The sequence below is a fragment of the Falco biarmicus genome, chromosome 2 (assembly GCF_023638135.1).
Source record: "Falco biarmicus isolate bFalBia1 chromosome 2, bFalBia1.pri, whole genome shotgun sequence".
Taxonomy (NCBI): domain Eukaryota; kingdom Metazoa; phylum Chordata; class Aves; order Falconiformes; family Falconidae; genus Falco; species Falco biarmicus.
Window position 1 is genome coordinate 24,163,104 of NC_079289.1, and position 124,929 is coordinate 24,288,032.

At 45.7% G+C, this 124,929-nt stretch overlaps 1 protein-coding gene and 2 long non-coding RNA genes across 12 annotated transcripts; 2 read left to right on the top strand and 1 right to left on the bottom strand.

Moving 5' to 3' along the window:
• Positions 1-2,348: 2,348 nt before the first annotated feature.
• Positions 2,349-40,958, bottom strand: KATNAL1 (katanin catalytic subunit A1 like 1). 10 transcript variants are annotated; one of them, XM_056327181.1, is made up of 11 exons: positions 40,824-40,958; positions 32,781-32,956; positions 24,031-24,191; positions 21,864-22,032; positions 14,292-14,416; positions 13,683-13,788; positions 8,777-8,935; positions 7,818-7,944; positions 6,718-6,852; positions 4,282-4,408; positions 2,349-2,742 (listed from the first exon to the last, which is right to left on the bottom strand). In XM_056327181.1, exons 2-11 carry the CDS (start codon positions 32,940-32,942, stop codon positions 2,544-2,546), a joined length of 1,470 nt encoding a protein of 489 aa, XP_056183156.1. In that variant the 5' UTR covers positions 32,943-32,956; positions 40,824-40,958; the 3' UTR covers positions 2,349-2,543. The 10 variants fall into 10 exon arrangements, with proteins under 10 accessions (XP_056183156.1, XP_056183153.1, XP_056183155.1 ...); XM_056327178.1 differs by lacking the exon at positions 40,824-40,958 and adding an exon at positions 40,245-40,331; XM_056327180.1 differs by lacking the exon at positions 40,824-40,958 and adding an exon at positions 39,934-40,254.
• A 2,780-nt stretch (positions 40,959-43,738) lies between these two features.
• LOC130144095 (uncharacterized) lies at positions 43,739-102,946 on the top strand. Its single transcript, XR_008820005.1, has 3 exons — positions 43,739-43,814; positions 70,264-70,331; positions 91,473-102,946. It is a non-coding gene; the product is annotated as an uncharacterized LOC130144095 (long non-coding RNA).
• LOC130144096 (uncharacterized) lies at positions 43,824-52,963 on the top strand. The gene is made up of 2 exons (XR_008820006.1): positions 43,824-49,320; positions 52,639-52,963. It is a non-coding gene; the product is annotated as an uncharacterized LOC130144096 (long non-coding RNA).
• Positions 102,947-124,929: the final 21,983 nt, after the last annotated feature.

Genomic DNA, 124,929 nt, shown 5'->3' on the forward strand with positions numbered 1-124,929 from the left:
TTTGTGATTGTTTTTCCTTGTAATTCATGCACCCATGCCTCCAGGGTTGAGGTAGGTTTTCCATCCCACCTCCTCATGTCCTCTCCGAGGTCCCACAAGTAAACCCACAGGGTACCCCGTGGTGTGTATCCCCTATATTCTCCCTCCCAAACAGCAGGGCATCTACAGTTGATAGCTGAGATGCAGGTCCGTACAGGTGGAGAGTGGGATACATCCTCATCAAGTTGTTGGATCAATCTCTCCTCAGCTGAGATGATGGAGGTAGAGACGCTAACTTCATAGTCTCGGAGATGGTGAATCACTTCATCCGCTGATGGTGGTGCATCATCTTTTCAACACATTATTGCCAATGAGTTCGTATATGATGATGGTGCACCCTGTACCAATTTCTGCCACATGGGTCCTGTGCATAGAACTTCATCGGGATCTGTAGGTGACCATGGATTGTCCTGGTCATCATAAATCAAGCCTTTCACAGCTAATTCCCTGAAGTACCGGATACTGTTCTCTGTTGCACTCTGTTCCACTTGCTTGGGTGACATGTAATATTCTCCTTGTAGGGATACTTTTCCCTAACCCTTGACAGGAGTCGCTTCCAGAGGCTGAGGGCTTGCGTTGATTTTCCAATGGCCTTGTCAATGCCCCCTTCTTTAGAAGGTGATCCCAGCTGCTTGGCTTCCCTCCTTCTAATTCTACACTATTAGGCCCATTATCCCAGCATCAAAGCAACCAGGTGATGTGTTCACCTGATTGATGGGCATAATCTTTCCACATATCCCACAGTTCAAAGGGATCAAGAGGTTATCTCCTGCTCGCCTTCTTCATCCTGATCCTGTGATGGCCCAGCTTCATCCTTGCCCTTTCCCAAATAAGCTGCTTTCCACTTCCATTTCTTCTTCTGTATAGGGGCCACTGATACCGACTTGGGTTGGTCTTCTGCATCACTCGGTGCAGTGGCCAAGGTAGCTACAGTGCCCGCTACAGGGGCTGGAGCAGCTGTGGAGCCTGCCAAAGAGGCTGGAACAGCTGCAATGCATGCCATGGAGCAGCCGCAATGCATGCCATGGGGGCTGGAGCAGCTGCTGGGGCTGGAGCAGCTGTTGTTTCTGCCATGGAGACTAGAGTAGTTACAATTAGTTGCTTAAATCCCCATCAGGTCCAGGAGATGAGAACAACATTCAGTATTCCTAGCAATAGGGTCAGGACCTGCACTATGGTGCTTTCAACAGACCAAAGATATTCAGAATTTCTAAAAATCCTATGTGCTTCAGTAATTAGCCCTGGGGAGAGGGGGAGGTGTGGACCCCGCCCATAGGCTGAGTCTTCGGGGGAGAAAAAAACCCTAAAGGTGCCGTTGTTGGCACTCCCTGCCAGGGACCACGCGGCTCTCAGGGGTGACACCGCCACCACCACATATACAGACCAGATTAGTTTTACGACCAGCAAGCCCATCCTATCACAAACCAGTACCATAGAGTACAATACTATGGTAACTTTAGCCCAGGTCCCAAGGAAAATAAACAGCACAACGGGAAACATACTGCAAGTAAATTAAATAACGCGGTCCTGAGACCATGGGGCAGCAACTTCAAGAGCAGAGAAATCAGCATTGTGGCCAATGATTATTGATCCAATACAATGAATACTGGCAGCAATTTTGTTCTAACCCAGTCTGGTTGGACCTGTTGTTATCTCAACCCTTACTGCCCCGCATCGGGTGTAGAAAAGGGCTGTCATGGTTTAACCCCAGCCACCAATTAAGCGCCATACAGTCACTCGCTTACTCCCTCTTACTCAGAGGGGTCAAGAGGAGAATCAGAAGGGAATATAAAACTCAAGGGTTGAGATAAGAACAGTTTAACAACTGAGATAAAATAAAAACGAAAGAACAATAATAATAATAATAACAGCAACAGTTAAAATGAAAAGGAGGAGGAAGGGGAGAGGAATGAAGTCCACAGTGGTGGAAGAAAAAGAAACTAGTGAAGCACAACACAACTGCTCACCACCTGCTGACTGATGCCCAGCCAGTCCCTGAGCAACAATCCATAACCCTGGTGACCCCCCCCCCCATTTCTATACTGATCATGAGACCCCATGGTACGGCATACCCTTTTAGCTAGTTCGAGTCAGCTGTCCTGGCTGTATCTCCTCCCAATTTCCCGTGCCCCTCCAGCTCTCCTGCTGGCAAGGCCTGAGAAACCAAAAAGTCCCCAACCACACCACTGTTCCCACACCAATCCAAAACACAACCCTGTGCTAACCACCAAGAAGAAAATTAACTCTATCCCAGCTGAAACCAGGACAGTATCTTTTACAGTATCAAGTAAAGTACTTGATACTGTATCTTTTACAGTATCAGCTTATTATTGTGTTCATTCCCTTTAAAGGCAAATGGAGTTTAAAAGATCTTGTCACCAGAAGAGGATGGGATGGGGGAGAGGCAGACCTTTTATTAAACCTTTAGAAAGATTTCTAACTCATTTTGCAAGTGAAAACAACAGAAGCCGTAAAACTCTTGCAAAGGAGAGCTGTCACTGAGATTAAGCAGATCCAAACTCTGCCATCCACTTTTCATACTTCTCCAGGTCTGCAGCAGAAACAGATTTGGATATTTTCTTCAGGGCCAGCTCGAAGTCCCCCTTGGTAACCGGTAACTGAAGCTCCTCTTTAGAAAGTGCACGAATCTCTTCTGGAGTTAAGCCATTAATACGTCGTCTCATTGCCATTAAAGAGGCATCCCTGGAAACACAGGACAATGTATGGGAGCTAATTGCTAGCAGCATGTGCTGTTAAGCCTATGAATTTTGATTGTATTCTCTTGCTAGAAACCACTGGCAGGAACACTTAAGAGAGCATTTATTTACCATAGAAGATGTGGTTCACATCTTTCTCAGCTTCCATGTTCCCAGATCACTACATTAATTCAAAGTAAAAAACACATTGGCATCAAAACCCATTTAAGCATATGGTAAATGTGCACAGATAATTAAAACTATAAAACTGAAAACCTTTTACAATGATTCATAGAGATGAAATTTTACAACTTCAGTGCAGGAAAGGGCAGGATGGGAGAGGAATGGCACTCAAAGACTTTTTTGTTGGTGTTTTTGTTTTTTTTTTTAAGTAGCCTGGATTTTGCACCTCCATCCTCTTAGATTTCAATCTTCCCTCTACCATGTAGCCCAAAAGGACAGTCAGCAAGTGTCTGGAGAGCAGCCCAGCTCTGTTGCCTACTCACACATAGTGCCTGAATCCATAAAGGGCAGAGCAGGAGGCATCAGACAGTAGTGTCACATGGGCCAGCAGGGCTGAGGCCATCGGTGCCTGTGGTTCCTCATGCTCTAGCTGCTCTGTGACTCCTCCCCAGCTTGGATGCTGCCAGCATGGCCCGCTGGCACAGAGAACACTGCTCATTTCTCATACCATGGCCCACATGCAGTTTGAAATTACATTCTCTCTTTCCCCAAGTTTTTCCCAGCAAGGGATAACACAGGCCTCAGGGAGAACAGGTAATTTAACTATTGCACTGCATGACACACCCCAGGTTTTCAAAACCATAGAGTCATTTCACAATTTCAGAAAAGCAGCAGGGGAGGATAAAAAAAAAAAAATCCCAAGCCATGTTCTTAAAGGATCAATTTCTCTTGGCAGGGATCCTGATGTTATAAGGGGACACAGACTTCCTTCCAATAAGTTTTTTCAAATACTTATCCCTCCACCAGAAAAGACTCATTTGTCAAAAAGTGAAAGAAATCATGGGAACAGAATGGAAATAAATTCAATACTAATGCTATAAACTATCTGTATCACCCTTGCACCTAGAAGATTCATGCAGAAACTAAGACAATGCTGCACTGGGGTTGTCCAAACATAGAGCATATAGATAGATGCTTCACAGAAGTACTCTGTGAAAGGTTCCTTTGCATTACAAAATTCTAACTCTTAAACTAATGGTATTAAAAAAAATTAAAAATCCAAACCTGTTTTGCACTACATTAACAAATGCAGACAAATGCAGTAAATGCAGCCAACATGAGATTTGCTCAGAGATTTTTTCTCTTCAGATTTCAGAAAACGTGACTACATCTTACAGAAAGACTCCATGGTCTTTAGACTGCTCACATGACAGTTGTGCATGGTTCCAGTAAGTAGATTTGGGCCTTCAAACATAGTCAACTGTTAGCATGGCTTCAGCTGTAGTGGGATTGCCTTTTATCACATAATGCAAATGATGACTTTCTATGCAGTTTTCTTTGCAGATTAAGGAGAATGAGATACCTGCAAACATTAGTGATGTCAGCACCAGAATAGCCTTCGGTCTTCTCAGCAATTTCTTCAAGACTGATATCAGGATCCAGTTCTATTTCCCGAAGATTAATCTTAAGTAGCTTTTCTCTGCCTTTTGCTACAACATACAAATACATGTTTGAAGACTTGTGACATTAAAATCAGATATAACACAACTTAGATATTTCAGTGAAAAGTAAAACCAAAAGGGCTTAATATAAGAAAAGGAAAGAGACAGTACAAATCATAGTGAAGTGTGCAATCTAATACAGTAAAGTATATGGCTAAAAGTAGTAAACCGGTATGCTGTAGAGCCATTTTCCAAAGTCATACATCATTAAAAATGTCTGTTATGTCTCAGGTGACAAAGCATTTGGTCACATACTACCCAAGGGCACAAAAGCACAATCCTACAAATGTCTGCTTCTTCTCACATCCCTTTGGATTCACTTGCTGTTCCAAGTGTTTGACTGCATATTATTCAGACAGTTTCATTAGAACCACAATGAGGATTCTATTAACAGAGCTTCAGACAGCGCAAACCCCTTAACAATAGGCTGAACTTTAAGCATATGTTTAAGCACTTTGCTCAGTTGGGACCCAAGAAAGCTGCTGAAGCCTGACAGAAAACAGATACATTAATACAGTAAACATATATTTACAATACAAATGTACTGGTATCACACTTTCAGACCCAGATGCAGTATGCACCCAGTGATAACCAGCTGTGTAAATGAGCATTTATGCAGCCAATTAACCATTTTTCTTGTAGAGGCGATGTGCACACGTGCATTTGGGTACATATGTTAAGCTGCCTAGGCTTCTAAGAGAGAATTCACATTTGACAGCTTTAGGCCTCAGTGTTACTCAGCACAAAGGTGGTAAAGAAGAAGATGCTTTCCTGGCTTTACTGTACAGAAAAATATACCAGCTCAGCATCTTTGTTTCCACAGCGACCAATTTTTATGACCTAGAAAAGAGGACAACCTCAACAGAAGAAGCAGCAGTAGGAAAGGTTAAGAGTCTTCAGGAAATGTCCACGCTTACGTTTTATTTATTGATGTCCCTAAATATTTTTTTTTAAATTTTGGGGAGATGGGAAATATGAAAGAAATTAGAAAGCTTCCCTCAAGCTGATTTTGTGTTCTTTGCAGAACTGTCAAGAACATGAGTTATCAATCACACACAACTGGCACTAGCTATAAAATGGGGATTTATTATTTGCAGAGCACAATGTACATATGGCACACCTGCAGAGAGCATCCTGTATCAGAGAACTCTCTTCTAATCTTTGCTATGGGGCTACAGAAGTCCTTGCAGTATTTTGAAAATGAAACATAGTAGAATACATACTTCCATCAAATTCCACAATATACAGGTGTATACATGACTATAATAACACTTTTTCAATTAAAGTGCCTGAGCACATCAGATCACACAGCACATTTATAAATGCATCATTTAGACTTGCCCAGAACAGCTCAACATTCTTATTTGCAGAATAGATGCAACAGAACATAAGACTGGAAATAAAACTGGAGTACATCTCAAATGTTGTCCAGGGGGCAATACACTGTGTCAAAACCCAGTCTGGTTTAATTAGAAACAAGAGCAAAAGCTGATAGGATTTTAGACTAATTGGTCATAAAGACAGGCATCCTTTTAGGAGCTGTTACCATCTGTAAGCTGCAAAGACAAGCTGTAGAACTATTAAGTGTCCTTATACCTGCTAAACTCAATCACAATTGCTGTCACCATGAACACGCATCTTGTTATCTGGAGTGCTCATGCAGGGAGATGAGGCATCCACTGTACCAAGAAGAAATGAAGCTATGCAAACTTCAAGTGATAGGAATCTCAAAATTAATAGGACAGGTGAATGACAGCTAGGAAAGACAACACAAACTGAGACGTCTTAGGGCAGGAAAGCAATCAGCCTGCTGCATTCTGAGTGACTCAAAGCACAGTCACAGATGCAAGCAAGCAGTGATTTACAATGAACTAAGCCTGTAAGTGAAAATTCATGGATCCACTTCTTTGCATTTGTCTGCAAGGGCACGGAGTGCATTTGCAATATTTGTGAACATGTCCAAAGGCTGCCTTTGATGATCACTCAAGGACTGACTGTTAAACATTTAAAATAATTCTAGGCTCATTAAAACTAACTCTCTTTCAAAATGTAAGAACTCATCAATGGGCTTGCAATGAAATGCCGCAGCTCTTTGTTTTTAAGCCCCCAAGCAAGTAGTAGTATTTTTTCTTTCTCTCTCTTTAAAAATAAAGCAACCCAGCCAAACAATTAACCCCTGAATTTCACTGCTCATCACAAAAACATCAAGATTCCTCTGAAATCCAACAGTCCTACCAGTAATCCTAAGATCATCCTGCAAAGGCCATTTTAAAGGAAAATGCTCGTAGCAAATTTACCTGTGGGCAAAGGTATATAAATTCTCTTCTCCAGTCTCCGTCGGAGAGCTTCATCAATATCCCATGGAAAATTTGTAGCAGCTAATACCATAACCATCTTGGAAGGGTCATCATTTTCCAGAGCACCATCTACCCCTGCAAGCACAACAGTTTAGAGCAATTTCACTCCACAGCTCTTATTGATTGAAACGCTTGCTAAGAAACACTGCACGAACAGACGTTGTAAAAGTCTGGACAGAGCTAAGCAACAGCTCTATATAGTCCTAGTGCCTCTCTCCAAAATTCCCATAGCTCAGGTGTGACAAGACCACCATTGTCACAGAGAGGGAGACAGTTCATTCTTTTGCCGAGTCAGGGGAAGGCTTTCTTTGATAGCGCTAATAACACAGTCATATGTGAGGGTAGCCCTACTAGTCCTACCGGAAGTGCTCCGTCTGTCAAATCTGGCCATAGAAGAAATAGGAATCACTCCCTGGCCTCTGAAATGAGGACTGCAAAGCCATTATCATTTTGGGGCAAAAGGCTGCCTACCCTGAGTTTACCACAACGAACCTGCACATTTGAGGACATTATAAATGGTAGCTACACAATAGCTGCAATACAGAGGTAGTTACCAAACCACTATGCCATACAATATTCCTCAGATGGTCATCCTTGTTACGTGCACCTGGACAGAAAAGGTACTAAATCCGACTAACAGGGTAATATTAGCTACCACCACAGAATACAGCAAAATCAGATCTCACAATGGCAGTCTTCAAGCTGGAGACTCCAGCAAAGGGCAGAAATTTGCTTAAATCGCATCAAAATCAAAGATCTCTATTAAACTGCACAAATCTCCATTATCTGCTTCTCCTAGAGTCTGTTGCTTAAATTTGAGTCTTCAATTTACCATCAAAATGTCTGTTTTAGAAAAAACAAAGCAGAACACCGTTTTCAGTTATCTGCCTTCAAACACTCCAAAAATACACTACTCTCAAGTTCTGCCTTATTTTTCCGCTATCCAGAAAGCCAGGTTTTCCAGATTGCTCAAGTTCTTACATTCTCACCTGTAAAGAAACAGCACCCCAGCCCCAAACTCGGATCTAAACACTTGTTACCGTCCATCTGCACAAGCAGCTCTGACTTGACTCGGCGACTCGCCTCGTGTTCATCGAACGTGCCTCTGCGGCTGCAGATGGAATCTATCTCATCAATGAAGACTGTTGTTGGAGCATAAAACCTCGCCTTTATTCAAATGAAAACATCGCTGTTAAGGCTCCAGCAGCAAGCACAGGCCCTCATCAGACCACAACCCAGTCCCACTAGACACACTACGTATCTTCCCTGCCTGTCACAAGAAAATAATTCAAAATCTTGATTTACAAACTATTTGGCGTATGCTGAATTTATACACTTTAAATTGTACTCCTTGAGTCCAGGGGTCTTTCAGTGTTGGCTGGCTTTCCTCAGCAACTGGTCTTGCAGAAGGGAAAAGGAACACAATCGCAATACAGGCACTTTTCATGTCCAGGTTTTTATGCTGGTGAAGGGTAAATATAGGGGCCAGAAGGGAGCTCAGCCTATCTTAACAGAGACAGGTTTTAACTGAGAGTATTGTAGAAGTGCAGTGAGGGTCCCAAAGAGGTGAATGACTCTTCAGTATAGGTCCACACGGGCATGTAAAGGACCACACCCACAACTGCACTGAGAGGCTTGTGTGCATCATTCAGAACAGAGACAGAATTAAAACATGTATTGCTTCCAGAATAACGGTTCCAAATCCCTTCCAGTTTCAAATCTACTTCCTATGGGCTTGTTATAACGAAATAAGAACTGGATTTCTGTCAAGGTCACAACTCTACGTTTAGTCTGGAAAATGCTACCCTGAACATGGGTGATGTCCCATCCTCAACAACAACCCAGAAAAGGATGGAAATACAAAGATGTTTTTCTAACTGGTTGACAGGGTGTCAGTTCAATGAATTCTGTGCTTCCAGCGTGCTACTGGAGGGGCAGGAAACCAAGAGACGTCCTTCCTCACCTTAGTGATCCCCAGACCACATCATCAAGGACGTACCATTTCAAACAAGAGGCGGACCAGCTTCTCAGACTCGCCTCTGTATTTAGATGTCAGGGTAGAGGAAGACACATTGAAGAATGTTGTTCCACATTCTGTAGCAACAGCTTTTGCTAGCATTGTTTTGCCAGTGCCAGGAGGACCAACCATCAGTACACCCTGAAAGGTAAAAACAAAAGTAATGATCAACAAATAAAGAAACTGCAACTGGGACTCTACACTACATCTCAATATGATCTAAGATCTGTGTTTAAATTGTTTAATAACATAATCGTCATCAGTGGAAAACAAAAGACAAAAATCCTGCTTTTGAGAACAGCATGGAAGTGTTCTGCAATTTCTTCTTATCACTCCACTGGAGTCCAAATCACAAAAGCCAGTAACTGCTGCTGCACCTATCACCTGGTAGCAGATAACAGATTTACAGCCTTGCTCTGAATCAGAGCCTGGACTTGAATTTAGGCCTTTCCCAACTCACAAGGGGCTGCACACGCAGATGAAGTCAGTGAATTCTTTTTGTAACAAAGGCTCCTTCATGAAGGAAGCTTCACAGAAACCAAAACACTTTTGCAGAAAGTTGTGTTCCCTCAGTAGAGCATTTTTCTGTAGCAAAAGATTTTGCCAAAAAATGTTTTTGAAGTGTATGTATGGATCTGGTTGATTTTTACATTTAAGTATGTATGAGAGCATTCACTGGATAGAATGGTTTGTGACACTGTTTAGTCCCTCCATCTCAGTACTTCTATGGCCATACTACTGCATCTTAGCAATTTCTGAATGAAACACATCCTCACCATGCTGTTGGATGGCAGAAGAGCACTGCTATCTCTATTTCACAGATAAGCAACCGTATATCATGTGGACTATCACTCAGTCCCACAAAAGCCTAATATGAACCTCAGTGATTATTCAGAAAGCTTTAAACTAGAAAACTGAACTACAATTGTTAAGTCCCAGGTTGGCATCCACATTATCAGACCGTCTTTCCATCTATGGTCTGTCTGAAAGCGAGAGTAAGGAGCACACATCTCTGCAGCTCAGCACATTTACCCGTCATTATGGAAGCAGGTTTTTAGCTAGACACAGTGCTCTCAGGACCCATGTTAAGACTGTAGCACTGAGAGTCATTTATCACTCTTGATAGAATTTCTAAATACAGTTATCCTTATGGATAGTCTTTCCAACACTTTCAGCAGCAGTGCTGGAGAGGGACAACATGCTGTTCCATGCCTGCATAGCACTAGAATAGGGCACTGTGATTTTAAGCATGGCACTATGAAAATGTAGTGCTCAAGCAGCTTGGGGTTTTTTTCCCTCCCAACTACAAGATCTTATTACAGGCTAACAAGTGCTTCCTAAAGTAAAGTTGTACTGTGTTGCAAGGGTAATCAAATTAACTATAATTAGAATTGCATATCATAATGTGCTTTGCAATTAATAACTTACATAAAATGCCACAGCAATAAAATATCTGTTAAATGCAAGCCACATAGCAAATTAGATTTCATCTGTTCCTCACTAAAATCTACTTCAAAAAAGCACAAAGAATGACATGGAAGAGATCTATAAAAACAAATCAACCGGGAACGCAATTATTCAAAAATGTACTATTCAAAAGCAATAGCCTCTCTGTACTCCATTTTCCATTAATTCTTAATACCTTCATTGTCATTTAACACTTAGCTAATGCAAGCTGAACATAACATCCATCGGTAAATTAAATTAGAAACATTCACACACCATCCATACAGCTAACAGTCCAACGTCACTCCTCCTCAGACTGCCCAAGGTTTCCTAAGCTCCAGAGCAAGCACGCAGAAAAAGTAAATGGACTCTTTTTCTCTCCATGAACATCCAGATATATACCATGATTTGAGTTCCTGCATAGTCATAATTGCAACTACAGCCCTGAGTGACTGGGTGAAAATTACTCAGCCTGTGATGTGCAGGTCAGAGACGACTTACTGTTCTCTCCAAGTTTCAAATGTGTTTATTTAATATTTTAAAACAAGCTGCACCTCAGTTCAAATCACACTTGACCTCTGTGTTTGACAAACTGCATTACTGCAGTACCTGGTCATACAAGGGACTAATGTCATTTTTTGGATATTTGTTTGGTCCTCCATTATTATTATGGAAGGTCAAATTCTGGTTTCAGTTACATGTACCACTCACCACCGAAACCAAAGCCCATCGCTTTACATCTCCTGTATAACTATTACAGTAAGCATTACCTTGTATGTGATACTGGTGGCATTATACATGTGCCTAACACAGGTGCAAAGCAGCCACACCAGGTATAAAGCTTAGAGAAAACCAAGCTCTCTGGGGATAATGACGATAGAAATGTCAGTTAAAAAAAAAGAAAAAGAAGAAAAAAATAACTTGGGTTCTCAGCAAAACAAAATATACATGGTTGCAAACAGAAACACACAGGATCAAGTTGCTCTTTCTCTCTGCAAACTCAGAGGCTGCCACTTACTCACCAGTTAAAATCCTTGACAAACACAAAGACTTCTTTATTCTTCCTCTAAGGCTCTGTTAATCCAAACTATTCCAATAAGAAGCTGAAATGCACCACAGGGAGTAAGTGTTTTGATGAAATCACTGCAGGGTTACTTCTTGTTGTTGTAACAATCACTAGCAGAGCAGTGGGAAGCACAGCAAGCAACCAGGCCTTCTTTGCACAAAACAGTTCAGAGAAAAAGAGTGAGCAAGCCCATGGACACTCAGAAACCCATGGCTGCAACTACACAGCACCTGTGTTGTATCAGGGAAGACAGCTGGCTCCTGCATACAAGGCACTGTCCTCTGAATGGAGGCACAAACTGTGAGGGCTGTCTTGGGAATTATTCTCAGGAGAGTCTGAACATCCAAAAACAGATTTGGCTGCCTTTTTCCTGAATTATTGTCCTGAATGCCTAGGCTCAACAAATGCCTGCTGCCACACTGATTACTGCAAGAAACAGTCTTCCCTTCAAAACTTCTCATCCTTGTAGCACAGTCAGAGGTCAACAGTGGGAAAAGATACATGCTGTTCTGTGTGAAAAATAAATTCAGGAGAGCTAGAGCTTCACAAGTCACCAGGGAAAAGGCTAACAATGAAGACTCTTCATGGACTTGTCAGAAATCGATTTGCATTTCAGACTGAAGAGAGGAAATAATCTCAGAATTTTTTCCATGTCTACAACCACCTAGTTTTCAGAGGCAACACTGCTCAGTAGGAAAAGATAATCTCATGCGAAGAGATGGAGACTGTAACTCTTTAAAAGACCAGGTGGTTGTTTCTTTAGTCACTGCCACAATACTGGGAGACAAGGCCAGTGGTACTGTTCACATTCCCTGCAGTCTGCTGAGATACCTGCCTTAAAGACCACTATGGCGACTACATCCTCTAGGCATATTAACAGGTGAAAAAAAGCAGAGCAGCTCTTCAGTTCCTTAAAAGTTTTGGAAGACTGGACAGACAGGGCTGTCATAGTCGATAATAAGGGTATGGATCAACTTTCTCTATGCCAAGAGGAAAAGAGAGTCAGCTGTTCAAAAGACACTAAAATCTCACCCATACATTTGTAACCCACGATATCCAGGCTCTGTCCAAGCTGATAGCTCAGTTAAGGTTAACTGGTAGTGACCACAAGCACTCTAAACCCCAAAGGCCATATACAGTCTGGGGCTAGGTTTGGACTGCGCCCCTGCAGCTCAGTAAAACCTCTGTGAACAGCCCTCAGGTAGCCAGCTCCCAGCTCCTGCTGTCAGCTCCCTCTTTTTCTGACTTCCCCTCTTTAATGTTTGTAGACAGAAGCCCCAAGAATGACAAGCCTTCCACTCATCAGTTCCGGCAGGGCTTTGTTCTGTAAATAAGCAGAATAATGGGGATCTAGGACTGGCTCAGGCTGGAGGAGGACAGCTTTGAGTGTCAGAGCTAAGTATAAGCCAGGGAAGTACAAGGACCAAGCAGGAAAAGACAGGGCAAGCATTAGTAACGTAAGATCCGATACATGCTGCTAAACCAGCATACTAAACACAGAAACTACTCACATCCACAGCATTCTTTACACATGCCATTGCCTTGCAGACTCAGAATAACAATTTGCAACAGTCTCTTTTCCCCAGTAATCCCTCTCAGCAACCAGAAAGACCTTTTGTGTTGTGACTAGTTATTCCCAAAACAAGTGCAAATCCATCCCACAACAAAAGCATGATACACAGAAATACTCAGCAATCTCCTCCCTCTTCCGCCTTTTCAGCTCTAAGCAAGGTCCAGATTGAGCTCACCTCTGACCCATCAGCCAGGCCAGCTCAGTCCTATATCCTTCCCGTCACCCCACTTGCAGATCATTCTCCCACTTCAAATTTCTCCCACTCCAGCAGTAACTATGCCCAGCTGCAAGCATAACTGCAAAGCTAAATCATCACTCCGACTAGCCCCCTCTCTCCTTGCTTCCTTGCACCATCCAGCCTGCACTTTGCAGTTTGAGTGAGAGACAGCTGGCACATGCAGAATAAAACACTGCCTTCCCCCGTGAAGTGTTGAGGAGTGACCACCATGATCACTCATATGTCTCATATCAATATAAGCTGTCTATTGAGCATTTCTGCTTCTGTCAATATACCCTATATGCTTGCTTACATGTACAGGCTGACATATAAAAAGTATTATAATGTCAACAAGCTATGACTAAGTAAATACAAAAGAATTATTATTTACTGTAAAGCCCACACACACTTCCAGCTGTTTCTTTCAGTGCATTTTACATGAATCATTTTGAGAGGATTTCATCAACAAATTCCTGATTTTTCCCATTTGCCTTTTTGGCCTCCTGCAACAGGCATCCACACACACTGCAGCAGCATACATACATAACTACAACTTGCCATTTACTAACACCAAATAAATTCTCACCTTCCAAGGTCTTCTGATCCCTTTGAAAAAATCAGGCATCCACATTGGAAGAACGACAGCTTCTCTTAATAATTTCTTGGCTTCTTCCAAATCTGCTATGTCATCCCTGTGCAAGATGAAGAAACTTGTATAAGATTGCTGTACAAAAATATTTCTTCTGTTTTTATACAAGAAAAACAGAAAAGCTTTTCACTTAGTACCATCTCTTTTAGCATGTCAGTATATGCCTCATGAAAGCACCCTTATAATCCTGTGACCTAAAATTGAATCCACTTTTGGAACATAGGGAAAAAAAGATTTTCAACTCAAGTTACCCAGAGCTGCTTAATTAAGAATTGTTTTGTACATGTGAACACCAAAGCAGTATCTTTAAAGCTCTCTGGTGTGTACTTTCATTTCAGCAGTACCTGTAAAGGATGTACTGCGCATAATATCAGTTAGCAACAAAAGCTTAACTGTAACCAAATTAATAAACAGTTTAAACAAAAAGACCTTGTTTTGCCTATCTGTAGAAGATTATGATGACTCTCATTTTAAGAGTTAGAAGATGGATAATTTCTCTTCTTCTCCACACTAGCAAAAACATTTCAGTTGAGAAAATCCTCATACCAATGTATGCTTGGATTCCTTGATACAATGTCCCTTTCAAGAGTTTCAACCATGTCTTTGTTGTAACCAGCTCCATCAAATTTTGGAATTTCCCCATCACTGACTTCCTGGGGTATTTTCTTTCCCTAGAAGTAAAAGTCATACAGTCTCATAAGGACATTATTCTATCAACATATCCTTTACTAGCAATACATAGCAAAATTGTCTAGTTCAGCTCTGTAGAAGCCACCCAAAGGTATCAAGCTTTAACACAGCTATCTCAGCACCATGATGGCCAGCAAAACCAACATGCCCACACTCTACATGCCACAAAGAGGCCACAAAGAGGCCCCAAACACTTGTGGTTGCTTCTACCTCAACAGCACCATGCTTCCTTCATAGATGCAGCTCAGAGTGATAAACCCCCATCCAAGTTCCTTATGTATCACCGTGGGTGGGTGGGTGGCTGGCTGGCTGGCTGGCTGGTTTTAAAGCAGCAAACCAGGCTCTCTTAGTAGTGCTAAACCACTCTTTAGAAACTGACACACTTCCCGGTCAGCTGAAGGCATGAATGCAGGAACAACCTCACAAAGCAGGCTGCTGGTCACAACTTAATTGTACATTAACTCCTAGCTGAAGACCAGAGCATCCAAAGCATATTTTGAAGATGCTATACCTGCCACACTACCTGCCAGAGCTAAACAACTGGCACCCCATCATCACGGAAAAGGAACACAAAACATTGCCTTTGATGGGGGAAAACCAAGGTTCTCTCTTCTTGTTTAATTAAAGGTTTCCTGCCCAGCAATTTCTCCTTGCTTCAGCTGCACACTGTTTCCCTCCTCTCATTCACAGGCCAGCTCCATAAACAGTTAACATGCTTTTAAAAGGTCATATTTATTTAAAGGCTGCACCAAAAGTCCTAAAGAAGCTCCCAAGTCAATCAGGCTTCTTTGATCTTCAGTAATTTCTGCAGCATGCCAATGCTTGTTCAGCAACCAAGCCACAGGCTGCCTCTGCCCCAGATGGCCCAGACTTTCTGGTTAATACTTCCACAGTGCCGTTAAGCTTATGGGAGTGAAGTAATATTTTCCCTTCGAAGCATCAGGGCTCATGCTCCTCCTCTCCCACTTCAGAAGGAAACCGCTTCCCCTCCCAGCTCAACGACAGTCTTCAGCAGTGCCTGAAAAGCAGCTGCGCTGTTTTAAAGGAGGAGGGTGTGTGCGGAGCTACTTTAGGACTCTTAACTCAGCTTCTAAACACTATCAGCAGCAGTTAAAGAATCCCAGCTGGCTGGACAAAAGCAGCCTAGGCAAAGGCAGGCTGAGAGGCAGCTGGAGACACACAAATAACCTTGCAGTAGAAAAAGAAAAAGGTAGCAATTACACCCCTCCCAGTTGCTGTTTGCCAACAAGGGAGCACAGTTTATCTTCCCACTATTTTTATTTCTTGCTTCCAACCTCTGTGTTGTGTAGTACTCGCCAATCAGTTTTTCGCAATGGAAATGAAGCTGCAAGTTGTGTTTAGACAAAAAGCTGGTGTCAAAAATGTAACAGTCTGGCATAAAAAGGAAACAGAAAAAAAAGCCCTGTAGAGTTTGGAGGATTTCAGGAGCGAGAAAATGGAATCCAAATGTAACCAGAAAAAAAGAAGGAGGGAAGGGAAAAAAAAAAAAAAAGAGACAATTAAACGAAAGGTATTCGCTTTCTGTCTTTGTTACACACTTCTCTCCTATCTCTCTGCAATGGACCAGTTTTCTTAGTGCCAGAATTTCTCCACACATCTCAAAACAAATCGGAGGGTTTCTATTTTCTGGGTGAAACAGAGCTAAGGCAGGCTTTAAAAAGCAGAAGGCAGAGCAGATCGCTGCAGCACACTGTGGAGGAGGCTGAGGCAGCAGCTCCGGCCCCGGCTCCCGAGCCCGGCCGGCAGATCCGCGCCCAGCGCGTTTGCTGTGCCTCATACGGGCGGTGAACACAACAATCTGGCAATGCGGGCGACACGGGGCCCGGCTGTGACGCTGCTCAGAGAAGCGTAAAAAAGCAGAACTAAAAGGGGAGAGAAAGGCCCGGCGGCAAGGAGGGGGCCGGCAGCACGGCGGGGCGGCCCCACCGGCAGCGGCGCCTCAGCCGCGGGGTGGCCCCGGCCCCGGTCCCGTTCCCGGCCGGCTCCTCGCCGGCTGCCTGCGGGGCCGAGCCCAGACCCGGCTGCCTGCCCCTGGGATACTGCTTTTCCTGGGACGTTTTTCCTGGGAAAGGTATTTTTCCTGCCCTGCGGCACGGCTTGCCAACAAAGAGAAGGAGAAGGGCGGCCAACTGGGAGATGTGCTTTCAGCATCACCAGGGCTAGCATTTTAGTGACACTGAATGTTTCGATTTTTTTTCCCGATTGCAGAATTAAAGCCAGATTTAAAGTATTTGCAGTTTTCACATGTAATAAGATTATTAACGGTGGTCCAACATGCAATCCTCAGTCAGCAGGTAAGTGAGTAGAAACTTGAAAAAATAATTTAAAAAAATGCCACCTGAGTCCAGGCAGCAGGACTAAGCATAATTTTTCAGTCATACCCTCATGTCTTCTTGTGGTACTACTTTCCCAAAACAGCTTTAAATAAAGCTGCTGTGATGGTTTCTCTCTAAGAAGGTATGCCAACAGAGAGAGGTATACAGGACTGCAAAAGGCTGCTTCTATTCAGTGCCCTGGGCAATCCCATCATGTAAACCTTCTCCTCAGCCAAGTTCTGACTTCGACATATTTAGAAATCTGCAGGGCTTTCCACCAGGAAGAGCTGCCAGACCTGCACTAACCCACTGGAACAAAAACCTTATTTCCAAAATGAATGTACTTCTACTCTTGTACTAAGTTCATGCATTTAGTTTCAGCAGTTGTTTCATTGATGCATCCACCACCCTGATGTACTCACAGCGTGCATGTGCTCTGCCTTCGTTTCCCAAACCAAGTTACTCTCTTGGAACACAAGCTGAACACAGTTACCCGTTCACTCTAGCAACCCATTTTTTTCTCCCTTCTAAATATTAACACATCTCTCTTGAGCATGGTTGTAGAAACGCATGCAAAATACTCCAGCTGCTGTTTCACCAGGGCCTCCTATAAAGGCATGGGTATCTCTTCTCTCTGTTGGTAGCACCTCAATAAACTGGGCCTGGGGTTTCATTTACACTCATTTCCATGGCTATATCATACTGCCACCTCACACTCAACCTCAGACAGATCAATCACACAGGATAACTCTGGTGGCTGCAATGACCAGAACTGGGTCCTGAAGACATCTTGCTTTCCTGCAGGCTCTTCTCACTACACACAGACACCAAAAACTGCCAGATGCACTCTCTGCCCCTTGCTGCCAGAGCCCCTGGCTGTGCCTTGCTCCAGCAGCCAGCCCTTCCCATCACTTCCAGGAAAAGGTGCTGTGCCCAATGAAAGTTCAGCCTGATCCGATTTCTGCTGGTCTGTCCAAATCTTTCTTCTCCTCCACTGCTGAGCTCCCAGCTTCTAGCAGAAATTCTTGTACCATCCAAGTATGCACAGCCTACAGCTCTGCACTGCTGAACATTATTCCATTTCCATGATTTCAGCACAGAGTCATTCAATTCTTCCTTTACAACAGCGTCATTCGCCTCTTCTGGTGATGGCGCTCCCCAATTTGGTGTCATCAGCAAATTTAATTAGCACATGCCTCTTTTTTTGTGCCAGGGTCATTAATTTAAATGTAAAACTAGAGTCAATCTCTAGTCTGGAGGAAATCCATAAATGATTTGCCAGTTGACTGATACTTTTTCTTTCAGCACCACTTGTTTACATTCCCCTTATTGCCTAATTCCCCCCCACTCTACAATTCTTCTACACCACACAATCACTAGATTAAGTAATTCCTTCCCATGTGGCATCCAGGTAGATTAATTTCTTTCTCTAAGACATTAACTATGACACTAAAGAAAGTGCTGGCAAAGGCAACATCTTTGCTTAAGAAAAACTATTTCACTTTATTCCGCCTTCCATCCTAAGTCTTTAACTTTTCATTTAACTTTAAATTTAACTTACAGCCTCAAGCTTCACCAGGGGAGGTTTAGATTGGATATTGGGAAAAATTTCTTCACCGAAAGGGTTGTCAAGCATTAGAACAGGCTGCCCAGGGAGGTGGTGGAATCACCATCCCTGAAGGCATTTAAAAAACGCGTAGATGTCATGCTTAGGGACATGGTTTAGTGGTGGACTTGCCAGTTCTAGGTTAATGGTTGGACTTGATGATCTTAACAGTCTTTTCCAATCTAAATGATTGCATGATTCTATGATTCTATCCATTCTAAATTTGTTGTAAAACCCTGCACACTGTTTAGATAAAATTAACATCTCGTTGCCTGGATCTCTTTTCCTTTCCCCTTCTAAATAGAGGCGTGGTCAACCCAACTTACCATTCACATGAGACAACAGCAGACTGACCCAATAAATTTTACTGGAAATCTCTGCTCCCAACCCTGCAATTTCACCTACCCGTTCTTTCAGCATTCTCAGATGGAGATTATGCAGCCTTCTGGACCCAGTGCATGGAGGTCTGTGCTTCCACCTAATGCATCTACCTCATCTCACATCTGATGATGCACATTGGAATAATCAAGCAAATTTTTTTTTTTTTAAGTCATATCTTCATTAATTTTAATATGCAATTCACAGATATGGCAGCAAAGCCCTTGGCTATTTCATATCCTTCACAGTATTTACTGTCCTCATCCACTGACAATCTAAAATAATCTAAAGAATACTCCTAAAAATCTAGTGCTTAGATATGGTATTATGCAATTTCTAAAAGACATACAGGTAGCATGCATGCTGCCTCTTTAAGCTGAACTATTGAACAGAAGCTAGAATTCTTGGCAATAATCCAGCAGAAGATAGCCTGAGAACAACACTAATAATTTCCAGTGGAACTAAGAAGGAAGAAACACTTGAAAGCACTATTTTTAAAAAAGAAACACATAAATACAAGGGTTTAGTGGATAAACACTATCCAGTGGGCTGCAGTTCAAAATTATTTTATATAGCACTACAAAAGGTCATTTTACAGGCATAGTCACGTTAAAACACCTTGTCCCAAGATGGTTACTGTCTGTGATTCTATGATATGTTCTGGGGAGAAGAAACAGTGAAAGAAGGCATTTGCCTCAAGTGAGGCAAAACACTTCTAAAACATACATACTATATTTGTATTTATCTTGAAAAAATATCACACAAAAATATGCATTGTGATATTATAGCCAGGACAGCATACAACCTATTACACTGCAATCAACATCTTAAGAAATAGGTAAGTCATCCAAGTTCATTACATGTTCTAAGCAATCTTAGCCAAGTACCCAAACCCAAGAACTACAGAGCTGAAACATTTACTACAAGGAAAGTGGTTCTTAGCGTGAAGCTTCAGGTTTGCCCTATTGTTTTTAATAGAACATGAGGAGTTACCGAACCTCTTTGGTTCAACATGGTAGGCTACAGATGTAAGCTTCTTGCAGCTTTAAATTCAGAAATTGAAGAACATAAGCACTTGCAATCTAAGAAAGGATAAAACTGAAAGGGAAGTTAAACCCACTTTCATGCCTGTGTGTAAAATACAGAAAGTTGCATTAACTTCTTTCACTTCCCACGCCTGGCTGCTTCCTCTTTCATTCAAAATTTTCTTCAAAGGAAAATCATGGATCCCTTACAAGAATCCTCATATAACACATGAGAATTTGTGACCTGGGTTGATTTTTGCATACATACCCCAGACAAAGAAAATAAAATAACGACCAAGTAGCTAGACAAAGGGGAAGACAAGAGCACGCGTATTGGTATCTTTTTGAAGAGTAGACATATTTTCCTCCTGCCACCTAGTGACCAATTTATTCAGATCAGAGTAGTGTTTAAAATGTACCATATTAAATAGAACACCTTCATGACACTTCCTCCATCTCACAGCAATAGTGCTGCTAATCACATTATTCCCAGAGACAAGTATTGTACAAGTCATGTTGTTGTGGGCTCCCTATAGTAAAGCTCTATAATGCTCGTCAGCAGAAAGCTTCAAGAGCCGAGTTCGCCCTCATTAGAGCTAAGACTTTAAACGGTGCCTTACACAAGCACATCTGGTGAACCTGTCACACACCACAACTCCAATTCCCCATGTAGCTGGCAGAACTGTAAATAATTTCACAAATCTTCACAAGCTTTTTATCACTTGCAGGATGCACACTTGTTATTTTAAATCTTATTGATCCCGGGTAGAGAGATTTCTACAATGCTTGATCTGTGCTGTCACTCAGTAGCACTGCTGAAAATGTGCCTGGTCCTAACTACTGATAGTAATAAGGGTTGAAATTACTTAATACTTTTCCTGTGTATCAGAAAAGCAATTCATGATAGAAAAAGCGTATCTTTGAGCTCTTTCTGTGCTGTGAAGAAGTAACCTGTAATAGAAAGGCCATGAAGGGACTAACCAAATTAATTTGGAAAAAAACTGGCCTAAATATTTTCTTATTCATCTATCCAGATCTGTATAATACTGTGTGCCCCATAGGAAGGGGTTTCTCCTATCTGTCTCTTGAGAAAGTAAAGCTGCTTCAGTACAATCTTGACTTGTATCATTTATACTACAGATTCCTTGGGTTCCTCTCACTGACTCCACAGTTACATTTAAAACTGCAAGTGTCTCAGAAACAACAATTTGCATGCAGGTAATTTTTCAGCCACAAAACAGTCCTGCCTTTAACAACACTACTTGATACTGATTTACTGTTTCTCCTTTTCCTTCACTTCAGCACTGCTTCTTTTTCATGGGTCTTCACAGGAAAGAATCCCCAATTTATTCTGATTTATGTCATTCTTTTTATTTCAAAACAAAGCCTTTCCAAGAAGTATCTTCCTAAACATTATAATAAAACTGAAGAAAAGGAAAGCTGCTACAAGTTTGCTTTTACTACGTTTCTCTCATGTAGTTTTTAAATATCTAACTTCAGATAATCTGGCACAGACTTATCTAGCATCAATGCATTTACAGAACTGTCCTAGACTTCTAGGCACACCCAAATTTTACTATTGCATGGCAGAGGCAATGGTACTGTGGAACTCCATAATGCTTAAAGTGTAGAGAAGGGCACTGGTCTCACTTTGCAATTTTTACATGGAAATCTTTACAAAAAACTTGGATTCCTTTTTTTCTTTTTCTTTTAAAAAAAAGAGGTGAGGAAGAAGGAGGTGAGCCTGACTAACACTGACAGATCACAGTCAAGTCCATGGTCTAACTGAGATAGTAACACCCATCCCCCCCAGCAACAGGCTACCATGCTTCCTCCCCATCCAAAAATATCAAATCAAGACAGCAAAAATACAGAACTTTCCATAATTTGGTGTCCTTATTACTAAATATCCCCATGATACATGCTTTGTCCATGAGGCAAGAGGAAAGCACGAAGTTTTCTTGCACAGGATTATTGTGGCTTTTTATTATTACCTGGATTAAATAACTAAAACTAAGAATGCTTCCCTTTGCCACTGACTGCACCATAACTCCTCCCCACCACATTCTTTCCCACTTCTTACCTTGTCATCTCTTCCTCTAGCTCTAGATTCCCTTTCGCGGCTGCCTGCAGCCTTTTCACCCTTGGATACTGCGTGTGCTCTTCCCACAGGCCCACGGGGCTGCAGTCCTGGTGATTCTTTCCTCAAAGGTTTTACATCTCGGTTGGAACGTTTTATCTGAGGTGGAGCCCTAACAACAAGCAAACACAACAAAAATATGCTAAAAACAGTAAAAAAAGAGCAACATTAAGAAGGAAGGATTCTACAATTTCATTAATTTCCTTAGTGCATTATTAAAAAAATTATTAAAAAAAGCTGAGAAGCCCCTAATTCTTGTCTCTCTGTATCTGCAAACCCAACAACATATTTCTGGTTCTGTCTGACACTCAAAAAGAAAAAAATACAAATGGGAAAAAAACATTTCAACAGTGGAAAAAGAGAAAATTAACAATACTATTAAATCAGTACTCCTAACCAATCTTACAACAAACCAATACACACGTAATGGAAGAGGAAATAATTTAGTAAAAGTCTTCAAATTCCTTCTGACTCAAAACCAGGAGACTGTATTAGGCTGCATTCATATACACAGGTACTACATACACAACTAGATGACATCCCTGGTTAAAAACAAACAAAAAAACCCTAACCAACAACAACAACAAGAAAAAAGCTGGCTAATAGCTTTGCTAGGTCCCAAAACAGAGGAGGGAGAATTTTAACACAATCCTCCTTCCTCTGACTTCATTCCCCTGTGTTAAAATGTCAAAACATTAAAACTGTATAGAAAGCAAAAGCAAACAGAGCCGAACTGCAACCACCTATACTTGTGTGCATCATCCCACAATGTCTGAGAACTCAGCAGTGGCACAAGGAGAAAGAATGTGGTTTTACAATGAGATGTCATAGTCATTTTGCTCTAGGGGTTGGAGTTGTAATATAGAACTATAAATGGCCAAGAATGTCACCTAGCTTTAATTAGTGTCCCCTATTAATTCTCCTACTGATTCTTGCTTTGAGTAATTCAAACTTTGCTAACTCCAAAAACAGTTTCCAGGAATACGGCTTAAAAAAGAGTACATACTTAAACACACTGCTGGATAAAACTGCTACACTTTGCCTTGTATACTTTTTCATCAAACTTAACAGCATAGAATAGCAGCTAATTTTCCTTACTTATTTGCACAAAATTTAAATTTCAGCTTAAAAGAGGGAATAAACTATTGGGGCTTTACCTCTATGAAAGATACAAGAATAAATAAGTCTTGCACTTCACATAATATTAACAGAAAAATTCTGATAATAATTTCTACCATTCAAAAAAGTAATCAGTGTTAATGTTATTTTACACTTACATTCTTACAGTTTTTTGAAAAGTGAAGATCCATTTGTTTGATAATCATAAAGCACATAAATTTACAAATAAACTCAGCATTTCTTTCTGTTAACCAAGATCTCTCATTTTACTTTATTCCTTTGCTTATGTGAGTACAAACACTAAAATTCTTTGGTATTATAATATTAGAAAAATGTTGGTGTGATAAAGGTTGCAATTGTTTTTAAATCAGATTTGTTGTTTTCAGCAACCTGTGTCAGGCTCTGTTGGGGTGAAAATAGGGATTTCAGAAAATGCAGAAGCATCTATTTTGAGGAAACTATTAGCTAACTAAGATTACCTTAAAGATGGTTATAGAAGAGAAACACCATGTGTAACAGAACGTGTTCAGCAATAAACCTAAGCAATGGATTAAACACAGGTCATGTTATCTGTAGCTAGGGAGTGATTTCTAACCACCATGTCCTTTCAGGATCCTTTGGTTCTTGCTTCTTACTGACTCCTCAGCCACCACTGAATTTAACTGCACAAATAAACTGAAATGGAAAAATTTTCTCCCTACACATGAGAAAGGCAACTGTCACCAAAAGCCCACTTACTTCTCCAGCAGACTCTAGTTCCAGGCACTTAGCAAGTCACTCCTACAAGAGTGGAGGAGTGACTTTCTTTAGAACTTCAGCAATAAATGTGACTGTTGTTTAATTACTTTTTTCCCCAATGTATTAATTCTTTATTACAAATGACTAAGGGGTAAATGAAATGTGATTTTCCTGTTACAAATGCATTCAAAAAGAACATAAAATTATGGCAACCTAACTTTATTCCACCCACTCTGCTTAAGCCTCTCTTTACCTGTGTTCAGCTGGAACAGGAGGGGGCCAAACAGCAGGATCTCTAAAAGGCTCATCTTGACAGGATACAGGGGTATCTGCAGGTCCGTCCATTTTAAAACTCTCTAAAGTGGAGACAATGCTCTTAACTTGCTCATATTCTTCAATTAACTCTTGTTGGACCTTGAGAAATGCATACATTATTTAAAAATTGTTACCATTCAAACTTTTTTTTTTTAATCATAAAACTAACTCAAAACATACACTGCCCTCAAAAGCAGGGACTCCCAAGCCTTTCCTTTCACAAACCCCAGACGTATCAGGCTGACAATAGGTCTTTAACAGCATAAATAACTGAATCTCTGTAGAGTTCATCTTCCTGCTTGTCAGTGTCATAACCAGACAGAGGGATCACTCTTCCATAACAGGTGCTGATGCTGATTTACGTGTGCATATTGACATGTATGCACACAAACACATACTTTTGCCTAGTAAGGGTGCTGTTGGCAGATCTTTTAACATATTTGCTACTATTCTGGCATAAAAGAACTTCTCTGATCACGGTTTCCAAGGTCCTAATTATAAAACTGGCTAAATAATTAAAATATAATATTACAAAATTAGCTTTGTGAGGGGCAATGTCACCTAAGCACAAGTCAATCTTTCATGGATTGCAAAGATAAGAACAGAAATTGGGAACCTTAACACCATATAGCGTAAGTTCAAATGATAAGTACACTAAGTAAAATAAAAATGAGAGGAAATTATGTCTCAGAACAGGTTGCAGAATTATGCAGCTGAATTTTATACTTCAAGTTTCTACTGCCACTAGTGAGGGAATTAGAACTACTGCAATAATTTCAAGAGTATTCATTTGATACTTGTCATTTCAATTTTATTCCATGAAGCCTAGGAAAAACAAAACCTGTGTAGAAATTTGCTAAATTTTAAGTGATATGGCTTGTTACAAGCTCAAGTTTTGTATGCTAAGGTCACTGGTTCTTAGTACACACCAGCAGCAAAAAACTGCATTATACATTCTTCTTAGAAGCACAAGCTTTCAGTGCATTAGCTTACGATGTGCTAGGATTCACCTGAGTGCACTTGTATTGCATCTTACCAGTCATCTGGTCATCACCTATCACTCAGTGATGCCTTCCATCCTGTGGATCAACCTCCGTGCTTATGTTGGTTTTTACTTGCTTGAGGGTTGGTGTTGGTGCACAGCTGAAACTAATTAATGCATTGCTGTGCATGTCACTAAATCAGTATCGGCACTCTGCAGCTAGGATTACCTTAGGCCAGCGTGAATCTTGCCTGTTACAAGCTTGTAGCTGGAGCTAGGGACATCCTGAACCTTTCCACCCACTGGAAAGGCACATAGGCTCTAAAAGCTCTCATGAAGAAACACTACAGTCAGGGTATTTGCAGGCTGCCACTAGGCACACTACTGAGTGAAGGCTACAACTAACAGACACTGCAAGGCTGAATCAAAAGCCAGGATCTGAAGTCAGCTTACAAGAAAGCCAAGGAAAGATACCAGGCACCCAGCTGTGTTCATGTCATGTGTCCATGTGAAAAAGAGCTGGGAGAAATACTGCCTGGGAAGGCTTCAACCAAACTTCACTTTGTGGCCCAGGAAGGCAACTGAGGACAGCATCAACAGATGTCAACAATTCAGCCTGAAATCCAGACTCTCTTTACTGTGCAGATTCTGAGTAATCAAGAGGATCAAGAGTATGGAGGTCTGCAAATCCAGCCTGTCTGCTGAGGTTATAACAGCAGCAAATCAGGAAACTAGCAGTACACAGCATCACACCTTATGACTGTTCTTCTGAATGGTGCTTACTGGTGAAAAGATGTGGCCACTAGCCTGAAATCTTCCTGTCTCCCTGTGTGTCTGGAAATGAATTGCACTGAGCACACACAGAGTGCTGTGTCTTGTCAGCACACTTTCAGAAGCATGCCTCTTCCAGCCTGATTTTCACCTGCTCATTTCATTTGTCTCTCACACTCTCATTTCCCCTCTCAGAATGGCATCTTTCCCTACCCGCCCCGCTCCACATATTCAAAGCAGCAACAACAACCCCTCAATTTTGGTGGGGCAACTTCAAGACTGAAAGCACTATCTGACATAACTGTTTGGTGGGTAAGGTATATAAAAGAATGAATGATCAAATCAACAGTACTCTGTAATGAACACACATCACCTCTTTCCGGAAGCTACATTTCTCCTAAAGTACTACCAGGTACATCCCCCAGCAATGTATCATTCTGCTCTGGGGAATTTTCCCACTACAAGGACAAATCAGGAGACTTCAGCAGCACAAAGAAATTCTTCTCTGCTTTGAAACCTTGCTTAAGAAGAAGAATATACGTCACTGTTGTCAGCAAGATACCAGTAGGGATAGAGGCAAAGTGAAGGGTAAATCTCCAAGGCCCTGCACGGTTCTTGCAATACTGCATTTACTGCACCAGAAGCTCTACGTGCACCTGTACAAAAGGAGCCTTAGGTATAGGAAAAACTTGATTATTTCACAGGGCAAAGCAGCCTTCTTGCAGATGGGATAGCTCTGCTTTCCAAAGACATAGGATATCCAGCTCAGACAGGATTGCTCCTGCCCTGCTTTGCTGTCTGCTTTCTCATCACACAATCAGCAAACACATCCCCCATGCAAGAACTTCCAGCTGAGTTACAAATGTGATTGACTACTAACTTGGTTACTTCAAACTGTCTAACATGCATCCCTCCTGTACAAAAATAAATCCAGCTGAACAGCTGCTGTGAGGTACAAAGGAATGATACAACATAAATCCTCCAGGGCACTGCTCCATGAGAGACAGCCACTTCCTACTCCAGTGCTCCAGGAATACAGACAAGATTCCTCCTACCAGCCTTCCAACACATGCGAAAAAATTGGTGGAAAGCAATTTGCTAGCACTGAGGACCAGAGTGCTGTCATTCAGCTCTCTGGACCAGCAAGGAGGATTGTGATATAGTGAGCCTTAGATGACTTGGAAGCTGAAAGAGACAAACAGCTGCTGGCCATCTCTTAGCCAGACCTGAGCCTGACCTGAAAAACAACCCCTTACTGCTTAGTCAGTACCCGGCAAACCAACCAACAACAACCCCTCTATGCACTCAAACAACAGGACTACAAAGGAAAACCAGCTGATAAATTCCTAGAGGCCTTAAAGAAACCAAGTAAGATGAAACAGGTGCAGAAAGAGTTTCTTGCAGTTGAGAAACAACCCAGATGCGAGCCAAGAAGGGCTGTGGTATAATTACAGAGGTGACTGAGCAGCATCTTTGAGCTATCAGTGCTACTCTGAAGCAACCTCAGAAGGCTGCAAACAGGAAAATCACTGGACTCACCCAGTCTTTCTGCCCCCCCATCACACACTTTCCCTGGGTGCCAGAGCCCTCACTGGGGCCCAGCTCAGGTTGCAGAGAACCTTAAGAAAGCTTTTAGGTTATTCATGTTTAAGCAGTTTCAGTAGATAGCATAGGCTGAATTAGCAGCTCATCATTGCCAAATAGAAAGATCTTGCTTCTCCTCACTTATTCTACCCAACCACACTCTACCTCTGCTCTTCTGGATTCAATTCTGGCATCTCAATACAGTAAGCCAGCTTGATAAAATGGCATAAAATTAGTCTAGGAGGGTAAAAAGAACTAAAGGACACTCTTGATGGGTTAGCAAGCCGCACTAGCTTGCTACTCTGTGATCAGGTGAACCCCAAGACAAAGAATAGCAGGGTGCAGCGGAGGGAGAAAAGCTGGTGCAGCTGCAGGGGAGACTAGATGGGGAAGAGCTTGGCCTCTCTGGGCACAGCAGGATGTTAACTGGGTTCAGCTACCATGTGAAACTGCCTTTTCCCCTGAGCCATGCTGGTATACCAGCCACCCCTACCTGCCACATCACCTCGTCCATAGAAGCAGCACCATGGGCACTGCGCGATGTTGGAAAGCCTGATAAAAAGCCTTTCAGTCCAAGGGGTGGTCCCACATCTTTGTTTTGACATTCTAGCCCTAAGGATTTACAGTAATGAATCAGAAAACACATCCTACCATAGGGGCTTAAAACACAGTAACCAAGAACTGAGTTCACTCTTAGTGCCTGTTCCAAAACCCATGACAGGGAGTTCCTTTGTATTTCACAATCCAGCAACCATTGCACCTTTGGCATCACCAGCTTTCATTTGCTACACCAGAGCTTATACTCCTACACAACTTCCCATAGCAATAAGCATGGGTATTTGTACCTTTGTAAATATAAATGTGTGAGGGTTTTTTTTAATATATCATGCAGGAATAAAACCAATCAAGTTTCTGTAAAAGTGTTTTCCAAACTTGAAATTACTGCCTGCAACTAGTATTAGTTATTCAACAAGCTCCATTTTTAAAAAGTGAAAATAATGATTCCCTAAACCATACCCAAAATGGATGCCCTGTAACCCAATCTGATCCCATGCAGTCTAAGTATAGTTCCTGTAACCACAGTTCTTCATGAGCTACCTGCAGCATATTCCTTAATTACTCATGAAGTAACCTACAAAGTGTTAATAAAACAGGGACGAAGCAAAAAGCAACATAAGCAGAGATCGACTGATACCTGTTTAAAATTTTTAGAAAAAAGTAAAAGTCATCCTTCAGTCTTTATGCAAGAATACAGTGCACTTAATCACCTGCTCCAGTGACCATGGTGCCTTGCTGGCTGCTCTGAGCTTTCTGAGAATCGTTGAACTCCTGTCTCAACTCCGACTGAAGCTCTTGTGCTCTCAGATATTGTGCAACACAGAGCACACAGTTGTAACATGCAGCAGGTTTTGCTCGACAGCCACTGGCCTTGTTGTAAGCCAGTACTGTCTCCCGGGGGCACGCTCTGCTGTCATTCTGCAGCTGCTGAACTGTCACTGAAGCAGCTCTTTCCTACAAGCCAGCTGTCTAGCAAAAAGACCGCAACGGCCAAGAAACTCTCTCAGAATAAAACAGGGGGAATGTCAACATAAGTAAAGTTCACAGTAGCAGTCATAAGAGTAAACCTACCTTTTATTGTTGTTAAGTGGAAAAAGAGATGAGTTGCTTCAGATTTTGAACCTTTCCAGTCCCAGCCTGCATTTACATGGATGAATATGCCTACATGTCAGCCAAACCTCAAAGCACAACAAAGAAGGAACTTTTTCAAATGAGCTCAGAGCCTAGGAGTGAGGATAACACTCAGCCACCCAAGAGCAAGCTGGGCACTCCCTGAATGCAAAACAAGTAAGGGTCTCAAGAGCAGGTCACTTTTGATATCCGCAAGTCAAGCTAATTATCAGATGATTGATGACAACGAATTTTCCAAAGGGTCAGAGGAGGTCAAACCACTGCTTCGGTGGACCCTCTAGGATGCATCTTTTGCCCTTTTGAAATTCTGCAGGTTGTGCCAGACTAGTAACACAATCCCTCTCACCTCATCAGTGCTGAGTTTCAAGTCCTAGAAGCAGTATTGCATCAAGTGGAACTAAGCCAGTTGCTCCCAGAGGAGCAGATGACACATGTTCACATTCCTCCTCCTAACTATCAGCACCAAGCGCACAGAACCCTTGAAATCAGGGTGCTCAGTTGCAAAGCTGAAGTTGTCTGATGGTGTGATATGAAATGCAAGCCATCAAATACATGCACAGAATATGATTCTGTCCAGACCAACATGTAGAAATTTGAAAACAATGACACCTACACAAAGAGAGGTAGATCAAGAGTGTTTGGGAGTCTAACCTAAAATCCCAACTACTTCTGGCTCACCTCTGCTCTGCATTGCTCAATAAATTGCTGGAAAAACCTTGTGTTGTACACAAGGCAACAAACCAAATCCACCTAGCATGAGGTACCTCTTCATGATGGAGCATCCACTGTAGAGGAGTGACCAGATAGGGAGAACAATGGTTCATAAAACAGGTATGAGTTGGTCAGCTCCAGAGCCACGGCTGTAACTATTCTTTGCGATGTTACTCATGTGAGTGTTCCTATTTTATGAAGGAACATGTACACAAACACCTGAAACTGAGTTCACTGCCTCAGAAGTATCCATAGGACAAACATCCTGTTTGTGTACTGTGCACAAAAGTAGAGAAAGGAAGGGCATGCTTCATACTGCCATATCCCCTCAGCATTGGCGTCCCAGGAACTCTTCAAGAGGTTCAAGATTGTGAATGGGAATGCAGAGAGTACATCTCAGAAACAAACTGACTTAAGTAACAATCTTCTTCTTCGAGCACTTATCTATATGCACATTCACTCTGTGCACCACTCCCAACAGTAAAAGCTCTACCTGCCCAGTGTCTGCTAGAGATTGCTGAACCCACCTCCAAAAGGTACTGGTGATACCTTCCTCAGAGAATGGAGAAACTGAAGAACCTAAGGAATAGGCTAGTTCCATATGCCAGAGGAGACACAATTTCAAATGAAAATCAACTACATTCATTCCCTTAACCTAAGAGTTGCTTTGCTTCTTGTGCCACTTGCAAGAAGCATATAGGTATGGGAGTCTTTTGCTTCTGCATATCACTGGTACCAAGTGGGTTAGACCTGAATGTTGCTAAACTTACACAATATGTATGTCATAATTCTTTCATGACAATGATCTAAAGGAAAATCTAAATATTATTTTAATATTGTGAATGAGTGTTTCTTGTGATCCAACTTTCAGTTTAATTTTTTTCAGAACAGGCTGTCTGTCAGACAGCTACTGAAAGTGACTGACAGGTTGGATGTAGCTGCTGTTGGAGTTGGAAAGTAGTGCTAACATCCAGATCATCAGACTCCCTCTTAGTCTGTCTCATAGAGTGAGAAAGTACAACAATTATATATCAAGAGTCGGTAAGAAAGCAAATCTACTTCTATAGGTCTCACCAAACAATTCAGGTGGAGGTATGGAAAAGCTAGTGGTTCCAGGGCTATATCGTTTGCTCTCACAGCTGTATCATTTAGTTCCCAGTGCTATGGGTAGTCCCATAAATGAATGAGAAGGCAAACACCCTGTGTATGAAGCATTTCTCAGTTTTTTAATCACGCTTCTGACTTTTTGGTGTTTGTCCCTGAGCCAAGACTGACACCAGTAACAGCAAAGCAATATTCTGACAAAGCTCATCTGCCACCACTGTGCTGGGAAGTTTCAGAATTAACATGAGCGCACAGCGTGACAGACGCTACCCCACCTGCTGCTGATCTTTCTGGGGACAGTTCTCTAAAGCATTTATGGGACACAGTCAGGGGCCATTCTGTTTTTACCTAAAAGGGATAATTTCTGAGACGATGCCAACTTCAGATCCTCTGCTAAGGAGCCAGCTGCCCTCCCCAGGGAATAATCCTGGAAACTGTGTCAATGGTCCTTTTTTACTTGAGGCTTGTCTCCAAAGCATAGCATGCATTCTGTGGTGCACAGGCTTCTCTGAAGCAGTTCAAACAACACACGACATCATGAGACTTGAAGTAACCTTCATAAGGTAAGAGCTGTTAAAAGTTGAATGGAAGAATCAATGTCACCAGAGGAAACACTAAATACTAGAAGTGAAGACAATGCAGTGATGCAGCTGCAGAACAAGGAAAGCCTATGATCTACCTTCACGTCAGCTACAAGTTTGGCAGGAACTGAGGTCACACATGGGGCATGAATACCTTGTATCAGCGTGCCCTGGCGTGGGAAAAGCTTGAGTACAAATACTTGACCATCTCCTATACAACATTCAGTTTATCACATCATCAGAAAAGCTAGGAACTATCACTGCTGCTTGTACACACACATGCTTTGCAGACAATAAGCAGGCAGATTTCTGCTGTTCTATGATAAATACCTATGAACAGTACTGCATTACAAAATGATTGCTAACAGTGTTGTAACTATCTGTACACAAAATACTCTGTTAGTGCCAGATTTCAAGCACAAAACCATATCCAAAGCACCTGCTACAATAAAAGGGAAAAATTTGCTTCTGTTTTTAACTGACATCATTTAAACATACTGTATTCAGAAAAACTCTTCATGAAACCATCTCTTCAGCTACTTACTGCAAAATTACATCTTTTATGTGAGTTATGTTCTTCTTTCGAAACATAATATTTATGCAACATGAATGCTTTGTTCTGGAATACAGCTTTGTATGTTTATCCTCCAGTTATTTTATTTTTTTTATGGAACACATTTTGCACAATGAAAAATGGGACCACAAAGTGTAAGGAAGACTCAAATACTGGAAGTGCTAAATAAGGATTCTTACACTTCACCTGCAGATTACTTCCTTGGCTTCAGCAGTACTCTGTTTAGTAGGGAGATGCATGTGTGCAAGACTGAGAAGAGTATTGGAATTTTAGAAACCTGATCCAAATTTGCACACGGTAGCATTATAGTTTGCTACTCAGACAACCATTCTAGTGATGCTAACCCATCCACTCACATCTTAGTTTACTGGACGTTAGATGGTCAAAAGATAGAACAGCAAAAGGAAGTCCTCAGCAAAACAGCTTTCCAAAGTATACAAACACACACAAACAAACCAGGGATTAGCCAATCACCCTAAGTGAAAACAACAAAAAATTGATTCAATTAGAACAAAAGAATTCCTTTTGAATACACCACAAAAATATTTTGCCATAAATATCAACAAAATATTGTAAAAGAAGTGTTGCAAACAATTGAAATATACATGCTCTACATCTTAAAAGGTTTGGGAAGTATAGTGTGTTTTGCAAATATCAATTAATAGAATAAAGGCAACCTTATTTCACCCTACCTGTTGCCATTTGCCCTTAAGTGCTGGATCTCTGATCGATTGGCAATGTCTCTCGATTTGCTGGATGACACCCTGGTAATATACCATAGAAGAGTCATAATTCCCAAGGAGTGCATATTCTCTTCCTTTTTTGGCATTATCACAAATCTCTGCTAAATTCATCTTCACTCAGAAATCTAAAGGAGAATATAATCATCAGAAAAATGAATTTTACATGCTGTAGAGTAATTCAGACTGTAACACTTTAGTTTTGTCTTTTTCTCTCATAGCTGAATTGTATCTTTTCCACCCCCCCATTCCCAGCCAGTCCCCCTTTTTTTCAACCATTTAGCTCTGGTGTATCTCTTCACTAGCCTCAGGTTTCAGATCACGAATCACAACTCTTTTATAGTGATAAACCCCACAACTTCTCTTCTGCCTTTGGCCCCAATCCTATTTAATGCAAGAAAATTAAATGCCCTGCCCACATTGAACCTAACAAGCCAAACTTTAATTTGTAGATCACCACAATGTATTAGCAGCCATCAACCTGTGAATCACAAATCACACGAGGCATTAAATTGCTTTTCATACTGTTGTATTACATACATGCCTAAATGTGCCAACCAGCATCAGGGAAGTCTGCACTCAGCACTTTCAAGACCCCTCACCCTAATGAGATTACGATATGGTTGAATGACAGCTCTACTATAGACGAAGTTGAGAGCTTCATTCTGTTCAAATATTCTTTCAAAGTACTCCAACATCCACATGCTGAGTTGGATTTTTTTCATTAAATTTAACATGTCACTTTGGGATTTATGGCAGAGCTAGCAATCCAAATTCAAGACACCTTAAAACAGTGATCCCAAAGTACGACCTTCCCCTAGTCCCCAAAACAATTTAAGATTTACAGATTTTACTAACATTCTTTATACAAGTAGTAAATCACAGTGTGACTTTAAGGCAAACCCATAGCCCAACTTTTCCCAGTAACCCATTCAAGAAAGCAGTATTAAACCACACAATCAAAACTAAGCTGTGTTGTTCAGCTAGGTTTGTATTTAAGGTTCAAGATTGAAGCAGTGCCTGCTCCTTTATCTGAATCCTACATGACTCAAAGTGATGTGGGATTACCACACAAAAAGAGCATCAATTCCTCTCCCTTGTCCTCTGACTCAGGATGGGTGGCGTCCCTGACATTCAGCCAGATATAAACCTCTGGAAATCAAAAATAAAAAACTACAATTCATAGCTATGTAATGCAGAGAGTTGCATTGACCAAGGGGGAGGAGGCCAGCTTGGGAGGGTCATCCAACTAGCTGCATCAAGGGATTGGCAAGACCAAGGTGGTGGAGAAAAAAACAGGGAAGGAGGGATAGAGGCAGACAGGGAGAGAGCGGGGCACAGGGCCTGGCGCAGCGCACAGTTCTGGCTGCACAGCAAAAACAGTCTGTGGTATGGGAGTGCATGCAGTCGGAGCAGGCAGGAGCAGAGAGAAGCCAGAACAGGAGAAGCAAATCCTAGTTGGTTGTAAAAACTTTAGTAGTTTTTATAGAACAGACAAGACAAGATCAAGACGGCATTAAGGGGAATGTATCTTATGCCTTTGTATTCCCTTATGCTTAGCAAAATTCACACCTCTGACAACAAGTTAAACGTATATCCACATAACCTTCACTCTGCCCTCGCTGAACGCTGCCTATAGCAAACATGCACTCTGCCTCTCAACAGTGCCAAACTGATGGTCCTTACTGCTACCTGCAGCTGCACACCAGGTCTGCTCCACTACCTCTTCATTCCTGCTCCTTGTAACTAAGCCATGGAAACCTGTTACCCTTACTTAAACCCACAGGCCACACAGCTTCCATGTAGCTGAAGACTGATGACAAGAATGTACTGCTACACCATGGCTGGCACTCCACCAAGCGCAGCAAAATACATTGAAGATTTACTTGTCCTTGTGCCATGCCACACATTTCAGCTTCCAGATCATTCCCATGGGCTGTTATAAATTTCTGGGCAGGATGTAATAACGTCACAAGACAGACAGCAACGCTGTTAGGCACCATGTTCTGAAATCCAGTCCTGAGGTATGACTATACATTCTCCACCCCTACGAAATAGAGCCAGGATGGCCCTCTTCCACTGCACAATCCTGGAACAGGTCAACTGCCCCACAGAGCAAAGCAAGGAAGAAAATTCCAGAGTTATGAGGTTTTGATTTTTGGATTTATCCACTTTTTGTGTGCACCCATTTCTATTACCAGAGTCTAAGCAATGCATTGAAGCTGTTCCTTTCTCAAATTGTTCTTACTGCTTGGAAGCTTTTCTTTACAATTAATCTAAACCTGCCCTCCTTAGTTTAAGGCCGTATTGTTCCTGTAAGCCAGATTCAACCAGTTTCAAACACCTTCCTCTCCCTTGATTGTGTTTTCACTTAAAATAGTACAATGATCCTATTTTTAATTTTCTCTTCGAAGTTAAAACTTATTAAAATAGAGAAATGCAAAAATATGACAATACCTTACCTGGAAAAGCATAAACTGCAATACTGACTGTAATATTATCAGCAGAAGAAAAAAGCATTTTTTTCCCTGCATGACATGCAACACTTACTAGATGCCTACAGAAGTCTATTTCTAACTGAAATACAGACTATGTTTCCTTTTCATGTTCTTGATGTATTTTATTTGATTTTTAAAAATGAACTGCAAAAAATTTAAATAAGTCTTTCCTGCTGTATTAGAAAGATTATCCCTTTTATTTTGGACTTCGGTGCAGAACAACTGGTCTTCATTTGTGGTAATTAACTGTCCCTGTTCAGAAGCAATCGCTGATGCTGCAGACAATTATCAGGCATTACGTTCACATGTCAAAAACAACATTTTAACTGATTGCTGTCAGATAAAAAACAAACAAAAGGCTTGCCAAGTTCCACAGCCAAATTTATCTTTCCCTGTTAACTTGGCTTTGCTTAAACTTGCAGCTGTGGTCCCATGGACTGCTGTGAAAGCTAATGATCATTACCTCACAGGATCACAACTCCTGTTAAAATATATGTATATAAAAATAAGAACGAGGCTCAGTTCCAGCAGATTTGGATTGAAACTACATTTAAATGGCTTCTTGAAACAAAGACAAGAAGTGTGCTATGCCAGTGCTCTTTTTTTTCCCTTTTGCTGTATGCAGCAGCAGCAACAAGAATGGCTGCAAACACAGCAGCAGCACTGGGGGTTGCAGCAGGTAATGTCATTGGAGTGTTCACTCCCTGTTTGACATGTCACTTCAAAGCAGCACACACACCAGATAAAGCATACACACCCACTGTGGCATGAAACCCAGCACTGAGGGATCTTTCAATTCACTTAAGCGCTTTCTGTTCATTGTTTTTTGGCTTCTTTGCATTGAAACTCTGTTTTGAAACAGCAGACATGGAGTTAATAGGGAAACGTGTATGGAAGCGGGAAGGAGAAGCAGCATGCACACAGGCCTCAAATTATTTCTGTGTGGAATCTTCCAAGAGCTAATTTGAAACAGAGTTGAATGTTACTTTAAATGCAAGTGGGGAAAAAAATATCTTCAAATGAAGACATTCATCACAAGTTAACAGTAAACACAAATACATAAGAAACCACAAAACAGTTGGCCAGTGTTTTAATTAGAGATAACATACTATTGCACCAAACAGAAAACACCCTGGAGAATGAAATGCCATTTTCAAAGCCTTTGAACTACAATTTTCTGAGGAACTAGAAAGAGAAGAAACAGAAATGGCTGTGCTATCCCTAAAACTGGCTGCAAAATGTATCCTTCCCCAGACCACCTCCTGTACCAGCTTCAGGCATATCCACAGGGGCGCACCACCACTATTCAGGATAACAAGGTGTCATCGGCTAGGCTGGGTAACAGAAACAAAACCAACCAACAACAACAGACACTATGGGGCACTCCAGGGAGCGTAACTCTGTACACAGGCAATTTAGGCAGTGAGAGGCTTGCTAGGCTCTCCATCTTAGGCCGCTGGACCCAGGCTGGCTCCACACATCACTCTTCTCTCTAGCACAGTCTCCAGGGCTTCTGGTATTAGTACCACACCAAAGCCAAGCTAGTGTTCAGGTGGCACCAGCCCTGAGGTGACTGATCCCTCCTCTGACAGGACGCAGGGCTCAGATACCTGAAGGATTCTGCAGGGCCTGTCCAGACCTCAACGAAGTGGAACTCTGCCCAAATCAATAATCCCTCTGGCCATTTGTGCAGCCACTGGCTTTTCTGCACATCACACGTGTAAGCACTTCTGGTTGAGCAAACATGCCACCGAAGGCTCCCAAGATGGGTCTGTGCAGAGCCAGCTTGGGTTCAAAGTGTTTATTAGGTCAGTTTCTGTGCCAAGAAAGGCAGTTAAACTGCTTCTGCACCTGATCCCGAGTGCGGCATATCCATGTTCCCACAGCACTGCAGCTCATGAGCCCTGCCAGACCATAATCAGCTCTACAACAGTTCAGTTCTGGTGCTGCTACATTCCTAGCACAGCCAATCTGCAACCCAGATAAACCTTCCATGAATAATTGCAGGTTTAATGGACTCACACGTGTTTATAACCCTGACTCATATGATCAGAATCTAGGCCTGAATACTTTTCCATCCTTTGAATTCCCCTCTGAATTCCAAAGAATTGCCTCTTTAGGACTATGAATGTGGTTTTTTTTAATTAGAATTCTGTTTTTAAATTGTTCTACAAAATGCTATATATTCTTTAAATATACATTTATATGCATATTGCTGCTAGTGCTACAGGCATCAAGTCTTCAGATTTCAGCAAATCCCTAGAAGAACTTCTCAATTATTTACACAGAAAACTAGACAAAGGCCTGTTGTTGTTTCCCTGTCTTCCATTGGCTTTTCAATCTTGAGATAAAACTCTTTAAACTGAAAGAGGGTAGTTTTATATTAGATATTAGGAAGAAATTCTTTACCATGAGGGTGGTGACACAGTGGAAAAGGTTGCCCAGAGAAGCTGTAGATGCCCCATCCCTGGCAGTGCTCAAGGCCAGGCTGGATGGGGCTTTGAGCAGCCTGGTCTAGTGGAAGGCGTCCCTGCCCAGGGCAGGGGAGTTGGGACTAGACTGTTGCCTAAACTCTGGGATTATCAAACTTGGATTTAGTGTTTAACTATATGTTAAACAAATCTGTGCACAGAGTTTAGGTCAAGCTGACCCTCTAAAGTCGTCAAAATTGATGAATGAAAGGACTTCTAATCAAGGGAGTCAACCTTGGGAAACAAAGAACAGATAGTGAAAAGAACACCATTATCTATATTATGCAGAAATATACAATAATATATATTATCTCCAAGTGAGAAAGTTCTGGCCAAATGAAGAGACAAGCAGATAAGGTGTCACAATACACAGAGAATTAGTAAACAGGACAAAGGTAATTGTCATAGCGAGAAATCGCGACCTCCAACTCAAATAGCTCCCCCGCAAAAGAGGGCAAAACCCCACTTGGGGAGCATGTGTAGTTAGTTAAAAAACTTTAGTGCTGTCTGAGGATGCATACTAATTTGCATTAGAAGCAAGAAACTTGTAACCAATCCTCTGTGTAAATGAAAATGAATATGTAATGTACTATGAATATGCCAAGTACTCTATTGTATATAATGTGTGCCCTCGAGTCACTTGGTGTGCACATTAGGAGGAAATATGCCCTGTGCACCCAGTGTTGCAATATACCACTGTCAGCTTTCTAAACTATCATTTGGTTTGGAGAGTTTTCTTAGTTACAATTTTCGGTAACAAGATGATCTTTAAGGTCCCTTCCAATCCAAACCATTCTGCGATTCTATGATCGTGAATAGCTCAGGGCAGGAGGATCCATTCCTCTCCATCACCTGCTCATAAGCCCAAGTCTCCAAGAGCAAAGCACCCTGGAAGCATGCTGCAGCAGCAATGATCACTTCTGCACCTGGCATGTACCAGGAGCTGCAAGAAGCCTAAGCCTGCCTAGCATGTATCTGACATGGGAGTAGGTGGAATGAAAAAAAAAAAAAAGAAACTGCAAAAAACCCTTCAACTGCAATAAAAATCAAACATCCATTGGAAAGAAACCTATGTCTGTGACATTTGAAACTGTATAAGGAATAGACATTCAATATTCAGCATACACAAGGGAGCACTAATGCATTGATCCTTTTAAGATACAGATTTTCAGTAAGAAAAAAATAACTCCCTCTAATATGCCAACCATAAATATGTATATTTGAAATATGGTATGGAACACAGGAACTGTAATTTTATTCCCCCTCATGCCTGTTGGAGAATACAAGATAAAGGATAACACTATAACTTGTCATCAGAGGACACGGAGAAGGGAAAGAGACAAACAGCAACACTGCCATCGTGACAGAAACGTGGGCACAATAGAAATGAAGCAGAATTATTCTAAAAGGTAACACTATGTCTGTGCACGTAAAGATGACCTAGGGCAAGAAGCTCAACAGAGCCTAAGTGCAGTAGGTCACATGAAACTGCGAACTATGAAGTAAACTGGTTGGGGAAACTTTCCAGGGCCACCAGCTCCTGGCTTTCTTTGACCACTGCCTCCTCCATCTCCATTTACCCAGCCTCCCATCTACTCTGCCTTCTGCACAGCCCTCCCCTTGCATCTGCTCAGCCACTCTTTCTCCAGCAGATCTTTCCCCTCTCATCGGTCTACTTCTGTTCCCATGTGCCCCCTTCCTTGTATGCTTTCCTCAGCCTCCAGCAGAGCCCTCTCCACTCGCATCCACACAGCATCCGACCCTTTCCTTGCCGCCACCCAGCCCCACCCCTGCATTCCCTCCTCCCGCAGCACGCCGCCCCCTGCAGCCCTCCACCCGGCCTGCCGCATGCCCCGCCCCGGCTGCCACCGCCCCCCCTCGCATCCCGCCCCTCCTCCAGCATCTTCCTCCTCCTCCTCCTCCTGCACCACCCCCGCCCCGGTCCGCCCCGCACCCGCCCCTGCGCCCACACCCCCGCAGGCACCGCGCTCCCCCGCCACGCTGCCCCTCCCTCCAGCCCCCGCCCCCGGCAGCGGCAAAGGGCCAGCCGGGCCCCCCGCCCGCAGCGCTCCGGCCCCACCATCCCCTCAGAGGCGGCTCCGGAGAGACAAATCCCCTCAGCGCCCTCGTTACCACCTCACAACAGTCCCCTCCGCGGGGGCCAGCCGCGGTCCCCCTTCCCCCCCCAGCCGAGCGCACTGGGGTTTGTAGTTCCCACCCGCCGCCTCTCCCCTCAGTCCCCAGCGCCCGGCGGGGGGGCGCGAACTACGCTTCCCAGCAGGCTCCGCCGGGCGCTGCCCGCCGCCAGCCTCTCGCCGCTACTCCCCCCCTCCGTCCGCCACCTCCCTCGGCGCGGCGGGACGGCGGCCGTTGGGCCGAGGGCCGAGCCGCCGCCCGCCCCGGGCAGCGCCGTGAGGGGCCGCCCTGTAGCCGGGCCCTGCCGTTACCTGGGAGAGCCAGGGTGCGTGTCCGCGGGCGGGAGCGGAGCGGGGAGGGGGGCGCAGCGCTTCTGCTCTGTCAGAGCGGGGTAGGGGGGGGGTGAGGGGACCGGGGCGGGGGGGGCGCGCGCGCGCGGCGACGGGTGGTTGCCGGGGCGGGTGGGGGGTGCGCGCGCGTGGCAACGGGCGGTTGCCATGGCGGCGGCGGCGGGGCGCGGGGAGGGGGGGGGCGCGGCGTCCCGCTACCCCGCCCCCACCGGCAGCCCGCCGGGCCCTCGGGCGGTGCCGGGCCCGCTGCGGAACGAGCTGGCGGGCGGCCAGGCTGCGGCCTCCCCGGAGCGCCCCTCGGCCTCGCCGCGGCGGGAGGAGAGGGCGGCGCTGTCCCGGCGAGCTTCACACAAAGGGACATCCCGCTGCGAGCCCGGGGGCGGCAGCGCCCGCCTTCCGGCGGTGCCCGGGGGATCTGTGCCCGGGAGCTGCCGGGCGGGGCGCAGGGCGAGGGCCAAGCGCGGCGGCGGGCGGCCCGGCGGCGGGGGCCGGCTGCGGGCTGGGCGGGGGCCGGCGGCCGGACGCGCCTCCGGTACGAACCGTCCCGCTTCGCTTCAGCGGCGGGAGGGGCCGCCTGCCCCCCGCGGGGGCGCGCACCGAGGCCGGGCACCGTCTCCGCTGGCGGGTGTCGTTGCTTCAGTGTAACGGTGACGGGACAGATGCAGGGATTTGCCTGTGACCGGACCGCAGCCGTGCCCGGCACCGCCCGGTGTGTGTCGCCGCCGACAGTGAGCGTCGCCGCCGCTTCTCCAGCGTGTGCCCCGCAGCGAGCGCGGGCAGCCTGGCCCGCCAGCGGAGCGGTGCGGCTGGGGACCTCTGAGGATGGCGTTTCACCGTCAGTGCAAGCCAGCCCGTGTCCGTATTGCCACCGAAAGGGGCGGTCCTGCCTGCCTCTCTGACCGTGGCTGTGCTTTCCTGTTGGTTATTTACACCGCAGTAACACGTTGCCATCTGGCGAGGCGAGCGTGCTCTCTGATCCGGTGGAAAGCCAGTCATGCCCCTCCGAAACATCGCCGGAGCTCAGCGGGATCGCGTTCCAGAACTGGCCGATCCTGCAGAGCTGCCGCAGGCACGAGCGAGGCGGAGGAGACGGGGAGGCAGGAGCAGCCCGCAGGTCCCAGCGGATCTGAGCTGACTGCCCGCAGCTGCACCGCTGCAGTGAGTCCTTACGGCTGGAGCTGCCCTGTGACAGCTCTGGGAGTGTCCCACTGATGGTGATCTTGTGATGGCTCCCAAGAATGCCACGTGATTTCTCCCGAAAATGTCAATTGTCGTTACCTTAAGGTAGCAGCGTGAGGTTGTATCTCGCAATAGGGTTCTCAGAAACGTTTAGCTGACACAAGTGAAAGAGCAGGGATTGAAACTAAAAGCTCAGTGTGCCTCTTAAACAATACAGCATGTGTGAATGTGTCACTCATATATCTACAGATCTCGCTTCCCTCAAAATCATGTGGAGATTCTTATGCCTTTGTGCGTATTTTAGAACTGGGGCCAAAATCGTGATGAATTCGTAACAGCTGCAACTCCAGCTTCCCCTTTTCCACATTTCTTCGAACTTGCCTGCCCATGACATCAATTCCTGCTGGTTTTTCGCATACGCAGAAGCATAGATGCTGTGCAGACTCTACAGAGCTCAACAGTTCTTGGGGAGATCAGATCATAAGCAGCCTGCTCCCAGCACTGCTATAATGTCTCTTCCCACTAGACCATATACCTCTTATCGCATTAGGTGACACAGAGAAGGCTGGTTATTGAGTCATAATCCCTGTATGTTTGGTTAGGGACTTTTTTTCCCCATCCATTTTTTTTAGTAATTCTTGAGTCAAGTGGAGCGGCTTCATAGTGGAAGAGGGTACCCGTACTACTGCTGTTCTCCCTTTGAAAAGTAGTTGCTCAACGACAGAGCAATAGCAGCGTCACCCTAGTTAGACCTCTCAGAGGGAAAGCATCGGTCTGCGCAGTTTGGCAAGATCTACTACATGACTAGGTCAGCAGAAAGAGAACCACATCTCCAGGTTCCTAGCCCTGCACGCTAGGTTTATGTAAGGATCATAGGATAATTCAGGTTGGAAGGGACCTCAGGAGGTCATCTAGTCCCGCCAGGCAGTCAGTAGTTCATAAACTTGCTAATAAGGTAAATGAATGGTTGTGAGTGTGAAATTTCATAGCCTTTCCTGTTGCTGAAGTCAGACTCCAGCAGATCTGGCTGGAGCAATGCAAAAAATACTGCTTCTCGACCATCTATTCTGCCTCCTTACTGAAGGTTCCTGCCTCCACAACAGTCCCTGGATTGGAACACTAATGTTTCTAATCCATTTTAATACAAAGTATGACATTAAAGTCATCTTTATCAGCAGTCTAATCTAATTTGCTGGACCTGGTATTGAAGCAGCTAGGACTAGCGTGTGCGTTTCATTCCACCGACTGCTGTGAGTCAATAATTTCAGGCAAAGAGAAGGTAAGACATTGCTGGGAGGGGGGGTGACCCCTTAGGCAACTGAAGCTTGTTCTACTATGAGTATATTCTCACGGCTTACATCTTTGTATCTTTTGATAGAGGCTATAAAACTAGCACTTCATGTATAAGACATGATGTTGGTGGGTGTCAGCGGCAGTGGTTATGCAGGCTCCAGCTGTGTTGGTGGAGGAGAGCATTACTCACAGCCAAACCCCAGAGACTTATCCTGCCCCTTTCCAGCAATCTGCAAATCTGCCAGCAGAGCTGATTGTGTGCCCTCTCTCTCTGATTTATTCTAGTCAGTTCAATCAGAAGCCGATATAAATTAATATAACACTTCTGCCATGAACATTTGATTTGGTTCAAAGGTGTCTCCAGCTAGAGTAATTGCAGACACTGTCAGATAAGTTTAAAGCTATCCACTCTTAGGGTCTGTGTCAGATTAACAAAACTGGTTTCTGAATTGATTTGGTTATCGTTACATAAATTCCGTAGACTGTGTCTTAACTCAGATGGCTGGCACAGGCTTTTAGCACAAAGTAGCAGAGAGCATCATTTGTTACCTCCTCCCACACACAAACTTCTGCAAGAGAAGGTTGAAAACATACATGTCTGTGAATTACGAACTGCCCTTTGCTTTTATCTTCCCTTCCCCTTGCAATTATATTTAGCTAGACTACAGGAATTATTGTGCCTTCTTAATAATCTTTAATGCCTACATGCAAACATAACTCTTTACCAAAGGTGTTACAGGCTACTTTCAGAAATGCTGGAATAATGGAGGGTGAAAAACAGTAGGGAAGCAATAGCGAAAAGAAGGTGCATGTTACGTATTCATGGACATTAACCTTCCAAGGGAAGTTATGCACAACTCAGTAAAGGCATCAGTAGCAATTTAATTTTCATGCACATACAGTAATTGGTCTTCTGTGTAGATATTTTTAAGGTATGATATTAATCAGTATGACACATACACCAATTTCTGTACTACGAAAGAACCTCAGAGTCTGAACCTTGAGAAATTGTGATGGGGTGGCAACACAGAAGGATTTAGTCAACATCTTCCATACAAGGTGCATCTCAAAATGCAGTGAATTGCTAATAGACAGCAGTTCAAGGGAAAACAGTTGATTTTTCAAATGAGATTTCAGTTAAGTCAGAAAATTAGGGTAGGAATGGATGCAGGTGCTTGTATTTATCTGACCAAATGTAGACAACTGTCTTGCAGACCCTTACCTGTGAGTTAGCTTTCCTCTTAAGTTTTTTTGGTAAGGTGGGGGGAGAGAGGTACTTCGGCAATACAATTCCTGCTTTGACCCAGGTGGACTGTGCCCTGAATGTGTTTAATTTTTTCCAGTGGTTATAACAGACTTAGCTTATCGGCATAAATCTAAGTGTTTGCACTGTAGATGCCTAAAGGTAGGTGAGAGGAGTCCTACCTAACGTGCTCATTGCATTGTTAGAGCCATGTAGAGAGAAAGCTGTCATGGCAGTTATGACTAGGTTGATTAAAATGATGAAGAACAAGCCAATGCCAGATTAACGGAAAATACAGGTAGAAGAGAGGATTAAGATGGGTTGAAGCAAGCCCACATGAGGTTGAAAAAACCCAGCTCTTCTGCTTTGAGTCTCTGGACAGAAATCAGAAGAAATTAAGAGGAACTAGGATACTGTGTTTGTTTTCTGTATATACTTAACATGCAGAAGCATTTTGCATATGTTAGAGCATTATTTTTTGGAGAAGGAATAAGAAAGTGGCTTACAGTAGTTAAAGAGAGGAAGACTTGGACAGAAACCTCGGAGAAAGTAGAGTCAGGCCCAGGGAGCTGTGTGTCAACAACTGTTAAGTGAAAACCAGAACAAGGAAAGAAAAGTTTATTCATATCATCTCAGTCCTGTAGCAGCCCACTAGACAGTATCAAGCGGCAAAGTTCCCTGAATCAGTCTGGTAGGGTTGACAACTGAGAGGAAGTCTCCCGTGATGCACTATTAAGCAAAAAAATGTTTGGCAGCATGTCTCTTTCATGGTAGGGTGTGAATGTTGAGCTGGTTTGTTAAAGATGTGACACTTCTGGAGCACACAGTCTGTCCCACTGCCTGAATTTTGAACCTCATTGGCCAGTTTCAGTTGCATTTGCAACAGTGGCACTCTTAATAGTAACTGAGTTCCATTTAGATTGGTAGCAAGTATCAGGGTAGAAAAGATGGACTCAGCTGGTGCCGCTGCTAAGGAGAAGGTAGGCAGAACTTGGCTGTTAAAGATTTCATCTGGCATCAAGCTGCCTGGTCTGCACACATGAAATGACCACTACTTGGAGCACCTGCTTCTGTGCACAGTTGTAATACCATGTATGGCCCATAGGCAGCTGTTTCATTGAAGTGATGAGGGCTAAGTGGTACAAAACCATAGAATACTAGGCTTTGATAGTTTGAGCCAGACAGTTACATCAGTTGAGCCTGTTAACTCAGACACAACCATTAATTTTAAGTCATGCTGGTATATAGTCTCCTTCCCCTCTAGATACTTTTATGACTTAAAAGTGACAGTTTCAAATCAGGGTGCTGTTGAGCACCTTTTTGCACACACTGTTTAGGTGGCCAAACCACTAGAATAAACAGAGCACAGTCTAATACATATTAATGGATTGCCCAGTGTTTTTGATTTCTTAGGCATGTTAGTTGCAGTTCTGCAGTGTGAGATACTAGAAGATGAATTGGCTTTAACAATCTGCTCCTGTAAACACATTCATCCAGGACAGAAGATAGCTACATTTAAGGAGTATTCCTTGACATATCGGTAATCCTTTCCAGATTTGTCTCAAATAGTCCTTTGAATAGGGCTGTGATCAATGGCAGTGTTGGTGGTTATGTTGAAGAAAGATGCACTGAAAGTTGGTGTTCTGGTGTGTGCCTGAGTATCAAGGTTCTGCAAGGCAGGAGGTAAACATACTGGAGGCCGTGCATCTGCGTTGGAAGGCCAACTTCTGTCATTTATCAGTAACTTCTTAAACGCCCATCACTGAGTATGTAGAAAGTTCAGTAGGTAGGAGCAGTGTAGTAATGGCAAGATGTAATTGGAGACAAAAGTTTAGCCAAAGTTCTCAATTGAGAACTTAAAAAAAAAAAAAAAGTTTAGGGAGATCAAGAAAGTTAAATATATGCTGGTGATCATTGTGAAGAATCTCTTCCCTTTCTGGCCCCCTGATGTGATGACTGTAGGGAACATGCAGTGGTTTCCATGTGAACAACTTAATCTGGTTTGTATTTTGAGGGTAAAATTGGGAATCTTTTTTTAACTTCAAAATTTGGACTGTGTTTGGACAATGTGCATTTTGTTAATGTTGTTCATTTATTTAATAAATGAGAAACATGATTGTGTTAGTAGAGGGAGGATCAGTGGCACAAAGAACACTATCTCCTAAAAGAACAGACATTGGTATCACAGCTTTGGTTAAACATTTAAAATTATAACATCTCATTCTCAGGGAGGGATATTCACTGCCTATGTTTAAACACCTAACTTAGACGCCTAAATTAGGAGGCTTGTCTCCCTAGATGCCTTGCATAGTTGAAGGACTGAGAGAGGCTGCTCCAGAGAGCAATTCGAAGTTAGTTAGGCTTCTGCTCTGAATTATCATCTGGAGGAGCCTCTTCAACTTTGAATGCTGTTCTGTGCTATTCTTTGCATCTTTTCCTTGGCAACAAAGCTGACTTAACTGATCTCCGCCCCTCAAAACTTGTTCGTGCCCTCTGCTTTTACATATCACTCTGTTGCTTGTGCTAGTACAGCTGTTGATGTGGTGGCACTGTCGACTAGGTTGGTGAAATCATCTGGGTTAAAAAGAACCCTGCAAAAGAAGATGTAACTTTTAACCTAGGTCCTGTCTCAGATCTTGTTCATCATGTGACCTTGTAAATGGTTAAACCTGCATAGATGAGGAAGTGATGAGCTTTTAGCAAGAGACAGAAATTAGTTGTTGAACTCAGGGACCTGTTTGCCAAGTGTGCCACCAAGAAAAAGATACATTTAACTCTGAGATGTAAATTAAGGAGACTGACTCCTGTATCAGAGCATTGTTCTGTTCAAGTACATGATTTTTACAATATTAGGGTTTCACAAATATCATGGAAATTTTTTATTGTTTGCATCGCTGTAAGAAAGAGATAGCCTTATATCTCTGTTATCCATGTAAAAAAGGGTCATAGTTTAAACAAAATAATTTATAGGATTTACAAATGTACTGTGAAAATATGTGCTAAACTTTGTAAATAAGCCTAAAAGCATGGTGTTGCCACTAACAGAGCAACTGCATTCGAGTTTGAGTAGCTTAAGTTCCCCACCCATCAGCCAAGAGCTGCTGATGTTTCCACAGACACACTGTGCAGTTTACCTAATTTTAGTGTTTTACAGTGCAGACATCTGCACGTGAGCTAGTTGCCTTAGATTCTTTTCAAAATCAATGGAAAATCTGGCTTTTTAGATGATGCTTCGTATGACCGGCATGAGATATTCATATTAGCTATGAAATATCTACATTTGGCCAGCTGAATCCCACCCACGGGCTGCACGGCTGCTCCTTGTGCATAAAGCACTACCGACTACAACAAGCTAGGTTCAATGGCCTTGTATACTAACCTCTAAAACCACCCAGGCTCAGCTGCAAATATGTGACTAAAACTTTTATTTTCTGATTAAAAGTCGTTACAGTTCAGAGATTTGATGCCACTAGTGACCACTACTTTGCAGTCTCTTTTAGTTAAAAAAATTCATGTTACAGAATTAACCGTCCTGTTTTAAACCAGTATGCTTTTAAAACAAGCATGTGTTAGGCATGCTGGCCACAAACCCAATGACGTGAGAGAATTGCTAATAGTTTTAATAGTTATTAATTTTTGCATGGCATCTTATGCTGCTTTTTAAAGTTCACTAGTCATCAGGTAAGCTTCTTAATGACCTGGGAAGAGATTGTTCAGTTTTATTTATCTGTGACCTTCCATATCTCAACCTGGCTAATTGCTTCTTTTAGCTGAAGTACTCACCTCTTTCTTGTTCTTCTCCATGAAAATAAGAATGAAACCATTCCTAAAGAATCAAGTAAGGAAGAAGGTAAAATCCACAAGGAAGCACAGCCAAAGCTAAACTTGGCTATGCTAAGCTGGAGCTAAACCTATATATGCTGTTGTCTTCTTGTGTGCATTTCCTTGTTCAAATATTTTTTTATATCACCTGAAAAGAAAAAAAAGTATGAGAGGGGATGGATGTGTTGTGTTTAATTTTCATGCTTGATGCATTTTTAAATGTAATGAAGTTACAAAATGAGCCTGTTGTGGTTTATCACCAGTAGGCAGCAGCTCAGCCCCACACAGTCGCTCACTCCCTGCCCAGTGGTATGTGGGAGTAGAATTGGAAGGGTAAAAGTGAGAAAACTCATGGATTGAGATAAAGACAGTTTAACAGGTAAAGCAAAAGCTACACGCACAAGCAAACCAAAGCATTCACAAAATTCATTCACTACTTCCCATCATCAGGCAGGTGTTCAGCCATCTCTAGGAAAGCAGGGCTCTATCACATGTAACGGTTACTTGGGACAACCAACATTGTCACTCCAGACCTCTCTCCTCTTCCACCAGCTTTATATGCTGAACATGATGTCATATGGTATGAAACACCCCTTTGGTTGGTTTGGGTCAGCTGTCCCAGTTGTGTCCCCTCCCAGCTTCTTGTGCACCCCCAGCCCAACTTGGTGGGACAGTGTGAGGAACAGAAACATCTTTGATGCTGTGTAAGTGCTGCTCAGCAATACCTAAAACATTCTGTTCCTATGAAGGAAATTGACCCTACCCCAGCCAAAATCAGTGCAGAGCCTTAACTCTTCACATCCTTTTACAGTGGAGAAATACATTTATGATGAGGGTACTTGTGCAAAAGGAAATACAAGATTGGGGCTTCCATAATTATGGGTTACAAAAGAAGAGCAAAGTTTATTAAAAAAAAATATTCCAAAAGTACAGTAGAATAATATTCTACAGTTTTCTAATGATGGTGAAGGTGGTCCTGTGCTGTTTCTCCTGGTCACCTTTGGCGTTTGTATTCTGGGTTTCTGCTTTCCTGAGATACCAAGAGATCCCTCTCCTACTGACACAGTCCTTGGGACCTTCCTACATTACAGAAGCAGCCTCCAGCACCACTGTTGAGAGCAGCACTGGCTGACGTGGTGGACTCCCTGTGCCATTATTTGGAAGTGGCTCCAAAGTGTGTATCCCACAAGACAGGGAGCAATTTTCCATCTCAAGGCTCAGTGGTGCATGCTGACTCACACTTCGGCAGCTTAGGGCTACTACAGAGTGCTGTGTCCACACCTTGTGGTGTCCCTCCTCTGCACTTCTAAGAGTGCAGAGCCTGCGGGAATAGCGTTGAAAGACAAAATGGGTCTGAGGGAGCCAAATACAATGTTCTTGGCCTTACTGCCATTTAGGGGGGATCCCAAGAGTGAACTACTGAAGATCTGTGCCTTAATCTTGAATGCGTGGGATGTACCTGAATAGGTCCCCAAGGAGAGAGCTAACAATTAAGCAGAGGTAATTGGGTACTCAGGCTTTTTCCCTCGACCACGGTGTAGGACATAGTGTAGACATGTCTTAAGTGCCCACTTTTAGTCCTGCAGTGGGATGAGTACAATATAAACACATAGGTTCATACAGATTAGCTGAGTACATGTTAATTGTATACAGACTTTGAGAACAGAAGTGGTTAGTACTATATATCTGAAGCACCTTAGTGTTTCATACATACTGCTAAAGTAAAGCCACTTAGGTTCCTAGTTTGTAGCTCTGCCTGCAGCTCAGCAGATCTTTGGCTGGCTCTTAGATCTAAAAGTAAAATTTTCCTTCCTGAGATACCATACACTTCCGTGATATTCTTGGTAGGAATGGAATGCAGAAGTGGAATAGATTATATTAATTGTTGTCTAGAAGCTTTCTATCCACTGCATAGGAAACCTTGATTATATTCTTCATCACACCATATGGCATCTAAGTATAATGTGATAAAATTACTAATACGGGACAATAAATAATGATGATTATGTGTTTTGGGTGCCACCTCGTACATGCACAACAAGTAATTATAGTTGGAATGAATAATGAAGATTTGAGTGTTCTATCTAGGAATATATTAGAAAGGACACAATTTGTCATTAAGGATGGTAATTGTCTCATCTGACTTTATGGATTCAATAAGTAGGTGTCCACACCAAGCCAGTCATCTGTGACTGCATCTGTGATCAGCGGAGAGGAACAGGCACGTCAGAAGATAAATGGCCCCTCCGGTCTTAGACAAATATTTTCAGAGGAATGCATCTCAAAATCTCACATGAACAGAAAATCTTCAACAACATTTATCGGGGGGAAAAAAGAGAATACATTCAGGAAAACCTGGTCACATATTGTAACCTTTCTCAGATGAATCTCCCAAGTCTATTTGCTTCACTGGACCATCATATGTAATGAAATTTTTGATGATGTTTATTTAAGCCATTTTTGACACATTCCAGTGATGGAAGTTACACCGTCTCTCTAGGTAGTTTATACCAATGCTTAATTTTCCTTAATCCTGGACAGCTGTCTCATGGTTTAATGTAAATCTCCCTTGCTGCAGTTTATCCCCCTTGCATGTTGTTCTAATAGACACAAACAACAGTTTACTTCATCCATCTTTGCAACTACTTTTTACATATTTAAAGATTCCCTCCCCCAATTTTCTCAGTTCTTGGCATCATTTGTGTCTTGACACTGAACTAAATACTAGGAAAGTGATACTAGTAGCATTTATGTACAGTTAAACCTTCCCTCACCTACCCCTTCATGGCCCCCAGTTACCTTAGTGGTCTGCTGCCCCCCTGATGGCACTGATATACCTTGCTGCACTCACAGTTGCAATACCTTAATGCTGTGAGTCTGTCACCCCTGGCTGGCTTCCAACGAGCACTCCCAGTTTGTTTTCCTTCCTGGTAAATCAGGGAGAGGAGAGGGTTAAATGGTTGTTTCTGTCACACTTTTATGGACAATAACTGGCTCACAGCTTTAGAAGGCATGATGCCCACGCTCAATAGTGAAAATCTGGGGGCTTGTTAGGCAGCATTTACAAGTGTAATGTAGTTTTTGACTCATATCTGCCTTTTTTCTTTTTTCCACGTGCCTTTTGCACAGAGCTTCCATGCTTTCTAATTTCTTTACAGTGATACTTTCATAATTTCTGCAAGGCATTACACAGAAATCCAGCCATTTTGTTTGTGTGTACTGAAGTATGCTTAAGGATTTGTGAGTTACCCTTAACACAGAACATTTCACAGGACTATACCACAAAATTATTCTTAACATGTTAATTTAAAACATATTTTTCGTTAGATTAGTTCATAAAGGGAGAGGAAGGAAGATATTTAGCTTCAGACAGCACTTGCAATAGGAATCCGTTATTTCTGTGCAGCATCTTTCCTTTGAAATATCACTAAATGATTTCCAGAGAGAGGAAGAATGTAATTTAATGATCCCTTGCACAGCTCGAGCACCTTTCATCAGAGCATCTCAAAGCATTTCAGACAAGCCTGAAAGCTTGTCTGTTTTTCCCCAACTATTTCAGTTGGCCTAATAAAAGATACTACGTCTTCCTACACACCTTGTATTATTTAGCACTCAAAGCATTATCGTACTTGTTTTACAGATAACTAAAAAGGGCACAAAGAATCCACGTAGTTTTATTTCAGACAGCGAATCTAAGATGAACTCTGTGGGCTCCCATTTTCCCTGAGTCTCCAGGAGTTGTAGAATACGTGTTCTCAGATTACAAGCAGACATGTGGAGCGAAGTCTTCATCCCACTGACATCAGTGGCAAAATTCCCATTGATCTGAATAAGGCAGAACTTGCGTCCTAGCTTTTCTAACTGCTGCGTGCCAAAATCGACTTCAGACCCATGCATCCTCCCTGTCTTACGTGTCACCCTTAGTAATGAAGGTCCTGCAGTCCATGCCGTGTCTGCCATTATGTTCTCAAGAAGTGATCAAGACAAATATAAATGAGGAATGAGAGACCCCAGCAATCGGAGGGGTCTCTGCACAGTGAGTGTGTGGTGTGTGGTGAACGGTCTCCTCACAGTTACTGCAGATGGATCCATCTGCCTGTTACGCATGCACTCTGTGCTGACAAAAGGAGCCGCTTGAATCATCTTGCCCTGACGTGGACGTGTGCTGTGCTCACTCACGAGTGTCCCAGCTTGCAAGTGTGCTGCCAACACCACCACAAAGGCTGTGCCAGGTCTCTGCTATCATGTCTGACCTTTTCTAATTAAAGGGTGGTTAACCATCTTGAGAAAATCTGGAGATCTCTTCCAGCCTCATTTTTGCTTAATTAAGACCATGGATTTGGGCACACAGCACCAAATGCACCCAAAGCAAGTGCTGTCTTAAAGAATAAAGTCTCAAAAAATGATCAATAAGTCTTTCTACCATAATGTCTGTGGAGTATGCTCTATCATCAGAAGCCTAATTTTACAACAGAAATAAAAGCACTTTAAAATACAGATTAAAAAAAAAAGAACGTGAAGGGAGAAAATGCCTGTGTATGCAGTGAACAGGTATCTTCTGCTACTGAGAATGGCTGAATATGGTCCTGGTGAGAAAAAGAGCATTTGCTCATTCTTGCTCCCTGTAGTGTCCTTTTGTCCCTTGCTGCAGGGCCCTTCTCAAGCTTGATGGTGGTGCAGCCACCCAGTCTTAGTATATTCTTGATGGTTTTCTAGCAAAATGCTCACTGAATCCTCTGGCTGTTGTGCTAGACTGAGAGCAGAAAGCTTTTGCTCATCTGGTATTTGTTATCTACAGCTGCCTTTCCTCTTTCATAGGTACTTCAGGTTATGGATAAGCTGAAGGAAAAAAGTTTTTCGTACCGCCAGTTTCAATTTGAAGCTGAAGAACACCAAACAGCCAAGGTCTGAGAGTAACTCCTGAGCTTACAGAAACATTCTCATCTCTATTTGGCTGAAATAAATGTTGGTCTATTACATCTTGTATTATGAGTTGCTTGCAGATCTTTGTATCTGATCATTCTCTCATTGTGTTGGAAAACAATATGTGGGAGTTTCTTTCCATACTAGATCTTTGTGGGTTACTTGCTGGTAAACTAATTTTACATGACTCAGATTTAAATAATAAAAAGGCTTAACTCCAGTCTGAGAAGAGTTTATTGCCCACAACTGTAGCCTAGAGACAAACTCCAGCACCTTTGGGACTCAGCTGAGGCAGCAATTAGGCAGCATTTTATTGTGATGCAGTGAGTGCGCAAAAGATGAAGCTGGACTACTCTCAAGAGCTTAGAAACAAAATTGGCTTCCTGGAGAGAGAACATAAGAAATCTGGCAACCTAAAAATATTTAAAGAGCTTAAGGCTCCCAGGGGAGAATTTTAAGCTATTGAAGTGGAAAAGACTGAGCATTTGCTAAGATTGAAAAAAAAAAAAGGGGGGGGGGGGTTACATGAAAAACGACGAAGTACAGATATTTTTTTTTTTACTGTAGCATGTTTCAAAGGGGAAAATATAATAAACCTGAAATCAATCAGTAGCACAGACTTCAATGCAGTGTTCCAAATCAAACAGCCCTAGCTTGAAAACAGGAGTCAAAAGAGGTTTTTTTTTTTTTATTTCAGAATTATAAGGGATTGAGGCCAAGAAACCATTAAATGAGGTGAAAGGTCTAGGCTAGAGGGCATCTTGAGCAAGTCTAATGAAGTCATGGTTGCTTCAGTGGCCATGTTCCCAAAGGGTTTTGCTGTGTCTGTCACTGCATCTCTCTGTTCCTCCTCTGAATCTGGCTCCCTGGCCTCTGTGGTTACCTGCCAGAACGTGCCCCACCAGGCGCCCTGTGAAGCACCCTCCTGGCAGCCCCACAGCGTGTAGCAAACCTATGTCAAAACAAAGCCATACGAAATATGATTCATCTCACCTGTCACTTGAAATGTCCCATACAGACATTTACCTGTGAGCTAGTCGTGCCTGACTTGCTGTATTGTCAGTGGGGAGCAGCAGGAGCTTACAAGGCTCAATTTAGCTCAACTGAGTGTAAAATTCTACCGTATGCCAAAAGTGTCTATTTCTCTCCGACTTGAAACGGCATCCTAAGGTGCCTAACTCACAAATGGACACCTACAGTTTAAACATCTACATCTGCTCAATGAACTCTACCCAAACAACTAACATTATGCCAGCGCAGACCATGTATTAGAGGCCTCTCTGCTGTGTTCAGGCTATGCCTTCACGCACCCTGTATCAAGGACTAAGACAAATTAGCTGAAACGGTTTAGCTTATTGAGACATAAGCAACGAGGGGGCTAGAGGGTGCAGAGTATTTACCTTAGTGTCGCCTCTTCCCTTCCTCTGCATTACGCTGACAGCCCTGTCCACATCACTGCTCCAGCCAGGTTTGGGGGCTGAGGGATAACTGGCTGTAAGGAGGGCGGGATGGGGGACAGGAGGGGAGGAGGCTGGTGGAGGGAAGGAAGCGTGCAGAAGGAGATGGGGACGGGGTGCTTTATGTGCTGTGGTAAGTAATAGCAGCCCAGTCTCTATCTTGGGAATCTGCAGGGCAGAGCAGTTCGCAGTCTTGAGCTCTGCATGTGTAATGCAGCTGAGGAATAGATCACCTGGGTTCTCCACCTGGGTCCTGGACCAAGAGCACTTGGGACTGCACTGCAGGTAGGGAGCATGCCACATGTTATGCTTCTGGCATGAAATAAACTCTGCCACACGCATCCTAACCATGCCTAGTATTACCACCCTGCCTCAGTTGTACAGCTCCGCTCACATGATGCCCTATGTCAGAGGCAATCCCATCAAGTGACACAAGAAACCCCAAAAGATCTCTGAAGGAATTCCGCACCAAGGGGCAGAGCCAGGCAACTGATCAAAGTGGGAAGTCTTGCTCTGCTTTTCTGTACCTGAGTAAACTTCATCTGCACAAACTTTTGATGTCGGTGTTGACTTTGACAGAGCTACTCTGGTAGGCAAAACTAGTCAATGATTTTTAAGTAGTCCCCTAATGAGTACCCATTCTGTGCTGAATGTACTCAATTCCTTCTCATAGTCCCAAGGCTTCCCTTTTGTGTATTTAATGTCATAGGCTTCCCATTCAGTTGTTCTGTTGCTGGTTTGGAGGTTTCTTTGCTCTCTGACTGCGATTTGCCGGGCAGACAAGGTTTGTGGCTGTTACCGTTAATGCAGCAGTGTTAACGGCCCAGCGTCAGCCAGCTGCCCAGGACACGGGCCTTTGTTGAGCCCTACACACCAGTACTGTACATATTGTAAAGCCGTCCTGCTCATCCTGCTCTTGATTATTGCTAAATTGCCCAGAATCCGTCTCTTTTGTTTGTCGGAAATCAGGCACCTCTGGTAAACAATAAACAGCGGGGAAAAGGACAGCATTATCCTCTCTGAAGCGTACCAGCGTAGCAGCCAATTTCTGGATACACCATTCATAGACCAGAAAGCAAAGCGCTGGCTGGTGTGCAAATGTAACAGCAAACACAGTGTTCCCTGGAGAGGCTGAGCTGTAATGTGCATGAACAACGTGGAGCAGTTCTGGATGAGCAGAGAACATGCGTATCTCGGTGTGCTGCAGACGGCTGTGGCTCTGGTATTGCATGGTGCAAGGCCAGATATTTATTTAAGGCATTTCCTGCTTCAGCAGTGTCTGCTAAGAACATGACATATTTTCTACACGCCTGAAAGACCTAGTATAAATGCAGGCACGTCTGCGGGAGAGGAGGAATCAGACCCTATGCCCAGGACCGGCATGGAAGTGCCCTCCAGCTGCTGCCGTGTCAGTGATGAGGAGCAATGCACACTGCAAGGCACCCTATGATGCTGAAGAGGAGACAGTACTGAGGACCTGCTTAAATACACCCGTCCTGGACTTGGCCAGTTAACCTGCGTTGTGCTGGAGATCCTTTCGCTTCGCTAAAGTGACACAGAGGAGAAAGAGCATGGTGGAGGTCGGGTTCAGCAGTACGTGGGAACGCACAGCCTGGGCTGTGAAGGGAGGTGGGTATACCTTAAATGAGTTTTGTTGCTGACAGTGGCCATCTGCAGCCTCAGAGCTGGAGCCTTACCGTAGGAATCCAGAGCCATGTGCCCTTCTACGGTACACCCTTTATGGCTGGAAGAGCAACCACAGGCAAAGCATATTTTGCAGCGAGACTTGAAAGAAGCAAGTATAGTCTGTTGTCATATCACTAAGTGACAAGAAAATAAATGTTTTTATGCCTACCAAGATGTGACTAGCTTGTCAGTTATGTAACCTGCTTGTTCATGCTCTTGTCATGATCTATGAGTAGTTTTTCTGCCAAAAGATCTTACACAGCTTCTTAGCCTTCAGAAGCACAAAGGATCTGGGATATATTGCACTAAACATGATGCATACCAGTAGAAAGGCCAGAGAGTCTTCCATGAAGTCTGCTTGTGGCCATACAATTGGTGTTCTCAGATCAGGCAAAATCTGTGATGTGCAGTGACTTAAAAACAAGCAGACTCTTTCAAAAGTCTGTCTTTTTTTTTTTTTAATTTTAAAGTTGTGTATTTAATAAATAGTTCACCCAGAACACAGCTTATTTTATAGCAGAGATGTGATAGGGAACCAGACATGCAAAGTTTCAGGTCGGGAAGGGTTATTTTAGGACGGACATCACACACCTCGGAAACACCAGTAGCACTTTGTACTTCTGTTGAGATGTGCTTTGACCATCTCAGAGTGTTCTACAAACTGACATAGCAGTCATGCCTCTGCCGTAAGAGATATCAGTATTACTCCCATTACAGATAGGAAAATGAAAAACAAAAGGGGCAGGGATTCATCTCTTGTCAGTGGCAGAGCAGGGATTTGCTTCACTTGTCCTGATTTTTTGCTCCAACCCTTAGCTGATGAGCAGTGTGGCAGGAAGCAAAGTAAAGCCTAATGAGGCCAATGTTCATCTCAAAATAGATCAATACTAATGGAAATTGTGCTTTGAAATTACTACAGGTTGACACCCCAATAAAGTCAGGAAGTTCAAGACCTGTGCATTTTGGGGAAGAAAGTGCTTCTATGGGCAGAACTCACACAAACTAAAACCAGACTGTAGCTGGAGGACTAATTTCTGATTATGGTATCTATTTATCTGCTTTTCATGGTATAACTCAGATTGATAAATGGCATTGCTTTCCTTGTTTTACAGTTACTTTGTACCTGGAAACCCCAGCTAAAATGAACCTGTTGTTTGCTAGGTGTTGTGAAAACAGTGGTTGTCCCCGGGCCTTGTAACATTCCTGAACAGCAGATGCAATAAATCTAGGCAAGGAGATGGCAGAGGCAAGGGGACTTGCCTCAAGATGCAAAAATGAGACGGCATCGCATGAAACACAGCTCAGGTCTCTGAATCCCAGGACACCATCAGTCTCTCTGCTGACATCTACATGAATACAGACTCACTTTCAGAATTACAGGTTCCAGGGCATGGAGTAGAGGGAAAAGAAACCAAGTAAGATCCCTTCCCAGGCAAAGAGGAGCCCAGACAAAGTCCTTTGAGTGCTGTTCTGGTGGGGAACACTTTTTTAGCTTCTGTTGAGTGATCCTCTTGCAGGAGCAACTTCCTCGGAGCGTCCCCCTCGGCTGCCTCTCTGCTGGTCTCATCCTCTGCTCCCACTGCTCTTGGGCAGAGGCTGATGTGGTCCCAACATGCCGTGTGGAAACGAGCTGCTCCATAGGATGCAGGATGGCTTGCTGCCTTTGGAGAAGGAGAGGGCTGTGATTATTGCTCCCAGAAAAACTGGAATAGCTGTTTACCCACAGCAAGAAAATGTTATTTTGGGGGCAAAAGGGAGCTGTAATGTTTTCCTGTTACAGTAGTTGGCAGCATTTCTCTATAGCCCACACAGTTCTTTCTTAAAGGGATCTTTGCTCGTTGCTGTAAAGGGGAGAGAAGTATATGAAAACTTTTGGAATTCAGACAAAATATTCTGACAGTAAGATGGGTTTAAACCCTGAGAGCCCAAGAGCAACCAAGCAGAGGAATAGGAGAGTGGGACCCAGAACCAGGAGCCTGAACTGAGGAGGTACTGGTGGCTAGGTGAAGAGAAATGCTATATGTATTATGACTTTCAAAGCATAGGCTATTGGAATAGATACAGTAAGGACATCACTTGCAGGTTTTTTTGGGTTCATCCAGATGTTTCAATGTACTAAATTTGAGTGATGGCATGAGGAAATGGGAACCAAATGAGTTAACTAAGACAACTCCACTTGGAGGCCAAGGTGGCAGAGCAAGCTGATCAAAGACATGGAGGTGCATTTCATGGAAATACATAAGAAAGTTAGGTAGCAACCTGCCTTCTCCTACAGAACTGATTATAAGCCATCCTATGACCCTGATTTTCCTCTCCCATTAACATCTTGTCTCTAATCCTCCTTTGCTTCAGGGGAAGGTTAGTGGAGAGGCTGCTGTGGGTTAACCCTGGCAGAACATGTCTTACCATGTAACTTCATCTTACAGTGGCTGCAAAAACTTGACGTAGAAGGGCAGAACAAGCTCTCGTTTCAGGGAATGCTGGGAGGTCTCTTGTTCAGCTGGTTGCCACTGTTTGCCCGTTTCCCTTATCAGTGTGAGCATTAGGTCCTCTTCTCCGTAGCTCCCCACGCAGCTGCAGCACTGGCACTCTACCAGACCCTCTCTCCCAAGCCAGACACCTACCACAAATACACTCTCCCACCAGGAAGAGCCATCAGCCATAAACGACAAGGGAAGCTACTGGATTTTGGGCATTATTTTGTTCCCTGGAGAGAGTGTTGCGCATGTTGTGGCACTGGTGGCTGATACAGCCAGGGTATACCATGGTGTAGCAGATGTTAAATTAGTGCATGTGTTGCACTGAACACATTTGAAGGCTGGGTGCATAGCTGGATGGTAAAACAGTAAACACCTTAGGCCTAAATACCACAGGAAAACCCCTCGCTTGTATGTATCTCAGATGTGTTTTTCTCATGGCACTGCTCTTTAACAGATGGTTGTTAAACCCCTTTTCACTGTGTTCAAAGGAGCAGAGGAATGTTTGCATCCCATCCCAAGGCAGCTGCCTGCCCTGTGTTTGGGGAGGTTTGCTGGGCACGGCAGAAGCCCACTGTGGGTGCACAGCCCTCTGGGGAGGTTTGCCAGGCACAGCAGAAGCCCACTGTGGGTGCACAGCCCTCGCTGACTCCCCCCAGCTGAGCCTGCACTGCCGTTGGAAGGGCCAGTCCTGCACTTCCCATCGCAGCACCCCACCACCTCTCCTTGTGCCAGCCCCAGCATCCACCCAGCTGCTTGGTCAGCCAGTTCAGCAAACCGAGCTGACTGAAAATTAACCCTACCAAAAGGGAAAAGAAACGAGGGGAGGACTGTGTCGAGACCAATCAGCCCCCGGCGCTGCTGACCCCACAGCCGAAGGAGCACAAGTGTCAGTGGAGGGTTGGGGGGGAGATGCCTTTTGGCAGGAGCCCATCTGTGGGTCAGCTTCAGCCAGCTGTGAAACCGCACATTTGCTCAGCCCCGGAGCTGCCGAGGGTGCCAGCATGCTCGCCAGCAGCCGGCCACCCAACCCTTCCAGACCTCACTGTGGCAAGCTTCGCCATTGGTGAGTGTGCTAGGGAACCCGCAGCATCTTTAATGGATCCAGGTACTTGTGCAATTCATGCCTGAGAGCTTGAAGACTGAATGTCTGTTTTCCCAAGCAAGAAAGGAGCAGACCCTTACTGCACATACACTGCGAATGCCCGGTGAGGGTAATTTCATGTTATCCCATGAAAGTAAGTGCCTCGGGGTAGAGCTGGGGCTTGTTCTCCTCCAAAGTGGGAGGCATAAATAGTTAACAGAAGAACAAAAGAGGGCAGCTATGCCTGGGTTTAGAGCAGGGAAAGTGAGAAGACAAATTAATCTTATGGCTTGCCTATTGAAGAACCATACGAAGTTGTGGACGTTGTTTCAGTAGTGTTGCAGCAGTGATAGTGTCAGGCTATAAGCAAGGCAGAATTGATAGGAAGAGCAAAGGGCTTCTAGACTAGCTGACCACGCTGTAGAAAGCAGACGCCCTTGCAAACACATACGCCCTTCTTCAGGCCTGTTCTTCTTCAGATTTGAAGAGCTTGTGTCTTTGCAAGCATGTTTTGCCTAGGAAATGGGTTGGTGTAATAAACCTCTTTCCCACCAGTGTTGCCCCACTGCTGATTTAAGGGTACTTTTCAGGCAGACGTTTCAGCTTTTTGAAAATGGAAGTGTTTTCAGCATGGTGTCCTATTCCTGATTCTGGAAATACTGTTCTCACCCTTGAAACATCAACTGATTGATCCACGTTCTTAAAGGCACATCACGGGCAGGAGTGCAGCACAGCCCTTAACGCGCTGGGTTAATCCTCCCCTGCCTGCTGCCAGGCACGGCCACACGCCATCTAGTGAGGTAGCAAAGAACACTGCTAGCCATACCTTGCACATGTAGGTTACATTTGTTGTATAAAGCCATGAAACGACGTCTGCTGGAGAGCAAGCTGTTTTTTTCAAAGTCAGGTTACTTGTTTTAAGGTAGCTGTCCTAAAGAAAGGGCCTGTCCCAGCCTTTGTTGTTAGGTAAACTGAGGCACTTACCAACCACTGCGGTGATGGAATAGATACAAGCAAAAGACAAAATTTTCCGAAAAATTGTTTAGTGTATGTTCAGTAACCTTGAAGGAGCCTACAAGGTCATGGTTGCCTACAATACTTCATGGCTAAAGGTAGCTGCTGTTTTAAAGGCAACTTCGTCACTGTGTATCTGCGGCGCGGAAGTAAGCTGGACTCCTTGCAGCCAAAAGCTGGATTCCTCGCACTGCTAAGGCTGCAGCCTGTGCCGAGGAGCTGAGGAATCCCTCCGAGTCCTTCCTGCTTTGGGCTGTCACGCTGTAGCTGCAGCCAGTGCTACAGGAAGCATTGCTGGGTACACACCCTCCCTTTGTGCTTTATGAACCTTACAAAGGCAGCAAACACTTGTCTTTTGTCAGCGAAGAAAGCACAGAGCGTAAGACACGGAAGATTTATAGGTATAACGTCCCAGCACTGCGTGCTTGGTTTTACCCTCACTCCAATCCCATTTACTTTAATAGGGATGTTGCTGCTAAAACCCTGCATGATATTTTAAATATTTACCCCATAGGGAGCACATAATCTGGGAAGTAACAAGGTGCCATTTCCTACCGAATGTGTTTTCTGACTACAACCACATGTCAATGGTACAATTTAGGGCCAGGCTAGAGCAAAGTGTCGATTCACCACTTACCAGCACAGCTAAGCTGTACCACCATGTGAACTGGGAAGGTTCTGTTTGCTGTCATGCTGATATATGTCAGATAGAAAAAAAGAAAGAAAAAAAAATTACGATACCAAAGCTGGAACATCAGGCTTCCTTTTGTGACTTGCTTTTCTTATTTTTTCTTCTAATCCTCAGAGCAAAACAATTTTATTTTAGAGCCAAGCTCCAAAGTTTATTAGATTGTGAGCACTGCAATGGGGCTGCTCACAGGTGACCAACACAAATGGTGTGGTGGCTCTAGAGACCACATTAAGCACGGCAGCAGGATGTGTCATGTCAGAAATTGTGTTTTCCTTTCCACAAATGTCAAAATGCTGCCTAGCCCTTCATTTTGCCAGGATTTTGCCCATTCTGGTGTGGAATCAGCAGACTTTATTCTGTCCTTTGCAGCATGAAGCAAAGACAGGAGCCGAGTTCTCCCACCATGTCATCTACCCCTTCCTCAGCTCTGAACGAAGGCACATCGGCACAGAACAGCTTAAAACCTTTGAAGAAGCCATAAAGCCCAGCAGTTCCCGTGAAGCCCATCACAGAAACTGTAGCTCTTCTCCTAACTAGACTAGAGTGGTACTTGACTGACTCTCCTTGTCAGTGGACAAGGAGATGCATTTTGGGATGTAGTAATGAGTGTGTTGGGAGGGATTAACAGTCCCTCACCTTGAAATGGCTTCAGCTTGATTTCTTATGGAAATGAGGGTCTGTGATCACATGGGCAGCTGTATACATCTGTCTCTCTGTGCTTTTCTGCATTATCTGCCCTTCCCCTGGTAACTTCTGAATTCACTGACCAATTTCAGCAATCTGTAACAGAGGAGTAGCGGTCTTAAAGATAATTAAGTTGGTAAATGTTCATTGAAGTCCACAGAGAACTACAGGAGAAAGAACTTATTGTCATTTAAAATAACAGTGTAGCTCAACACTTACTTGCCCCAGAGAATCCCCACCAGGGAGGATATTATGCAAACCCTCGTTTTCCTCCTCACACGTGTGTTTTGGCAGAGCATGATCCAGCCCTAAAAACTGCAGCTTCTTCCTAGATTGTTTCTAAGGTGGGGATCGCAGGTACGGTTATTCCATAGATGATTAACCACCAAGCACTAATGAATTCCTTCTAACATGATGCGGGGCTTAGCAGAGAGTACGCCATAACATCCTGCCGAAGCAAGTAGTTGGTTCAAAACTGTAACAGTATCGCTAGCAGCAGTTACCCAAACTGCTAGAAATGATCTAGTAGGATTAGAAAAGTTCATTTTGATGTGGTGTGTGTGGTAGCATCCAAACCGTTTTCATCAGGTCTTTGCGTCGAGCTTAGCATGTGTGTTGTCGCTCACCCATTTTGTGCTCTAACCCCATCCATCTTGTGCGTACCAGTGCGGCGGCAGCAGCACCTTTGTCTTGGGCAGTGGAGGAGCAGCTGCGTTACCCAGTTCCCAGTTTGCAGGGAGGATTCAGCTCGCTTTGCAGCCCTGCCCCACAAATACCTGACAGCAGAGTCCCAAAGCACAACTTGAGCAAGTGGGTGACCTTGGTTCTTTGGGACCCCCAAACCCCTTGTGCCATGACACAGGGAAGGGGTGGGAGTGAAGGCATTCCCTGCTTATCCCCGAGCCCAGAGCTACCACTTAAAACAGATGTCTGCGTAAAAAAGGCCCCACACCTGCCAAACCACCAGCCTCAAGCTTCCTTCCTCGTTTCTTCAGGCCTCAGAATAACAAGAGCATTTGTGCAATGTACAGTGCACCCTGTGGTTTTTTCCTCTCCCTGAAGACGTGCTATCTTATCTCCCTGAAGCAAAAAATCAGACAGCAAGCCTTACAAGACAGGAGAAAAGAGGTGAACAGTCAAGCAGCGTGCACTTTGCTCAGCTGGCTTTACTTTTCCACACCAAAAAAAAAAAAAAAAAAGAGAAGGAAAAGCATGGGTCAGTGTCATAGACTTTGCCAGAGAGACATTTGAGTCTGTGCCTCATTTGCACGTATTCTGCAGTGCGATACCCACAGCACTAAACTAGAAAAAATCCGTTAACTGAAAAGTCATCTTGAATCAGAAACCTCCAAGGGTTCAGTTTTAAACTGCAATGAGAATTTAGTGTTTTATTGCTGCTTCGCTTTTGGTTCCTGTTTTTGCTAGCATTGAGAAACAAGGTGCCTTAGGAAGCCGCATGGTGTGTAACATGCAGTCTCAGCCTGTATACAAAGGAAGGAAGATGATGTGGCAGAACATTGTTGAGGAAAGATCCTGTTTGTACAGGGAGCTGGAGAATAGTAAACCAGAACAGAGCAGGGATGCAGAAAGACCAGAAATGAAAGGAAATCAACTCATAACACTCGTGAATCCTGCTTGTGTGCAAGAGTCCGCTAGAGCCACTGAGACAATTTAAAAATCTGGTTTATTTGTCTTTTCTCAGTTTTCCTATCCTTTTGTGGAGGGGAGGAGAGAGGATAAGAGAAGGGAGACACACTTGGTTGCATTCCCCTGCCAGTCTTTTCTCCCGTGGCAGCCCTGCAGCAGCGGGGCATGTGACTCCAGCAGCAGTTAGGTTTGCATCAAAACTGCCAGAGCTGACCAAATGTTTCTTAATAGTAATTCCTTAGCTGTGTTTTATCCCAGGGACACGTTATTTCAGGAATAACCTCTGAAAAGGTCCTGTCTACCTTGGTGATTTTTTGAGATGTATAAAAGGCATCTCTTAGTTTGTTTCTGTGAAACAATTAAATTAATTGATTCGATGAGCTTCAGTTCCCGATAAACATTTGCCTGTTCTGCAGATGCTGTGTGTGTAACAGAGGGAAATTACCTCCCTGCGATATATGCCCATTTCAGGTTACATACTCTTTTGTTAGCCTTTTTAAAGCATAGCCACTTAAGGTCATTACGCTCTCTAAATAAGTCTGTAATACAATTTTCCATAAACCCATCTTTTCCAAGTCATATCAAACGTCTTGATAAGAGAGTATCTTGTCTCTGCAACGGGAGGATTTGTCTGTGAGTAATCTGGGTGGTGCTGCAGCAAGTGGGGTTTTTTTCCTGAATTGATTCAAGCGGTTTATGGTCAAATTTCGAGACCAATATGTGCACAGTGGCAAACCCCCGCATCCAAATACAAGCATTTGTAGTGTCTTTTTGCTTGTACATAACCTTCCTGCGTTGGTGTGAGCAACTTTGATCTTTGATACAGTGACCAGCTTCCTGCAGTAGGCGGAAGAGACATTCTTAACTGTGTCTGCAAGCTGCGTCAAGAATTCATCAAAGTTGCTGACTCCTAAAGTTCAGGCGAGCAGTGCTGTGGCACATATTATAAATGATCCTTTTCTACTGGCCTGCTGGCTGTAAACAAGCTTGATGCAAATTTAGACAAGGAAAGCACCATGCCAAGATGTTTACTGATATTTTTGTGTTGATTCTGGTGTGTTGGGTGCACCCTACTGAAGCCCTCTATAAAAAGGCAGTGCATGAAAATGCCTCCCCCGTGAAATTAGCCATAATTTTAATTGTAACAAGCCAGAGACATTCCAACACACATCAGAGCCTTCCTGGACACAAGCAAAGAATAACATGATTCTTATCCCAAGGCACCCGAAATGCGGTCAGCCAGTGCTGAGTGAGCAGTGAATCACAGGCCTGGGAAAGAAGCAACCAGCCAGGGATGTTCTTCTGAGTTTTGAGATGAGCCTGTTTCGTCAGGTGATTTCCACATGGAACTTGCCTGTTTTGAGCTTTTCTGTGGCTGATGACTGAAGTCACTGGATAAATTTTGGTCATTCTAATGGCAGGTGCAATATAGCAGGTTGAGGGGAAAGCAAAGGGGGTTAAAATCCCTCCCTTGTTTTAGATATCTCATCTCCAGCTTCTGTGTGATGTGGCTGGCACCACTCGCTCTCTGTGCTGATGGGGTGGGATGAGAGGAGCTACTGGAGGTAACTAAAGCCCTTGTGCATAGCTGCAGCAAGGTGGGACAGTGCCACAGGTGCCAGCAGCTCTCTGCCAAGTAAGGCTGGGTATCATATAGCTAGGAGATCCCCAGACACAGGTGCCATATGGCTGGGAGGTCTCAGGACTGTGAGGCTCAGGACTGTGGGCAGGTATGGGCTCCAGGCAGCAAGTCCTGCCTTCCCATGTGGCCCACATATGAAGTGGGAATAGGTCTGTCTGTATCAGGGATGTGCTTGGTATATATCCATGTGATCTCTCATAGAGGTCTCATCCCGTGCTGGGGACACATGGGGATGTATCCCACCACGGCACACACACAGTCCCTTTCACTATTAGCTGTAAATGACCCAACTCTCTACGAGGCGGCAGCAGTGCTGCAAATTTTAAATCAAAAAATGCCCCAACATGCTTCCCAGCCTCTAAGTGCTGATGTCTGCCAGGTGGCATCCCAGGAGGGATGTGAGCTGTGGACATGGACTTCAGGTAGCCATCAGCACCAAGGTTTGTATCCACAGGATGTGGTACAGGCACCTGACAGGACATCAGGGAGTGCTTGCTCAGGTCTGCCTCTGCTGCTTCAGTGTTGGCTAGGCTTCATTGTGGTGAGGAACGTCCTCTCTTCTCACTGCTTAGGTAAATTCATGCAGCCTCTCTGGGTCTGTGTGATGCATGTCTGAAAAGGAAACGGGAAGGAGCTGCAAATGCAAATGTTAAGCCATCGGTGGAAAACATCGTAACTGAAAAATCTTTGGAAATAGTTAAATTTCTTTGGTTATTCACAAAAGCTGAAAATTACTCCAAGTTCTCTTTCAGAATGAGAAAAACACCTAATGCCTGGGTGTCTTTTTAAAGTTAAGTTTGTATTTACATCTCTTATTTGATTACCTGTAAATAGCCAGCCATGTACTTCAGCTTCAAGGGACAGGAGACACTGAACTTTACATGGAGTCTTCTGAAATCAGCGAGTGCTGGAGAGACTGTGAAAGAAGTGACTTTGTCCTGGCTGTGTCTGCCCCAGGAGAGGGGACAGGCTTAGGCCCGGGTGTGAGCATCCCCTGGCATGGCTCTGCCCTGTGCCTCTGAGCCCTCCCTGAGACACTGTTCCTCGGGGCTGGCCACCCTTTTTGTTTGAGGGGTAGCTGTGGGAGAGAACTTGCCATATACGAGCTCTGCTGTGCCGCTTGCTGACAGGTGAGAGAACACGCCCTGGTCTGTTTTGTTCACAACATATATCACAGTGTCGAATTTGTCTTTACCTTCACTAGAGATATACCAGAGCGTTTTGTCCCATAATGGCATCATGCTTGTCCAGCTGCCCTGAAAACACGTGTGACTAGAGCAGGGGAGAAGATCTACAGTATGAGAGCTTAATATCTCAACTGTCTTAATTTTTCTGTACGTCATCACCCCAGCTGAGAACTGGTCACCATAAGCAGATAGCGCATGGACTCTTCTTAGAGAATCTGCTCATCTCCAGCTAATTAGTTTCTCACCCAAGGACTGCTGAGTATGCTATCTCAACCCAGGAAAGAGCCACTCCCACCAGCTATATAATTTAGCAAAGCTACAAACCAAATGAGTTGCCAGCCTGTGAAACACTCATGCCACCCCACAAGGTGTGGTTTTCAGGTGGGCACTTTCAGCCTCTTTGATTGCTTTGCTAGGCTGAAGGAGCTTATGCCATACATGTGTGTCCGTAAGTTGATAGAAACCTGTCTGAGATTTGCCTGAATAAAACGTTTAACACTGAAAACAGGCAAGTTTTGCAGACCTGCGTTGTCCAACACAGATGGTCGTGGCACTGGACTGCATTAATACAGGTAAAGGCTTCCTTTTGTGCATGTGAGGAGGGAAAATATGACTGTCCCATACCATTGCAGGTCTGTAAATATAATTTTCTAGAGCTGTGAACTCCAAGACTAGACTTGGTAGAAGCGATGGAGAAAGGATAATTTCCCTTGAAAAGTCTGGATAGCTGAATAGGTGTTTTCTTGAATATGCTGAAAATAAGAAAGCAAGGGATGCTGATCGTTGGAGTGCTTTGCAGTCAGAAAAACAGCAAGTGTTTTCAGTTCATGGGGAGATGAATGGAGAGAGAGGGCAAGTCCAGAGTACGTGAAGGTAGGAGCTTCATACAGCCTTGCTGCTGGGCTTGTTTTCTGTGCTAGTGGCCCAGGGAACTGGTAAAACTGGCCTGGGACAGTAAAGGCTATAATCCCAATTCATCGTTTATAGCCTGCTTGTGTCCAGGCAGACACATCTATCCCAGCCTTCTCAGATTCAGTGAGCTGCTGCATTTCACAGTCATGGGAAGGGCTTCCCAGCTGCACGATCCAAACATTTTGAAGTGAAACATGGTGCGTTATATTAACTCGGTTCAGATAATCAGCTTTGAACATCTGAATCTCATTTCTTGATGCTAATTCCTCTTGCTCAATCTTTAGTTCAGCTGTGTGGAATTCTCAGACCTTTCTGACCCTGACTTATCATTTCCTGATGTTTTATTACTAAGTCATTGAGGTTTCAGGGAGGCTGATGTTTCTAAAATGTGCACACCTTTGATTGTATGCATGGCTGGCATGTCAGACCAAACTTTTCATATGCTCTGTATATATCACTGTCTGCACCGCTGTGTCCTCTGCAGTTTCACCATTCAGCAGGCTTATCTGCATGCCCCATTAATGCAGTCCTCCTTAAAATGTGGTTATTATTTAAGGCTTTTCAAAAGCTCAGCCTCTGCACACTACAAAACTCGATCTGAGCCTACGTCCGCTCTTGTCACTCATGTACAGGTTCCATCTGTTCCCCTTTTCCTCTCCCGTTTCTGCTTGCCACATCCAGACCACATGCTGCTTATACATTGTACAATAGACATTTCCGCACACACACTTTTGAAAATGTGGCTCTTGGTGCTTTATTGCTCACATGTGTCTTGTTGCTTAAGGCAAGTTTTATCAGTAATGATTTTGTTGTTTACTGACACGTAGAATAAAATAGGGTACTGTTAAAATGTGACCAGAGAGGAGAAGAGCCTTTGATACACCAGTTACACAATGTCTGCCAGCTTTCTGATCATTCCCCCCTGCCACCACTTCCCCAGATTCTGTAGTTGCCCAAGGATGAAGCGAGATCCTAACATCGCTTACAACAGTGTAAGGGCTGCTCTGCTTTGCATGAGGTTGCTCCATGTTGGTAAGGATTCACCAGCATCTCCTGCACTCCTGTGTCTGACAAGGAGAGGGGATGGGACCTTCTAGCACTCCTTTCCAGCAAGGCAGCCCTAGCTTCTGCTTTAAATCTTTTTTACAGGCCCCCAGTGGTGCCTTTGTGTAGTGGCTATATTCTTCCATTTGGGGGGGAAAAAAAACCCTACAGGAACTAGTTCTGGAAATTAAATCAGTGCTAGGAAGGTCTATGAAGGCGCTTCTCTTGCAGGAGCCGAGCAGACCTCTAGTAGCTACTCCAGTGCACCAACTAGAGCAGACCCAGAGGTATGCAATGACAGGGGAATTAATGCAGGCAGATCACCTGGGAACCATCTCAGGTCTTTCCTATCACACCTTGCTCCATACCTGTGGTGAGGCTGGAGTATCTGCAAACAGATCACACTGGGTGCAACTCCCAGTAATGCTCCTGGGTGTCTGCAGCGGGGATGGCACAGAGCCCATTACACTGGATTATTGCCACCCAGGGATTTCCTGCACCAGGAAAATCCTCAGCTGCCCAAACCCTCTGGTTTTCCACCTGAAGAAGCCCAAGACCTGCCTATGGTAATGACGATTTCTCCTACTGGGGAAAGCAAAGGCTACGGAAACCCACAAATGGTAGGAATAGATCCTGTTTCTATCAGAGACCTGTTCTAATTAAAGCTTTCCCTACCAAAGACAGTGTCTGCTTCTGACATGGAGATAATCTGCTACTCCCTTCCCAAGAAGAGAAGCAAGCAGCTACACAGCTCACCTTGCATTCCTCATGTGTGTGCTGCATGCTTGGCACTCGGCCTCCTGGGCATGGCAGAGGAGCACTCTGCAGTGCTGGAGAGCTGATGGCAAAAGACTCATTTCGGAGGGCTGCTGAAAAGAAGGCGTGAGCACATGAACATAGAGACCCTTCCACTTCTGTCCATGGACCCACAGGGTATCTCATGCCCCCTGTTCTACCCTGTGGTTCCCATCCCACCCAGTCCTCTCTGCAGGTCAGGAAAAGTGTTGAGGAGACCCAAGATCTCTTTCCCCTGAGAAGAGGTGGGCAGGAAGAGCCAACTTTTGTTTGCGCCAAAATACTCTTAATTTTCAGATACAATACACTGAACATTTTGTGTACTGCCCTCTACCAAAGTTTGTGGCTGTTGATCAGCCACAGGGGAGGCACAGAGGGTACGAAAGAAAAGATGGAGTTGAGCTCTTGGCAAGCTGTTGTAGATTAGAGAGGAGGCAGGTAGGAACAGAAGTGAAGCAAGTGCTTAGAAGTTACTCGGGAGAAACAAGGGCTTTAAGTGACGTTTGAGTATGGGAAAGAAATCAGTATCCGTGGTTTCCATTGGTGCGCAGGGTGCTAAAAGCAGAAGTGGTTGCTGGAGTCTGAACAGGAATCTGAGGCTGGGCTCTCAGCTCCGTCCCAAATTGGATGAGAAACTATTCATTTGATTTACAGGGTCACTGGCAGAAGAGGTCTTATTTTATATAATTTTGTGGGTTTTTGAAACAAATTGCTTTGTGAGCAGTGGAACTAATGGCTTTTGGTTTCCTGTGGTCCTGTGAACCTTGCTTCATAGCCACCTCCCTTCTCCCCCATACTCCTAAAATAAAATAGCTGCAACGAGCCCAGCTCTTCCCTGCCTGTGTGCTCCAAGACTTCTCACTGGGCACTAGTCAGGTACATACATACTGGCTGACCAGCTAATGCATACATGGTCAGCCAGCATGCACACACCCACTAGCCAGCTGGCTGCTGGCCGCATTTCTCTAATTAAGGTTTCTATCCCTCACCCAGCCATCAATTTGCACAAAATTTAGAAAGGAAATCGATAGCTTTTGCAACTTCTACCTTTCTGTCGTACGTGAAATCAGGTAAAAATTATTGATGGAACTGGACAAACAGATTGAATCTGAGCTAAAAAGGTTCTGTTGTATTGGCTTTGGATGTGCATGTAGGATGTCAGTTCAGGTTCTGGAATTAATTTCTCTGTCTCTTTTTCAGCTATTTTTACTCTGGATGTGTTCTGCGATTTGTTTCCCACACAGCATTGAAACGGGCACAGCCAAGGGGTGAGTGAGGGGTAAGAGAGGGGAGGGGGAAATTAGGGGATGCTGATGTTGGTGCTAGTGCTGAAAGAAGTGCTCATCAAATTATAGCCTCTCAGATCTGTATAACGTGGAGGCCCACAGCACCCCATGGAAAAGTTGTGAAGATAAATATATTCTCGGTCTTAAGGTGTTCAGATACAGGGTGCAAAGAGCTAGAGAAATCAAGGCATCTGGCAACATGCCAAAACTACCAGCAACAGTGGCCAGTTGTGAAATGTAATGTTTTCTGTCGTAGTTCAGCATCTCAATACTGCCCACGTTCCCATGTGTACATCTCAAGCCATCGCTCTGTGTAGGGTCTCCTAAGAAAAATCCTTTTTGCGGCAGCCCAGTTGCTGTACAGAGTGCACATCAACTCACAGAATCAATTCTAGAAAGCCTTTATCTGAGTTACTATCCATACAAACCTCAGGCTTGGAAGAACAGAGGTTTTATCTGGAAAACACATAGGAAAAAGCTTCTTGAGCATTAATTTACAAAATGAGACCTCTAATTGCGAAGCATTTCTTTTCTTCAGTTAACTATAGATGATAATAATGTGTGAGATCTGCCTTTCCCCCCTGTGTTCTCTTTAACACTGTTTGTTAGACATGAAAGGAAAAGAGGATTAAAAGGGAGAGATGGTATTGTAAACAGCCCTTCAGGGTAGGTGGGAAAACAACAGTAACTCTCAAAAAGAACACAGGGATGCCCTTAGGAAAAGGTTTTGAAAGTGTCCTGCGTTTGAAAGTTAATGAGTAAATAGATCTCAAACACTACTTTAAAGACTGACAGCACCAGCTTTAACATCTCAAGCATACACCACAACTGAGAAGAGACAAAGGGAATTTTTAATGGGCAATAAATGGACTAATATTTTTGAAAGCAAAGCTACTAGGGGGTTAGTTCTGATGGGATGTGGGTTTGTTCTGTACTTCCTGACACAGCGACTTTACTGTATTGGGTTTGTTTGCCTTACACTATCTTTTGATGAGGCACTACTTTTTCCTTTAAAAAGGAAAAAATGTGGTCTTAGTAAATAATCCTCCTCTAAGCTACAGTAAATCCATTGGGTATGGAGTTTGCTGGTTTTGGGGGTTGTGTAGGCACATGCCAGACCATCTCACCGCTATCCTGTGATGCCTTACTTCACACCTAGCTTGGGTTGCTTGGCCATCTCTGCCCCAGCAGTGTTGCAAGATCACCTTGTGTGGACAGCCCCACACTGGTGGGAGGCTGGCAGGCAGGCAGCAGCACCCCTTCCCACCAGCATGTACCAGCACGGGCACTATTAGCCATGCTGCAGCATGCCCCTCTCATGTCCAGTGGATCCCAGGCAAGGTCCCAGACTTGGCATCTCTCTTTGGAACAGTCCCGTACTGTCCCATACCATTGCACTTCAAATGAACAAACTCTTGGTTACTATGTTCCTGGATGTCGGGCATTTTGGAGGAAGCTGGTCTTACCTAGAGCTTTTGTACATCTCCTGTCACAACCTTCTGACCTTCAGGGTCCTCTGCACATGGCTGTCATGAGTATTCAGTAGCTACAGTGGCTTCCATAAGCATGACTGTGCCTTTGTGGCCACAGGAGAAGACCCAGCAGGAACTCCCCAAAGCAGGTCTCCCTTTCCTTCACCCAGAGCTGGGTCAAGGCAGAGACAAAGTCACCTTAGGATGGCACACTTCCTATTTTGCTCGTGCCTGGAGAGGCAAAAATGGATGTTTCTGATGTAAACAGCTCATCTGTGCCTACTGCCCTCAGCTGAAGGGAAGACACCCGGCCCCTCGCCCATGCTCAGCAGCCCACAGAGGGCAGAAAGAGCCACTATGTGGGGAGGAGGAAAGGGAAAAGGAGTCGTCTTGCTGGGGAAGCAGAATGGGAAGATGTATAGGTTGGAACGGAAACCTTGCGTTAAGGGAATTGGTGTCAGGCAGGGCTTGGGAGAGGTGGCTGGGAAGGATAGAAACAGAGAATCCCTATTTCCAGTCATATTCCAAGGAAATCCCTTGATTGATCAAAGGGATCGAGGAAATCTCTGTACATCTGGGTATGCCTTTACCTGCCTAGAATCGTACAAAACCCCACTGATGTCCTCCAGACCTTTTACCTGCCCAGGGTACCCAAAACCATATCACCTCTTCCCAGCTGACTCTCGCTTATCCTCACACCTCAGACATGCATGGGCTGCTTCACAAACCTTCTTCCTACCTCCCATTTCTCCCAAAACTCCTCTGCCATTGCCACAACATTGAAACAGGCCTGCCTACACCAGCGTGAAGTTGCCAGCTTAAAAAATAGAAGAGAGGATCGGCTCCCCAAGCTTTAGACACCCAGACATGAGGGAGCACGTGCCAGGCCTTGACACAACACATCAACAGCACCTCCACCTTATCACAGCTGCTGTCTGGCTCACTCACGCTATTCCTAAGGGCCAGCCACCTCCTTCCAGTGCTTCTCAGTTGATCAAAACCACTTAAGTTTAACTTTTTGGCTCAGCCATTATGTTCTACCTCTTCCAGAGCAACTAAAATCCTAGTCCGCCCACACCTTCATGCCAGACCCAACCTCTCCGAGCTGCAGGTTGTACTGCCCCTCGGGAACCTCCCGTCCTTTTCCCTGTGCTCAGCCTCTGGCCATGTCATGTCCTGACCTAGTGCAGCACCTGCCTGCTCTGCAGGAGAGGTACCTGTGCTCCTGCACAGCTCACCTGACTCCCCATCCCTGCAAACTTGAGTATTTCAACACTTGAACAGCGGGACAGGCTTGGCTCTTCTATGTCCTCTTCCTCCCTTCCCAGGGCATTTTTCAGCACATTCCTGGTGTCCTCATTAGCTTCTGAGTTAGTCTTCCTTGAGCTTATTCCTAAGTGACAGGCTGCCGAACAGGCACATAACCTTTCACTTGACTTCCACCAGGGAATGCAGCCTTGAGCTGATAAGGGTATGACTGAGACCAGCTCTCCTGCCCTGTCAGTGATGACACCATGTGGGGTCAGCTCTGCTGTGCCTGCTCTTTACCCCGTGGAAGTTACCACCAGCAGTAATGCTGGCTTTATACTACCCAAAAGCAAGAACTGTGTATATATAGCTCACCTTTCATATACAGATGCATACCTACCTACATACATATACAGACATATATATATTGGCTCTACTGAATCCTGTCCAATTTTTGGCATCCTTCTGAGCAACTGGAGCATAAAAGTAGAGAAGGAAAAGGTTACTGAGCTTGCTTTATGTGTTATGAGTGAGAAAGACTTCTCGCATGGTGGCCGTGTTCTACAGTGCCATCCCAGCCCCAGGCACTCGAAGGACACAGCCAACTGGTGCACAGCTCTAGTCAAGCTTGTTGTGACCCTCTGGAAAAACAAGAGTTCGACTTTCTTCTGGCTGATAAAGTCAGTATTGTGAAGAAACCAGAAATACTAGTCCTGCCTAAGAGCTAGCTGTGCTGTGCCCCAGGCAAGAATACGAACACAAGCTTCTCCCTCCAAATAAAAGTGAAACTGCCAGGTATTCTCAGCACAGCCCCAGGTGGAAGGCTCTGCTTGCTGGTGGTACATACAGTGTGTGACTCCAAGGGTGACGATGTGAGACTGGGGAAAGGTGGAGCAAAGGAACATAACCCCATCTAGGTAAAGGGTTTGCTTGTGGTGCAGAACCAAGAAGGAGTTTCAGCACTGTGTCTTCCCTAAGTGAACATCAGGTCATCTCGATGCCTTGTTGACTCACTGAGAACAGCATTGCATTCAGCACAAGGTGAAACACAGGGGAGAGGAGCTGCATGGGCAGGTGTACGCAGACAAACAGATGGAAAAGGTGGGTGCCCCAATACTGTGATGGCAAGCATTGAAGAGGGAGAGTTTGAAGAGGACTAGAAAAGACCTCAGTGTTTTCCCTACCATGCATAAGATCAAATATAGAGCCAGGGTGGGTGTGGGACTTATCAGTAGGAGGAGAAAGCCTCTCAAGCTAAAAACTCTGCTCCCATTTTCTGTCCTCAACCACTGCCCAAAGACTCATGGCAAGCAGCAATATCAAGTGTGAAACATCAGCCCTAGTGGTTATCAATTTAGCAATCCCCAGATTCCAGAGAACACCAAATCCCATCACAGCCCAGGGGATGGCCAGTTTCCCCGCTTGTTTCCTGCTCCATCTGTGCCTTGCCTCATGCTAAGTATGGATTTATTTTTCAGAAAAGGATCCGTGGGCTAAACAAAACAGTCCTTTTACCACCCCTGAAAAAACACCCTCCGACATCCCTTCAGGCCCCTCAGTGTAGCGCGGTGGCGGGGTGTCAGTCATCTGTCCAAGTGCAGGTGTCAAGCTCAGGTAGAAATCTTCTGGGACTCTCTAAGTGCACTGACTGCATCTCCACTGACTGTGGTGGGCAAGCTGCTCTCCAGGACTCCCCGACAGCTCCCCAAAACCCTGTGGATACAGTCACAGACAACCGCCAGACCTATAACGTGCTACAGAAAAATAGCAGGCATTGCGTCTCACAGGCTTTTTTTGGCAGGTTTTTTAGAGTGAACACATCTAGACCCCTAACTCTATTCCTGTCCAAAACTGGTGTGTATTTTTCCTTGGACACTGCCCAGTCTGCAGAGTTAGTGTTTTCCACACAAAAATGCGTGTCAGTAAACTTTAAAGGGGTTCTATTTTTGATTCAATGAGGAATGGCAGTTTTCCATGGAACCTACTTTCCTTTCCTTCTTTCCTCCTTTCTCCCCCCACCCCACCCCACCCCACCCCCCACCCCCAAATAAGATTGCTAAAAATTCCATAGATTTTCATTTGAAATGCTACCCGGGGCCCCATAGATGTCGAATTGTCATGTTCTGCAGGAGGTTGAATGGTTTCTTTAGTAGTCCTTTTTTACTGGGAAAAAATAGGGGGAGGAGGAAGGGGGTGGGCTGTCCCCATCTTTACCTTTTCATTGGACTGTTTTCCCCTCCTCTTGAAGAGAGTGCAGCAGAGGCTCTGCTGTAAACTTCTGAAAACTCTCATGTTTTCTAATACTATACTGCTGCTCCTGAGTCTGTATGGTCACTTGTGATCATGAAGGATGAGGAGCAGAGTCACAGCTGTGGAGAAGCCACTGGAATCCATAACTCCATGGTCAGAATAAAGATCTGCTGACGTGTGATCTCCTCAGAGTGGGAGATACATGCAGATTTGCAGGAAGCATCTTACTCTCCTGCATTCAGGTTCACCTACTTCTGCATACAAGTTGTCCCACAGCATGCAGACCACGTCCTAAATATCTGAAATTTGCAGGAACATGCCATTTCCTTATGGGCTCCCATGTTCAGATACATTGCTCTACTCTCTTTTTGTCCTGTTCTATGTTTCCAGAGTCTTAAATCAGCAAGAACAGAGCTTCTTCCAAGTCGTAATGATCCTCACTTGTTCCCTCTCTCACAAACAGAATCACTTTGGCCAACAGCCAGGGCTGCAATAAGGGCCGGGCACATACACAGGCAGCTTAAAAGCACCTCAGCTTCGGGAAATCCTGCTGGGCTGTAAAAGCTGCCCACAAACCCAAATCGTATCAAGCAAGGCCTGTCTGATAATTCTTTGGCACAGTGCCCAAACTCACTGAACAGCTTTTCCATACAAAGTGTTTCCAGGTGGGTTATTCGGTACTGTATCCCTTCCATCTCGTATCGTCTTGCAGTTGAAAAAGGCGTTCCTTAGGACAAGCTATTTTTAAAAGGAAAACAAATATTCTCCTTTATGTTTCTGGCTCCTCTAAACCAGAAGGATACTTTGCAAGACAAACTGTTCCTGCTGAATAGAGCAGGGGTCTCGCCTCCTCACAGCGCCTGTGTCCATACAGGACTTTCAGCTGGGGAGATAATTTATATTTCCACAAGGAGACTGATGCTGGTACAACTACCAGTGTGAACAGTTTGTGCTAGTGTGAAGATGCCATACTCCGTTAAATCTAGTTTCCCTTCCTGTATTTTTATAGCAGCATCACTGCAGCCGCATTTCAGCCTGTGCTGCTTTAATTGCACCAGAGGAGTGAGAAGGAAGGAGCTGAGCCGAGCGTGTCCCACAGCCGGCTGCTGGCTGAGTGCATGGGGCAGGGTGTGAGGAGGCAGGAGCCTGGCCCCACGCAGCCCCGCCAGCTTCGGGTGTGCACACTTAGGCTGTTTTATGTGGGTGCACACCAGATTCACCAGTAAAGCTTGGCTTTGCTAGGAAAAACTGCATCTACGTGAGGACCTCATGGTGTAAGACAGCAAAGCTTGGACTGCTTTCTGTCTGGAAAGGCTGGTTTGCTGCTCTCCCTGTGATGAAAGAGGCAGGCGGACCATTCGCTGAGCTTCTGTTATTTTGGCCCATTGCAATAATCTATGTCCGATGTGAACGGGGTTATTGAAAATGCACCCCAAATGTAAGACCTGTAGATCTGTAACTAGATACTGCATGAGAGAAGTGGGTAAAGGAAAGATAGGGCTTTTATTTGAAAACTGTCAGAACAACAAAGTGGTCTGTTGGGTGATTTGAGTCTTTGGGGTCTCTGCCACCATTGACAACAAAGAGAGGTGGAGGCAGAACCACAAAACCCAGAGGTGCCCGTGAGTTAAAATAAACTGTTTCACTTTGAGATGCTTTCAGACAAGATGATATTGACACGTGTCTTTGGAAAAAAATAACCACCTATGACCACTAAAATGTGACCCGGCAGTGAGTGATCTGGTTTTGAGGCATAGCTGCCGGTGAGACCTCCATCCCCAGGGCGGCCTGCCTCACCGCTGCTGCGGGATGCACAGCCAGCCAGGATTTCTTTCATACCCCTGCTGGGAAGAGGCGGGTGTTGATGGGAGTGCTGTGAGCTGCGTGTCACCCCAGCCGGTCTGGTCTGTGCTCCCGGCTGCGGTGGGGTTGAGGGCTGCACCGTGCACGGGCGGTGCGTTGGCATGACTCAGGTTCCCTACCGCGCAGCTGTCTGCCCTGCACAGCCTTCGTCCCCACATCCCTCGCCGTCTTGACATCTCCCACTCCTGATACCTTCCTCTTCTTCTGGAAGAGTCCTGCCAAACGCTGCTGCCTGCCGCTCAAGGTCGCCCAGGCACTAAACCAAAGCTCCTGCTCTCAGCCCAGTCCAGCTGAGCTCAGTCAGCAAGACCCGGTGAGGCAGAATCAGAGCTGGGCTGCAGAACAACCTGGGCTCCTTGAGTCCTGCAAAAACTGAGGCATTACCCATTGCGGCAGAGCCTGGAGAGCCCCGTGCTCTTGAGGGAGAGCAAAAACAAGACAGGAGCTGTTGCAAAGGTGATTTTTTTCCTCCCAGTGAGTAGTAGAAAGCCCCACCCAAGTTTCACTCCTCACTCTCACTTTATATTAAAAAACATACAAAACAAAACAAAACAAAGTCAGCATTTGCTAGTGTGTGCTGCCCTTGCTGCCACGTGACCCAGGCATGTGATTAAGTTGTTGATACTTGTTTTTTTATAGGATCACATTCACAGCTGCTGTAGAAGCCTGCATAACTTGTCAGAGCAATTCTCTACCCTGGCAAGTTACACGAGCCAGGGAGCTTTTCCCTGCCACAGCGTATCCTACCTATGCATGCCTTCTTCCTTCATGCATGGCTCCTCCTGTCCACCCTTTTGCAAAGGCATCAGCTGTACTTATTTTCAGGAAAGCTGGCATCATTTCTCATAGCTGCACCATGGAGCTGGGTGAGAGGCCCCGTGATGAGGCAGTAGTTTCTTCCAGCCTTTATTCCCACTGGAAGTGTTGCTTTAAAAAAAGGGAAGGATAAGCCTCCACTTGGGGAAAAAAAAAAAAAAAAAAAGAAAAGAAAAAAAAAAAAAGACTGGGCTTGCCAGCCTGCAATGTGCTCTGTGTTTGATTTCTGCTGGCAGTCTGCACATTTCTGCCTGCGCAGATCTGTTCAGTCATGTTGCATGGCTGGACTGGATGGGGCTGTTTGCTTCAGCACTGGTGTTTGTTCCCAGCTCTCCGGAATGATCACCTTACCCATGCTGGGGAGCCACCGTGTTGCAATGGGGCCCCTTCCCTCCCTGGCAGACAAGGAGCTCCAGAGGATGAAGGGGGCCATGCAGAGCCCTTGCAGGAAAGCATGTCTTAGCAAGGGGACTGACTCCCTTTTACTGAAGGACTAGAAAGAACCATGGCCCTACTGGTGGTGTCCTTATGTGACCAGCGTGCACTGCCTTTGGCCAAGTCCCAGCTGCCTCTCAGGTCTCAGTAGTTCTTGTGAATGATGGGGGGAGCCCCTGCTTCAGTGACCACCTTTGCTACACGAGAAGAGGCAAGCCTCTGAGATACCTTCACCGTCCCCTGCTGCTGGAGTTGGCCTGGCACCGGGCCAGCACCTGATCTCAGGTGAAGTATTTATGATCCTGGAGCCCAGCAACAGGTTCACAGTTACACAGAGGCATGAATGGGAACCAGTGCTGCCCAGTTTGTCCTCAGCATGCTGGCAAGGAAGCACAGGAGGTGTGAAATGCCCACATTTACTTTGGTGGCAATTACCCATTACCACCTCTGTGACTTACTGAGGCAGAAGATGAAAGCTACAGTGTCAACGCTACTGATCTCCCTCCAGTTTGCCCCAAATCTCCACGTGCTTCCAAGTGATGCAACACACACCCTTCCTGGGATTTGACTTTTATTACAAACAAACTTTTTGTTCACAGTATTAGGTGCCAACCTTTCTTATGGGCTTTAACCTAGCAGCCTAGGGCAGCCCCCCTGCGCTCTCTCCAAGGCTCACTGCTGTTAGCTTGTTGGTGGTGCTTGTACCTGCAGACACCACCACGCTATAGAGACACTACATGGTGTTTGAGGTCAGGGTCAGGCTAACAGTCATACAAGGATCATGATCTCTACCTCCCCTGTCCAGAAAATGTCTCTCTGCCCATCCAAGGCCACTCTTCAGAAAGCAAATGCTCACCTTGGCCATAGGACAAGGATACAAACTGTTGTACTCTCCCACTGCCATGTGGCTTTAACTGGGATGTTAAGCTGTGTATTTGTCACAGGAAATAAACATACTATTTTCCTATAGGTGGTTTGTTTTGGTTTTGTCAGGCATAAAGCCTGAGGGCAACAGTGGACACAGTGCTTGCTTTTCCTCTTCCCTTGTGCTTCCCCTTTTCTGTACTTTGCCACTCTCTCTTTCCTCTTTGTAGAAAGGTAAATCTTTGATCATAACAGTTTATCATCACCTATTTTCATACTGCCTGGATTTGAATAAGAAAGTCACAGAATCTAAAACTCATTGAGTTGCCCCATTCTTGGTGTAAAAAAAAAAAAAAAAAAAGTTGCATTACTGCTTTTCTGTTAAAAAAAAATAAAGATCAGAGGTGATGTTTGGAAAAGCCACATAGTTTTTAATGGTAGCTAAAACTGTGGTAACCAACAAATTTCAGGCTTCTTATTGCAGTGCTTAAGTAGGAAATCAGAGAATCATAGAATTGTTCAGGTTGGAAGAGACCTTCAAAAATTATCAAGTCCATGCTGTGGGCAGGGACATCTTTCACTGGATCATCCAACCTGACCTTGAACATTTCCAGTTATGGGGCACCCACAACTTCTTTGGGCAATCTGTTCAAGCGTTGGGGTGCCAGTCAGCATATATCATACACCCAAAATATGTCTTATTTCTCGATTGTTTAGTTTTGGTGTTATTCTGGCCCTGTTGCTCATGGCCTGTGTGAGGACCCAGCTGCTTCTCTGGGCTCTAGAGCTCTCTCCTATGGCATGTTTGTCTGAAATTCCTTCTTCTTTCCCAAGGACCTCAGGCAGCTTATGTCTGGTTTGCATTGGAGCTCTTGTGTCTCTGACACAGGTAAGGGTCTCTGTGTCCCATTGGGGCCTTTTTGCTGAAGGGGAGCCTGTGATTTATTTATTTATTAATCTTATTCCCATGGTTGGAGAAGGTTCTGTTTTGCCAGATCACCAAACTGTCAGCATGGAGATGCCAATTATCCATATATCTCTAAGTCAGTAGCTGGACAGGGTCCAGTGTGTGGTACTCAGGAGCAGTCAGTATGATTCTTTGGTTTTCTTGGGTCAGTATAGCTTGTTCCTTGTTGAAAATTGCTTTCTGCTCTTAACGACCATCTCTTTTCTCAAAACTTCTTTTTCCTTAGTGATACCAGCAGGAAACACATTTATGATGGCACATACAATATATGTATATATGTGTGTATGTGTATATGTATATATGTATGTGGGTATGGGTATGTATAAATAAAATAGACCTTCAGTTTTCCAAATTTCAACTTAAATATCAACTTTTTAGATTTCAACAAAAGAATATATACAATACGTACATACAATATTTTGAGGATGTCTGTCATTTTCTGAGAACCTCTGTTAAAAAATAACTTTAAATTCCTTCCTTTCCTGCCTGCCAGATAATACTGGCAGATTTCTTGTGGCAGGGGACACACACACATGTCTCTCTTCTTTTTAGCCTGCAAGACCTCTAGGCCAGGGGTTGCCCTTATCCTTCTACAGCTACTGAGAGCAGGAGACTGAACCTCTTCACAAAACCCAGTTCACCCAATTTCATTCTCCAAATGACATACACTGACAGAAAGAGAGAGGAATGGTTCTGCTCCTCTCAGATCTTGCTTATTTCCCCATGAAAAATTACACAGACTTCTAAGCTAGTGAAGGGAGACGCATCGGAGATGCTCCTCAGTGGTTGCCGCGATTAACCCGAAGCTGTTAGCCAGAGCTGCGTTCCATGAGCCCAAAGTTTTGCTGTGCAGGAGGCTTTAGCTGCAGTGAGGCGTGCTGCATTAGGGACAAGCTTCCAGACTCTAAGCAGCAAGTCTGTTGCAATAACTCTGTTGATCAAATACAATTTCTGCTCACAGCACAGAGCCAAAAAGTTTTTGATTGCAGCCTTGAGGGGTATTTCTTGGCTCATGGTCGATGTTTTAAGCAATGTGCAGCCCTACAAGTCATTACCAATGTTTGAAATCTCTTCCTTCTTATTATTATCCTAGGAGATGTGGAATGAAGACTATTTACCTTCCCCTCATAGTTCATTATGATTATTAAGCCATAGGAATGAGGACATGTGCATGAGAGTTGGATATAACAGGCCTGTTCTAGCTGCGTCAACATTATTTCCCAAAGATGAGAGTATATTCAGAAATATGGCCAATTTTCCCTTTTTTCTTCTTCTGACTGTATTTGTGTACAATGATTTCAAGATTTCACAATGGCATATTATATACACACTGTTTGCTGAAGCAGTAATAGGAGGTTTCTCATTGCTACGTTACCAAGACACTTAAACGAGTCTCTTCATTAATAATCTGTTGCCTTATACCTTCAGATTCCAGCGTCTGGTCTGGCCGCTGCTTGCTATCTCAGCTGCCTTCTCCCCTGCACTGAATTTAAAGCTGTTTTCAGTTGTCTCACCTGCCCCCTTGGGCCCTACCGGCTCCTTTAAAATGCATCTTTAGACCCTCTCTCTGCAGCAAGGAGTGACCAAGGTCCCAGCACAGATGGGGTGGAGTAAGTGCTTGCAGATGTGTCCACACAGCACCCGGCAGCAGCTCTTCCCAGCTGGTATCACCACGGGCTGCTGTGCAGTGCAGAGGTGCTAATGAGAGTAGGAAGGGCAGTGTATTTGCATGGACACTGGGTTATGTGGCAGCAGAAGAGCAAAGCTTGTTCAGCCAGGCTTTGACCAGCCTGGCTATGCTGGTCCTAGCCCCCGGGGCAGCTTGGGCTCTGCAGACCACCTTCACTTGGTGCGGTGTAGGTACATCCTGAAGTCCTTCATGGCTTTCTGGCTGTATGGTTGGGTCTTGTTTTCAAAACAGACTTGTTTACTCAAGACTTTCACACACTTAGGGTGACGTTCAGGCTCCTCCATGCCAAATCTCTTTGGAAAGTGCAAGCTGCTCTTACAAATCTCCAGAGGCAGTGGGGATTCACAAGTGAGTTCTGCAAGTGTTAGTGCCTTTAACCCCTTTTTCAGAGATGGGGGATTGCAGCGTTGGAGATGCTGCTGTTTATGGTAGCGGGAACAGAGAGCTCAATCTGCAATGGGTGCAGAGCCTGAACTGTCCTCTCCTTTCCACATCCTTTTGAATTTAGGCTTGGCAGGTCACTGTGGAGGAACGTGGCCACCTGATACATTTGTTCTCTAGATGGAGAGGACTGAAATGTATTAGCCTATTTATCTGCCTCATTTTGTAAGCACTACATCCACCTTTAAATATAATGACAGTCTGCATAGCCCACATGCACTTTCATACCATACAACTTTTCTCCTGAAAAGCAAGACTCTGCCTGCTCTGAAGAATGTGCTTTTTTGCTGGACACATCAATTTACACCTTCTCCCCATTGCCCATATCCTTTATCCTTTGCTTCCAGGTGACTGTGACACTACATTGGAGTTTGCATAAGCAGGGACTGTCTCATGACTTGTTCATGTAGCACCTACAAAAATGAGGTTTTAATCTAAACACTCATCCCTCATACATAAATACAGTAAATTGGAGGCATGAAAATGGATAAACTGGGAATGCAGCTCATTGTGGAAATAGTACCTAACAGGGGAATAATTCCTAACTCCTCAGGGTTCCAGTGCTCCTTTCTACTTTGCTCTGAGCATTCAAAAGCATGCTCACCACAGGATGGTTTGTGTTAGGAATGATGATATTTGCTTGATTAAATTTCAAAAATATCTAAGTGGCAGACCTACTGGGCCAGAGTCAAGAACTTTTCTTTCCCGTGTTTTCTGGTGGTTAGACAGTGTTGTTGGTTGGTAGCTGGCGAGTGTTCAGTTCATACATCTAACATCACATTGCTGATGGCAAATATAATTTAACTCTTCAGTCTAGAAGCCTTATTGGTATAAAATCATTATATCCTAGTAGCAAAAGAGAGAGCAGCATTTACTAATAATTCTATAGATATATGGATGGCTTTTATTAATAATTTAACCAGTTATTTTGTCATAGGGATTCTACTAACTTCGTTCATGTCACTGCTATAGTCCCCAAGAGCCAACACTCATGACCAGGATCATGGTGCATTGAACTGTGAACAAAGAACAAAGCACACACATTCCACAGGAGTTGGCCGTAAGAAAATATTGATGGATATGGGCAGGAGCAGGTAAAGCCGAACCCTGGTGGGTTGACCATGTCTGGACACCAGGTGCCCACCAAGCCACTGTATTACTCCTCTCCTCAGCAGAACAGGGTGGGAAGAAAATAAGGTGGATAAACCCTTGTGGGTCAAGATAAAGGCAGTTTAATGAAGCAATAGCAAAAGTTGCACACATGGAAGCAAAGGAATACAAAAGATGTTATTCTCTACTTCCCATCACCAGGTGATGTTCAGCCACTGCCCGGGAAGCAGGGCTTTAGTACGTGTAGTGGTTGCTCTGGAAGACAAAATATTATGAATAACGAATGCCTCCCCTTCCTCCTCCTCTCTCTAAGCTTTTATACCTGAGCAGACATCATATGGCGTGGAATATCCCTTTGGTCACTTCGGGTCAGCTGTCCTGGCTGTGTCCCCTCCCAAGACCTTCCCACCCCCAGCCTGCTGATGGTGGGGGAGGCTGGAGGGGCGGCCTTGGTGCTGTGCAGGGCTGCTCAGCAGCAGCCGGAACACTGGTGTGTTAGCAACACCTTCCTGGCTACCAGTGCAGGCACAGCGCTGTGAGGGCTGCCGTGGGGCTCAGCCAGACCCAACACACCAAATGTAATGTATAGTGCTCACCTGGGCTTTTTCCTAGTAGGACAGCCTGCTGGAATCACACCCTACCTTCCCGGAGACAGGCTCAACAGGCAGACAGGATGCATGATATGGAGGATTCTGTCCTCTCTCCATCTGGGTCAGCACAGTGATTTAAGGAGTAGGGGCCAATGGTGACAAGTTCCTGCCGTTTGCAGCAGGCACATCTCCTCTGTGACCACCCCACCTTGCCAGGTGTCCGTGTGTAATGGGCATGAGGCTCTGCAGGTGGAACTGAACAATAACGAGGACAATAGTTGATGTGGCCTGGAGGTGTTGCTGAAGTACGGTCAGCCTGTGCCCTGCTTCAAATCTGCTTCCATCGAGAAAAAACGACGGGTCCTTGTCCTAGCAGACCCCCTTCTGAAGGGAACAGAAGGCCCAATAATACAGACTGGACCCACTTAGGGAGTCCACTACCTCCCTGGGGCCTAGGTTGAAGATGTGAAGAGAAAGCTTCCCACACTGTTACGGCCCTCAGATTATTATCTGTTATTGATTTTTCAGGTAGGCAGCGATTAAGTTGCAACAAGAAGTCCAAGGGCAATCAAGAGAGATGCCAGGGCCTTGGGATGACTGGTTAAGGGATCAGGGGCACAAGTGATGTTCTCCTCTGTCCTTCCAGTTGCAGGGAATGGCAAGGGAAGAAACAGGAGGAGCCAGCAGATCGATACCTGGCTCTGAGCCTGGTGTCACTGGCAGAATTTTGGGGTTTTCGATCACGGGTCAGTTTACACGACAGCAGGCCTGCTGGCAACAGATGGGGTACACCTGTCACAAAAGGGACAAAGGATCTTTGCACAGGAGTTATCAGTGCTCATTGAAAGAGCTTAAAACTGCATTTGAAGGGGGAAACAGATAAAAGAAGGCTCGCTAGAGATAAGCCTGGTGGCAGCACGCCACTGTTTGAGGGACGTTGTGCTAGTGAGGTCCTTCAATCTGCTGTGTCCGTGGAGGCAGGGGATAGAGATCCACGTGGCAGGAAAGATGCGAGGCTTATTGATGTGTTAGAAACCACGGAAGCGCTTGGCAATTAGGCCTTCTCCCCCGAGATCAATAGCCCAACTGAAGTGCATCTACACCACTGCACACTCTGTGGGCAACAAACGGGAGCAGCTGGAAGCCATTGTGCAGCAGGGGAACTGGCATAGCTGCCATCACAGAAACGTGGTGGGATGACTCGCACAGCTGGAGGGCTGCAGTGGATGGTATGAACTCTTCAGAAGAGATAGGCAAGGAGGGAGAGGCAGTTGGGTAGCTGTGTGTTAGGGAGTGTTTTGATTGCCTGGAGCTTGATGATGGTGGTGATAGGGTTGAGTGTTTATGGGCAAGACTCAGGGGGACGGCCAACAGGGCAGACATTGTGGTGGGATTCTGTTATAGACCACCCAGCCAGGATGAAGAAGCAGACAAAATATTCTGTAAGCAGCTGGGAGAAGTCTCACAGTCGCTAGCCCTTGTTCTCGTGGGGGACTTCACCTTACCAGATGTCTGCTGAAAGTCCAATGCAGCAGAGAGGAAACAGTCCACAAGAGTTCCTGGAGCACGTGGAAGAGACCTTCCTGACACAGCTGGTGAGGGAGCCAACTAGGGAAGGCATCTCGCTGGACCTGATGTTTGTGAACAGAGAAGGACTTGTGGGTGATGTGATGGTTGGAGGCTGTCTTGGGCACAGCAATCACAAAATGACAGGGGTTTTGATTCTCAAAGGATTAAGGAGAGGGGTCAGCAGAACTGCTGCCTTGGACTTCAGGAGGGCAGACTTTGGCCTGTTTAGGAGCCTGGTTGGCAGAGTCCCTTGGGAGGCAGTCCTGAAGGGCCCAGGGGTCCAGGAAGGCTGGACATTCTTCAGGAAGGAAGTCCTAAAGCGCAGGAACCGGCCGTCCCCATGTGCCGAAAGACAAGCTGGTGGGGAAGACGGGCCTGGCTGAACAGAGCTTTGGCTGGAACTCGGGGGAAAAAGGAGAGTTGGCCACCTCTGGAAGAAGGGGCAGGCAACTCTGGAGGACTGTAAGGACATGATGAGGCTATGCAGGGCGAAAATTAGAAGGGAAGGGCCAAAGCCCAACTGGAACTTCATCTGCCTACTGCCATGTAATACAATAAAATGTGTTTCTCTAAATACATTAGCAACAGGAGGACGAAGGAGGATCTCCGTCCTGTATTGGATGTGGGGGAAAACTGTGACAAAGGATGAGGAAAAGGCTGATGTACTGAATGCCATCTTTGCCTCAGTCTTCCACAGTAAGACCAGTTGTTCTCCAGGTACCCAGCCCCCCTGAGCTGGAAGACAGGGACAGGGAGCAGAGTGAAGCCCCCATAATCCAAGGGGAAATGGTCAGTGACCTGCTGCACCACTTAGACACGCACAAGTCTATGGGGTTGGATGGGACCCACCTGAGGGTACCGAGGGAGCTGATGGTAGGGCTCACCAAACCACTTTCAATCATTTATCAGCAGTCCTGGCTGACTGGGGAGGTCCCAGTTGACTGGAGGTTGGCCAATGTGATGCCCATCTGCAAGAAGGGCAGGAAGGAGGATCTAGGGAACTACAGGCCTGTCAGCCTGACCTCGGTGCAGGGGAAGGTTGTGGAGCAGGTCATCTTCAGTGCCATTACGTTGCACGTAGAGAACAACCAGGTGGTCAGGACCAGCCATTATGGGGTTATGAAAGGCAGGTCCTCCTTGACAAACCTGATCTCCTTCTACAACAAGATGACCTGCTTAGTGGATGAGGGAAAGGCTGTGGATGTTGTCTACCTGGACGTTAGTAAAGCCTTTGACACTATTTCCCACAGCATTCTCCTGGAGAAATGGGCAGCTCATGGCATGGACAGGTGTACTCTGTGCTGGGTTAGAAGCTGGCTGGCTGGCCGAGCCCAAAGAGTGGTGGTGAACGGAGTTACATCCAGCTGGTGGCTGGTCACAAGTGGTGCTCCCCAGGGCTCAGTGCTGGGGCCAGTTCTGAACAGGGTTGCCATCCCTTTCGTCTCCATTCGGTCTGTTTTCACTAGGACCATCATGGCTACCAACCGTACCACTGCTGCAAAAAGCTCCCCAGAACGACTGGCCCTGTCAGTGGACCTGGGCAGTGAGCAGAGATTGTGGGGATGCTGTCTGCCAGGTGAGGAGAATAAATGAAGCTGCCAGGAGCAAGTCATCATGGGCTGAATATAGCTTGGGGTGAGAAGGCTGGCACAGGCTGCGGGCATGCTCTTGGTTGGAGAGAGGCCCTGAGGCAGCACTTTTGTGCCATGTTTTCCCTTTGAGGTTTGGCTCTGGCCTTGAGGGCATCTCAGAGCCTTGGGAGGCATTGAGGGTGGTATTGAGGCTCTGTGTATGTGTGCTGTTATTTCAATATGGAATTCCAAACACAAAAGTAAAGCTTTTGGTCAAGGAAACAGCAATTAATGGAGAAGTGCTTAAAACTGGAGAGAACAGACAGACAGAACAAGTAACCCAGATGCATCCAACCAGACAAAAGAAGTTGTGCATAAACAGTCTCTAAAACTGTTTACAAAGTCGAAAAGAAAGAGAAAATACAAAAGATTATTATTTTTTTTTTCTGCTTGAAAGCAGAGGACACAAATGCTAGTTCTTTGTCCCTTCCACCAGTGTTGGGCAGCTTGCTGCTGGTGGTGACATGGTCTGTGCCTCTGGTGCTTTGGAGTGTGGGGCTCCCCATGTTATACAAGCACTTCCATTAGTCATCTAACCATTTCTGAAATCTTTGAGTCTTTGCCAGATGCATCAGGAGAAGCATAACAACTACAGGCACCCTTTCATTTGCTTTCTTTCTCTTCTGCCCTTCTCCCTGTATCAGGAGCACCAAATCATCCGCTGCCCTGAAGCAATCAGTCATTACAACGACCTTGATACTGCCAGGGTGCTTCTCTAGCCACTGCAGTCAAAGACACTTCTGGGAAAGACAGAAAACAAGTTAGATTTTCAGCTGCTGCAAAAAGGGAAGAATAACCCTTTAAAAACCCTGTGTTTTTATTTTTACCCACTACCCACCCAGGGCAGCAGAGGGATGGCTCATCAGAAGTTCTAGCCAGTGCTGCCATGATGAGTTTTGAAACAGAGCAAGGTCTTAAAAAGATTAGTCAGGATGAGTTTGGTACAATGCTCTAGGTGATGCTCTGTTTGTGTTGAGAAAGAAATGTACCCTGAATAATAAGAAAAGTACTCTGAGTAAGAAAAGGTTCCACTGATGTTAAAGGAATGTACCACCGAGGATGTTCAAGTAAAGGAATATACTCTGAATAATTAGAAAAGGTAAGGTGGGCACCTGAAGGAGATAAGGAGACCATGAGTCAGGAAATCGTTGAACAAAGAAAGTTAAGGTTTACTCCACCTAGATCCCACCTATTATGAATAGAATGATTAGGTGTCAAAATCAAATGAATATGTATGTAAAGATGTTGTAACCTCTCACAAAAACTGTATAAATTACCTAACTTTTCACTGAAAACTTTGGAGCTAGTTTGTCTGGTGCAAATCGGCTAGCTCCCCAACGTTGCACGAAATAAATACCTTTGCTGCTTAAAGACAAAATTTGTCTCTGAGCAGTTACTCTGTGCTGTTTTGGCATCAGTTTACTCGTCAAATAGGTCCCCTTTTCCCAAGAGAAGGGAACTTGGCAGAGGACATCCAGAGGATGCAAGGGGCTGGCAGACATGGAGCTGCTGATCTCTGGCTAGAGAGACAAATTGCTTCATGTAGCCAGCCAGAGGATGCTTTGTGTTCCCTCTGTTAGCAGAAAAGGAGCCTGCTGAAGTGCCTGTGCAGGGGTATGCATGGGTGGAAGCAGTAATCAAGTCGCTATAGCCAGCAACCTCAAGTAAACAGAAGGAGGCATGGTCTGGGTTGATTGACGACAAGCAGAAATCCCTGCAGCAATTACCTCCTGTCCTAGGATATCTCTTCTACCATTTACCTCTGAGAGAAGCAACTGGACTGTCAACACTTATGGCTAGACCATGTTCACAGGACCACAAGCCTCATTTCCAAGGCGAAGCAGGCGCTGGAGGAGAGCACAACATGCTGCTGCTGGCTGTGGGAGGGGGAGGCAACATGGAGGAGGGGCTTGGATTTCTTAACCTTTACTGTTAGTTTCTTGGAAGCCACCAGCTTATTAAACCAGCAGAGGAAACCTTGCTTGCTTTTTTTTCCCCCTTGGTGCATGGATAATGACATCCATTTTACATTACCTTGGGAAATTTAAATTACCTTTAAATTACCCTACCTTAGGAAGGTAGGGGAGTATGCCAAGTAAAGAAAAACAAGGTGGGAGAGCAGGAGGCGAAGCATGCAGCACTCAGCAGAGCTGCTTTGCCTTTCCTTGCTGCCCCCTATTCACTAGAACCAGCCTCAGCTTTGGTTTCCCGGGCTGCAAAGGCAGCTTTTTTGAGCTCCCTGGTTTCCCAAGGCAGGTGTAGGGCCAGCAGAGTATTCTGTATACTTCTCACTCATCTGCCAGCATCCTCCTCAGCATGGAGCTCAGGGACACTTTTGAGGATCCCATGACATAATTATGGACAAGGAGTCCATAATTAGGATGGAGTGGGTGGTCATCCCCATCTCTTATAGCACATTCCGTCCTACAGGAGGAACAGAAGTTGTTGGATAATATTTGTGCCATGGGACACTGTAGTGATACAAGTGTCAGAGGTCCTTTGCTTGAGCCTGTGCTGCTTTCTGCCCAGCATGTCCACTGTTACAGCCTGGTCCATGCAGTCAATTTTTCCCTTGAGGTTAAGAGATCCTCTTGCTCTAGGTAGAAGGATGGGACTTCAGCTTGCACATCTCCTGTATAACTATGTCTTCCTGCAGCTCAAACTGACCTAGCGGAATTCAAAATTGTGGCCACTGTGGCCCCACGCAAGATGTGGGATTGCCCTGAGAACTGGTACTGCCCCACATGTGAGGGACTGTCCAGTCTGACCCTGGGTGACTGAAAGCTTGCACCTGCCAAGGAGGTAGTGGTTCACAGCTGAGAAAAATCCTCTGTGTGCTTTTAACTTTTTGTGAAAGCAGATGTTTGAGACAGTTTGTTTCCAGAGCTTTCTGTAGCAGACCACAGATGAATGCATAAGCAGAAGAAAGGTTTCCAAACAATTTATCTGAAATGTTTTCTAAACAGCGTTTCGGGATTTTCAGACTACAGGACCAGACCCTTAGCTAGCATAAAAGGACACAGATCCACAGAGCTGAACAGTGTTCATGTCCTTCACTTAGAAAAGCACAGAAACACAGAAATGTTGGTTGGAAGGGTCCTCTGAAGGCTCAAGTTCATCCAGGCTCCCACTTAGCACAGGACTATTGCACTAGGTCAGGTAAGCCTTGGCGTTTTCTAGCCAAGGCTTGAAAGCCTCCAAAGATGGAGAGTCCCCCTCCCTGGGACATGCTTTCCTTGATGTCTGTTATCATCTCTCCAGCTCCAGCCTGGGCTTGGTGCCCCTTATTTTTGCACCTGCTGCTCACAGGTGTTGGGCTTCATCAGTCGTGTAACTGCCATCAGGGGAAGTGTAATTTGCAATAGGATCCTGTTAGATCACCTCTCCATCTCCCTGTCTCTGGACTAAACCCACCCAGCTCCCACAACCTCTCCTCCTAGCTTCTGCACTCTGCCCTGGCCATCTCAGTATCCCTCCTACTGGGCCTGATCGCACCAAGGGGTCCAAAGCAACACGGTACGTCACCGGTGGGCTCAGGGGAACCACAGCTTCCCTCGCCCTGCCGGCTGTGCGCCTCCTGCAGCCTGCCGGGCACTTTGTCCCATTGGCAAATGGGCCCGAACAAGGTGTGACCCATAATTTGTGGCAACATGAATAGGAGCAGAGGTTTCATTCACTGCACTGGAGATAGTACAGTAAGCAAGCAGTTTCAAAATCCAATTTCATAGACACAGAGATTACATTAATCTCTTTTAATAGCTAAACAATTGAGTTTTCAAGATAGGACAAAGCATGGGATATTCTTGACAAAACTGGTGCTTCAAAGCTGCCTACATCAGATTTAAAATCCTAACTCCTAAGCTCCTAATGATAGAACCGATTGTATCTTTTCAGACAATAGCACTGCAAAACTTGTGCTTAATCTCCTCTTTTTATAACACACTGTAGCTGCCTGGGCTTGCCTGTTGGGAAGAAAATGTAGATTGACTTTGCCTTCGAATACCATATGAGGAAACTCACTCAGCGCTCACCAACTGATCTCAGGGGCCTGTGGAATGATAAAAGCTCAAGTTATCAAAGTATCTGTAAACTGCCTTCTGATTTCTGGCTGGAGCACCTCCCTGAATCTGGACCCTTTGATTTAAGGTGGCTGCTTTCTTTCACCGTGTCTCAACAGGCAGAAAAGGGCATAGCTTTAATTCCTCTTGGCTCAGTTGCATTGGCTCGACATGACTGAAAAGCCCTCTTCACGCTGAACTGAATGTGGATCTACACTGGAAACTTCTGCACAGGTAGTAAGTAGCTTGTAATATACAGGGATGTTTCCATACTGCCAAAAATAGTGGTGTAAAAGTGCTTTTCTTGTTGACACTGTTCTGTTTGCAGAACCAAAATTAGCTCTCCTGGGGAAAGCACTGTTTATTGGGCTAGACTGCATGTTTTCAGAGAATTTGCAGGTTTTGTGGTCTAGGCATGTCCATTTGGGGCTGATTTTTAGTGTTTGCGTTATGATTTAGGGCTCTGACAAATGAGCTTTAGTGATGGTGAGGTGATTGAAGAGGTGTTTATTACTGCTCTGCTGGCAAAGATTACTGTCCCTGCAGTAGAGCTGGCAGAAGCCAACGTATGTCCAGGGCAGAGCTGTTCCAGATTTTTTGCATTTGAGTTGCAATCTCCAAGAAAGCGAGATTAGACTAGGCAGAAGACTGTGAACTAGAGATACTGAGATGTTGTCCATAACGGTTTATGCCCACCAAGAACAGCACTGCTTCCATGCCTCAGGTCCTGTGGCTTCTGCCCCATGTTTCTCTCCTCTCTTTGCACCAGAACTAGCAGTTGTCTAATCCCAACAGGAGACCATTCAGGGACTTCAACCAGCCAAATGATCTCCTTGTTCATGTAGGAGGAGTGTGGGGGACTAGAACATCACCAGCTTCTATCAGCTTAATCATGGTACCTCTCTCTCAGGCAATGGTACGAGTGTCCTTCTAGTGTCTCAGCTCCCCTCTAGCCTTTGGTGCTAGAGTGGCATCAAGCAACAAAAGGTGATAATGCCTTCATCTGCTCATCTGTTTTCCAATCAAACAGTAATCTGAGGCCAGGGACTCCCTCTGCTGCTGCTGTACGGCCACCTAGCAAGGCCTCTGCAGGCAGGGAAGTTACTCCTTACCCTTCAGCTGTAATCTCCATTCTGCTGTAGGAGTAACCTGCTGTAGCTGGTGACACTGCTGTCAGAAATGGAGCTGCCATTAGTAGTTGTGTCCTTCCTCTCCCGACTCAGAGGATAGCCGGAGACTGAGTGCCCTTGCACCCTGGTGCAGCAGCAAGCAGGAGCCGCTGCAGGAGTGAGCCAGGACTGACTCTGTTCATGCAATATTGCCACGCATGAGAGTTTTTCTCTCCCTGGCCCATTAGTAACGCAGAAAAAAATCAGTGGGAAAAGACTGGGCCTTAAATATACAATGAGCCTTCCCCCACCCTTTACCACCTAAACCGATAAGCTACTCCAGGCTATCTTGTTTATGTTTATGAGTGTTTAATACCTCTTAGCATTTGCGTTTGCCTTGAAGCTACAGACAGCTATGTGCTGTAGTGTGCTAAATATTTGTGCCGTAAGTACAAACAGATGTTTGAAGATCTGCTTTGAAGCAAATCTTTACCCTCTAGATTCTCTCCCAAGACTCCTCAGGAATAGTATACATCCCTATATTCAGAGCGAAGCCTTGAAGGACAGGGAAAGAGGAAATAGATAGGAATAGTCAGTAGTGGAACAGGAACCGGTACTCACATCTCTGTTGTATAAATCCTTTACAGCAGCACTTTGGCCATTGGTTTTCATAAACAAATTTGCAGGGCCTCATTCCTATAAAGCAGTCTCTGCTGCAGGCAGGTCTTTTGGGCTTGCTAGCCTAAGGGCAGACCCACTAGCCCGATTCTTGTCACTTTTTGGAGGTATCGCCTGCAACCTAAATAATATCCCTAATATGAAAAACCTCAGAGTGAGCAGAGATGGTAAAACCTGAGTGGTGTGCGTGGATGGCTCTTGCTCACTGGTATTGCTCCTGCCAGCTGCTCACAGGGGTGGAAAGGCTTCACAAGGCAGACACAAGTGGCATTAAATCATTTGACTCTCAAGAGTCAAAAACTCCATTCAGAGTCAGAAACTGCAAGACACCCCATGATACTGCATGCCACATGCAAAGTAATGGGGAAGGTTGAACAGCCTCCGCCTCAGGCAGCCCCCAGTTTATGTCAAGACGCAACAGAGAACCCGAGAGGGGAAAGGTAAGGTGGTAGTGGTGAAACCAGCCAGGATCGTGCGGTGATTGCTGTGTGGGAGGTTGCAGCCGGGACTCTCAAATGACTTAAACCACTGTGGTATGGCTTTGGTTTTGTTTCTTCTTTTCTCACGTTTTGGGGCAGAGCAGGGTGTGTCTGGAAGTTCAGGCGCTAGCTCGGGACTCAGATGATCTACGTCCAGGTTTCTGCTTTGCCAGTGGCTCCCTTGGGTAAGCAGCTCCCATCCCCTCCGCCTTTTGCCCTTCATTCTCCGAGGAAGAACAGCACTTCCATACCCCTGAGGCGTATGAGTTTAATACTTCAAAGTCTTGAGGTATGGTATGAAAGAGAGCTGTAGCAGGCCATGAAGAGATTCACTCTGCACTACCTTTTGACTGTACGCCTTGGACAGCAAAGGGGATACGCAAAGCAGCGTTTGACCTGAGCTACACAGGGAACTGATGTTCTGCTGTAAATCTCTCTAATTCACCCTGCAGAACGCTTTCCCTTCACTCTGCTTCGTTTCACCTCTCTCACTTAAAACATGAAGACTAGTCATTTTTTTTTTTTTTATCATTCATTTTCTTTTCCTAATAACCACTCTTTTCTCTGGCCTAATTCTACTTCATCTGAAACTGTTCTTCCTCCCTTTCTCTTCCTCCTCATCTGTGAGCTCAGGCAGGAGCCACCCATCACTGGGATACCTGCTGGGACTGTGCGGTAGGTAAATCCCAGGATTTACAGACCCTTTGCAGCAAGGAGTGGCTGGCTGGGACTGGCCGCTGGCTATATTCCAAGAGCTGGGAGCACTTCCCAGCTCCTGCATCCCGCTTGGTGCCCAGGTGAGGCTGAGGTGCGTGGTGATTCCTTCCATCTGTGCCATGCTCGCCGTGTGCAGGAGGGGCTGGTGCGAGGATCTGGGAAGCAGCTTGGCTCTTCCACAGGCCAGGCCTCCAAGAAGTGCTGTGGTGTGAAACAGGAGCTTGCTGTAGAGATAGCTGGGGAGAGAAAGGTGGGAAGAAAAAAAAGAGTACGGGATCACTTTGGATTCAGGCCTTTAAAGGTGCTTTCCTTGCCCTCTCCTTACCTTTTTTCTTTTCCCTACTTGCAAGAAAGGTCTAGTAGCTAAGACATTAGCCTGGGATTCAGGACACTTACCCGGTTTAGTTTGCTCTCTTTGGCATAGATCCCTGAAACTATCCTCGGGGCAGGAGTCAGCAAAGGCAGGAGTGGGAGCACAGGACCAGAGCAGAAGAAGAGCCTATCCACATCTACGGCAAGAAGCTGTTGGACTGGCTCAGCTGTAACATGGATCTGCATCTGCCAGTGGTGGGGCCAGCTGTGTTGCCATCCTGTGCTCCTGTGCCCTTTTGTTAAGAGAGAACAATTTTTTTCTTCCTGTGTAGGGATGAAGCTTGGAAAACGAAGGACCCTAGAAAGGACTGTGGCCATGATCACAAAAGTGTCTCGGAGCCTGGCAGCTACTCACCGTACCCCTCTTTACCTAACACACTCCAGAGCGGTCTGAGTGGAGAAAAGATGCCATTCTGGTGGGGACCTGACAGCTGTGCCTTCCTGTGAGGATTACGCTGCTTGCATCAGTGCTGTAGGCAGCAAATCTTGTCAGAGGTGGTGGACCAACCCTGCAAGCCATTTACAGCAGGTTTCCTTGAGGCAGCAATGAAATCTGTGATGTTTTTGCTTGACATCTGCAACGCCAGTGGAAAGAAAACAGTGTGACTCCTGCCTTGCATTTGCAGGTGAAGCCTTATCAAGGACAGAAAAGAAGAAAGAGGCACCTCTATTTTTTTTTTTAATCTTCTGCAAATACAAACAGTGTTTTTCTGGTGTAAATGGAGAGGCATAGGGCTCTGTGGGAGTTATCTGCTTCTAGGAATTTATGTCACGTGGCTGTGAGTGGCTCAGCAAGATAGGATGGGAAAAAAGAAATCGGTCCAAACCTCCAAATAACTGAAAGAGCTAAAAAGCCCACAGAAGAAGTCCTCACATACAATCTCCTGTTCCTCCAAGAGAAAGGAAACATTTCCAAGGGAGCTGATACCTGCTCTTTGTGTTGAGTGTGAGGTGGGTTTTTTTTTAAAGAAAAGCCCTTTTCCTGTTCAGTGCCAGTTTTTCTGAGGCCAACTTGAGTCTTTTGAGAAATGCTCTGAGAATTTGGAGGCTGGGAAGGCAGCTCCCTGGCCCTGTCACCTCCACAGCTGCTGATGAAATGCAGAAGAGCTCCAGCAGCCAAACAAGCCGGCATCCTGAGAGGTTGGCTCTCTGGTTTTGCCCTCACCAGCTGCTCTCAGGGCAGGTTTTCCTGCTCAGTCTCACCTTTCAAGGAGGGACTGCATCCAGTTCCTTTTAAAAAAAGGCCATTTTTCAAATTTTCCTGATTTGAAAGAAAATACTGTGTTTGGCGGCAGTGAAAACAGAGGTCTAAGTGAACTCTGGCATCTACTGCGCGGGTGTGATGAGGCTGGGCCATGAATCCAGCAGGTTTTGCTCATTTCTATGCTGTGCGGAGGCAAGCTGCACGTGCGGTATTTTGCCTTTACCCTAGAGCTTCCTCCCAGAACCCTGCCAGGAATTTGATCCTGCTTTGATAAACCATCACACAGACACAACATGGAACTGTAGTCCTAATGACCTGTGTTAATTAAAAATCAAATGACACTTTCTCAGGAGAAAGTTCTTTAGTTCCAGTGTTTTTCTAAGATAATTATACCAAGCCAGCCTATTACCCTCCCCTGTAGTTTCATTTATTGCTCACTTTGTCTAAGCTCCTGCATGCCATCACACTGCATTTTTTTGTCATGTTCCACCCCGTCATTTCAAAATCGGTTGCCTATTTGTTTAAAAGTGCAGCAGAAGCTTTAAAGTCTTGAGGAGAGAGAGGCCGTATGTTTACTGTGAAGATGTACAGTCTGCTGGTTCAATTTCACTGCCTTGTAGCACCAAATTGAGAAACTCTCTGACTCTTTGTCTCCCCTGCCTTCTAAAACAGCGAGATAAACAGGAAAAAGGGGAGACACCTTCTGTTTGATATTGTTTGACTCTCAAGTCAGTTCAGGCTCTAATATTAATAGCTTCCTGTTTTGTTGTAAGTCTTCTGACAAGTGAAGAGCCTTCTTCTCAGCCTGAACTCAGGCAACGATATGCCTAGTGTGTTCCCAGGCTCTGGGCTTCAAATCCCAGTTTTGTGCTTACCTTCAGGCCACATTTTTAGAATTGGAAGTCAAATCACGGAAAATCAGGTGCCTAACCCCACAGTTAGCTGGCAAAATAAAAATGACCTCGCTGTTGCAACGGTTAAACACCTGCAGACCCTGCAAGTATCTTGGGACTTGAGAGGGCAGAATCTAAACAAATCAGACTAATCTTATGTAAGAACTCAAATAAGGATCCTAATTTGAAACCTTGGACTGCTGTTCATTGCTAAGGACATGCTCAGAAGCGGGTAACAGAAAAGAGGATCTGCAAAAATGTGGAGAAAGGTGCATTTGTGTAATATCACTTGTGCAAGATGCTTGTGAAATGTGGTGCGTGGTGCATTGCATCATTTTTCACATACGCTTAAATTAGTAAGACTCTTTCTTTTCTAGCTATCTAAATAACTTTCCCTGTGAGCTGAACTACTTCCTCTGGATAACCCGTTGTTTTGCTGCCTGCTGGAGAGGTGGAGCCCCCCCAAATGCCTAATGTCTGTGTAGGCAGCCTGTGGCTGCTGCTCTGCGTAACCGGGAACCATCTCCCCATCACGGTGTGTGACAGGACAGCTTGGACTTAGCAGTTCTATGAGATTTAAAAATCAGACCAGCTAATCAAGATTTAGAACGGCACTGGATTGAAAAGACCAGCAAGCGGTCCAGCTGCGAGATAATTCATCAGTTGCAGTAAATATTGCTGGAAGAGCTTGTCAAAAGGAAATGTGAAGCAGCTGAAAAGAAATGTCCTTAAAGTGAATGTCAGAGGCTTTTGCAACTGTCATCCAGTGGTCTGGGAGAATCCAGGCTTTGCAGAGAAAACAAGGGTGAAAGAAATAAAAATTTGAATGGAGAGGATAAAGTACCAGTTCCCACTGAGCTATTCTAAAGGAAGCAATCTTACCACTACAGGGACCTAATTAGAGACTGAATCTCACAACTGTCTAATGTCTCCTCCAGGACACTGAGAAACACAAACTAGCTAAAGCAGTCCATTCAGACCAGCAACAGCAGGAGGCTCTCTGCTTCAGGGGCACAATTAAATGCCAGGTCTACATAGGTATGGTCATTTCCAGTGTTTCTGAATCCTATGGTCTGTTCAGCGCTCACTTAGGACCAGGGGAGCAACTTCATTTTCTTGCCTGGCCAGCACAGCATCATCCTGGTCCTACAGAAGCCAACAGTGGGCTCCCGCTGCTGTGTACCCGAGCCTCCTGGAGGAAAGGCACCAGGGCGCGTTTTCCCAGGCAAATATAAGAGTTAATTGTCAGCATTAACAAAAGAGAATTTCACATTTCTATGACTGATTTGATGAATCACTGCTTTTGTTTGTCTCTGAAACGTGCAGATCAGGTGTGGGTCCTCAGGCCTTCCTGGAGACACGGGGGCTGCCAGTCAGTGTTTGCGTGCATTGGTTCCCTTAAGTCTTGGTACAGGGCTCAGCTCTCCCACCTTGCTCCAGCTGTTGCCCATCTGAGATGCTGTCACCCTTCTCTCCCTCTTTTTGGAAACGTGGAAACAGTGGCCATAGTCTGAGGCTACCCTTTGGCAGCAGTACCCATCCCTGCTCTAGCTGCTCCCTCCTGCCTCTGAGCTGCAGTGCATCACCTTGTCATCGGTGTGCCAAGCGGGGAACTCCCTGAGTTAGGTTTCGCCTTTCTGTGGTGTTTTTTAATAAGCAGCAAGAACTTTTTTGCTGGATTTTATTTAAGATCGGTCAGTTCTGGGCCCTGATCCTCAGCACTCCTCTCCTGGTGCCAGGAAGGGCTGCACCAGCAGGAGACATCCTCTGGAGTGAGTGAGCAGCAGGGTCAACAGGAAGGAATGATTTTAGCTGGTATTGCCCTTAAAGGCACTTCTTATATAATCCTGTCTGCCCAGAGTGATTCTCTGCAGGTGAGGCTTCAGGGGAGCACAGGAATCTCTTCCAGTGACTACTACTACTGCTTCTACTACTACTAGCAGTTTGTTTTTCTGTAGCAGGATTTTCCAGGCAGAGGGAGGGCTGTGTCTTCTGAGACCACCCGGGGAGCTCAGTGCCTCTGGGAGGAGCAGGGATGACTGCTTGGGATGGGTGGATGTATCGGGGGGCAGTGGTTTACAGGTCTCCTCTGGAGCTGGGAGGAGGTAAGCGACCTGCCCAAAGAGAGCTCAGCACTGCAAACCTCTGACAAGGACATTTTCATAACTGAGATAAACAAACAGATGCCTTTTTTGCTCTAGGAAGATAATTTCTTCTGTGCAACTAGCCTGAGACCGTTTCATTGGCTTAGTCTGTATTTTTACCATGTGCAACAAGCCTTAACCACTTCATTTGAGACTGTTAACTCATTTGGGGCCAATATGAAACATTTCTGGCATTTCTTTTCCATTTTTCTGGGCCTTACATGTTGCTAATGTCTTCACTTTTGTATTTATGTTTTCTTCTCTAACATTTCAGTTCTCTTCTCTTGAAGGATTTTAAATCCTTAATTGCCTGATGCTGCAGATGGAGAGTATTAGTTACCTTCCATCACCACTCTGGCCACGGTGACTTCCTTTGCTTGACAAGCTGATTACTTTGTCAAGGTGAACGTTAAGTCTGCCTGGAGTACCTCTGTGCATCTTGTGCCAGATTCCAATTGCAAGCTAATTTCTTACTGGACATGCTGTTTCTCCAGACACAGAATACTAGCAGTAAAACTGGGATTTAGAGGGGCTTTTTTCCCCACTTCCCTAGGGAGGTTAATGTTGCTCCAATTTATACCAGCAGGATTTATATGGCTATATCTCTCAATGTGATAAACTAATGCACGGCAAAGCAAACCCAAGTGATGAAATTCCATTGATAAAAAAAAAAATAAATTCACATCCTAGCAACCGCTCAGCAAAGTCCGCAAGTGGCGATTAGGAGTTAATAATAACTGCACCAAGCCTGCCAAAGCTGCTGGAAATGTGACAAACGGGCACCTCTGTGGAGCCAAAGAACTGCTGCAGTGCCTGCTCCCTGCTGTTCTGCATTAGCATGTCCAGAAGGGCAGCGTCCTGGGTGGGCATGGGGCTGACAGGCTCCCCAAAGTGCCAGCTCCAGGCAGTAGGGATGAGGAAGGAGCCTTTGCAAAAGCATTGCAAAAATGGCTTAACGCTCTGTGGGCTCTGTAAGGTGGGAAAGAAACCTCCTCTCCGTTGCATAGCAGGATATCACTGGGGTTGGTGTCTCAGCTCTTGCCATCAATGTATGAATCCACAGCTCCCCTTCACACATGTATGTCTCTGCTTGCCAAAGTGGCTATACACAGCACTGCACCTTGCCTTCTTCTGCCACGTACATGCCACCCAGGCCTCCATGAACCTTCAAATGGTCACATGCTGCATGACCCCTAAAAGAGGGTAGACATGGCGTTAACAACGCTTTCAGATTGTCCAGTGGATATAATTGAGTCAAAAGAGCAAAGTAAATTAAATGCCTTTCATAGCAGTTCCTGAGGGAGAACCGGTCTCCTTGTCTGTCAGCTGTAAGCCAGGTCAAGACTGGACCTTCCGCAGAGAAATTGCTGACATTGGCCCCAAAATGTCATTGTTAAGGGAAGAAAAGCATCCAGATGTCTCTTAATTTTTCCTAGCTGATATAAGGAAGTGGTGTTTAGACCACTATAGGTACCACAGATTTGAGAAACAACACTAAACAACATAAAGAACAAAAAACAAGGGGTGCTTTCTGATGACATAAGGAAACTAAGTCCTACGCTGCTGAATGCTTCAGGAGAGTAAGTCCCAATAGCTACAGTAGCCAAATGACACCTGGGACTAGAGTGTGAATAACACTTCCATGATATTACCTAGCGAACGTCTCAACTTCGTGAGTTTGTTGCAAAAGATAAAAGGTTGGCCAGCATTATTATTTGGTGGTACAGGAACATTCATTTCTCTAACCACGAGTGGTGGTATCTGACCACCTTGAATATCTGAGCAGGCAGGTCAAAGGAAAGCACTGTGAAGACTTGGTTTTCCAAGGCACCTATTTCTAGTAAGTGTGATCTTCATTTTCTTTTAGGAATTCATTTTTCCTGGCGTACTGTGGCAAAAATAATAAACAAAACCATGTTTTTTTATAATAAATAATAAAATAAACAGAAGCATGTACACTCGTAAGATGAACCTCAGGACCATGCTGTCTACAGCCAAACCAGCTCTGGGTACAGTGTGAGCACTGAGGGCAGATTTTGGGCCACCGTTCTCCCTGGCAGATGTGGTCCTGGGGTTGCTCTGCTCACAGAATCCCAGTGAGTCCTTAGTGAAGAGCAGAGACAGGACTTTTCTTGTGTCATGTTATCATACATGACAAGGCAAGAATGTGTTGAGGTGCATATAGGTTGACCGCAGGTCAGCTTCACGCAAGAATGGAAGAGCAACATGCGTCCAGCTCTTTTTTTTTTCCTTTTTCCTCTGGTGTTTGTGGGAAGGAGGAAAAGCATGTTTTAATGTCTGAGTTTATGATATTTCTGCTCCCCCTGGGTGGAAAGGTAAGGGACCTCTTCTCTCTCTCTGCCTATGAGGGAAGCACTGAAGCACTGGCTGTTGGTGTGAGTGATGGATGAGAAGCTCTCTCGGGGCAGACCCTGTTCTCCCCAGGGACCTGCACCCCAGCCACTTCTCACCCTGGTCTGGCGTGCTGGGACACCCTGGCTGTCCCCTCCGGGGTCCCCCTCTCTCCTGTAGCTCTGAGCCATGCCGCTTTCTGTCATTGGAAAGGCAGAGGTTGGGGAGCAGGCTCCCAGTGGGTCCAGAGGAGCAGAGGGCCTCCACTGGGGGTGTCTGTTGCAGGAGCTGAAGGAAGCATCTCTGCCGCAGAGGCTGCGGGCAGGAGCAGCCATGCGCTTCCCTCTGCAGCTGGCAGCACTCCGCTTTTCCCCATCATTTATTACCTGATGACCATGTTCGTGTGTTTCCCTCCAGGCCGGGAGCCAGGAGGGCTGGTGCTTGGGTCACCTTCTCCTGGTGTGCAGCCAAGGATGGCAGCAGTGTCCCCCCACCGAGGGCAGTGCCCCCCGCCACGGGCACACAGCATCCATCCCTGCCGCTCGCCCAGCCCTCCCCTCGAGACCTACTTTTGCTGGGAGAGGCAAGGTAACCTCGCCACTGAAAATAGCTGGGATGGCAGCCAGCGCAGATTAATGGCATCATTAACATCCCCAGTTTATTTATAGGCTTAAAAATGCCTCAGACCTGCACACTGAGCAGAGTTGCTTTGTGTAACGTGGGGACTCCCAGGTCTCCTGCTTCTGCCTTTCCTCTTCCTGCTATTGCATCCTGATAGCAGGGACTACAAAACCTCTGGAGCAGGGACTATAAAACCTCTGGAGCACAGACTGTAAAACCTCTGGAGCAGGGACTGTCTCATTGTAAACCTACTTTGTAAACCTTGCTAACTAGGGGTTTACACACAGGTATTTATTTTTTTTCCCCATGAATGCTGTATTTGTCTGGTCTCCTTCCTCCACCCAACTCTTTCTATGGTCACTGTGTCCTGTGGTCCCTCTTTGGGAAAATTGTCTTTTTGATGAATTCCTAAGGCAGGGGCTGAGCAGTTGTCAAAGGAATTAGTGATTTTCTGCCTTGAGTTGTGAACTGTGAGGTCTGTGGGAGGACTGCGAATCGCATAGCTGTGGAGAGCACCTAGGACATGTGGGACCCTAGTGAGACACGCAGATGTAATTAATGAACATCAAGGTCTTCCTAGGTGAGCCAGCAGACCCAGCCCAGCTCCCAGGTCCTCCAGGAACTTCACAGGACTGGCAAGAAAAGAGTTGTCCCCAGAAGAGGAGTTTTCAGCACATGACCTGCGGCCGCACTGCCTGGCCTGTTTCCCAGGGCTCGGTGAAAGGTAGGTGAGAAAGGAAGCCTGTTGTCGGCAGGCACAAATCCAAGGGATTGCCTGTGTGACTGGGAGATGGCTCCATGAGTGGGAGAAAAAGGTAAAAATGCCAGTAGGGACCCTTCCCACCCAGAAACAGGGATAACCAGCGTGGTACGTCGTGATGTTTCAGAGGGTAACCACCTTTCACTTTGCCGTTGGTTCTTTGTTGTAGCAATCTGAGATAAATCCTGTGTCTGTCTCTCCTTGTCCCTCTGCTCTGTCTTCTATGGGCTGAAATAAACAACCAGCAGAGAACTGCTCAAAACAGTGTTGTCTTTTTTTCTCTGGGCAGCAAGACTGCTTCAGGGCAGAGTAAAGGTGCCAAAAATGCTAGAAGGAGGGTTTCTTTGCCATGTCTACTACAGGTGAAACCACAACTCTGGGGCCCCCTCACCCCCGCAACATCTGGTGGGTTCATGGTATCTCAGTGCCCTGCGTTCCCCTTCCCCTTTTTCCCATTCAGGTTCTGGGCTCCAGGTCCCCTCCGTCCCCTCCTGGCCAGGACCCAGGTCTTCGCGGTGATGGGGAGGACGGTACCTGCTCAGTACCTCAGTTTCCATGTCTGTAAAATAGGACCATGACATTTAACCGGCTTTATGTAGTCCTTTGAAGGACAAAAGCATAAGTGCAATTATTCAGGTATCGAAAGATCATAACTGGGAGAGTATTTCCCTGTCTGATACACGTGAGGTCCTGTATAATTTAAAAGGCTTCAAGGAAAAGGCAGGTCACATGCAGCATCTGAGATAAAGGGGAAAAGAAGTAATCTTTTAACTGTACTCATCCTAGGAGAGAAAAGACTCTTATACAATTGTTTCTTATCTAAATTCCTGAACACCTAACCAGAAAAGTCAGCACAACTTTCTCACTAGACTGATGTGAGACTAGAGGAGTGAGTCTTGTGACAAAAGGGGCCACCTAAATCTCAAACTGATCACCTGCTTTGAAAAGTGAATATAAAAGGTAGAATTTTTTTTTTTTAACAAAACAGCTAAACTGCATTTCATCTACGGGACACCTATCTCCTGGACCTCAATGCTGCACAGCTTCTGTGGCATTACTCACTCCAATACAGAAAGTAAAAGCAGGGATTTTTTTCCCTGTTTCACTAGGCTACACCCAGTTGTAACCATATTTAACCTTCCTTTTTCTAGCTACCAACACTGGGTGGCACTAAGTAACTCCTTCTGGCATTTTACAAAATTGACTTCTATAAACTTGAATACCACTGACTTGGTTCCACTTCATCCTGACAGCAAATGGGTTTGTTAGAGAAACTTCTAACCATATAGTTATTGCACCAGAAACATCTGACTTGCATGGCACGTTTTGTACTTTGTTTGTTGGGTTTGTTGGGTTGTTAAAGCTCTCCTGAAACTCTGGCCCCACAGGTGTGATAAAGGTTCAATGTGCTATCAGGCTTGAAAGCCAATTTTCCTGTACTGAGGTGAGAATTGATGGAATACTTGAAAATAAATGTGCTTTATGCTGGAGATTTAAATGAATCTCACAGAATCCCAGCATGGTTGAGGTTGGAAGGAACCTCTGCAGATTGCCTGGGCCAAGCCCCCTGCTTGAGCAGGGTCAGCCAAAGCAGGCTGATCAGGACTGTGTCTAGTCAGGTTCTGAGTATCACCATGGCTGGAGACTTCACAACCTCTCTGAGCAACCTCTTCTGTTCATCAACCACTCTCACAGTGAAAAAGTATTTCAGTTTGTGTTCATTGCTTCTTGTCGTGTCACTGGGCAACACTGAGAAGAGCCTGGCTCCATCTTCTTTACGCTGTCCCAACATGAGGTATTTAAACACACTGATAAGATCTTCCCTGAGCCTTCTTTTCTTAAGGGTCAACAACCCCAGCTCTCTGAGCCTTTCCTCATATGTCAGTTGCTTCAATCACTTAATCGTCTTCGAGGGACTCAGTCCAGTATGTCCATGTCTCTCTCATACTGGGGAGCTCAGAACTGGACAGAACACCTCACTGGTGCTGAGCAGATGGGAAGGATCAACTCCCTTGACCTGCTAGTGACACTCTTTCTAACGCAACCGAGGAGGCTGTTGGCCTACTTTACCACAAGGGCATATTGCTGGCTCATGGTCAGCTTGTCCACCAGGACACCAGCAGCCCCAGATCTTCTCTGCAAAGCTGCTTGTCAGCCCAGTCAGCTCGCAGTGTGTGTGCAGGTGCATGGAGTTATTTCTTCTGAGGGGCAGGTTTTTCCCTCTTCATTGAACTTCATATGGTCACTGTCATCCTGTTTCTCCAGCCAGTTGATGTCCCACTGAATGGCGGCACAGGCAAATGATGAATCAAGCCCTCCTTCCCTTCTTTTCTGCAAACTTGCTGAGGGTAGAGCCTGTCCCATCATCCAGGTTATTAATGAAGATTTTAAACAGTATCGGGCCCGTTTCTGACCCCAGGGTGCTCCACTAGTGCATGGCCTCCAGCTAGACTTCATGCCACTCATCACCAGCCTTAGAGCTTGGCAGTTCAGCCAGTTTTCTGTCCACCTCACTGTCCACATATCTAGCCCATACTTCGTCATTTTGCTTACACAGATGTCATGGGAGATAGTGTCAAAAGCCTTGCTAAAGTTGAGATAAACAACATCCACTGCTATTCCCTCATTCACCAAGGCAGTCATGTCATCATAGAAGGCTATCAAGTTGGTTAAGGATGGATTCCCCTTCAAAAAAACATGACTTGTCCCAACCACCTTCCATCACTACCTAAGCCTCCTCCATGTCCAGAATGAGCTGGTCCCCTCTTCCTCATTCAGCAGCAGGCCCACATTTTCCAGCTGTAGAAGCCCTTCATGCTGCTTTTCATGTCCCTCACCAGATTAAACTCTAGGTGAGCTTTGACTTTCCTAACTCCATCCCTGCACACTCCAATAGTGTCTTTATATTATTCCCAGGGTTACTTGACCCTGCTTCCGCCCTTGTGTGCTTTTCTGTGTTTGAGTTTTGTAGGACCTCCTTGTTCATCCTGCTGCCTTTGTTTGATGGGCATAGACCATTCTTGAGCTTGCAGAAGCTGGTCCCTAAAAATCAGCCAGCTCCCCTGGACCTTTCTTCTTTTTTCAGGACTGTATCCCATGGGATTCTTCCAAGCAGCAATCGGAAGAGGTTGAACTCTGCTCTCCTGAAATCCAGGGTTGTGGTCCTGCTCTTGCCATGCTCTCTCTTCTTGGGATCCTGAACTCCACAATCTCATGGTCACTGCAGCCAAGGCCACCCCAGCCCTCACATCCCTGACTGTTTCTTCCTTCTTTGTGATTCTGAGTCCAGCGGATTGTCCCCCTTTGTTGGCTCTTCAGTCACCTGCATCAGAAAGTTATTATCAGTGTACTCCAGAGTCCTCCTGGATTGCTTGTGCCGTGGTGTGTTGACCTTCCACCAGATATTGGGGTGGTTGAAGTCCCCCATGTCCTTATCCTGCAAACACGAAGCTTCCTCCAGTCACCTCAAGAAGGCCTCAACTACTTCTTCCTGATCAGGTGGTCTACAGAATATGTTCACAACAATGTCAGCCATGTTTGTCTACCCACTTCTCCTGGCCCATAAACTCTCAAGGGGCTCTTCATCAATCCAAGGCAGAGCTTCATGCCTTCACACTGTTCCCTCAAATCAAGGGAACTCCCTGCTTTTTGCCTTAGCCTGTTCTTCCTGTAGAGCCTGTAGTCATCCCTGGCAGCATCCACAGCAGTGAGCTATTCCACCACGACTCATAATCTCAATGAGTGTAGCCCGACAATGGCACACAGACCTCTGTTTTTTTCTGTTTGTTCCTCATGTTGTGTGCATTAGTGTATGGGCACTTCAGAAAGATACCCAGTCGTACTGATCTCCTGGAAGAGAAATGAGAGATTCTACCATAAAGTTCTCCCATAGGCACTTCCTCATCTCTGTGCATATTATTGAGGTTCGATCCCTTCAGCCCTGTTTTGTTGACTATGATGTCTCTCCTGCACACATCACACTGAACCCTCTCCTTGCCAACTTGATCCAGCACTTCCTCACTTGCCAACTCCCTCCTCCATCATTCCTACGTTCAAGTTATTCGCCAGCAGGCTGGCCAGCCTGCTAGCCCACTTGGTGTGGTGGTGGTGCTCTCATTTGGTGTGGTGGATCCCATCCCTCCCCAGCAGTTCTGAATCCTCAGTGAGGGTCCCATGGTTATAAAAACCATACCATTGTCAACAGCAGCTGCACAGCCAGTAGTTGCACTGCAGGATCCATCCACTCCTCCTGAAGGCCTTCCCCATCAGCAGCAGGATTGAGCAGAAAAACACCTGGGACCCCATGCCCTTGGCCCTCGCCCCCAGAGACATGTAGTCATGCTTGATGTGCTCCAGGTCTGCCCTGGTGGCTTGATTGGCGGCCTCATGGAAAAGCAGAACCAGAGCCCCAGCAAGCAGCAAACATCCTTAGATGCGAGGCTGGGTCAGCAGATGGGGGTCTTGGCCACCCCCCCAGGAGGGAGTCTCCCACTGCTGCCACTTTCCACCTCCTCCTGGTGCTGCTGGGGGGCTGGGGTGGCTGAGCATCTCTGTGATCCTGGTGGGAAGTCCCCAGTGTCCCTCAGCCCCAACCCTGTGGAGCTGCACCCTTCTTCAGGAGCTCGACGTGGGCTGAGGCCACTGGCACTGAAGGAGATGGCCAGCCCCCATTGGAGGCTGCAGCATCCTCAACCACAGCGGTACCTAGGTGGTCTCCAAAGGGCTCCAGGGGTCCCCTGCCAGCCCCAGAGGCTTTCTGAAGATGTTGAAGTGGAGCTTGGACGCTGCCATGGCTGCTGGCTGCTGCTGCCAGCTGCACATCATGAAATTCCTGTAAAATAAATCAGCTTTAAAAGGACCGCAACCACAAACATGTGGCTTCACCTCCTGCAGGCAGCTCTTGCCCTGAAGTGCCAAGGCTGCCAATTTAACAGCCTCTAATGGCTCCAGTGAGCTTTGTAGAACCCTGCTGACTGATGCTGGTGGGTATGCTGATGGAGGCAGCAGAAAAAAATCAGGGTCAAGTAGTATGTCCTCAGAGGACGTGTGGCTATTCTCAGCTAAGCCACCTGTGGAGATCCATTGCTGTGTCCTGATAGCAAAAATTACCATTGTTGTGTTTGTACCTGTCCCTAAGAAGGTGTTTAAAATATAACAGACAATAGATGTTATAACCTGATGGAACCATAAAGATTTGTATCCCGAAGGCAAGGACACAGAAGCATCAATAAGAGTAGCTGAAAATCCTTAATTTGGAAATTAAGTTCGATAACCAAATCCTTACGTGGCTATTCTGAGGGCAGCAGGAGAGGTGTGGGTAAGGAAGAAGCTGCCCACAACGAGAGATGGAGACTACTGAAGAAGCTTGGTGTCTCCAAGCAGAAGAGCTGGCAGAGAGTGGGACCAGCTGGTAGCTACATGAGAGCCAGAGGAGAGATGATCCATACACTGAGTATGACCTACAACATGCCTGCCATCTTCTCTGGCAGTGGGAAGAGGGGTCCAAGCAGAGCCAATGGTTTCTGAAGAACAGTTCATTCACTGAAAAGCACAATTCTGGTTGACCAAAAAAGTTGGTGTGAAATACATTCATCAGATTTAACCCATAACATTAGGAATATCAAAATGGCTTGGTTTGATATTTCCAAAGAGAAGCCTTTTTTGACTTTTTTTTGAGGCGGATAGCAGAAGAAAGCCCAGACAAGTCACACTGGGAAGAGAGGTTTGGACACCCTCTCTGCCTCAGCTGGAGCAAGGGTGTAGCTGACACGTGCTACATCTTAAGACTCTGGCCAAACCACAGACCGCGGGACAGCCTGCAACAGGGCTCTCCTAATCCTCCTGCCCAGGGTTTAATGTTATATAAATTATTTATACCGTTTATTGGACCAGATGGAGCAGGAATATCTACAAGGCTCAACTGCCTGCCCCAGAGAGCTGGCCTGGGAGCCAGGAGGTAGTGCTTGAGAGCGGTTGTGTCCACACTGCTCAGGGTCAGCCCGCTGGCCTTGGCTGCATGACATGGCACTTGACTCCAGCTCAGCTTGGCTCTGGGTGTTGTGCCTATGGAACTAAGGAAGGGTTTCTTTTTATCTCGGTTCAAAATGATCGGCATAATAAAGACGATGCTATAGCTCACCCGTGTTGGGTTTCCGTAGTGTAAATCAGTCAGAGTGTGTTGCATGCCCTGGAATGACGCATGAGAGCATTCAGGAGAGCTGGAGGATGGAAAGCTGGTGGGACCATGCTGGAGGAGCATCATGAGGGAAGGGAAAGCTTGCCCATGAGGCACTTGAAAGCTGTCCCAGGAGCAGCTATGCCCAGAGCAGTGCTGCTTGGCAGTTGGAGGGAGCTGCTTGTCCAAGTGTAGAGGAGAGCATAGGCATGTGCTAACCAACACGATGGGGACAATCAAGGATGAGGACCCGTGAGTCATCTGAGGGAGTAATTTCTGGTGGTGTAGGCACATCTGGCAGGCATGTCTACATCACCAGCAAAGGGGGGATGGACTCCAGCCCCAGGGACTCCTGCTCATTCTTTGCTGGATTCTGCTAACTCTGAAGCTCGTGTTTGGATTGCTCCCAGTAGCTGTTTCCACGACAAATTTTCTCCTCGAGGGAAAGCTCTAGGTGCCATGCCTTTGAGCCCAGCAGTGCCACTCTGCCCTGGCCTGCTTTTGTTGGGCAATGTAGGCACTGCCAGGTCTCCTGCCTTGCTGTGCTCCCGCCCCAGCATGCCTCCAGTGCTGCCTGGCACACCAGGTGTGATACTGCTTCTGGGAGACCTTTTTTTAAATCTTCTTCTGTATGAGAATCAGAAGGGTTTTGAACTTGCATCTTAAGTGCTTTGAGCCCAAGTTGTAGGCAGTGGATCATAGTGGATGATAGCTTTTCTTCATAAGCCTTGTGGCTGAAGATGAGGTCACCTTAGGAATCCACCCTTCCATTCCTGTGAGACTTTTGGGGTTGACCTATATCATGTTTGTTGAGCTTTTAGTTTGACTACTGAACAGAAAAATCAACCCCTGGCAGATCTGCCTTGTCAAATAGACAAAAACCCAGGAGAGGCAGAAGCTCTTTGGAGAGGAGCCCTGTCTTTGCAGGGATCACAAGGCTTTGGGCAGAATTCAGGCAGAGGATAAACCCAGCTATCCAAGAGGATAACTTGGGGAAAGGGAGTTGCACGGGATTTTTCCATTGCTGTAGGAACCTTTACTGTAATTCAGCTCATGTTGATTAACTCTGAATGCTAGTTTCTTAAAAAGTGATTAGTGAGATCATCCTGGAAATGGAAACAGATGTACCATCTGTTAGGCAGTGTATGAGGTTTAGAGGGAGGTTTTGCTGAAACACAGTTGTTCTTGACGCTGACATGAGACTTCGCTGCTGTCACCTTCCCATTACCTCCCCAGAAGCTGAACACCCCTCCGAATGTACAAAATGAACTGGTGGGATTTGGTGTCAATGGACTAGTGGTGAAGTGGCTGCTGGCCGGTGACTAGGCTGAGAGCTGAATTATGGTGGCATCTCAGCCTTTAGGGTAAGCCATGGTACAGGGCTTACCTCAGAGAGGCTTTCCAAATGCCTGAAATCCAAATGGGAAATCTGGGCTTCAGTCTGAACTTGCGCTTGTGCTCAGAGCATCTTTTCCTTCGGTGAAATGTAAACACCAAAAGGTCAGAGGTGGGGTTTTTTGAGTCTTTCTGCAGAGTTGTTCATGTACTGTATCCCTGCCCCAGAACACTTCATTTGCTGCAGGTCTCAAGGATTATCAGAAACACTAAACAGCTCTCAGACAGCAGTTGCAATTATGCTTCTACAGCTGTGATTGTCCACAGCCACGCCTTCTGTCTTCATCCAGAGCAACAGAGGGTTTTAAGGAATGGTGCAAGGCTGAAGAAGGCAATGGATCCATAGATGTTTTCCTAAATCTAATCTGGCATCCTGCTGGCTTTCACAGCACCTGAAAAGCAAAGTTCACATTTGTTCACATCGCTGCCTGATAACTAATATCTGGTCTAATAGATGGAGCATTGTGGCACCTGGGGAGGACAGGAGCGGGTTCCCTTTGATTCACAGGGCACCTTTTCCAGCGCAGCTGCACAGCCAGGTAGAAAGTTGTCAGGATTCTTGGGTTTTTCTTTCCTTTTTCAGAGTAAATCTCACATCTCATACACTCAAAGTCTCTGGCAGGTCTCCATTTACAAATATAACTACTGTTTATTATTTACAGAGAAACAGAGAAAGGGCCATTGCTTTATGACCATGTAATAAAACAGGTCATTGCTCCCTGTGTGCTTTGAAGCCCAAGTCCTGATCAAGTGGAGGCAGAAAATGGCACTTCAGGCACAGGAAGGGGATTGCTGTAGTGGATCCTTTTGCAAAGACCAGGTTTAAAGACACAACACACCTACAAAGCACAGGGGCGAAAGGAGCCAAGAAGCTGCCTGCCCTCCCTTGAGCAGCGGCATGACAGCAGAAACTGAGCACTGTGCTCCAGCAATACCCATGGGGATCTTCTGAATGTAGGACCTGCTGGCATTGCATTAGTTTTACCTGGGTAGGGCCAACGGTACCTCAAAAGAAATGACTTATTTGCCCCCCCTGTTGCTGCTCTTGCCCCACCACTCCCTCTTAATAGCTATCCTTAGGTCTCCACTGAGAGCAAGGCGAGGGGGGCAGAAGATGACGTGCCATGAGGAGGAGAGTGACAAAGTGGATTCAGCATATGGTTGTGCTTTACATTTCCAGAACACCAACTCAACCCCTGCTGCCACCCCTACGCCCAGCCCTCCACGGCTGTCCCCACGGCTTGTTCCCCAGGGTGCTGGGAGGAGCTAAGTTTGGGATGCTGAAGGAGGAGAGGGGTTGGCCTGGAGAAGGCCACTTGGTAACTCACCTGCTGGAGACCAGAGAACATCCAGGGTAGGGAGAGTCTTCAGTAGCTGAGCCATCATCTGCCAACACCATTTGTGTGGTGAAGGACCTCGGTGCACCCCACCAGCTCCATCCACTCCAAAAGAGGTTTGGGGACCTAAGCATACATGGTGAGCAAGGAGGGCTCAGTTTTGCTCCTTGGGTTCCTACAGAGTTTTCACATTTCAGTGCCTCACAGGGGGATGAGGGGACATGCAAGCACAAGCAAGGGTAAAGTGAGATGCTGTTGAAGCCCATGGAGCAGCCAGCAGCCCCACCAACATCTTGCTCCTGTGGCAGTGGTGGCAGCCCTCCATCCCCCATCTCATGTGGAGCTGCCCTCCAGTAAGGCCAGCTCTTCTGCAAGGATGACATGGCTCTCCTGGGCTCTTGCTTGTTCACACAGAGCTGATTCAAAAAAGATGTTGGCAGAAGATGTTACAGACCTTTCAAGATCTCTTTTCATACTTCAGCACTTCTTTCTCTCCATCTTCAGGCAGGAATCACACAGGTCTGGACCACAGCCCCAGGCCCCAGAGCCCCAGCAAGCCGATCCCTAGCAACAAGTCCTCCCAATTACTTCTTTTAACAGCACTTTCACCAAATAGTTGATTAATCCTACAAAGTGCTCTCCCTGGATGCTGTGTGCTGTGCACAAGGACAGAGCAACCGCACCCAGGAAGAGAGCAGGGTCCGGGCTCCTCATGCAAGCCCTAACGGCTGAGGGGGGAAGGGATGTTCTCAGGCAGGACATGTGCAATGGTTACCCCGTGGAAAAAAGTAGCATAATAGAAAATTTCTTCCCCCCAGATTCCTCATATGCAAGCCACAGAAACAAAAAGACAACCTTAGTCTCTTTATCCAGGGAATTTTCAACAGAAAAATGGAAAGCATGTTAAAACAAAAAAAAAAAAAAAAAAGGATTTGGGGAATCTTACTGAAGTTGTCTTGAAATCTCTGAATGTGCCTGCTGGGGTGTTTCAGCACTGCTGGGCTGCCTGCATCGCCCCCCAGGGAGCGGGCGCCCTGGAGCTCAGCAATGCTTGGGGGGCAAGGCGGCTGCACCCAGCAGAGGCTTTTCCACCGGTCAGTGCTCACGCAGCTCAAGCAAGGACACAAGAGAAAGTGCTGGTGGTCCTAAGTGCTTTGCCTGAGCAGCTGGAAGGAGACATGGAAGGAAAAGTGTCAGAGTGGTGTGGCTGACAACACAGCTGCAAGGTCCCTGCTCGGTGACAAATGTCTGCACCCAAAGGCACGCTGGGCCATGGTCTGACACGGCAGACCAGCCTCCTCGGGGACAGAAGCCACTCGATGCTGAACCTACAACAACCCATGAAAACCTTGATTTTCCCCCTAGGGTCTGCCTGCCCAAATAACTCAATAATAACTTACCCCTCCATGCACCCAACTACAACCATGTATTTTTCACAAGTGTTTAGCAAATGTAACCTCTGTGTTTTATACCTTTCAGTCATTGACCAAGCTGATGTGTTTCTCTTTTGGACAAATAGTCATTACATCTGAAAGTTTATGGCTGGGCTTTGAAGTTAATGTTCTCTGAGATGAAGGAGAAAGTTCACACTTCTTCTATTGCTTCCAGCCCCTCTGGCTGCAGACCAGATAAGACAGCGATGCCTTCAATTTACAAGTGATGACTATTTTTGCAGGCAGAAAAGCCAAAAAACTTCTTAAAATAATAATGGCTTGAATCCTGTAGTGCTCAGCAAAATGCTGGGAAAGGAAAGAAATGAATCCAGGAAACCTGTGGACATCTCAGAAGTGTTCTTTCACTGTTTACTGTCTCAGCTTCATCTGAGGCTGCATTTCCCTTCCTCAGCTTTTGCTGCTTTTATGGCCACGCTGCCTTAGGTTGCCCACAAGCTGCAATTTTCTACCCACCACCCATGGGGAAGAATAGCCACTGCAGGCAAAAAGATTTCCCCTGGGTATTAACTCCCTCAAATTCTCCTTGAATAGGTAAAGGAAATGCTAAATTTACGGCATACTCTGTTAACAGCCAAGAGGGAGTGCTTAAGCTGGAGAGAGTCAAGGCATCCAGCTCCTTCGCACTGGTTTGGAAATTGCAGCCTTGGTGTGACCTTTTCAAGCCTCTTCCCTGCCCTCCTTCCATCCACAGCATCAGACAAGCCGGGGCGAGACAGTTCCTCCAGGCTTTGCTGGGAGAAGGCTCTCAGCATCTCTGCCCGAAGGGGTTTCGAGGAGCATCCCATATGGTGAAAGCTGGGATGCTCAGAGCCAGGTTGTCACTGCCTGCAAGCTCCAGGTGGAATAACTGAGGCTGAAAGGGCTTTAGAAAGGGGACGGGTTTTCCAGGGCTTCATCCAGCTGACTTTGGGAACTCTCCAAAGACAGCAGATCCATCAGCTGGGCAGAGGTGCCTGTGCTTGCCTGCCTCCCACTCCCCTGCCCACCGCATCCCTCTGGGTCTCTTCACTTGAAAGCAGCTTTTCCATTTGAACCCACCAGCCATGGGACTGGCCAAAAAAAGAGGTGCCAGGAAGGTCCATGCGTGCCCGGCAGCTGGGGTTATCTGAACCTGTGCTAGGGAGATGTGAAATGCAGTGATGGCAGTAGCTCCTGCAGGGCCTTCACCAGATATCATTAGCATTTTGATACAGCTAATGAGTGGATGCTTGTATAAGTAAAATACCTTCTGAAATGTGGTTTACAAAACGGCAAGATTGCCAATATATGCCGTCTAATTTAAAACTGAATTACGTCCCTGTTGTAGTACATTAAAGGAAGGACCAGGGTACTGTGGCTCACAGCTGGGCAGCATGTCAGCTAAACCCGCTTCTCCCTTGCAATTACCTGTCTTCAATTTGTTTCTCCCAAATATTCAGCTGAAATTCAGCCGAAAGGCATCAGCCAAGGTCAGACCAGTAAGGCATCATCGGATGAATGTCAGCATCCCTTGTAAAGGGAAATTCGGTACCTGAATGAAGGGGGTACACGACTGGAGGGACCGTTAAGCCCCCCACCCCAGCAAATCCCAGTGCCCTCCCTACTGTGGGGGACAAGAGCTGGGGAGCACAAGGCTCTTGAGCTGCCCTGGCACAGCCACAAGGACCAGTCAGCAAATCCCTCCCGGGAGGTGACAACAAACCCCAGGATGCCACCAGCATCCCCCATACCAGCCAAGAGAGTCCCTGCAGCACCCTGTGCCAGAAGCAGCCGTTCCCTTTTGTTCACAGCTGCACTGCTAATTCGCCTCCATTAGCACAACGAAGTGACTGGACGGGCTCTGGGCAGGGGGGGGGCTCTGCGTCTTGCCAATGGGATCTGCCTCACTGAACACTCAGGAAACTCCATTTAATCTTTTGCTGCAATACTAAATAAAATCTACTTATTATTAACTCCCTCCCCGCCCCCCCCCCCACCCCCCAGTACTGGTTATGTTTGCTGCTGGTTTAGCTTCCAAGTAATTTAAATAAACAACTGAACCATAAGAAGAAACTATTAAACATCCTCTTCCCCTGGACATCAAGATGCACCAGGCCATTAATATTTATTTACCACCACAAACTTCAGGGCTTGAAAGCCATGCCTTGGTTTGTCAAATGGGATAATTATTAAATGTTTTCAATTATCCAGCTAATTAGCACTAAACCCTGCATTGCAGTGAATCCTACAGTACGTGGTGTTTCTTGCATTAATTTCTTTGTAAGTTTGGGCCAGTAATTTGGCACAGCCCTCACAGCAAGGAGGTGTTTCATCTTCTAGGGTAGCATCACCATTTTGGCCCTGGTTTACAAGGCAGCCAATAACCCTTCCAGCCTTCCCAGGCAATCAGCAGCCAGAAAATCGCTGTTGGCTTGGGAACATCAGCGTCAGGAGGCACAAAGGTGGTTGTCCTTCCAGTGGTGTTGGGGGGACTGTTCGGGAACAAGCCCCAGTGTAACACTGCTTTTGTTTCAGTGGCTGCCCAGTCTCTCCTTTAGAAGCACCTACAAGCACTCGGCAGTGCAGTGCCACACTGGGGACGTGACAGATGCACCTTTTCCCCGGGCACTCAGGAGCTGGAAGCCATTTTAGGGGTCTTGGTGCTTTTTCCCCCCGTTCCCCTGGGGAAGGCAGGGTCAGTGGAAGAGTGGTCTGGGTACCAGCAGCACCAGGGCATCCCTCAGGGTTGCTTGAGGTCTGGGTACCAGGCGGCACGAGGGCATCCCTTGCTGCAGCTTCTGCTCCACTTTTCCTATGCTGCCCACTCACTCCCATTTTTGGAGGGTGGCGCAGTAGAAAGCAAAGCTCTGTAACCCTTGGAGAAGGCACTGTGGAAAACACCAGCCTGCTCCCCAACTCCATTGCAGGGTAATGCAATTTCATTTCACCATAAAACGGTCTTACCATCCGACATGGAGCAGGTCTGCAGCAGCCCCGGAGAGGTGCAGGGCTCTGCATCCCATTAGGGCTGCCTGGAGGAAGCTGGACAGAGTTTTTATTAAATCAAGCTTAGAGTCGATGCTTAAAGAAGGGCTTTTTTGAACTAGGAGCTGAACCTCATGTTTGGTGCCCTGCCAAGCTCAGGATAGTGCGAGGAGGAAAAGGAGATGTATTTTTGGACTGCATGTCTGCGAACAGGCTGTTAGATAAAATTAAAGAGGCTGTTTATAAAGAATCCTCTGGTGGTGAAGCAGATGTGGAGGCCTGAGTTTATGACAAGATATATTTCTGGTGTTCGCTTGAACAATCATTTTCATTCAGGACTTTCCTCATGCTGTAATAATTTGTTGGTTTGGGGTCGGTTTTTTTCTTCTTTTAACTGAAACTGGCACGATGCCCTCATCACTTGTGATAAACTTGTTTGTTTACCTATGTCGTGGTAACCAGAGAGCTGGACTTGGGCTCTGCTTCCTTGGATGCTGGTTGTTTCCTATCAGAGCACTTAGGGCTATTTGACACAGGTAGTGAATCAGAAAACCAGCATTTCATTATTCTCTTGCAGTGTTGCTTGCCTTCAGCTTCTGCAGGGCAATGAGCAGGCGCCCATACGACCTTCTCTCACTCAAACCCACACGGTACAGGGACCTTTGCCACAGGGCAAAATAACTGCAGGAGACAATGGAGTTACTTCTTAGAATCACAGAATGGTTTGGGGTGGAAGGGACCTTTAGAAGTCATCTAGTCCAAGACCCCTGCAATCAGCAGGGCCACCTCCAGCTAGATCAGGTTGCTCAGAGCCCTGTCCAGCCTGACCCTGTATGTTTCCAGGGATGGGGCGTCTACCACCTCTCTGGACAGATCCCCAGAGCATACTTCAGGTTTGCTCTGGTACAAAACGGGAGCTGAGTTTTCCTCTGAGCAGATGTTAGTCTTTACTGAGCTATGTTTAGCGTACAAGAAAACACTTTGGTTTATGCTTAATGTTATATAAATACATGGAATGTGTTTAATAGATACTCCTGCAGCTCTAAATGTGTTTTAAAAATACATTGCTTTCCTGAGCATCGTAGGCAGCAAAAGCATCGCTGTGTTTTTACAAGAAAAATCAAGAGCGCAAGCGCACATTTTTAAGTGAAGACACATTAGCATTAATTATACGTGATTTGGGTTTGTGCTGACTTGCCGTTCCTCCTTGGATTCCACACTGAGTCCTGGCTTTCTTATGGCACAGATAATAACTTAAAAGAAAGAAGACCAACACAATTGATGTGATCTATATCTACAGCAGGGCATCGCATATGGAAGACATAATATTTGATGGTAAATTTTTGCTTTGACATTACAGTAGAAGTTAAGCAAAAAGGTGTCATCCTTGGCCTAGAGTTTCACGACTGCGACAGGCAGAACACGCTTCTTTGGGCTCTTTTAAACCTTCTCCTCCTCTTCCAAAAGGAGAAACTCACAATCTGGACTCAATTGAACCTTAAAGCTGTAAAATTCCAGGTTCCAATAAATCTTTGTTTTATAAAAACACATCCAGCATATATCAAAACAGAGACTGTAAAAGAAATTAAACATGTGTGGGTCACATACTCTGCTGGATGCTCCTTAACAGTATTGCAAAATGAGTGGAATAACGAGGTGCAGTGTTGCTATGAGGTTTCGGTACCTCCCTGTACTGCTGTCAGGCTGCCCAGGGCGCCCACCCAGAGCATGAGCAAAGGCACAGGGAAGCAGCTGGTGGCTCTGCTCCCATGTCCCCATCGTCCTTTCCTAGTGTGGGCAAACTGGACTCCAGTCAGCATCCCCACAGGCCCAACACCTGCGCTCAGCCAGGGGCTTCGGGTGCTGGAGCGATGGGATGCATCAGCCGCAGGATGCGGCCCATGGGCATCCCACACATCTGCCCCTCAGCAGGGGCCCAGCAAAGCAGGGACTCCAGCCCCAGCGAGTGCCGAGGCCATGGCGAGCAAAGGTGCTGTAAATCAAAGGGAGAGAAATGTAAAGTGATATTCGGGGGGAGGATTTGCCTGCCTAGTCCTGTAAAGTTGAAATGTGAAGCAAAAACAAAAGCAGCTGGGATCATGCTGCAGAGAAGCAGGCTTTAACAAACTTTTTTTCAGGGACTTAAAAAAATTCTGCCTGTGATGTAATCTTGACATTTCCTGGCTCACTGACGATTTCCTTGGGATCAAACACCCGGAATGCCGGGGAGTCGTCACGGGCGTGCGCAGCTCCTATTACTCGTGTCATCCCAGGGGACGCAGGGGGAGAGAGGCGTGGGGTGCTGGGTGGCTGTGACAGGGGACAGCAACCTGCGCCCCTCTCCCTGCACTCCTATTCGGCCCAGCCGGCCAAGGCACTGAGAACACAGCTTCCCTTTTAGAAATCCCCCTTCATTTTGAGGGGTGAGGTTTAAGGTTCCTGGCTGGGGGCCAGTGTCCAGCAGCCTTGGAAGAGAGAATAAAGCCTGCAAGGACCCTGGCAGGGTCAGACCCTCAGACTTTATAACAAGATATAATCTATTTTTTTTTAATATCTATTGTATTACGGTGATTATATGAACTTCCAGGTGACTTGCTGGAGCAGTCACAACCAAACAAACAAGTCCAAAAGCAGGCAATGCCCTATAGACTTTGGGAATCTTCTTATCAGGAAGATTCATTGAGTTTCTGCTAGTGATGCGCTGCAACTAGAAAGCTGGGGAGGAAAGGGGGAAAAAATCTAGCACACTTTCTTTATTAGCATTATTATATGAAATAGAAGTATTTCAGTTTATATTCAGAGCTCACTTCTTTGCATTCTTGTAAATTCAAGCAGCCCCAGGGATAATGCCTGTAAGAGCACTAGGATGTCTGTCCTCGAGGTCCAAAACCCTGGGATCCAGCAGCATTTTCCAGCAGCAGGATGCGACTAGTCTGCCACAAAATTGTAGCGCTGGGATGAGCAGCAGGTGGGCAGGAGGTGTGTCCCGGGTTCCCAAAAGGAGCCCCATGGATGAACAGAACCCCCGTCCACACCTGCCACGCATGGGGCCATGGGGATGATGGGGCCATGGGGACAGCAGGGGTGTGGGGGGCCAAGACAATTCCCTCGGTATCCAGCACCACGAACATCCCTGCAGTTTCCATCAACCCCTGGAGATCGAACACATTAAATCTGGCAGCTCAGTTACAGCAACGAAATGTGAAACGCAGGGACTTTCATCAGACATATAGTGAAAAAACTCCCTGCGCTCTTACTCACGCCCCAGTCCGCCCCCCGGCAGTGCCACTGGTTTAGGCAACATTTTGCAGCTCCGGGTCCCAGAGCACCTGCTTGGAGTTGGCTGCATTGCGGTCAGGGCTCCTCCTGAACGCTGTGATTCACCGGCACGCGATGAAAATAATTTTTGTAGGATGTAAGTCTTCTTGAAGGAGCAGAGTTTTTTGATTCTTATAGCAACCAACTATTCAGTCAGTCTAAGTATTTCACTGCCTTGAGGAACTCCAGCTTTTGGGAAAAATGTCCTTTTACGTGTGTTGGCAGTTGGCTGTGCTGGCAGCACGTGGCTTGGCTAGCTGACCAGTGCCACGCAGCTCAAATGACCTCGCAAGGCTGTCAACGTGTGCATCCTCATGGGATAATGCCAGGACAGGACTGGTCCCCCCAGCTCAGAGGATGCCATAGCAGCATGGCCAGACAGGAGACCCAGCAGGGCCCAGTGGCAAACCCCCATCCCGACTGAGAGCCTCCAGCACCGGCTCTAACAGGTGGAAGGAGGAAAAACCAGACTGTTCCCAAATTTTGTTATCTGGATCTCCAAAGACTGTCCACATTTGGGTTGCTCAGGACCTCTCTATTACTAATTACCGTAAAATAAATAAAATCAAAGGCAAGCAGTGAAGGACCTGCACGGGAAGCACCCATACCTTTGACCAGAGACCCCAGGCATCTCTGCCCCACCTCTTCTTCCTCACCAGGGAACTGTCAGCAAATCAAGCTTCTGGAGGTGTCACCTGGAGGCTGGAGCGCCAGGAGCTCGGGGCAGTGGGACCACGGGGGTCACCCTTCTCCTCCCGGCCAGGGGACACCCACTGAGTTTAAATATGGGAGCTGCAGCTGAGAGGTTAATGGAAAAGTATTTTAAAAAGGGCATGTAATAGGGTATCACTGACTAAGTTAATGCAGCACCAGCATAGCTTTAGAAGCAGTATTTTTTAAAAAATCTAATATTAAAAACATTATGGGTTTGGGTTTTTTTTATAATTTCCATGCAAACAGTGTAAACGATCAATGGAGGTTTTTGCAACCCATCCGGCACAGCCCTGAAGAAAGAGAAAGCGAAAGGAACGGCGCCTTGCAAGCTGCAAAACGCCCAGCCTGGGCAGGGGAAGGCAAGGCAGGGCCTGGGCAGGGCTCAGCAGGGGCCCTACAGCAGCGAGCAGGGAGCCAGCACCACAGCTTTGCCCACCTAGACTTCTACTCACGTAATCCTCCAAGTCTTGCGGTAACACACATCAGTTGAGTTTGGTTTTTACCTTAGTTATATCACATGCTCCAGATTTTTATATTCACTTCCAGGCATATCATGGTATTTTCAGACTTAGGTCACTTGAATTTTATTATTGCAGGTAGCCCAAATAAAATTTCATTAACTTTTTTTATGTATGTTTTCTAAAGAGAACTGTAAAAGGAACAGTTTAAATTTAGAGGTTTTGAATAAGGATCAGGAGCAGCTTCCCTATCAGTTTTTACAATTACACTCTCCATTTCGCTTCAACCCTCACATTAAATGCAGCATCTAAAAGCCAGAAAAATCAGCACTACTTACCTGGCAGGCACAGATATTCAGATATACAAACCAACCTTTTATTAAAGACATTTCAGGCGATTTGAATTGTGTTACGCATTCCTGTTTTCCCGTTTCCTACGTTTTGCTTCACTGAAGACCTTCACAAAGCTGTACGCACACAACTGGCCCCACAGAAACAGCCTGCTTGAAGTCGTGGCTCTGCCGAGGCTTCTCCCAAGGTTAATTTATTACCAATTAACTTGAAGTGCTCAACACCTTTGCAAAGGCTGGTGTGAATACATCTACAGCTGGAAATCAACTGCAGGTAAATGTCTGGTTAAAAAGGTAAAAATAAGGACCACGATTAGTAATCTATAGGTGCTTGGATACCAACCCAAGGGCAAGAGCAGAAGGGAGCAAGCCCAGCGCCCCAAACCCATTTTAAGAGCAAAGCTACTCACTGTGCAGCACAGTAGTTTCTCTCTGAAGCATTTTAAAAAGCCTTCTGTGGGACGGTGGAGTTGTCCTGAACTTTTATGGGTTTAAAATGAATGCCAAAAAATCGGGAGAAAGGGAGTTTCCCCTGCAAAAGCTGTGGGCCAGTGGTCGAGCACTGGGGATATCAACTTGAACTCCAGTTTTGAGAGCGCTAAACAGACAGAGAAAAGTCCTTGTAAAATTCACATTTTGTATGTTTACCTTTGAAAAAACGCCTGTCAAGTCTCCTCTGCCTTTTCCCCATTCTTGTCAAACCCAGGACGTCCCAGTGCTGTGAGGTTTCTGCGTGTTGCAGGTACAAGCCATCGCTTGGAGCAGTGCTCTGGGACTTGCAGTCTCCGTGTTTATATTTCAGCGCTACGCGTCATTAATCCTCCATTTCATTCATTGTCTTTTTACTTCTCTGCTATTGGGAACAGTAAATAAGAGGGAAGTTGTAACAAGAGCCTCCCTTTTATTCAGAGACCTTCTGTTTCCTGCAGGCTGGCGGCTTCGCAAAAAATCACAGCTCCATTGTGCTCTGAAGTCATATTAAATGATTCAGATGGAAAGAAAAACCCGTGTCAGTAGGAGCAGTGGATTCAAAGAGCAGTGTCGAGGCTGGTGGAGCAGGGACACCAATCCCAGATGGTAGCACATCCTGAGGATGCTGCATCCTGTGGCAACACCGACATTATGGTTTCCCCCCCCCCCCTATTTTGTGGGTCTGCGGAAGGCGGGAGCTGCTCCCGGCATTAGGTGTGCTTTGGTGGGTATCCCCAAGCACCACAGGAATGGCATCAATGGTTTGGGGGTGGTGGGGCAGCAGAACAAGCCTCCTGTCCCACCTGGGGAGCATGGATCCAACCTCCAGCAGCCAGGGGGGAGCCAGACTCAGTCCTGCTCCCTGGAGCAGCAGGAGGGGGCAGGGGCACTGCTGGGCGACCCCCTGGCAGAGGCAGGAAGGCAGAGCCTGGGTGCTCCCACACAGAAGCGGAGTGTGCAGCACTCGAGATGGTGCCGCTGTTGCTGAACAACTGCCATGAATGCTCCCCAAAATAGATCATTTCCTTCTTCCACCTCAAAGGAAGCTGTGTTGGAAGGAGGCTCAGTCGCAGCCGAGCCAGGCCAGTGCAAGGGGGGTCCCTACTGCAGGCAGGTTCTGGCAGCCTCCCGCGGGGAGCCAGCTGGACATCCTGGAGTGCAAGTCAGGAACAAGCCATCAGTCCGGGGCAGGACCCAAAGGGTCAGTCCTGCAAAATGCCCAAATGCCCACGTGGGTGCTGTGCCTGTCAGTCTCCTGGAGCAGAAACCCACCAGCGCTTTGCCATCGGCGGCTGGTATAGCAAAGCCGAACCCTCCTGTCCCCAAAACCTGGCATTAAAGTTGCTCCTGTGCCGAGAGGCTCAGGCTGTGATCAGTCCTCACCTGCATTTTCCAGTATCTGTTTTACAATGTAGTGCTTGTTCATGGCATCTTCCTCATTGGAAGGCTTCAGTAGAAACGTGTCAACAAAACTAAAACGAGCGTAAGCGCCGCTGCAGTCAAGTCTGATAATAAAACATGAGTCACTTATTCAATTATTTACTAACACACGTTTTGCAAGAAAGTTCTCTCTTCTAGGAATCATCACCACACAAAGTTGAGAGGTTTCTTTTTAGAAGAGTGTCGTGATTTTGCTTTTTACTGCGTAGCCTTCACTGGGCTGGTGCCTGTGGTCCCCCTCTGCAGCCCACTGCCCTGCTCCCTTTGCATCTCCATTTCGATGGAGCCCCTGGCCCTGGAGTCACCTGCCACTTAGGCTCTGCATGGCGCAGCCGTGGGCAGGAGCCTGCCAGCCTCTCAGCGCCATCCTTCCTCCTGGCAGTTTTCATGCCCAATGTCTCCCCAGGACCAGGAGTGAGCAGGCAGCAAGGAGGGGTCCCCCGGCTGCCACCGGTACCCCCCCCCCCCCCCGCTGCTGCAAGCCTGCATCATCTGTAGTGCTGCTGGCTGGTGTGAGTTTAGGGGACAGGCATGTTCCCCCTGGGCTGGGCTGAGGAAGAGTGTGGTCACCCCCAGCACTTCGGCATGGGAGGCTTTTCCCATAAAGGTATTGTTTGCAGCGCTTTCTTCCATTTCTCACGTTTGGGAAGGAGTAGGAGGTGTCAAGGATGTTGTACCTTGGCCGGAATTTCTTCCCAAACATTTCTTTGAAAACATTATTTTTATTCTTGGTAACAAATGCACTTGCAAACATTGCAGCATGTGTCCTCGGTTTCCCCTCGATAAGCCTGATTTTTTGAATGGCATCTTGCAAAAAGCATTTAAATGGTGACCTCTTGCTGCTGTAAGGTGTGCGGGGAGCTGGGTCCTTTCCAGACATTCAAGCTGTAGCATTTGGTCTTTCCTGGTTTTATTGAAGAACTTTTGGGAGGTCAGAAATGTGTGATTTGAGCTTTTGCCACCTTAATAGATGAAAGGCTGTTGGAACCATTAGGATGAACTTCCTTTTTGACAAATGCTCATCGTTTAGGTCAAATGTTTTAACAATATAAACAAGATTTTAAAAGGTGTAGCTAAAAAAACCAGGCTTGCCCATCTTGCTTGCTCCTTGCTGCTCTGCCATCTCACCGCTTAACTTGATCTTGAGCACTCGTGCTGCAGTGAAGGCTTGAGCTTCTGATGCAGCAAACAGGTAGACCACGCTTATTTATAGCCAAGTCTTTTATTCCATCATAAAGTGGCAAAAGGGAAGGCTTGTCTCTCTTGCGGGTCACCTCTAATAGCAATAGCTTCAGCAAGATGGATTTCAAAATTAGGTGCTCTTGAAGCAGAAGCCACGCTGTATTTTTCAACAGCATGAAGCAGTCGTAAGAGCAATCTGATCTTCATTCTTAAAAACAAATTCATTGCGGAGAAAAATCCATCTTTGTTTTTCTGCTGGAAGTACTGTCTAAAGAAAAGCCAAAGCACAACATATACAAAATAAAAATACAACTTCTGCAAAACAATACAAAACTCTTGGAGATTTACTTTTCCCATCTTTTCACTCAAACACCAGAAGAAAGTCTGACAGCTTGTCTACAAGGACATTCTTTTGGAATAAAGGCTGGTGCTCATTTAAAGCAAACCTATCCTAGACTAAATTAATACCAGCTCAAAGTGGTTTTGAGATGTAGGATGCAATCCAGTAGCAAAGTCTGGGGAAAAGTTTTATCAATAACACCCACGTTTAGGCACTGCATTGGACTAGCTCATTTGTAAAACGCCCCTTAATGTATTTCAGGGGCTAAAGTAACATGTCACAGCCTGCCAAAGGAAAACTGCACACACTTGTTTTCTTCTAAAGCAGCCCCTGAAAGACACAGATCCGTAATCTGTAGTGAAGTACAGCCTGACGACCAGCTAAAGAATATGATGAAGGAACGTTGTTTGAAAATACTTGGTGTTTTACTGTTATTAATAAAATGATAGGTACATTAGTGTCCTAAAAGCCTGTAGCTGGTCAGCTACTACTGGCAGAGCCTGGAAACGGTGAAAATTAATCATCTCTTGTATTAAACACTGTCTTTGTATCTTGCCACATCTCTGTTACAGACTTGGTATTGAATAACGTATTACAACCCAACGGAGCACATCAACTTAATTCCTTTGATCTTCTGTCAGGCATAGCTGGGAAGGCGCAACGGGAACGT

Excerpts from the sequence above, each read along its gene's own strand:
- KATNAL1 (XM_056327181.1), bottom strand. The coding sequence starts at position 32,942 with ATGAATTTAGCAGAGATTTGTGATAATGCCAAAAAAGGAAGAGAATAT. Across the intron at positions 24,192-32,780 it reads TTAAGGGCAAATGGCAACAG|GTCCAACAAGAGTTAATTGA; the intron begins GTAGGGTGAAAT and ends GCATTTCTCAAG. Across the intron at positions 13,789-14,291 it reads AGGAATCCAAGCATACATTG|GGATGACATAGCAGATTTGG; the intron begins GTATGAGGATTT and ends CATCTTGCACAG.